Below are 118185 nucleotides of genomic sequence, written 5' to 3'. Positions count from 1 at the left end.
TTCTTTGAGCATTTCCTTACTTTCTGGTGTAAAAGAAAAAGTTCCAGGCTCTTCTTGTACTTCACCTGCCCAGCTCTGGGACCAGTCATTTCTTCATGGATTCCTTGTTCTATCTATATATATATATCTATATGGAGATCTTTATATAGAGAGATCTTGCTCTGTCACCCAGGCTGGAGTACAGCAGCCAATCACAGCTCACTGCAGCCTCGACTTCCTGGGCTCAAGTGATCCTCCTGCCTCAGCCTCCCGAGTAACTAGGACTACAGGCATGCACCACCACACCCAGCTAATTAAAAACATTTTTTTTTCTTGTAGAGACTGGGTCTTACTCTGTTACTCAGGCTGGTCTTGAACTCCTGGTCCCAAGTGATCCTCCTGCCTCAGCCTCTTAAAGTTTTGGGATTACAGGCATGAGCCACTGCACCCAGCCTGAGAGTGATGTCAAATGACCAAGATGTCAGGACCAGGCATGTTCATTTCTACTGCAGTGTTGCTGCTCTCAGGCCCTCTCAGTAGAGATATACTCATATACCCCTTTGCCTTTCTATTTTTCTATGTGTCTTTCTTTCTTTTCTTTCTTTCTTTCTTTCTTTCTTTCTTTCTTTCTTTCTTTCTTTCTTTCTTTCTTTCTTTCTTTCTTTCTTTCTTTCTTCTCTGTCAGTGTCTGTCTACTGTCTGTCTGTGTTTGTCTGTCTGTGTCTGTCTACCTATCTTTCTGCCTGCGTCTATCAATCATCTATCTGTCAGTCTGTCTGTGTCTGTCTGTGTCTATCTGTCTGTGTGTGTCTCTATCTATCTATCTATCTATCTATCTATCTCTGTATCTGTCTATCTATCTATCTATATCTGTCTGTATCTATCTATCATCTATTTCTGTCTGTCTGTCTGTATCTGTCTATCTCTGTCTATCTGTCTGTATCTATCACCTGTCTCTATCTGTCTGTATCTATCTATCTCTGTCTGTCTGTCTGTATCTATCTATCTATCTATCTATCTATCTATCTATCTATCATCTATCTATTTCTGTCTATTTGTCTGTATCTATCTATCTATCTATCTATCTATCTATCTATCTAGGTGTGAGGTGGGAAGGGTGGGCACAGGTGTCAGAGCCTGAGCAGCGTAAGGAGAGTGCCTGTGTGGAGAAGTAGCTGCTGCTGAGTGCTGGAGCATGGGTGGGGCGGGGAGGATGTCCACGTGGAGCATTGGTGGTGGGCAGCCCAGTGCAGGGTATCAGAACCCCGGTAGGGTGAATAGTGGGAACCTCATAGAACAGGAAGTGGCAGCAGCTATGGGAGATTGAGTGGGAGTTGGTCCAATGAGTAAATATATTAAGCAGAATAAAAGCCAGAGTAATTTAAAGATGAAGTTAATGAAGTGGGCATTGTAGCTTTTGGACTTAGAGCCTTCAATAAGAAACCTGGGTTGGGCAGGGTGGCTCATGCTGGTAATCCCAACACTCTGGGAGGCCAAGATGGGAGGATCGTTTGAGCCCAGGAGTTTGACATCAGCATGAACAACATAGAGAGATCTCATCTGTACAAAAAATTTTTTTTAAAAATTAGCCAGCCATGGTGGCATGTGTCTATAGTCCCAGCTACTCAGGAGGCTCAGGTGTGAGGATCGCTTGAGCCCAGGAGTTTGAGGCTGCAGTGAGTCATGATCATGCTACTGCACTCCAGACTGGGCAACAGAGCAAGATCCTATCTCAAAGAAAGAAGAAAGAAAGAGAGAAAGAGAGAAAGAGAGGAAGAAAGAAAGAAAGAAAGAAAGAAAGAAAGAAAGAAAGAAAGAAAGAAAGAAAGAAAGAAAGAAAGAAAAGAAAAGAAAAAAGAAAGAAAGAAAGAAAGGAAGGAAGAAAGAAAGGAAGGAAGGAAGGAAGGAAGGAAGGAAGGAAGGAAGGAAGGAAGGAAGGAAGGAAGGAAGGAAGGAAGGAAGGAAGGAAGGGAAGGAAGGAAGGGAGGAAAAGGAAGAAAGGAAGAAAGGAAGAAAGGAAGAAAGGAAGAAAGGAAGAAAGGAAGAAAGAAAGAAAGAAAGAAAGAAAGAAAGAAAGAAAGAAAGAAAGAAAGAAAGAAAGAAAGAAAGAACGAACGAACCTAAAGAGTGGTTGTGAGGGCCAAATATCTGAGGTAACATATACAAAAGAGCCTGTATGTATAAAATGATATGTAAATGTCAGGCAATACTGTTTTTATTTTCAATTCCTTCTCCTGAATAGGATTTTTCTTGGCTCCAAGCATTGGAGAAAAGTATTACAAATACAGAAAGGCAGAAAACAGAATGGGTCCTGTGGTGTTGGACTGGAAGTGAACTCATGGTTTCTTATAAATAGATATAGATATGGAAATTGAAATAAATATAAATATAGATAGGTGTGTGTGTGTATGTTTTTATCTCCCCTAGCTGTGTCCTTTGAGAAAGCCTGAGAACCAAGACACTTTATAAAGTCATAAGCCCAGCTAGCATGCTGTTAGGCCATTCTTGTGTGGCTATAAGGAAATACCTGAGGCCTGGCATGGTGGCTCACGCCTGTAATCCCAGCACTTTGGGAGGCCAAGGGGGGTGAATCACAAGGTGAGAAGTTCAAGACCAGCCTGGCCAAGATGGTGAAACCCCATCTCTACTAAAAATACAAAAATTAGCTGGGTGTGGTGGCGGGTGCCTGTAATCCCAGCTACTCGGGAGATTGAGGCAGAGAATTGCTTGAACCCAGGAGGCGGAGGCTGCAGTGAGCCAAGATCATGCCACTGCACTCCAGCCTAGGAGACAGAGCAAGACTCCATCTCAAAAAAAAAAAAAAAAAAAAAAAGAAAGAAAGAAAAGAAAAGAAAAAAGAAATACCCGAGACTGGGTAATTTCTAAAGAAAAGAGGTTTAATTGGCTCATGGTCCTGCAGGTTGTACAGGAAGCATGGCACTGGCATCTCCTTCTGGGGAGGAGGCCTCAGAAGGCTTCCAATCATGGCAGAAGGCAAAGGGGAAGCAGGCACATCACACGGTAAAAGCAGAGCAAGAGAGAGTGAAGAGGGGAAGTGTCACACACTTTTAAATGACTGGATCTCACAAGAGCTTGCGATGGCGAAGACAGCACCAAGCCATGGGGGAGCTGCCCCCATGATCCCAACGCCTCCCACCAGGCCCTACCTCCAGCATTGGGGCTTCAAATTCAACGCAAGATTTGGGTGGAGACAAATATCCAAACTCTATCACATCCTGAGTTTGGTTTCTAAATCCCATTCTTCACAAAAAGGAACTGGTTTCCTTGGAGAAATGGCTGATTCCACAGCTGGGGCAGGCAAAGTACAAGATGAGCCTGGAATATCTTTTTGTAGCAACAGAAAGTAAGGAAGTGTCCAGGAACAATGGGGACAACTCAGAGAGACACAGAACCTGGTCTGAAGGGGCCTCTGATGACCACATCTGAGGTAATCTGAGCATCAAGGCAAATAAGGATCCCAATGGATTATAATCCATTTGATAAAATAGGGAACCATGAGTACATACCGATGAAAATCTGTAAATGAACAGCTTGAAAGTTTGACAAAGAATAGAGTATTTACACAGTTTCAAAGTACCTCTCCACAAGATGCTTATTGATTACAAGAGGAAAGAGTTACTCTACAAAGGAAACGCCTGGCAGTCACCACCTTAATCATTTGTAATCTAACAAATGAACTTGTGTGTCACCTAAGATGCAATGAGAACACATCACTTCCGTGACATTCTTGCCCTAGAGGTGCAACTTGAATCTCATAAGAAAATATCAAACACATACTGTGGGACATTCCACAAAGTGGCTGCCCTGTGATCTTCAACAATGTCAAGGATGTAAACTTTAATAAAGGAAACAAGATGGTAAAATACAACCCAGGATTCTGAATTGGATCTTTTGCTATAAAAGCTGTTATTGAGATCACAACAGAACCTAAATGGAGTATGATTACTAGAATTTAGTAAAAGTATCAGTGCTAATTTCCTGATTTTGATGGTGGTATTGTGCTTGAAGGAAAATATCCTTGTTTGGTGAAATACAATTAAATTATTTGGGAATCATAGGACATTGTATTAACAACTTACGCTCAAATGGTTAGGGGAAACAGTACTTTGTACTTTACTTGGAACTTTTTCATGAGTTTGAGATTTTTTTTCCAAAACTAAAAAAAATATAACATTTTTAAATGTATATTTTTATTTTTTTACTGTAAGTCCTAAAAATCATGCTCCTTGTTATTTACCCAAAGGAGCTGAAAACTTAAGTCTACACAGAAGCCTGCACATGGATGTTTATAGCAGCTTTATTCATCACTGCCAAAACTTGGAAGCCACTAAGATGTTCTTCAGAGATGAATGGATAAATAAACTGTGGTACATCCAGACAATGGAATACCATTCAGTGCTAAAAAGGAAGAGGTATCAAGCCATGAAAAGACATGGAAGAATCTTAAATGCATATTACTAACAGAAAGAAGCCAGCCTGAAAAGCATACATACTGTATGATTCCAACTATGTGACATTCTGAAAAAGGCAAAACTATGAAGACAGTTAAAAGATCACTGGTTGCCAGGGGTTAGGATGGAGGGAGGGCTGAAGAGGTGGAACACAGGATTTTTAGGAAAATGAAACTACTCTGTATAATACTATAAAGGTGAATACCCATCATTATACATTTGCCCAAACTTATAGACTGTAAAACACCAAGAGTGAACCCTACTGTAAACTATGGACTTTGGGTAATAATGCGTGTCAGTATTGGTTTATCAATTATAACAAACACACCACTGTGGTGGGGGAGGTTAATAACAGGGGAAGCTGTGCATATGTGGGGGCAGGGGGTATATGGTAACTCTGTTCTTTCCTCTAAATTTTTCTGTGAATTTAAAACTGCTCTAAAAAAAAGTATATTTTAAATATATATAATAATTTAAATTATGATATGTTTTCATTGCTATTTTAAATACATTAATAAATACAAAAATATATATTTCCTAGCTCTGTCCATCAAAGAGGTTTAGACACAATGACCAACCAGTAGCAATGAGTACTTCCTATACCTAGATTATAAATTCTAAATACCATTTTCCACCAAAAGGAATTAAGGTTCTTTAAAGAATTTTGGATTCCAGATGTAAGACAGAAGATATACAAGAAAGGCCAAGAAGATTTTATCATTCCAGAAAGCCAGGGAACTATAGAAGACTACTGAGGTTGGTTCAGAGGAATTCAGGAACCAACTTGAGGAGGCCAAAGATGGGACTATTTGAGTACAATAAGAAAAATAAGTGCAATGGATTGAAATGCTTCTCTCTGGAAGAGTTCCAGCTAGTAAGTGAACATGCAATACCAGAATCACCATTTTGCAAACCCCTTATGAGCTAATGGATCACTAGACAATGATCATCAATGTCTACTAATGTTATAAAAAGAGAGCACAGGGCCGGGTGCAGTGGCTCATGCCTGTAATCCCAGCACCTTGGGAGGCCAGGGCGGGCAGATCACCTGAGGTCAGGAATTCGAGACCAGCCTGACTAACATGGAGAAACCCCATCTCTACTAAAAATACAAAATTAGTTGGGCGTGGTGGCGCGTGCCTGTAATCCCAGCTACTTGGGAGGCTGAGGCAGGAGAATCGCTTGAACCCGGGAGGCAGAGGTTGCAGTGAGCTGAGATTGTGCCACCGCACTCCAGCCTGGGCAACAAGAGGGAAACTCCCTCTCAAAAAAAAAAAGAAAGAAAAAAAAAATCACCTATGAGGGATTCTTGCTCAAAATCGTATCTCACATCTATAGATCTAACTCTCAGTTTACAGGAAAGATCTGGAACAGCAGAACATGTTTTAGAAATACCATCCCCACAACTCCGAATCTGAGAAACTCTGTAGGAAAAATGGCCTGGTTTCTTCAACAAATAATCTTTACAAGGAAAAAGAAAAAAGAGGGAGTGGAAACCTACAGATTTAAAGAGACTTGAGAGACATCATGTAAAGGTGATATGTAGATTTGGGAAATTTGAACACTCACTGGATATTTGATGGTATTATGGATTTGCTGTAAAACAATCCATTTGTTTTGGAAAGTGGAGTGGCAATGACGCAGTTGAAAGACATGCAGCCATGAGTTGATGGTTTTCTTTGATCCGGGTACTTAATCGGTACTTAATGGTTCATTGATCTTTACTTTCGTTATGCTTTAAATTTTTTCAATAACAAACTTAAGGAGTGGTTGTGAGGGTCACATATCTGAGGTAATGTATGCAAAAGAGCCTGTATGTATAAAATAATACGCGAATGTAAGACAATATTGTTTTTATTTTCAATTCCTTCTCCTGAAGAGGATTTTTCTTGGTCCCACACTATAACGATATTGGGAAATGGAGCATGGGGGAATTCTTCAAGCATAAGAGAAGTCTCTCTTTTTTTTTTTTTTTTTGAGACAGAATCTTGCTCTGTTGCCCAAGCTGGAGTGCAGTGGCGCCATCTCAGCTAACTGCAGCCTCTGCCTCCCAGGTTCAAGCAATTCTTCTGCCTCAACCTCCTGAGTAGCTGGGATTACAGGCGTGCACTGTCACACCCTACTAATTTTTCTGTAGTTTTAGTAGAGACGGGATTTCACCATGTTGGCCAGGATGGTCTTGATTTCCTGACCTCATGATCCGCCCGCCTCGGCCTCCCGAAGTACTGAGATTACAGGCGTCAGCGTCTCTCTTTGATTTTCTGTAATCAAATACCACTGAATCTGCTGACCTGGGGATCCTGACACCTGGGTCCTAAGGCAGAACTGCCTGGGCCACTCCTTCAACCACCTGCAGGGAGGGTGATCTGGAGGGAGGGAAAGGAAGTGGCATAGTGAGTGGCATCTGACCAAGTGATGAAGTAGGTGAATCACAGTTGGCTGGAACCAGGCATCAGCACTGGGTGGGGCCTGGCAAATGACACAGCTGGATTTCCTGGCTCCAGCCCCGGCCAGCATCCCGTGTCTCTGAATACGCAGGACAAAGGAGCACCACTGCCCCTCCAGATTTAGGGAATTTGAGGGTGAGCAGTTGAATCTGAGCTGGCTTCCACTGGGACTTGCACACAAACAGCCCCCAAACCCCTCCCCCGCCTCAGTGCTGAGTCTCAACACTACTATCCAAAGATGTGCATGGTTGGAGCCTCCAGAACCCAATGGTATCTGTTAAAGAGAAAACCAGGGTGGTATGAAAACCCAGGTGAGTGCGTGGAGGCTACAGTGCTGTGGGCAGAAGGCTTGCCTCTTCCTGGCCTGGTCATCGACTTCTCCTCCTTGGGCCCAAGTTACCCCAGAACTTGGGTAAGACCCAGAAATCTTTTCTTGTAAAAATCCCTCAGGTAATTCTGATGATCACTCACAGGTTAGAAACCTGCACCTGACAAGATGGTCACTAAATCTTCTTTTAACTTGGGCTTCTGGAGAATGCTGCTGCCTGATTCCTTGCCTTTCTCTGAAGACTATGTTCATTTAATTAAATAAATAAATATGAGAAGTGCTTCTTCAGATGGAGAGAAAAGGAAAGTCAACATTTCTTGAGGACATATTCTGTGCTGGGTACTTTACCAACTTCATCTCTGTGCTTCCTACCCAGAAGACAGTCATAGACTTTAGATGTGTTTCAGCAACTTGCCTTCCTCCGTTTTCTTGACTTTGAAACCAAAAAAAGCTACTCTGCTGGAGATTTCCGCACACTCTAAGGGAGGGAAAGTGGGAATAGAAACTCACATTTCTTTTTTGCTATTTTATTTACATTTAATTTTTTTAACTAAAAAAGTTGTATAAAAGAAACATCCATATGTGGTTTTTAAAATCTGTAATGAACAAGTTATTACCCCCCAAACCTCAGCATCACACAATACACCCATGTAACAAACCTCCACGTGTACCCCCTGAATGTAAAATAAAAATTGAAATTTTTTAAAGTTATTACCTGTCTTGTATCTCTCCACATTACAAAACAGTCCCCCAACCCACCACCAAGACAATTACTTTCACCCTTTCTTTTGGTAGTTATCTCTATAATATTAAAATATTATGCTTATTATTTTTCTTGATATGTCATTTTGGACATTTATAGACACATTTAGACAAATTTCTTGTTATGATAGAGTTATGAGATTGTGTAGCCATTATTATCTCCCCCACCCCATCCTCTCAATATAGTTGAATCACTGCTTTTTATTTTAAGTTAGCAATCAGGGTTTACATCATTAAGACTTTTTAAACATTGTGGCAGAGTCAAGTAGTCTGCTATGATTACATTATCTTTCCTTTGTAGATTTTTGTTTTTCCTTGAGTTATTAATTGCCCATATTTTCACCCGCATGATGTTCTATACTTCTTTTCAAAGACCCATTGTATAACCTATCATATCATTTATGTTATCAACCTATGGTTTTTCCTAAAGATCTCCCTTTCAGAGCCCCCTATTCTTCTCTAGTTTGGACTGGTTATTCCTTAGGTCTGCTGCAAAGTGTCCTCTGAGACTTCTCTTTACTGTGCCTCTGAGTTGCAACCCCATTTCCTGGAATATATGACTTTTTCCATCTGGACTGATGCTTTTGCTTTGCTGGCCTAATCTCTTATAGTTTCCCAAGACCGTGTGGATGGGAAGTAGATTTTCTGAATCTTTGCATGTCCGGCAAACATTTCTCCTGCTCTGACATTTGGCTGATAGATTAACTGGGTACAGAAATGCAGATTGAAGATACTTTTCTCCCATCATTTTAAGATGCATTTGCTCTGGAGACATTCAGTGCCATTCTTCTTACTTTTTTGGAAGTTTTTCAGTTCTTTATGCTTGATGTTCTCAAATTGTAAGATCAAACTCCTACATTTTAGGCCTTTTAAAATTTTTTGTGGCAGGCTCTTGGCAGGTTCTTTTAATTCAGTGACATGCACTTTTTAGTTCTGGAAATTTTTCTTATTTATTTGATAATTTCTTTACATTTTCTCTCTCTTTCTGGAATTTCTGCTAATAAGTTATTGAACTTCTTGTTTTATTCCCTAATGTTCTTATCTTTTCTCTGTTAGTCCTCATTTTTTTTCTTCTACTTTTTGGGAGATGTCCTCAAGAACATATTCTGGCCTTTCTATTGAACGTTTTTTTTTTTTTTTTTACTTACCAATTTTCAAAATCTCTCTCTTATTAAATGATTGTTCCTTTTTCCATAGCAGCTAGTTCTTGTTTTATGGTCTCATATTTCTCTGAGCATATCAGACTAGTTGTCTGTTCATACTTAAGAATGAGAAACTACAAAAGTTGATTGGAAGGTCCGTGTAGCTTATCACTTTGGGGTGACAGGGAAGAGATGTTGCCATTCCTTTGGGGGACTTCAACCCCACTCAAAACAATTAGTATCTGGAGGTTTTATTCCTTGTAGAATAAAACCTTGTAGACTCTTCAGTTTCTCTAAAGATTCATATTTTCCAACCTGAGGGAAAGATACCCATCAGCAGGTAGGACAAGAGGAAGGGGCTGGAGAACTGACTACCCCATGGTTAGACTTTCAATTGATACCTCCTTTTCAGCCCTAAATCTTACCCTCACTATTTGGTGCTCGGAGCCCCAAGTCCATGACTTCTTCTGTTCTTTTTCTCCTAAGAATAACCTCGTCTCTTGCCTAAGGTGTAGGTATTTGACTGCTAGCATTCTGAAGATAGGTGGCTTTCCATCCCATGCCCTCATTTTCCTCCTATATCTCACCTTGCCCTCCTCCCTACCTGGTGCCTTCACGTTCTGAGCTACTTCAGAGCTCTGTGGGGGTGATTGATTCTTTTCTCATAGGTATCACTCCTAACTAGAACATTTCTCCTCCTCAGTCCAAAAATAGTCCCTACTCCTCCCACCTCCAAGCCTCCTCTTCTTCCACTGCAACATCCACTCAGTCCCCAAGTTTCATCCATTCTCCCTCTCCAACACATCACACATTTACCTGCTTTCGTCTTCTCTGCCTTCTCTTCACCTCCACAGCTCAGACCCCTGCTGCCTCTTGCCTGGATCCTTCCAACAGCTTCCCTCTAATAGTCTCTTCCCCATCTTGTGTCCTTCTCTCCTCCAATCGGTTCTGCAACCTCTAACCACAGAAATCTGATTATCTCATTCCCCTACTGGAAACGTTCAGTCAAGTGTAGACTCAGGATGAAATCTAAACCCAAGCATGAGGCTGGGCACAGTGGCTCATGCCTGTAATCCCAGCACTTTGGGAGGCCAAGGCGGGCAGATCACTTGAGGTCAGGAGTTCAAAACCAGTCTGGCCAACATGATGAAAACCTGTCTCTACCAAAAATACAAAATTAGCCGGGCATGGTGGTGCATGCCTGTAATCCCAGCTACTCGAGAGGCTGAGGCAGGAGAATTGTTGAACCCGGGAGGCGGAGTTTGCAGTGAATGAGCAAAGATCATGCCACTGCACTCCAGCTTGGGTGACAGAGCAAGACTGTCTCAAAACAAAACCAAAACCAAAACCAAACAAACAAATAAACTCACGCATGGTATACAAGGCCTCCACAGTCAGACCTCCACTTCCCTTTTCAGCCTCACCCTCCCTGAGCCCCTTTTCACCAAACATATTCCATCTCCAGCCATGCTGAACTATTTCTGTTCTCCATGAAGCCATGCTCTCTCTCACCACCAGCTCTGTGCACACATTGCTTTTTCTTTCTTTTTTCAAGAACTCCTACTTATCTTGCAAGTCTCGACTTAGATGTTCCTTCTTACAGAAAGAGTTTTTGGTCTCAAGACTAGTTTATACTCCTATCCTGCCTGGTGTATATTGCTAGGGTAGCAATTCTTATTCTGTTTTAGAAGAACCTTTTTACTTGTTCTCGCTAAGCTACAATTTCCTTTGGAGCAGGGACAATAGGAACAATAGTTTGATTACTGTTGTATGCACGGTGCATGGCACATGGTAGGCACTAAGTAAATACTTATTGAACAAATGAATACATAAAGAAATGACTGGAGCCCCACGTCAGGTGCAAAAGGTGAGGTTTGGAAGGGCCAAGTAAATTACTCAAGATCACCCAGCCGGGATCTGAACTAAGTTGCCTCTGGCTTCACAGTCAAGGAGCCCCTGTCGGGTAATGGAGCACCTCATCTTTTGAGCTGCATTTGCTTTGCTCATCCCTGGCCTCTGGCTCAGAGAATGCTGACATTGGCTCCCCTGGCTCAGTGGGCATTAAATTCCTAGGACGCTCAAGGGTGGTTTTTATCTCCAGCTGGCCCCACTTGGGTCTACCAAGGTCTTGCAGCTGCTTTCCATCAGCCCAGTGCCTGTCATAGGAGACCCCAGCCCTGGAGGGAGTCAGGTGGGGTCACCCCCTTTCTCTACCAGGCTCCTTCGACCTGCCCCTCTTTCTCCTCTCCCTTCCTCAATACCTCATTGGAACATGCATTTTTTCTGCCTCTGAAACCCAGAGAGACACAGGCTGTGAGGGTTTTGATGGGGGATGCAGGGTGGAAAGTGTGAGGGAGGCAGTACTTTGGTGCCCTCGCTGATCGCTCCCTTAATGAGCTGCGGTGTGAGTTCCGTTTTGGCCAAATTCACAGGATGCTGCCCTCCTGGGGAGAAGTTGGGGCTGAAAGTTGAGTTTATTTTGCAGCTTCTGAAGCAAACATCCACTCAGAAAACATGATGTCACCAAGAATGGTTGGATTACCCTGCAGGGCGCTGGCAGCGAAGATGCCCTCCCATCTCCAGCTCAGCCTCCCTCCAGAGAGGATACGTAGAACACTCATTTCCAAACAGGAGCCACGACGCTTCTGAAATGAGGTGCCCAGTGTCTTCTGGGTGTGGGTTTGTGTGTGTGTGTGTGTGATGGAATCCTAGAAACTAGACATACGAAACAACCCCCATTGCAGACGCTCTGTGAATGCTGTTAGTATGTTCCTCTTTCCCCTTTCTCCCTTCCTTCTGCTTCCTCTTCCTTGCCCTCTGTTCCCTTAAGCTAATTACTTTTAACCTTTATTTATCCATTATTAATGCCAGCCCGTCATCCTGCTTAACACCTTATGTGTAGTGTATCATTTCATCAAAACTCTTATTTTCCTTTATAATATGTTTTTTTCCACAGGTATTTTTTTCTCACTGTAAAAAAAAAGAAAAAGAAAAAGTAGAAAGCACAGGTAAGCAAAAAACAAAAAAACACACACAAAACCACAAACTTTAAGTTACCCACAATCACATTGTTACCATTTTGCTGTAGTTTCTCCCAGATTTCTGTCCAAGAATGAACCCTCAAGAACCTACTAGGTAATTCTTTCCAGGTCAGGAGTCCTGGGTTTGTAGTTCAAGCCCCATCTTGAATGTGCTGTGTGACCTTGAACAGATCACCCCCAACCCTGGTCTCAGTTTCCCTAGACTGCACCTGCATCCTGGGAACAGGCCTGGCTGTGCATTCGATAACCACACCCATTGCAGGTTGGGAGACCAGGTTTTTCTCTCAAGGGAGCCCCAGCCTGTTGCCTTTTGCCACCGTTTTGCAAATCAGACCTCGGTTCTGGGCCCACCCAGCCATCCCCTCCTGTCCCCTCCAGCCTCACGCTGACTTCTCAGCTTTCACTTTTTTCTGCTGATGGATTGGAAATTGCTACACCCCTGTTTTTTCTCCACCTGCACTAACAAACCCCAAGTGCTGCCCCCAGCACGATTCCCTGGTTCCCGGGTCCTCTGCCAGGTGCAGGTGCTGCGGCTTCATGTTCAAAGGATTCTGGGCAGGGCGCTTTCTCCCTTGATGTGCCCAGCGAGGCTGCGGGGATGGGAGGCTCCTCTCCTGTGCGGCTCAGGCTGTTTTTTTCCCCAGAGCCTTGTGGCCAAGTTTCCGTGGCCCTGTGCTCAGGACCCTGGGCCAGGGCTGCGGTGTGGGCAGCCTTGAGGCTCTGGGTTCCATGCCGGTTCTCGACAGGAAGGCCTTTCATGTGGGTGCCAGCTGGCCTCTGGGCCCAGCTTCGGGCCTGGCAGGGCCTGAGGAGGGAGAGCTGCGAGTGTGAAAAACACTCTCTGTTTGGGAGCTGGTTGGTGGGAAGGAAAGACAAGAGGGAGGGGGACAGGCAGGTCAAAGAGCTTACCCAGGCTTAGAGGAGTGAGGCCACAGTGCCCCTGCAGAAATGAGGCGATTCGGCCTTTCCTCCCCAAAAAGAGGTCTTGGCAGAGACACAAGGAAGCAAAGTCTGTTGGGTGGGGATGGAAACACTTTCCCAAGCCTGCCTTCACTCCCTCCCTCCCCCGGGCTCACTGAGCCTAATCAGGTCAAGCACGCAGCTCCCTGCCAGACACTGTGGCATTGTTTAAAGCCGCTGCCTCCCCGGTACCCTTTCCCCACTGAACTGAGTTCTGACAAAGGAGGCCCTGAGGGACAGGCCTGAAAGGACAGAGACCCAAGGTCCAGGGATGCAGGGTCACTCCCCTGTGGCTCACTCTCCTTCCCACTGGTTATTATTTTTCTACCCTAGACCCCAGGGAGAAAAGGAGCCAGGTCCTGGCAAAACTGAAGGCTGTTTGTGTTGACATAAAGGCACTTTCTGAGCAAACAGTCCTGAAAGGTCAGCAGTAATCCCAGGCAGCGCCAGCACTGGGCAGCGGGTTTGGGAGGTGTGGAGAGAAAGGAAACTGTGGGCCACTTGGGGTCAGATGACTTCACCAGAAGAGCCGGCCAGGCAGCAGGGAGGGGGCTTCCTGGAGATGGAGCCCTGGAAGACCTTGGCTACTCCATAAAACTTAAATAGGACTTGAAGTCAGTTGTTTATCTGCCTTCCAGAACACCCAGTGGCATGGGAGAGAGGCTGGCGCCCTAGGTAGGACACACGTGAGCCTGGTGTCTGGGGCAGGATCTGCCACTACACTTGGCTTTCTCACTCTAGGCCTCAGTTTGCATGGGGAAACCAAAGGAGAGTTTCAAATGTCCTACTCACACATATTCTAGGCTTTCAGGAAACATTTACTGAGCATACATCACCCACCTGATAGGGGGCTAAGCCTGGGAATGGTTTCAGAGATGAGTAGCACAAGGTCTCAGATAAGGTGACCCATCATCCCCATTTGCCTCGGCCTCCCAGCTTTAGCACTGAACATCGTTTAGCTCAGGAAGCCCAGGAAACCCCTTGGTTCGGGGCATGCTTGGTTGGCTGGTCACCTTGGTATCAGTCATCAAGCAGCTCATGATCTGCAAACAATGGTAGACATATGAGTGGTGTAATAGAGGGTGCACAGGCATGGGAGCTCAGGTGAGCTCAGCTCTCTGCCTCACCTGAGCTCCCATGCCTGTGCACCCTCTATGGGCTATGATCACACCACTGCACTCCAGCCTAGGTGACAGAGCAAGACCACGCCATGAAAGAAGGAAAGAAAGAAAGAAAGAAGGAAGGAAGGAAGGAAGGAAGGAAGGAAGGAAGGAAGGAAGGAAGGAAGGAAGGGGAGAAAGAAAGAAAGAAAGAAAGAAAGAAAGAAAGAAAGAAAGAAAGAAAGAAAGAAAGAAAGAAAGAAAGAAAGAGAAAGAAAGAAAGAAAGGAAGGAAGGAAGGAAGGAAAGAAAGAAAGAAGAGAGGGAGGGAGGGAGGGAAGAGGGCGGGAAGGAGGGAAGAGGGCGGGAGGGAGGGAGGGAAGGAAAGAAGGAAAGAAGGAAGGAAGGAAGGAAGGAAGGAAAAAGCTACTTTTTGAATGAAAAAATGAAAAAGCATCTCTCAGCTCAGAAATGTCTTGCCATGATGACACCTGTGTTCAATGGGGAGCTATGAGAAAAAATTTTTAAAAATCTACTGTACTAAGGCATAATTTACATATAATACAATGCATACACTTCAATGTAGACTTTGATGAATTTTGACAAATGTATACACTCATGTAACTGTTAACATCAATCAAAATATTTATAGCGCCCCAGAAACTACCCTGTTTCTCTTTTGCAGTAGTCAGTCTCATCCTAACCATCCCATCCCAGGTAACCATTGATCTGATTTCTGTAACTATAGATTCATTTTAGCTGTTCTAGAATGTTATCTCAATGGAATAATACAGTCTGTACTCTTTTGAGTGTGACTTCCTCTGCTCAACGTGCTTTTGAAATTTATCCAAGTTCGTTTGCATATCAGTAGTTTGTTCTTTTTTTTTTTTTAACTGGTTAGTATGGATTTATCATAATTTTTCCATGCATTTGCCTATTGATGAACATTTGACTTGTTTCCAGTTTTTGCTATTATGGACAAGGCTGTTATGAATATTATGTACAAATTTTGGTATAGATAAATGTTTTCATTTCTCTTGGGTAAACACTCAGAAGTGAAATTGCTGGATCGTAGATTAAGTATGTGTTCAGATTTATAGGAAATCACCTAACTTTTCCAAAAGGGTTGTACCACTTTACAATTTCACCATTAATGCATGAGAGTTCTGGTTGCTCCACATCCTCACAAATTTGGTGTTGCTGGTTTTTGAAATTTTAGCCATTCTACTGGTATCTCAGAGTGGTTTCATTTGCATTTCCCTGATGATTAATGAAGCTAGAACACTTTTTCATGTGCTTACATGGTCATTCATATACTTTCTTTTGCAAAATGTCTGTTCATGTCTTTCATCCTTTTTTTTTTTTTTTTTTTTTTTTTTTTTTTTTGAGGTGGAGTTTTGCTCTGTTGCTCAGGCTGGAGTGCAGTGGTACGATCTCAGCTCACTGCAACTTCTGCCTCCTAGGTTCCAGTGATTCTCCTGCCTCAGCCTTCTGAGTAGCTGGGACTACAGGCACCCACCATCATGCCCAGCTAATTTTTGTATTTTTAGTAGAGACAGGGTTTCACCATGTTGGCCAGGCTGTTCTTGAACTCCTGGCCTGAAGTGATTTGCCCACCTTGGCCTCCCAAAGTGCTGGGACTTTTGCCCATCTTTAATTTGAGCTGCATGTCTTTTTCTTATTGAGGTGTATGAGTTCTTTATGTATCCTGAAAGCAAGTCCTTTGTCTCATATATGTATTGCAAATATTTTCTCTTATTCTGGGATTTTTTTTCTTTTCATGTTCTTAAAGGAATATTTTGAAGAACACAGAGTTTTAATTTTGATACAATCCAGTTTATCAAGGTTTTTCTCTTATGGCTTGTGACTTTCATGACCATATTTTATAAAGTCATGAAAATTATCTTACTTTTTTTTTTTTTTTGAGACGGAGTCTTGCTCTGTCGCCCAGGCTGGAGTGCAGTAGCACGATCTTGGCTCACTGCAAGCTCTGCCTCCCGGGTTCATGCCATTCTCCTGCCTCAGCCTCCTGAGCAGCTGGGACTACAGGCGCCTGCCACCGCGCCCGGCTAATTTTTTTTGTATTTTTAGTAGAGACAGGGTTTCACTGTGGTCTCGATCTCCTTACCTCGGGATCCGCCCACCTTGGCCTCCCAAAATGCTGGGATTACAGATGTGAGCCACTGCGCCTGGCCATCTTATGTATTTTTTTAAATAAGTTTTATAGATTTAGTTTTTACATTTAGGTTTGTGGTCCATATCAGATGAATTTTTGTGTATTATATGAGGTAGTATCAAAGTTTGTTTTTTGCATATAAAAATCATTTGTTGAAAAGACTTCTCTTTCCTTATTGAAATCATTGGTGTCTTTGGGGAAAATCAGTTGATTTATTATGTGTAAATCTATTTCTGGATCTCAGTGTGGTTAAATTGATCTATATGTCTGTCCGTACACCATTATCTCATTGTCTTAATTACTGCTGCTTTAGAGTAAGTCTTTTCTTACTTTCTGAAATTTTAAATTTTTATTTTTTGTAGAGTTGGGGTCTCACTATATTGTCCAGGCTGGTCTGGAACTTTTGGGATCAAGTGATCCTCCTGCCTGAGCCTCCTAAAGTGCTGGGATTGCAGGTGTGAGCCTCCATGACTGACCTAGAGAACGTCTTGATATCATGTAGTATAGGCCCTCCAACTGAAAGCTCAAAATTCTGTGGATTTTCTAGATCTTTTGCACTTTTATATACATTTTTAGAATCAGTTTTGTCAGTTTCTTTAAAAAGAAGGCTGCTGAGGCCTGGCACAGTGGCTTACGCCTGTTATCCCAACAACTCGTGAAGCTGAGGTGAGAGGGTCACTTGAGCCCAGGAAGTCGAGGCTGCAGTGGGCTATGATCACGCCACTGCACTCCAGCCTGGGTGACAGAGCAAGACCTTGTCACTTAAAAAAAAGAAAGAAAGAAAAAGAAGGCTACTGGGATTTTTATTGGAAATATGTAGAATCTGTAGAAGAATATAGGAAAATGAACGTCTTATTATTGTGAATTTTCTTATACATGAACATGAAATACATATATATACACATCTATATCTATATATAATGAAATACATATATACACACATCTGTACCTAGATGTGTATATATACACATTTATAAAGATCTTTAAAAAGATCTTTATAAATCTCCATTTATAAAGATCTTTAAAAATTTCAGCAATATTCTGTAGTTTTTACTATAAAGGTCATGCCCATCCTTTACTACATTAATTCCTATGTATTTTATATTTTTATGCTATTGCTAAATGGTTACTTAATTTTAATTTTCTAAATTTTGCTCCTAGTGTATAGAGATGCAATGGGTTTTTGTATATTGGCCTTCTATATTATGACATTGATAAATTCACTTTTTAATAATTGTTATTTTCTTGTAAATTCCCTAGGATTTTCTATATAAATAACTATGCTGTCTGGGAATAAAGACAGCTTTATATTTTTCCTTCCAGTATTTATTTCTTTGTTTGTCTTATTTCACTGGGGAGGACCTCCAGTCAAATAGAATAAAAGTGGTAGGAGATGAGATCCTTGCCTTATTTCTGGTTTATAAGGGAAAACATTTAGTCTTCCACCATTAAATTTGCAATTAGCCATCCCTAGTGCTCTTGTTGTCATATCAACTTGACACATTATAAATCCAATCTCCAGTCTTATCTTAAAATAGTCTTAAAATAATCTTGCCTTACAATAGTCAGTTGTCTCTCAAGAAAATTCAGAGAGAAAAAAGTCCATGCATTTTAATATTTATGTGCTAATTTACCACTTCTGCTGCTCTCTACTTCTTGCAGATCCAAGTTTCTGTTTCCTCTTAACATAAATAATACCCTTTAGCAGTTTTTATAGTACAGATATACTGGCTATGAATTCTGTGAGCTTTCATTGATCTGAAAATGTCTTTGTTTTCCTCTCATTACTGAAGACTGTTTTCACTGGATATAAAATTTTGTTGTTAACAGTATTTTCTTTTTAAAATATCTAATATTTCAGATTTCCAGTTCTGAGGATAAAGCAGAGGTGATGTGAGGTTTGAGGTGTATTAGTCTGTTCTCTCACTGCTAATAGAGACATACCCGAGACTGGGTAATTTATAAAGGAAAGAGGTTTAATGGACTCACAGGTCTGTATGGCTGGGGAGGCCTCACAATCATGGTGGAAGGCAAACAAGTAGCAAAGGCACGTCTTACACGGATGATGGCAGGCAAAGAGTGAGAACCAAGAGAAAGGGGTTTCCCCTTGTAAAACCATCAGATCTTATGAGACTTATTCACTACCAGGAGAACAGTATGAGGAAACCACACCCATGATTCAAGTATCTCCCACAGGTCCCTCCCACAACACATAGGAATTATGGGATCTATAATTCAAGATGAGATTTGGGTGGAGGCACAGCCAAACCATATAAGGAGGGTTCTCTCTGGAAGCACTGCCCAATGCAGGCCTAGTGGGGCTCTGAGTAGGGCAGAGTGGGATATGATATTTACTTTCATGACAAGAAAGTCCTGTTGCTAGAATTGGGTCCAAATGAAGTACTAGAGAAACAAAAACAGCAACTGTTCAGCTCCATTTCCCCTAAGTCTGCAGGCTTCTCAGTAGTGTTGATGCCTCAGACCACATCTGCAACATGAGTTACAGAGCATCTCAGGAAATACAGGCGTGGGATTCCTGCTCAGAGGCCTCAGTGATGCTTGATGAGGATAATTTAGATGACATGGGCTATAAACTGGAGATCGATGTCATCATGCATGCTCTCACTGAGCAGCTGCAGGCTGTGTCTGCTGAGGCCCCATCCACCATCTTCCATTCGCTCTGGGAAGTGAACTGCCTTAGAACATACTGGAAGAAAGGATGCCTTTTATAGACACTGAGTGTCCACCATGAAGAAATCCTCTGATGGTTATCTCAGCGTTGTTCTTTCTTTTTTCTTTTTTTAAATCAGGTTTATTCAGGATACAACTTACATACCATAAAATTGACCCATTTTAAGTGTATAATTCCATGATTTTTAGTTCATTTATACAACTGTGCAACCATCACCATAATATCATTTTAGAACATTTTCATTACCTCAAAAAGAAACCTCATGCCCAATGATAGTCATTCTCCATTCCCATCCCCGCCCCTGGCAATAACTAATCTACTTTCTGTCTTTCTAGATTTGCCTTTTCTGGACAATTCATATAAATAGAATCATAAAATATGTAAAACAGAAACAAACTGGCTGGGCTCAGTGGTTCACCTATAATCTCAAAGGGCCTATAATCTCAGTACTTTGGGAGGCTGAGGCAGGAGGATCACTTGAGGCCAATAGTTTGAGACCAGCAGTTTGAGACCAGCCTGGGCAAGAGTGAGAACCTGTCTCTACAGGAAAAAAAAAAAAAAAAAAAAAAAAAAAAAATATTAGCCAGGTGTGTTGGTAGGCACCTGTAGTCCTAGCTACTTGGGAGGCAGACACAAGAGGATTGCGAGCTCAGAAGTTTGAGGCTGCAGTGAGCCTTGCCGCAGCACTCTAGCCTGGGCGACAGAGTGAGACTTTGTCTCCAAAAAAATTTAAAAGCAAAGCAAAACAAAACAAAAAATACTGATTCAAAGATTTCTACTATTTCTGATGAGATTCAGTGGTTTTTAATAACAGTGTTCCTCTATATGTGCTTTTATTTTCTAGCTGTTTTAAATACTTTCTCTTGGCCAGGCATGATGGCTCATGCTTGTAATCCCAGCATTTTGGGAGGCCAAGGTGGGAGGATTGCTTGAGGCCAGGAGCTCAAGACCAGCCTCAGCAACCTTGTCTCTACAAAAACAGCAAAACCTTGTCTCTACAAAAAAAATTAAAATTAACGAGGCATAGTGGCATGTGCCTTTAGTCCCAGCTACTTGGGAGGCTGAGGCAGGAGGATTGCTTGAGCCCAGGAGTTCAAGGCCACAGTGAGCTATGATCATGCCACTGCACTCCAGCCTGGGCAAAATCTTGTCTCAAAAAAAAAAAAAAAATTAAATTAAATTTTAAAAAAATCTTTATTCCCGGTTTTGAGTAGTAGGTGCATAAGCGTGATTTTTGTTTGTATTTCTCCTCAAAGTTTTTTTTGAGTGTCCACTTTCATGTATGTTAGAATATTTGATATTTTCCCATATGCCCACGAAGTTCTGTTTATTTTTCTACTGTATTTTTTTCTTCATTCTTTAGTATGGATAGATTCTCTTGATTTGTCTTCAAGTTTACTGACTTTTTTTTCATTTCCAATGTGTCATTAAATTCATTCAGTAAATGTTTTATTTTATTTATTGTAATTTTCAATTTTAGAATTTCCATTTGTTCTTTTTTATAACTCCCAATTCTCTGCTGAGATTCCCTATTTTGTCACTCATTATAACCACATTTTCCTTTAGTTCTTTGAACATATTATATTTTAGTGTTTGTCTGCTAATATTTAGGTCACCTCTGGATTCGTTTCTATTGCCTAACTTTTTTCTTGACAATGGGTCACATTTTTCTGTTTTTTTTTTTCCCTATAGTTAGAAATTTTTTATTTTCTATTGTGTGTCAATTCTCTAAGTGTGTCAATGACATGCTTTATAAACTATAGAGTCTGTTATTTACCCACGAAGAACATTAATTTTTGGTCTAGCATACACTTCAGTCACTAGCTGATCCCCTTGAACTTGTCTTGACTGTATTTCATACTTTGTTATGGCAAATCTGTGAAAAACCCAGACCCTCTAACTTCATAGCACTCAACCTCCAAACTCAGATTCATTTCAGGGCTTGGCTTTAGTTAGTTAGTTTGTTTTTAGGGTGGATTTATAATAGGCCATACTCTGGGGTGTAGCCCTTACTCCTAAAGCACAGTTTCTGTGATGTCTCAGTCTGATGCTTGAGATATTAACAAGGTGTTAATGGCATCTCTCCATTCTGGCTGGTCTGGATCTCCAATATCCCCAGGGCTTCTTTATCTCTTATATTCTGTTCAATTCCTAACTCCTTATCAGCCTCTCTGGTAATCCTACACGGTCATACCTTGTGCATGTGCAGCCAAACCCTCATCTAAGACCCCATGGGTGACCCAAACCTACAACTGTAGGGCCCCTTCCCTGCACGTCTCTCTCTTCTTCACAATGCCTTGCCCTTCAGATTCCAGTTGCTTCAGCTACCCCAAATTCTGAATTCTTGACTCCCCAGCTCAGCAAGGGGTCATCTCCTAGTAGGCCATCTATAGGCACAAATCCCTGTCTTTCTGTGGTCAACTTTCATTCCTCCTCCATGTCTTCTGCTATCCTGGATGGGCCAAGTTCACAAATTAGGTCAAAAACCACCTGTACATACCAAATTATTATGGAGGTAAGCTTCTTGCTGATCAGAGTTCCGTGTACTTCTTACTCCCATACACTCCCCTAATTCTGCTTCTCAACTGTCCATTTCCTCAACTCCCTGCTCATTCCTTTCTTCTTCAACACATGGTTTTCCTTACCTTACCTTCTTTCCTAGGATATTAAAATAGGATAAAATATGTCATTACTGTATTTTTAAAATTATTATTTTTTAAATTTCTTGTTTCTTGGGCCATAAGAATATGTATCTCCATATCTCTGTGTAGATCAGTTTGTATATACATGAGCACATGGCGGGTGTTCCTGCATATGCTGGTAAGAGTGTATGTGGCATATTTTCCGTAGAATGAAGTTGGAAGAATAAGGCTGGAGGATATTCAGTGGGAAAGAACTACCTTTGCTAAGCATTGACTCTGAGTCCAGGCATAAAATATACTCTTTACGTAGAAATCTGATTTAATCCTCATTATTCCCCTATGAAGTAAGGATTCATACTTTCATTTTTCAGAAAGAAAACGGAGTTCAATGAGGCAAAGGTAACATGTCCAAGACCACACACCTGGTAAGCAACAGAGCAAGGATTCAAATTGTGAACCCAAAATAACCGAGACAGGTCTCAGTTAATTTAGAAAGTTTATTTTGTCAAGGTTAAGAATGCACCCATGACATAGCCTCAGGAGGCCCTGACGACTTGTGCCCAAGGTGGTCAGATACAGCTGGCTTTTATACCTTTTAGGGAGACATAATTCCTCAATCAATACCTGTAAGATATACATTGGTTCTATTTGGAAGGGTGGAACAACTTGAAGGAGGGGTTTCCAGGTCTTAAAGGTAGATTTAAACACTTTCTGACTGGCAATTGGTTGAAAGAGTTATTGTCAGTAGAAAGGAATGTCTGGATTACAAGAAGGGGTTGTGGAGGCCTGGTTTTTGTCATGCAGATCAAGCCTCCAAGTAGCAGGCTTTAGACAGAATTTACTGTAAATGTTTCTTATCAGACTTAAGATCTGTGTTGATGTTAATGGTGAGGGATATAATGAGGCATGTCCAACCCCCACTTCCATCATGGCCTGACCAAGATTTTTATGTAATTCTGGAATGCCTTTGGCTGAGAGGAGTGATCCATTCAGATAGTTCGGGGAACCTTAGAATTTTATATATTTTTTTTTACAAAACCATCATCTCTCCAGCTCAAATCAGAACTCTTTCCACTCTATAACAGTCTCTCCCCAGAAAAAGTCAGTTAAGAAATGTGATCAAAAGGTAAGTAGTTCCCTGACTCATGAAGCTGGAATTTTAAACTCTGTAAAATATTTGAAGATATTTATTCTGAGCCAAATATGAGTGATTGTGGCCGGAGGCACAGTCTCAAGAGGTCCTAAGAACATGTGCCGGATGTTGTCAGGCTACAGTTTGGTTTCATACATTTTAGGAGGACTTAAGACATTAATCAGTACATATAAGGTATACGTTGGTTTGATCCAGAAAGGCAGGACAACCTAAAGTTGGGGAGGGTTTCAGGTTATAGGTGGGTAAAGATTTTCTTTTATTTCTTTTATTTATTTATTTTTTTTGAGACAGAATCTCTCTCTTCCCCAAGCTGGAATGCAGTGGTGTGATCTTGGCTCACTACAGCCTCTGCCTCCTGGGTTTAAGTGATTCTCTGCCTCGGCCTCCCAAGTTGCTGGGACTACAAGTGCACACCACCACATTTGGCTAATTTTTGTATTTTTTTGTAGAGACAGTGTTTTGCCATGTTGGCTGAGCTGGTCTCGAGCTCCTGGCCTCAAGTGATCTACCTGCCTAAGCCTCTCAAAGTGCTGGGATTACAGGTGTGAGCCACCATACCCAGTCTAGATTAATGTTTTCTGATTGAAAGAGTTAAGTTATTATCTAAAGACCTGGAATCAATAGAAAGGAGTTTCTGGGTTAAGATAAGGGGTTGTGCAGGCTGACGTTCTTATTATGTAGATGAAGCTTCCAGGCAGCAGGCTTCAGAGAGAATACATTGAAATTTTTTTTTTTTTTTTTTTTATCACACTTAAAAAGATACCAGACACTTAGTTAATTCTCTCCTGGATCAGGGAAAGATCTGGAAAGGAAAGAGGATTCTCTACAGAATGTAGATTTTCCCCACAAGAGACAGCTTTGCAGGACCATTTCAAAATTCATAACAGATATATATATTTGGGGTAAAATACATTGATTTCTTTCAGGACCTGCTGTCACATGATGTATCTTATTGCTACAAATAGTCTGTTCTATCAGTTTTTTTTTTATTACTATTTTTGAGACAGAGTTTCACTCTTGTTGCCCAAGCTGGAATGCAATGACGTGATCTCAGCTCACCACAATCTTCACGTCCCAGGTTCAAGCAATTCTCCTGCCTCAGCCTCCCGAGTAGCTGGGATTACAGGCATGCGCCACCATACCCGGCTAATTTTGTAATTTTAGTAGAGACGGGGATTTCTCCATGTTGGTCAGGCTGGTCTCAAACTCCTGACCTCAGGTGGTCCACCCAAAGTGCTGGGATTACAGGTGTGAGCCATCTGACATGGCCTGTTCTATCAGTTTTAAGATCTCTGTTTTAATGTGAATGCTGGTGGTTGTGCTTGAATTTCAAAGAGAGGAGGGTATAATGAGGTATGTCCAACTCCCCCTTCCCATCATGTCTGAACTGGTTTTTCAGGTTAATTTTGGAATGTCCTTGGCTGAGAGGAGGGGTCCATTCCTTTGTTTAGGGGGTTTGGAAGTTTATTTTTGGTTTACAGAATGAAGGACGGGAGATACATAGGAAAGTAGACTCATGGTCTGGCATTGTCTTATTGGAATTGCTGGATCTTATGAGTCTTTTATGATAACCTCCTGCCTGAAACCTGAGTGATCTGGGAGGCTTTGTGATCAGGCACTGATGAATGATAAGGGTGGGAGAACTTAGCTGAGAGGGTCAGAGATTTGAGTAACTAAGAAGTGCAGAAAGGGAATCATAGGACACACAAGGAAATGAGCCCAAGGTCTAGAAGAAAAAGGGATTGAGGATGAAGTCAACAGGAAGAACAGAACCCTTACATGACAAAAGGGCTATTTATGCACTGAAATTTACAGGAATCACCAGAGGTAGAATTAAAGCAGCAGAGGGAGGGACTTCCCAAGAGACAGCGGTTCAGTGGGTGCAACCAGCCTGCCCTTGGCTCCACAGGGGCTGCCAACGTGAACTATAATCAGGATGAAACAAGCAGTCAGGCTGGAAACGTTAGCATATTAGGAAAGTATATTGAAATGAACACCATGTCATGACAAACACAAAAAGAAGGGAATCAGTTTGAAAAAGAGAAGAAAGTAAAAGGAAGTAAGAATCTCTCTGAGATTCTGCTGCTCTGGCCAAGGAAGTAAGACTGGAGTTGGGGTGGGGTCCAGATGCATGATCCCTAGAAAGCTATACTTTCTAATGAGGACTGATGAATTCCTAGGCTTTCCCCAAACTGGATTAAATGTAAATACTCCTTGCTTTGGAAAGCAGCCTGCCTCTTTTACTTTTTTATATTTTAAAATATAAATGATTGCTTAAATTTCACAAAATTCAAAAGGGGCAGAAGAGTATACAGGGAAAAGTTGTTCTCCCTTCTTCATCTGATCTTCAGTTCCCTTTTCCAAAGGCAGCTGCTATTACCAGGCTTTTATGGATCTTTTCAAAGGTAGTCTCAGCATTTAAAAACATCTATGCATATGGCCTGGCGTGGTGGCTTATGCCTGTAATGCCAGCACATTGGGAGTCCAAGGAGGAAGGATCACTTGATGCTGGGAGGTTGGAACTAGCCTGAGCAATATACAGAGACCTCGTCTCCACGGAAAATAAAAAATTAGCCAGGCATGGTGGTGTGTGCCAATAGCCAGGCGAAGGTGGGAGGATCCCTTGATCCCAGGAATTTGAGGCTGCAGTGAGCTATGATCTTGCCACTGCACTATAGCCTGGGTGACAGAACGAGAGCATGGCTTGTACATTAATTTTTTAAACTGCATATATTTATACTTTTCACACAAATGATAGCTCTTCTGCACATTGCTTTTTAAAACTTTTTAACTTTTTAAATGTATTTTTGAAATTATTCCTTATCAGCACATAAAGAGTTGCCTTATTACTTTTTAACAGCCACATAATTTTCCATCTTAGAGAGATGTATCATAATTTAGGTAGCCTCCTGTTAATGGAAATTTAGGTTAATTTACAATCTTTTGCTATTACGCTTCAATAAATATCATTGAACATACATACATCACGTCATGTGTGTGAGAGAAAGAGGGAGACAGAGAGATACAGAAGGAGAGAATAAGAGAGAGAAGACGTGAAGATGCAGTCAAGGGCACGAGCGTTTTGAGATACGGACAATGTTTGCCCCCCTTCTTTAAATGCACACAGGCTACTCATGTGCTGACTAGGTGGGGCTGGCCTGTGGGCTCCCTGTCTGATGGAAAGAAACGGTCAGAAATACCAAGATACATGCTGTTTGTCTCAGTTCTTGCGACAACATGGTGAGGCATGGAGGTGAGTAATTCCTGTATTTTATCACAGAGTGTCAAGATCAGAAGGGGCTAGAAATTCCAAAGTAACACAGTGACTTCTGATCAGTCTCTTGGGTATTCTAATATTGGAAAAGGTAGCCTCTCTGGATAACAGATACAGATATTTGGTCTCTAGAAGTTTATGTCGTTTAAAAAAATCTTTATTGTATTTATTTATTTTGGTAGAAATGAGGTCTTGCTATGTTGTCCAAGCTGGTCTTGAATTCCTGGCCTCAGGCAGTCCTCCTGGGTCAGCTTCCCAAAGCGCTAAGATTACCAGCTCGAGCCACTGTGCCCAGCCTAGAAGGAAGTTGTGCTCATGATAAATACATAAACCGCCTCTCTGGTCCACACTGGTCTTTGGGATGGGCCCAGAATCCTCTGCTAGGTCCGGCCCAGGGTAAGCACAGCTGAGAGAGCACCAGGTCTCCCATCCCACTAGGTTCTGCGAGGACCCAGCTGGGCCATCCCCAAACATGCGGTTCCCAGATTCTAGAGCAATTAGGTGTTTTCCTGATGCTCACACACCCACATCCAAACACAACAGCATTTGTGTTTTCAAAGACAGGACCTTGGTAATCCTGTCCTCCCACCCAGATCTGCCCTCTGTACTGTGGGGAGGTTATGAGATATGAGTGGGTCACAGCTCAGTGCATTCCCAGCATTGCGTTGGGTCACTGGCTTAGCTTGGAACCGGCTCAGGATAATCACGCTTTTCATCAGCCGCCCCTGTTTCCCTTCCTCATTCCTCTTCCGTGTGAACTTCCACCCCCAGCCTGGAATAAAGCCCTTTCGCTCTCAGCGTTCCAGGTTCTCGAGAAACAAAAGTAGTTCCCACTGTCTCCACAAGCCCGCCCTTCCGTCGGAAGTGGGGGTCCTTAGACCCTGGACCCAGACAGTGGCTCCATTTCCTGTGGACACTTCCGGAACTGGTTTATCAAATCTCACTTCTCGGGATGCTTTTAGGCTGCCTGGACACACACACTCCTCCCAGACTCCGCTTTGGATTTTCAGGCCTGTTCTGATTGACTTGCTGTGGTCACTAACATTTTCAGGATATTTCCCATGGAATTCCAGGTTCTAAGTAGGTGCCTTGGGGGCTGCTACAGAGAGCCTCTTTAAACACAGCCCCTTCTTATAAAACACTGTGAAATATATCATACTTTTAGAAAAGAACAAAAACATACGCATGTATGTACAGTTGAAAAATAATTATAAAGCCAATACCTGTGTAACTTTTACCCAGGTCAAGAAATAAAATATTGTCAGAACCCTAAAAGCCCCCTGTGTGGCCCTCCCTAATCTACTTTAGATGTTTAAAGTTGCAGCTAAGAGCTCCCTTCCTAAGCAAGTCTGAAAAATACTGGGTTAAGGGATTCTTTCCTGAATGCCCCTATAGCCATATTCACTGTTAAATCTTGTTTGTTCGCATTATCTCTCCAGGTCTCAGAGGCTCCGAAATTTTGCTCTCTCCCTACCCCTGACCTCTACCTCCCAGACTCAAGTAATCCTTTTGCCTTTAGCTGGGATTATAGGCACATGCCACCATGCCTAGCTCACTTTTTGATTTTCTGTAGAGACAGAATCTCACTGTGTTGCCCAGGCTAGCCTTGAACTCCTGCACCCAAATAATCCTCCTATCTCAGCCTCCCAAAGTGCTGGGATTACAGGTGTGAATCACTGCATCTGGCAGATTTTTTTTTTTTTTATTGCTAATGTCAAGGACTTCTAGCTTTTTTCCTTTATATTTATCTGTTGCTTTCTATTCACTTTTCCCCTCCTTCCCCATCATAAGTCATCACTGACCATCTTTCATGAATACAACAAATCATTCCTTCCCAAAGATGGAAATAATTGTAGAGTACAAACCATACACAGGCCACTAATTACAGGGACAGACTGGTTACATAATCCAGTTCTGTTTATCATTTTTCATTAGAATACTCGAAATACAGGAGACGTTAATAAATATTTTTGAATAGTTGAAAGTTTCTTGGAATAGCTCCTACTATTCCTGTCCAGAATGTTCTTCCTCTTGGTTACTAAAGAAGCCATCAGATTCCCAGTTCTTCCTTGATTTTCATTTTCTTTTTTGAGGTGAGTTTCACTCTTGTCAGTCAGGCTGGAGTGCAGTGGCACGATTTCAGCTCTCTGCAACCTCCGCCTCTCGGGTTCAAGCCATTCTCCCACCTCAGCCTCCCGAATAGCTGGGATTACAGGTGCCTGCCACCACACCCAGCTAATTTTTGTATTCTTAGTAGAAACAAGTTTCGCTATGTTAGCCAGCCACCTGACCTCAGGTGATCCACCTGCCTTGGCCTCCCAAAGTGCTGGGAGTACAGGCGTTGGCCACCATGCCTGGCCTACTTTTCTTTTTCTAAGTTAAGCATCCTCTGCCCCTCTGTGGCCAGACACCATAGAGTCAGTCCCTCTGTGCCTTTTACCATTTATGTTTCTTTATTGAAGTTTATAAGACCTCCAGTTCGATATTGAATAAGTGGTCAATGCAGGTAGACTTTTGTCTTGTTCTTGATTCTAAAGACAATGCATTCTCTTCCTGCCTGCCTTCCTTCTTCTCTCTGTCTTTCTCTCATTCTCACTCTCATTCTCTCCCTCTCCTCCCTCTCTTTCTTATTCTCTCTGTCTCTTCCTTCACCCAAGGTCCTTTATTAATGAATATCCTGTAAGATTGAGGAAGGAGACTGGCTAGCTCAGGGGAAGTATGGCTGTATTCAGAAACTCTAATATTGGCATCAGGCTCTGTTTCTCTACTTTCTTATGGTGGCTTCTTTCTGAGGTAGGGTCTTCTCTCCTATTCAGACAAATGGCCACAACAACTCCAGGCTTTCAGTCTTCTAAATTATCAACCCAGAGAAGACAAAGTGCCTCTTTTCTAATACTTCCAGCAAAATTCTGGGAGTGAACACTCTTTGGCTAATTGGTTCAGCCTGGGTAAAAAGCCTGTTCCTGTAATCAAGGTGATATTATCATTGGTCAGATCTGAGTCACCTGCCCACCCCTGGGGGAAAGTGGTTGATGAGGTCAGCCCCATTTGAACCATATGAAGTTATTAAAGGTGTTTATCCAAAAGAAAATAGGATTGTTGTTCACACTGGGGCCTGTCAAGGGGTGAGTGGGGAGAGGGAGATCCTCAGGAAGAACAGCTAATGGATGCTGGGCTTAATACCTAGGTGATGGGTTGACCTGTGCAGCAAACCACCACGGCACATGTTTCCCTATGTAACAAACCTGTACATCCTGCACATGTACCCTGAACTTAAAATAAAAGTTGAAGATAAACAGAAAATAGGGGTGTTGTTACCTGAAGAAGAGGGTGTGGATATTCATAAACTAACACAACAGCTACCTGCTATAGGCAGCGTCTGAGCTGGGTTTGCAGGATGGACAGGATTTAAGCCCAGAGCAATAAAGAACAAGGGAGAAATAAATGGTACATGTGGAAGCCAGGGAGGTGCAGTGTAGACGGTTGAACCAGCAGCCTGGCCCCCCAGGAGGCCCCATGATAGTGAAGAGAGAAGGCTTGTGTCCTCCTTGTTTCTTACTAAAATACTTGTTTGTATTATTATTATTTTTTGTCTTTAAAGTTTGCATATGTATACATATATATGTGTGTATGTATGTATGTATTTTTTTTAAGAGACAGAGTCTCACCTGTCGCTCAGGCTGGAGTGCAGTGGCACAATCACAGCTCACTGCAGCCTCGACCTCCCAGGCTCAAGCAGTCCTCCCACCTCAGCCTCCTAAGTAGCTGGGACTACTACAGGTGTGCGCCTCCACACCTGGCTAATGTTTTCCTTTTTTGTAGAGAAGGGGTCTCCCTATGTTGCCCAGGCTAATCTCTAACTCCTGGGGTCAAGGAATCCTCCCACCTCAGCCTCTCAAAGTGCTGGGGTTACAGGCATGGGCCACCACACCCAGCAAAAATAATTTCTTTACATAATCTAGTAATAAAATCTGCATTCAAATTTCTATGATTTTCTCAAAAAAAAACCCACTTTTATTTATAAGTTGGTTTGTTTAATTAAGATTTAAACACAGTTCGCACATTGCATATGGTTATGTATCTCTTAGGTCCTCTTTTTTCAATAAACTTTTGAGGATTAACTTTAAGTCTCTTTTAATCTTTAACATCCTCTGTTCTCATTTCTCATGTGTTTATTTGTTGGAGAAACTGGATTTTACAGGGTTTGACTGGGCAGCACCTCCCCAGTCATAAAAATTGAGTTGTTTAACATGTTTCTTTCTTTGGAGCTCTTGCCTCTAAACTGAAGATAGTTCTAGAGGCTTGTTTACACTTAGGGTAATTTTCTTTTGTTTTCTTTCTTTTTTTTGACAAGTCAACTTCATAGGTGGTGGTGTGTACTTTCCATTGCATCATATCAGGGGGCACGTCATGTCTGGTTCTCTTTTTGTTTGTTTGTTTGTTTGTTTTCTTTTTGAGACGGAGTGTCGTTTTGTTGCCCAGGCTGGAGCACAGTGGCGTGATCTCGGCTCACTGCAAGCTCCGTCTCCCGGGTTCACACCATTCTCCTGCCTCAGCCTCCCGAGTAGCTAGGACTACAGGCGCTCACCGCTACGCCCGGCTAATTTTTTGATTTTTGGTAGAGACAGGGTTTCACCATGTTAGCCAGGATGGTCTCGATCTCCTGACCTCATGATCCACCTGCCTCTGCCTCCCAAAGTGCTGGGATTACAGGCGTGAGCCACCATGCCCGGCCATGTCTGGTTCTTTTAAATGGAATACTTCCACTGCTTCAGCTTTCTGAAAGATGTGGGCATTTTGGGTACATACTATTTATTAGATCTAAAAGTTCCCTTTTATTCCTAGTTTGATAAAACTTTTCAAAAACTGTAAATGGATGCTTAATTTACTAAATGCCCTTTCTGCATCTATTTAGGTATTTTCTTTTCCGCTTTGGATAACAGGATTTTCTGTCCTCATAAATTAAGTTAGGGGATGAGTTCTGTTTTTTCAGTTCTCAGGAAGAGTTTGTGTTGGATTGGAATTTTGACTTCTTTGAGTGTTTTGGTAGAATTTGCTTGTAGGTCTTTCTATGTGGGCCTGGTGTTTTCCTTGTGGGAATATTTAAAACCACTGATTCAATTTCTTGAATGGTTTCAGACCTATTCAGGTTTTCTACTTCTTAAGTCAGTTTCAGTGAGTTATGTTTTCCTATGAATTAGTTTGTTTCATCTAAGTTTTCAAAATTATTGGCATCAAATTTTCATAATATTTCCTTTTAATGTCACCTTTTCCATTGCTAATATTCTGTACTTATGCCTTTTTTCATTTTCTTGATCAATATTGCATAGGGTTTGTTGTTTCCTAAAGAAGAGCGTGTGGAACTTTTGGTTTTCATCGTCTTCTCCATTCTAAACTTTCCTTTTCACTGATTTCTACCCTTTATTATTTCCTTTCTACTTTCTTTGTATGTGTTCTGGTACACTTCTTTAAATTTTTTTCTTTACACTAATTAATTTTTTTTTTTTAGAGAAGGGTCTCACTATGTTGCCCAGACTGGGATGTAGTTACTATTCACAGATGCTATCAGAACTCACTGCAGCCTCAAATTCCTGGGCTCAAGCAGATCCTCCCGCTTCAGCCTCTTGAGTAGCTGGGACTATAGATGACATTGCATCCAGCCAAACTTCTTAAGTTGAATACTTAGTTCATTTTACTTTTTTTTTTTTTTTTTTTTAAAGACACAGCCTTGCTCTGTTGCCCAGGCTGGAGTGCAGTGGCACAATCATAGCCCACTGTAACCTTGAACTCCTCCCTCAGCCTCCCAAGTAGCTGGGACTATAGGTATGTACCGCCATGCCTAGCTAATTATTATTATTTTTTGTAGAGATGGGATCTCGCTATGTTACACAGGCTGGTCTAGAACTCTGGCCTCAAGTGATCCTCCTGCCTTAGCCTTCCAGAGTGCTGGGATTACAGGCGTGGGCCACAGTACCCAGACTTTTGTTTCTAATATAGATGTTCAAGGATATTAATTTTCTCTCCAGTTGCTGCCTCAGTCACATTCCTGTACTTATTTTCGTTATAAAATAGTTTGAAATTGTTTTCTATATTTATTTAAACTAATTTTTATTGCTTCTTTTTTGGTTCATGAGCATTAGGAAGTTAATTTCTATTTTTATGACTTTTTTAAAAGTTGAGTTTTACTTTATATTCAGTGAAATGCACAGATCATGTGTGTTGTTTGATAAGTTTTACCAAATGTAGATACCTGTCTAAATCACACATCTATTAACATAGAGACCATTTTCATGACAGCAAAAACGTATGCTTTTTCTATCAGCTCTTTCTCTTCCCTGCACAACGTGAAGCAAGGACTATTTTTATTTTTAGCATCACAGAATAGCTTTGCCTTTTATAAAATTTAACATAAATGGAATCATACTATGTGATTCCCTTTATGTCTAGGTTCTTTTCTTCATTACATTGTTTTTGAGCTTTTTTCATGTCCTTGCTTATATTTTATTGTCATTCTCCTCCTTCCTGTTTTTCTTCTTCTTCCTCCTCTTCCTTGTTCTCCTCCTCCTCTTTCTTCATAGTGTCACATTTCATGAAAATACCACAATTTACTTACCCATTCTCCTGTTGATGGATATATGGGCTGTTGCCAGTTTGGGGCAAATACGAGTGAAGTTGGTATGAGTGTTTTTGTACCAGTGTTTTTGTAGACTATGTTTTTCTTTCTCTTGGGCAAATACCTAGAAGTGGAAATGCTGAGTCATCTGGTAGATGGGTGTTTACCTTCATAAGACGCCAAACAGTTTTCCAAAGAAGTTCTACCATTTCATACTCCTACCAGGAAAATCCTAATATTTGACATTTTATGTCTTTAATTTTAATTATTCTAGTGAGTAAAATATTATATTCTAGTTGTTTTTAAATTAGTTTTATGATTTTATAATGTATAGTTTACATACAAAAAAGACACACATATTATTGGGCATAATTTGGCAAGTCTTGACAAATGCACACACCTGTGTGTGTAACCACCACCCTAATCAAGATATAGAACATTTCTCTCACCTCAGAAGATTTCCTTATGCTTCTTCACAGCCAATTACACCCACTTCTGCCCCAGGTTACAATCTCATTTCTACCACTCTATATTGGTTTTGCCCGTTCTAGAATTTTACATAAATGGAATTACACATGTTGTACCCTTTTATTGTATGGCTTCTCTCAGCACAATTTTTTTTTGAGATTCATCCATATTTTTGAGTCTAATGTTATTTATTCTTTTTGACTGTGGGTGTGCCACAACTTGTTTATCCATTCTCCTGATGATCGACATTTGTTTTTTTTTTTTTTTCATTTCTGGCTAATTATAAACAAATCTATGAATATTCTTGTACAGTAATTTTTTGGATCTATGTTTTTATTTCTCTTGTGTAAATTCCTAGGAGTAGAATGGCTAGACTACATGAAGGTGTTTGTTTAACTTTTCAAGAGACGATCAAACTGTTTTTCAAAGTAGTTATCTATCAATACCTGTGAAAAGAAGGGAAGAGGAAAACCAAAGGAAAAAAACACAGTGGTTACATAATTTTACATTCCCTATAACAGCGTATGAGAGTTTCAGTTGCTTTACATCCTTGCCGACACTTGGTATGGTTTTCTTAATTTTAACTCTTCTATTATGAGTGTAGTGGTTTTAATTTGCGTTTCCTTGATCACTTGATAGGCGTTAATTTTTTTTTTTTTTTTTTTTTTTTTTTTTTTGAGACAGAGTCTCGCTCTGTCGCCCAGGCTGGAGTGCAGTGGCCGGATTTCGGCTCACTGCAAGCTCCGCCTCCCGGGTTCACGCCATTCTCCTGCCTCAGCCTCCCGAGTAGCTGGGACTACAGACGCCCACCACCTCGCCCGGCTAGTTTTTTGTATTTTTTAGTAGAGACGGGGTTTCACCGTGTTAGCCAGGGTGGTCTTGATCTCCTGACCTCGTGATCTGCCCGTCTCGGCCTCCCAAAGTGCTGGGATTACAGGCTTGAGCCACGGTGCCGGGCCGATAGGTGTTAATGTTGACCATCCTTACACATGCTACATATTCTTCTGTGAAGTATCTGTTTAAACATTTCACCTGTTTTTGTGGACTATCTTCTTCTTATTGAGATGCAAGAGATATTTACATATTGTATTTATAAATTATTTGTCAAATATATTCTCCTAATATGTAACATACCTTATCATTTACTTAAATAGACCTATTAATGAGCAGATTTTAATTTTGATAAAATACAACATCAATATTTAATGGTTAAGGCTTTTCTTGTTTTAGCTAAGAAATCTTTGTCATTCCAAGTTCGTGATAGTATTTTCCTTTATCTAGAGACTCTGTAGTTTTAACTTTTATATTTAGGTCGTGATCCATCTCAAATTAATTTTTGTGTACGTGATGAGGTAAACATCAAGATGCACTTTTTTCCCATATGGATATCCAATTGTTCCAGCACCATTTTTTAAGAATTTTTTCCTCATTCATTTCTTCTGGTGCCTTTGTAAAAATGCAGTTGACTATTTATTATTAAATTCATTTCTGACTCTGTTCTGTTCCATTTGACTATCTGCTTATCTTGACATCAATACCACACTGTCTTGATTATAATATCATTATAGTAACCAGCAATGTAAGTCCTCCAAATTGGTTCTTTTTTTCAAGATATTTTTGTTTTATTTTGCTGTTACTATTATATGTCCTTTGCATTTTCACGCACATTTTATCATCAGCTTCTCAATTTCTACCAAAAAAACAAAAATCAAAACAACACATGCTGGAATTTTGTTTGGGATTACATTGACTATAGATCAATTTGGGTATAGAGATATATCATCCATGAACATGGTATATCTCTCCATTTAGTTTGGCTTTTAAAAATTTCTTTCAGCAATGCTTTTCAAGTTTATATGTAGAGATTTGTTTATTTTATTTTTTAAGACAGGATCTCAGCCTGTTGCCCAGGCTGGAATGAAGTGGCATGATTTTGGCTTACTGGTGCCTTGACATTCTGGGCTCAAGCAATCCTCTTTTCTCAGCCTCCAGAATAGCTGGGGCTACAGGTGCATGCCACCACACCTGGCTATTTTTTCTTTTTTTTTTTAAGAGATGAAGTCTCGCTTTGTTGTCAGGCAGGTTGTAAACCCCTGGCCTCAAGTGAGCCTCCTGCCTCAGCTTTCCAAAATTTTGGGATTATGGGAGTGAGCCACTGCACCCAGTCCATATGTAGAGATATTAAACAAATTTTGTCAAATTTGTTACCAAGTATTTTATGTTCTTTGCTGATCATGTAAGTGACAGTTCTTGAATTTCATTTTTAAAATTTTTTTGTAGCTAGTATATATACAATTAACTGTTATATATTGACCTTGTAGGCTTTGATCAAAGTTTATATTTTATTAAAAGTGAGTTTTTTTGTAAGCTCCTCAGGAATTTCTTTATTTGTAAGTAGAGAAAATTTTACTTCTTCTTTTCTAATTTTTATAAGTTATCTTTACTTGCCTTATTTCACAGGATAGGGCCTCCAGTACAATGTCGGCTGTAAGTGGTGAGAGTCAATACTCTTGCTTTGTTCTTGATTTTGGAGAGAAAGCATTTGGTCTTTCACCTTTAAGTGTGATGTGAATTAAAGGATTTTTAAGAGGGCTTTGTCTAAGTTTAAAGTTTCCTTTGATTCCTAGGTTGCTGAGAGTTTTAATTATAAAATATTAAATTTTAACAATTATTTTTTCTGTAGTTATTGAGATGATAAAATTATTTTTCTCCTTAACTCTGTACATATGATAAACTATATTGACTGATTTTCAAAATGTTAAACTAGCATAGCATTCTTGTGGTAAGCCCCACTTAGCCATGGTACATTATCTTTTTTATGATGACTAAATTTGATTTGTTGGCTGCTAATTCAATTTGTTAAGAATTTTTGCATTTATATTCCTGAGGATTATTTGTCTATGATTTTATTTTCTTGTACCTTACTGGTTTCGTACTCTTTTGAAAGAGTTTGTTTAATGTTGGCATTATTTATTTCTTAAATGTTTGAAATAAATCAGTAATAAAACCAACTGAACTTGGAGTTTTCTTTAGGAAAAAGTTTTAAACTATGAATTCAATTTTTAAAATATTAATGGAGATTTTCTTTTTGAATTAGTTTCTGTAATTTTTATCTTTCAAAGAATTTGCCCATCTCATGTAGGTTATTGAGTTTGATGGTATAACCTTGTTCAAAATGTTTCTTTGTTATCCTTCACTGTCTGTTGATTCTATAGTGATGTTCCCTTTTTCATTGCTAATATTGTTATTTCTTCCCTTTTTGTCTTGATCAGTTTATCTAGGGGTTTCTTAATTTTATGTATCTTTTCAAAGAAGAAACTTTTGATTGTGTTGGTTTTCCTTATTTTCTTTTTTCTATTTTATTGATTCTGGCTTTAATATTGTTTTCTACCTTCAATTTATTTTGAGTTTAAATTTCTTTTCTCTTTCTATCTTATTAAAGCGGAAACATATATCAGTAAGTTTTAAATCTTTATTTTCTTCTATACTCATTTAAAACTCTAAATTTCCTAAGCATTGCTTTATCTGCATCCAACATATTTTGGTATGTTATGTTTGCAATACTATCCAGTTCAAAATATTTTCTAATTTCCTCTGTGATATTTTTTCTTTTTGATCTATGGTTATTTAGAGGTTATTTTTAATTGCTAAGAACTTGTGGATTAAAAAAAAAAAAGGAAGACTTCATGAATTTGCATGTCATCCTTGTACAAGGGTCAGGCTAATCTCTGCATCATTCCAGTACTAGTCTATGTGCTGCTGTAACAAGTACTTGTGGATTTTACATATATCTCTCATTTACTGATTTCTAATTTATTTCCATGTGGAAAGAGTATTATCTGTGCAATTTAAGTCTTTTTGAAATGCATTGAGACTTACATTATGGCTCAGCATATGGTCTATTTTGGTTAATACCTGATGTGCCCTTGAAAACAATGTATGTTCTGGAGTTGTTGGTTATTGTGTTCTGTAAATGTCAATAATGTTAAGATAGTTAACCTAATTCATATCTTTTCAAATCTAATAGATTTTTTTTTAGTCTATTTGACCTATCACTTCCTGAGAGGGTAAATTTTGTTGTTGTTGTTGATACAGGGTTGCTCTAAAAACTATAATATACATTCTTAATTTATCATAGCCTACCTTGCATTAATATTTTTGACTTATTAGAAGTGAGTATGATACAAGATATTCCACTTATCCACTTCTCTTTCATTGTGCTACTGTTACTGCTCATTTTACCTTCGTATGTCATAAACCCCACAATGATGATTCTCCCTTTAACAACACATGTTTTAGAGAAATTAAGAAATAAAAAAGTGTCTTTATTTTCATCACTACACTAATGAGGAAAGAAAAAGTCTTTTATATTCATATACTTACCATTTCTGGCATCTTTCATTGGGGAAGGGGGTGCAGAACCCAACTTTCTAACTGATATAATTCCCTATTTCCTTTCAGCCTGAAGATCTTCCCTTAGCACTTCTTTTTATTGTCTCTGTGTGTGCAGGTCTACTGTTGAGAACTTGCTCAGCTTTTACCTATATAAAAATCTTTTATAGTCCATCTTTGTGCTTTCCATGTCATATTTAAGAAATACTTGCCTAACTGAATAGGTTTTTTCCCTGTTGTTTATTCTAGAAGTTTTATGGTGTTGCCTTTTACATTTAGATGTATCCATTTTTAGTTAATTTTATGTATTTTGTGAGGTAAGAATCAAGGTTCATATCATTTCTATACAGTTGTTCCAGCACCATTTGTTGTGAAGATTATCCTTTCCCCATCAAATTACTTTGGCACTCTTGTTGAAAACTGATTGACAATATGTATGCAGATCCATTTCTAAATTCTCCAATCTGTTTCATTGTCCTATAAGTATCTCTCTGTAATAACACTACATCGTCTTGATTATTACAGCTTTTTAAGAAGTCTTGAAATTGGGTAGTGTTAGTCTCCCAAGTTGGTTCGTCTTTTAAAGAATTGTTTTGGCTCTCCTAGGTCCTTCGCATTTCTAAACAAATTTTAGAATCAGCTAATCAATTTCTACAAAAAAAAATCTGGATGGAATTTTTCTTAGAATTACATTGAATATATATATTGATATGGAGAAAATTCAGATTGTAACAATCTTGAGTCTTTGGTTCATAAACACGGTATATATCTACATTTATTTGGATCTTCCCTAAAATCTTATAGTAATAGTTTTATAATTTTCAGTCTTCTAAATTTGAAGTTATACATCTTTTCCAAATTTATTACCATTCCACATTTTTGATACCGTTGTGTTATTGCTTTTTAATTTCAATTTCAAATTCTGCCTTGCTAGTATATGGAAATTAATATTTGTATATTGACCTTGTGTTCTGCAGCCTTGCTTACTCACTCATTACTGCTAGTAGCTTTTTTAGTAAGTTTTCGGGAATTTTTACACAGATAATCAAGCTGTCTTCAAAGATAGTTCGATTTCTTTCTTCATTTTCAATCTAGATACCTTCCTTTTTTCTTTTACTTTCTTTATTGCATTGGTTAGGATCACCAAAGCATGGTTAAATAAAAGTGGTAGAAGCATACATGTTACCTCCTTTCTGATCTTAGGGAAAAACATTAAGTCTTTCACCATTAAGTGTAATATTAACTATAACAGTTTTGGGGGATGCCCTTTATCAGACTGAGAAAAGTTCATCCTATTATTGTTTCTCTGTGAGTTTTTCTTTCATGTAAATAAATTTTGAATTCTTTTCAAATGCTTTTTCTGTATATACAGAGATGATTGTATTAGTTTATTTTTACTAATGTGGTGAATTACATTTTTATTTATTTATTTTTTGAGATAGAGTCTCACTCTGTAGCCCAAGCTGGAGTGCAGTGGTACAATCTCAGCTTACTGCAACCTCTGCCTCCTGGGCTCAAGTGATTCTCATGCCTCAGCCTCCCAAGTAGCTGGATCTATAGCTGTGAGCCACTACGCCTGGCTAATTTTTTGTATTTTAGTAGAGGCGGGGTTTCACCATGTTGCCCAGGGTGGTCTCGAACTCCTGAGCTCAGGCGATCTGCCTGCCTCAGCCTCCCAAAGTGCTGAGATTACAGGTGTGAGCCGCCGCATCCAGCCTACATTGATTTTTGAGCATTAAAACAACTACAAGGCTTATCCTGAGATAAATCCCACTTATGACATATTATCCATCTTCAATATTGCTGCATTTGATTGGCTAAAATTTTGTTTAAAGCTTTTACTTCTATATTTATGAAGGATATTGGTTTATAATTTCCTTTTCTTGTAATGGCTTTATTTTATTGCAATTTGTATCAGGTTTTGCTATTAGGGCAATGCTAGACTCAGAAGAAGTTTGGAAGTGCTTCCTCCTCTTCTATTTTCTGGAAGACTTTGTGTAGAATTTGTATTATTTGTTCCTTAAATGTTTGGCAGAATTCATCAGTGAGCCTATTTGGGTGTGGAGTTGTTTTGTGGGAAGGCTTTTACCTATAAAGTTCATTTATTTCGTAGTTATATTAATAGCAATGGAACTATCCACATTATTTCTTCTTGAGTGAGCTGTGGTAGTTTGTGTTCTTTAAGAACTTTGTCCATTTGCATGTAAGTTGTCAACTTTATTGACAAAGTTGTTCATAATATTCTGTTACTATCCTTTTAATGTCTAGGATTTGTGGTGATGGTCTCACTCTTGGTAATCTCTGTCTTCCCTCTTTTATTTCTGATTAGTCTGACTAAAGACTTATTCATTTGTTGATCCCAATGAATCAGTATTTGGTTTCATGAGTTTTTCTCTATATTTTTCTATTTGCTTTTTCTTTAAATTCTTATCTTTATTATATCTTTTCTTCTGTTTATTTTGGGTTTAATTTGTCCTTCTTGTATTAAACTTTAAGGTTAAAGTTTAGGTCATTGATTTGAGAACTTTCTTGTTTTCTAATACAAATGTTTAATGTCATAATTTTCCCTCCATACTCTACTTTAGCTGTATCACACAAATTTCATATGTTATGTCTTCATTTTCATGAAGTTCAAAATATTTTCTAATTTCACTTGTGATTTTTTTATTTGAGTCATGAGCAGCTAGAAGTGTGCTATTTCATTTCCAATTATTTGAAAACAGTAGTATCTTTCTGTGCTTATTTCTAATTAAATGCCACGTGGTCATAAAACATACTCTCCGTGATCTGAATTCTTTTACATTTGTTGAGGCTTGTTTCATGGCTCACGTCATGTTCTACCTTGGTAAATATTTTATCTGCCCTTGAAAGAATGATCTTCACCCACAGCTGGTGCAGTATTTTTCCCATATTATTAGGTCAGATTGGCCGACAGTTATGTCTTCTATATCCTTACTGATTTTCTGTTTATTTATTCTATCAGTTATTGAGAGAAAGATGCTGTTTTTTGTCTTTGTTCCTGTAGTCTAGAATAGCTCTTACTCTAGAACTACAGTGGTTTTACTTTTAAGCTATGGATTTTCTGGTGTCTCAACTGAATGCATGGTGCTGTTTAGTAAGGCCTAGCTAGTCAGACCTCCACAATTCCCCACTGCTGTATACCCATCAGCATCTCTAGTCAGCTCACAGATTTTTGCCCCACAGATTCAAGCTGATACATCACTCAAGGGGAAGTCTGTGCAGATATCTGAGCTCCTGTGCACAGCACAGTACCCCATCCAGTTCCAGCTGCCTTGGAAGCCCCAAACTCCAGGCACCATTTCTTCTTCCCATGAGACCATGGCTCTGTTTGGGTTCCACTTCTCTGTGTGGTAGTTTGGAAAGTGGCCCCGAACAGGAAGCTAAGGTGAATCTGGAACTAGCCTTTTCTGTAGGTAGTACAGTGTGGGGCAGCTAGTTGCAACTCAATAGCTATTTGTTGAATGAGTGAAGGAATTCAATGGGATCCGCACACTGCCTATTAAGGTTTTAAAGGTGTCTACGTCTGGAAGAAGGGAAGCCTGTGAAGCTGAAATAATGATGATGATGGATGATGGGGAACAAGCAAGTCCCAGGTTGTAAACATGGGGAACAAGCTTGTCTGGGGGTTCAGAAGAAGAAGAAACCATCATATTACACATCTGGGTAAAATCATGTGAATATTCCCTTTCTCCCTTTCCCTATGGGGAGCTCTGTTTTATCAAAAGGCAGAGTGTTGGAAGCAACAGAGTTGGGGTTTAGCAGTGGTGTCCAAATATTTTAATCACATCCCCCATTAGTAAAATAAAAATTCAAATCATCTTCCTAATATAGGTACATTTATTTATTTATAAATTATTTTCATGTATCATAATTGGCTAGTGTCTCAAGGCATAATATGCACTTAAGGTGATACTTACATTAAGGATAGTAAACAAATTCATTCTCAAATTATATTCTTGGTCATCCTGGGCTTTATGGCTGGCTTTATATCATATCCGATTATGTGAAAACAAAGTGTGACCTAGAATAGATGAAACACCTTGAGATGTTCTAATATTTAGTAGTTTGTTCCTCACTTCAGGGGATTTCATTGGACACCTATGTTGGAGACCTTTGGCTTAGGGAAAAGGCCTTAGGGAAGTCAAGGGGCCTGGCTGAGGTCAGCACCTGGCTTCCTTTGAGAAGCTGCCAACTCTCCCAGCTAGAAGCACGCTCCTGCTTCCATCTCCTGCACTGCTCTCACAGGTAGTGTTAGTAACGAGGCAGCTGGAACGGGGAAAGCCAGCAGCCCTCAGTGTGAAACCTTGTCACAGCTTTGTCACTAGCTGGCTCTGGGACCTTGAGCAAGTTGATTCTGTGGATCTCAGCAATCTCAGATGCAAACACAGGTCTCATCTAATTTCCAATCCCATCTTTCTGTAAGAAGTGGCTCAGTATAGCCGCTTCTAAAAATCCTGACCACTTAACATCTATGTGGCCTTGAGTGAATGAGTTAGCTTTTCTGAGCCTTGTTTTCTGATCTATAAAATGCAAACACACTTTGCTTGTGAAGATTAATTGAGATTATATACATAAATCAAAAAACGAATATTTTTCTATATCTCCTGCACCTGTGGCTCTCAAGTTTGTTTTTTTTTTTTGAGACGGAGTCTCGCTCTGTCGCCCAGGCTGGAGTGCAGTGGCCGGATCTCAGCTCACTGCAAGCTCCGCCTCCCGGGTTTACGCCATTCTCCTGCCTCAGCCTCCCAAGTAGCTGGGACTACAGGCGCCCACCACCTCGCCCGGCTAGTTTTTTGTATTTTTTAGTAGAGACGGGGTTTCACCGTGTTAGCCAGGATGGTCTCGATCTCCTGACCTCGTGATCTGCCCGTCTCGGCCTCCCAGAGTGCTGGGATTACAGGCTTGAGCCACCGCACCCGGCCGGCTCTCAAGTTTTATATGGGGCGTCAGAATCCATGGGAAACTGGGTGAAATAAACGTTCTGCCCCGACATCCTCACACCCCGTCCCACCCCATTCCTCCCATCCCACTGCATCCCTGATTCTGAATCAGAGTTTCTGGGGTGGAGGCCCACAATCTACATTTATTTATTTATTTATTCATTTATTTAGAGATGGCGTCTCACTGTGTTGCCCAGGCTGGAGTACAGCGGTACAATCTCAGCTTACTGCAACCTCTGCTTCCCGGGTTCAAGCAATTCTCCTGCCTTAGCCTCCTGAGTAGCTGGGATTACAGGTGCCGGCCACCCTGCCCAGCTAATTTTTGTATTTTTAGTAGAGATGGGGTTTCACCATGTTGGCCAGGCTGGTCTTGAACTCCTGACCTTGAGTGATCCACCCGCCATGGCCTCCCAAAGTCCTGGGATTACAGGCATGAGCCATCACATCTAGCCCGGCAATCTGCATTTTGAGGGACTCCTGCCTGCTTGCACTGCACCAGCCTGTGTATACCACCTGCCACATCAAGTACAGAGTCTTGCACTTGCAAGCGTTCAAAAGAAAACAAAAGGGCAAGACAGGAGAAAGCAAGCAAAACAAAGGGCCTGTGCTCCTGCAGGTCAAACAATCCCCAGCCAGGCTACTCAGCACACCACCCACAAGTCAAGGCTTGCCAGCCCAGCCTAGCCCAGCCCTGCTGGAAAGTTCGCTGTGGTCAGACCATGTTTTTCAGCTCTCTGCTCTCCTCTCCCATGGCTCTGTTTTGACAGGTGTATCCAGGGCTGGCGCAGCAGAAGTTGTCAGTTCAGCCCTGGCTAGGGACGAGTTGGAGGGAGGGCAGAAGGCTTGCCCAGCCCCCTGTCCTGCTGGGGTTGGAGAGGTAGTGAGGTCGCCGGGGTGAAATGAGTGAGCCGGCCTAGGGTTTTTAGAGGCATTCAAAGGACATGGGCCAGGTCTGTGGCTTCCAACAAGCCCCTGCTCTCCTTAGAAGGAGCCCAGGCAGCCTGGCGCGGTGGCTCACTCCTGTAATCCCAGTACTTTAGGAGGCCGAGGTGGGTGGATCATGAGGTCAAGAGATCAAGACCATCCTGGCCAACATGCTGAAACCCTGTCTCTACTAAAAATACAAAAATTAGCTGGGCACGGTGGCACATGCCTGTAGTCTCAGCTACTCAGGAGGCTGAGGCAGGAGAATCGCTTGAACCCAGGAGGCAGAGAGCCAAGATCACGCCACTGCACTCCAGCCTGGTGATACAACAAGACTCCATCTCAAAAAAAAAAAAAAAAAAAAAAAAAAAAAAAAAAAAAAAGGAGGCCCAGGAGTGACTTCAGGGCTTTGCAAGTCTGGTGGGGATTAAAATCATCCCAATGGTGAAGGCTCGGCTTCTAATCTGGGGACTGAAATTCTACTGGCTGTTACCACTCAATGTGGGTTCAGACTTCACTGGGGCAGGAACACAAGAAATATGTGGTAAGAGGCCTCCTGAGGATCCTCACCAATAGGAAAGTAGCCTGAGAACTGGATCTACCACTAGCCAGAGACACCAGACCAGAGTTCCAGCCCCAGATGTGCAGCAAACCCCTCCACTGCTCTCAGTCCTTGGTTTGTCCCATGAGAAGTCAGACTTGAGCCTCAGACCCCCCTGCCCCCGATCCCTCCCAGTTCTCACAGTTCAGGGAGTGTGAAATGAGACATGCAGGGGCTGGTGTGCTGGCCACTCACCTGCAGAGGAGCACGGAGCACACCCACTGTGGCCCAGGAGGCTCTTCACCCATATATAATAAGGACCACCTTGACAATGGCTGACGTTTATGGTGTGTTGAATATTATCAGGTGCTGCGGATATCTCAGGTGTCAGTAGGGAGGAGGGACCTCATGCTACACACTACAGAGGAAGCGGTGAGGTCCATGTGAGGCAGCCATGTTTGGCCCCATCCTCACTCCCATGCCCTTTTGCTCACTTCCTCAACTAAGCACCAACTCACCAAAAAAAAACAAAAAAAACAAAAACAAAACCCAAAAACAAAAAACAGGGCCCCAGGCTTGCACTAGGTCACATTTATTTTGCCAGTAAGTGAAGCTGCTGTGCTGACTCACAGAGGATCCAGCTATCCTCTTCCGTAATCCGCAGACCCTGCCAAGCCAGGCCCCTTGGGGCAGGTCTGGCCTGGTCTCTGCCTCCTTTCCTGTTCTATCTCCTTGTCTTGGAGACAAAAGCCAGAAGCAGGAGGTGTCACTCACATGTCCAGGCCTGCCCTGTTTTCTAATCTTGTTTTAGCCAAAGAGCTCCAGGGCCAAGCTGCAAGATGCACGGGGCTTACCATTTCCCGCTCTGTTCCTGCTCTCTCCAGGTAATTCCCTCAGACACTCTTGGTCCCTGGCCGAACTCAGTGTTTCGAAAATGAGGTTAGACCCAACTCCACAGTGAGATCGAATTTCTGGGGGACCCTTGTCACTAGTTCTCCTTCAGAGGCTCACCTGGAGGGCAGCCCTGAAGGCATCATGCCCCCAAGTCAGGCAGAAAGGACTCAAAGACACCTCGCTCCTGGAAATAGCTGTTTACTGAGTCAGTAATACTATGCAGCATGGTATTATCATATGTGGACAGGAGAGTTACATGGCCATGGGGTGTGCGGTGCAAACCAGTTGCACATCCAGGACAGTCAGGAAGGTGCAGAAAGGCTTTGGGCAGGGAAGAGCTGTTCTCTGGGTCTGTGTTGGGAAGGAGAAACTCTATGCCCTCACCCTGGGTGGGACGGGGGGTCTGAATCTGTTTGAACATAAAGGCAAAGCAGTTTTAGAGCAAAGTAGCCAACAGGAGACCTCCACCCTGCGGGGTGACTTCCCAGCGCCCCGCTCTGCCAGTGTGTGCCGGAAGTTGGTGGGTGCCAAGGAGTGATGACACGGGGGGCCTCTGTGGGTGTCCAGGCCCTTCCCACTCCTAGCCCAGCTGGCTGCCCATGAAAAGAGGGCTCGGGCCATTGTGGGTCCTGGTGGGACAATGTCAGCACGCGGCTGTGATCAGGAGAGCTGAGTGCAGGAGGTGAGAGCTGCCCTGTTGCAAGGGGTTGGCCCTTCTGCAGCTTGTTCCTCCCCACCACTCCAGCAGAACTCCCTTGGGGAATGGGGCAGGCCAGCCTCAGGGACAGCAAGGGAGGCAGCTGTGCAGAGAGAACCTTCTGGCCTGCCTCTGTCTCCCATCTCCACTCAGGCCCAGTGTTTCAGGGCCTACAGAGTGCCCCCGTACAGATGAAACTCCTGCTTGGATTCCTTCCAGGCTGCTCCTGAAGGGCAGAGGCAAGGATGAATTGAGGAATTTTCTGGACATGTAAAGAAATAAACGTTGAACTTCTCAGGGGGCGCTGTGTGCAAGGCCAGAGAATGTCGGCCTCGTGGCCCCACTGTGCTGTGACAGACAGGGACAGCTCCCGGGTGTGCTGTTCCCTTGCTTGTGGGGAGGGTCTGGGGTTGCCAGGTCCACTTTGCCTCTGGAGTTTTGGCAGTAACACCCACCCGCAAAGGTTTCCTTGGGGCTTTTTAACCCCGGGGAGCCCTGGGAAACTGCTGGTCAGCATGGGTGCCCAGAGACAGATGTGAGATCTTCCTCTCGAGGTAGCTGCCTCCCTGGCAGGCTCAGTCACGGGAGAGGGGGGTCTTCCTCTGCCCTCTCCTCCTGCCCAGCCAGGGAAACCCAGTTGGCCCACCTGGCCAGCAGAAAAATCTGTGTATGTGCATGTATATATGTGTGTTTGTGCGCGCGCATATGTGTGTGTGTGCATGTGTGCCTGCATGTGTACGGTGCACGTGTGTTTATGTGTGCATGTGTGTGTGCATGCATGTGTATGCATGCATGCGTGTGTGCCTGGATGTTCTGCATGTGTGCGTGTGCATGCATGTGTGTGTGTATGTGTGCATGCATGTGTGTGTGTGCATGTGTGTGTGCATGCGTTTGTGTGCATGTGTGCATGCATGTGTATGTGTGTATGTGTGCATGCATGTGTGTATGTGTGCATGTGTGTGTGTGCATGCGTTTGTGTGCATGTGTGCATGCATGTGTATGTGTGCATGCATGTGTGTATGTGTGCATGTGTGTGTGTGCATGCGTTTGTGTGCATGTGTGCATGCACATGTGTGTATGTGTGCATGCATGTGTGTATGTGTGCATGTGTGTGTGCATGCGTTTGTGTGCACGTGTGCATGCATGTGTATGTGTGTATTTGTGCATGCATGTGTGTATGTGTGCATGTGTGTGTGTGCATGCATGTGTGAGTAGGGGCTGCTTTCCTATGGTACAGTTACTAAGGGGGAGCCCAAAGCTGCAGGGTCAGCCCTGGGGAACCCCCTCGTTGGAATCAGAGGACCACAACTGTCTGTAGGTGAGCCTTTCTGGAGCCTGGATCTGCTCGGTGCCCCTCCGGCATTCTGTGTGACAGTGTCTCCACCCCAGCCCTCCTCAGTAGAAGCTCTGGCTTCCTGGTGGGCCTGGAGGCCCAGGGAGACCAGGGGGACCCTGGATCCCTGGTTCACCCTTAGGCCCCATGGCTCCCCGCTGGCCTGGTGACCCTGTCTTCCCTGCGATCCCCGGTTTTCCCTGAGGCCCTGAGGGCCCTGGAGACCCTGGGGGCCCTTCTGGCCCTGGGGGCCCTATGTCCCCTTTTGGGCCTGGCTGTCCTCTTGGCCCTCCTGTTCCAAAGCTGCCCTTTGAGCCTTTGAGGCCTGGGAACCCTCGAGGGCCAACAGGGCCCCTCTCTCCCACAGGTCCGGCTTCTCCAGGTTGCCCCTGAGGACCCTGGGATCCCGGGGGGCCCAAGCTGCCGGGGTCTCCTTTTGGGCCTCTGCCGCCAACAGGCCCTTTCACGCCCATATCTCCTTTGAGTCCTCTTGGTCCTGGAGGGCCGGGGGCACCTGAGGTTGGAGAGAAGATGGGAGAGGTCAGTCTTTGAGGGGCTCCCCACCCGAGGCTCGCCCACGAGCAGAGCGGGCACGGCGACAGCCTGAGGGCTGGACAAGCCCAGCAGACACTCATCTCTCACTGCAAGGCTTGCCGATAGCTCCACACACACAATGAGGTTAGGGACCGAGGGGCTGGTCAGCTTCAAGAAGGGGCCAAGGTTGTCCAGGATTGCCTGTCCTGCTCTGAGGCCAGTCTGACCTCCTTCTCATGCATAGTCTTTGACCACTGTATTCACCCCTACCCCACCCCCATGACTTCTCAGACATTTGGGAACAGGGTTGGAGTCAGGTCACATGGAGAAGAAAACCAAGAAAGTGTGGCATGAGAAATAGTTGTGTCCCACTGTGAGTAAGCAGGCACAGTGACAGCCCAGAAAAAGGTGAGTACCTCCAGGAAGCCCACCCTGATCACCCAGCCTCTTCACTGAGCTCTTAAGGCTACTACGTTGTGAGTCTTTTCATTGACACATAGAAAGAGAAGTCACCGCACAGTGAAAGCGAACACTGGATACTATCTGGCGGGCCCTGCTAGACTGTGCAGCCCCAGGAAGATGGCAGGAGCCACGGCTCACATCCCAGCCCTGGACACAGGGAGCCTGGCATGCAGTCAGGAAAACTCAGTATGTGCTTGAAGAGGGTGATTCACCAAGCAGCCGTGGACCCTCCTTTGAGCCTGGCTCTGCATGAGGGCCTGTGGGAGATGCCAAGATGAAGATACGGCCCTTCCTTAAAGAGCCCTGTCTAGCGCCCAGGACAGGGGTCTGATGACCTCACGTCCTTCTGGCTGTGTGGGTCTGAGAGTCTCCACCCCTCATAGCTGTGCCAACCCTGAGGACACAAGGCAGAAAGTGGGCCTCTCGGGGGAAGGGATTCTGCATGCTGGGAGCTGGGAGCCCTCCATTGCCGTATCCAGTTCTGTGGCACAGGCCCCTTCATCCTGGCAGATGCTACCTGAGCCCTCTGCTGTGCCCCTCTCTGTTTTCTTCCCAGAGTGTTTCTAAGTGGAGCAGAGTCAGTGAATACGTCCTCTATTATGACCTAAACTGGAAACCAAAGCCCAGACAGAGCCAGCCCCACCAGAGCCAATAAAAACCTTCCAGTCAGTTCCCTGACACCACCTGCCCTTGCCCACTTCCCGCCATGGGGATGTGGCCCTGCATGGCTCACGTGGCCTGCCAGCAGCAAGGCTGAGATTCCATTGTTGAGTTAGCCAATGATGAAGGGTGACCAGCAGCAGTGGCAGCAGCCTGGCCTCAGAGAAGCCGGGAGGCAGGAGCTGCCCTTAGCCTGCAGGAGCTGCCCTTGGCCTGCAGGAGCCCCTGGCAGCTTGGCAGCCAGAGTGCCACGGGCCCAGGCCGATGCCTGCACAGGAGCCACCTCCCCACCCTGGCAGGACCTGCAGGGAACCAGCAGAGCCATAGTGTCTGTCTTCACCCTACCTCTGCTCCTGGCACCTGGGCCAGCTGCGGTTTGGAAAAGCAGAGAGCCATACAGAGGCGGAGAGGCCCCCTGAAGCTGTCGGTGGTGTGGCAACACTGGCAACACTGTCCTGTTCCAAAACTCAGATTTCATCCACAAGATCGTGTGCTCACTCAGCTTCCAAGGGCCCTGCAGCTCCGTGACCCCTTCTCCTGCCACTCCCTCCTCCCTGTCAGGGTGGGCACTCGCCTCCTCCCTCTGCCCCGACTCCTCCTGGGCTCACTTCTCCCCCAGGGCTGGTCCCCTGCTCCCTGGTACTCCACTCTCTCCACTCTCACCTTCTGGGTGGACAAGTTCACAATCCCCATCTCCAGCCTTGGCTCAGGAAAAGCCCGAGAAGACTTGTTGGGACAAGGACACCCTGCCCTGCACCCACACACAGCTGGGGCCCCCTCACCTTCTTCCGGAACTCCATTCCTTTCTATGCCACCATCTTTGGTGGACAACCTCGCCTCCCTGGTCCCTAAGAACACAGCAGCCAGCTGTGAGGATTTCTTTCTTTTTCAGAGACAGGGTCTTGCTCTGTTGTGGCTGGAAGGCAGTGGCACAATCACAGCTCACTGCACCCTTGAACTCCTGGGCCCAAATGATCCTCCAACAGGCACATGCCACCAGGCCAACTGATTTTTTTATTTTTTTGGCAGAGATGGGTTTTCACTATGTTGCCCAGGCTGGTCTCGAACTCCTGGGCTCAAGTGATTCTTCTGCCTTGGCCTCCCAAAGTTTTGGGATTGCAGGCATGAGCCATCCCACCTGGCCCATATCTGTGATTTCTAAGGGATTCTATGCCAGCAGTAAAGGAGAAAAAACGCTCCCTCCTCCCCACCAGCCCCCTCCAGCTCCTCTTTCCTGGGAAGCTCTGGGGAGTCTTTCCCTAGGTGTGGAGGCCCAAGCGTCCACATGCTGCTGGTGGATGTCTGTGCAGAAGCCTCAGTCATATCATTCCCTTCATTGCCCAGGAGCTGCAGCCTAGTGTGAGTGGAGGGAAGATGCAGGGAGAAGGGTTCCCTCCCTCTCTATATCCACCCCTAAGCCACAGCTGCTGCTGCTGACGCCATCTCTGGGAACCCAGATGGGAGTGGGAGGTGTTCCAGGCAGCAGCCGTGAGAAGATAGAGTGGACGATGTTATTGGGGGCCTGTCTACATCTTGTGGGCCTCCGCGTGGGCTACTGACAGGTGCCTGTGGTGCCAACAGAAGCCTCCCTCGCCGCCTGTGTCAGGGCTGGCAGACGGAGCTGCTCAGTGCTGGTGTGCCATAGTCAGCCCTGCTCACTCTCTGCCTGCTCCGTGCCTTCTCGAATCTCCCACAGGGTGGAGAAGGGAGGGACATGAGAGCACTGACATTTGCCAACTTCATCAACTGAGTGTCTGCTATGTCCCAGGCAGGAGGCTGTTGCTCCATTTTACAGATGACAGGGCAGGTGCAGCAGTTGGCCACGTGCTGAAGACCACAGCGCTGCGATCAGGATTCTAGTCCAGGCCCGAGAGGCTCTGAGACCCAAGCTCCTTCCCCCAAGCTGCTACCTTGGCTCCTGTGCCACTCCCAGCACTGCCAGGGCCTCCAGGCCTGGGTGCTGCCTGGAGGAGGGAGAGGCTGCAATCCTAGGCGCTGCCTGGAGGAGGAGGACCCCAGAGCCTTTTTCTAAAGAGTGCTTCGGGCTCCCCACTGACTGAGAAGGGGACTCAGAAGGCTGCCTTCCTTAGGTGAGCAGGGCCCCATCTGCCCTCCAGGCCAGCCATGAGTCATGCAGGCAGAGGACTGACAGCAGGCGTGACCTGGTTGGCTAGGGAGGAAGTCAACAACTGTAGTTTCGTAGTTAGTGTGGGGGCAAGGAATGTGGACAGAGACTGACCGAGGACCCTCTAGGCCGGGGTGCCACTGATCTTGCCAGTAACAAGACAGGAGTGAGGGGCAGAGGAGAGAAGGGCTAGAGAAGGGCTAGTGGCTGCTCTGAGCTGAGGGAAGGCACTTCAGGCCACCAGGGAAGATGGGCAGCAGTGGCTGAGGTGCGTGGGAAGGAGAGGGACCGGCGCACCCTAGAGTCCGGTGGAGGGGGGCGGCCATGATTACTCAGGAAGCCACAGACTGTAATCAGGCTCTCCAGGCTCATTAGGGTCCAGCCACAGCTGACCTCACGTCTGGGACCATGGAGTGGCTGGCTCTGTGGTCTGTGCTTGGGATAGGGAGGAGGGGGTGGGGTGAGCAGAGTGCCCAGTGTCTTGGGGCATCAGCACTGCCCACCCATGGGAGGGGCAGTGCATGGCCCAGGAGGAACCCACAGTACATCTTATGGTCAGAGGCAACTGGCCGGCTTACAAGGACAGAAGAAAATAAAACAAAGGGGTGCCTCTGGAGGGACTGGCCTGGTGCTGTGGGAGGCACATTGGCGTGGACATCGGGTGCCCAGTGTTTGAGTCCCAGCTCTCATATTAGCAAAGCGGGTGGCTTGGGCTCAGGCTCCCCTATGCTCCATGAGAATATTGGCCTGGCTCAGGGACTCTCAAACCTGCTTGTTGCCAACTGAGGGCTGTTAAAAACATGCCCATAGGCTTCTACTTCAGCTTACGATGGACTAGTTTATGACAGATTCAACCTCCCAGGGAGAACAAACAGAGCGGTTAGAGAAAGACCAAAACATCCTTCTGCAGGCTTTGGAGGGATACCAAGGGCCAAGCTCCCGGAGAAGAGAGGCCTCGTTGAAGTCAGCCTGACATCTTTTCCTCTCCAGGCATTTGTGGATTTGTGATTGGTTTGGGCAGAGAGGCTTAGAAACCAACAAAAGGCTGCAGCTATTAGGCTGAGAAGCTGAGTGGCGTTTTCAGCAGCATCACAGGGCTGAGAGAACAAAAACTGGGTCAGGGCCACCAAACCCTCTTCACTGCCACCTCCCCAGGTTGCTCCTTGGGCCTGAACAGCAGAATGACGTGACAGTCTGCTTTTTCCTCCTTCACATGTAAACTCCTGAACACTTCAGCGTGGAAGTAGGATGGAGGGTGGTGCTTATAGAACACATTTGCAGATTGAATCCCTTTGTATCTTGCCCATCTTGGGCTTCTACCTTTTGTTCACACTTTCATTTATTCGTTCACCGAGCAAACATTTCTTGTACTATCCAAGAGCCAAGCACTCTGCTGGGTCCTCGATGAGTAACACAAGGAACCTAGGTCTCCAAGCAATTTATCATCATAATAATCTTTTATGCAGGGCACCCTTTCATATTTTACAGGAACTTGTTCACACCCATTGTGAACACTGATCCTCACAATTACCCCATGGGATACAGGCAGGAAAGGCATTAATATTTCTATTTGCAGATGAAGAAACTGAGTTCAAAGTGTGGCTGGGTGTGATGGCTCATGCCTGTAATCCCAGCACTTTGGGAGGCCAAAGGTGGGAGGATTGCTTGAGCCCAAGAGTTTGAGACCAGTCTAGGCAACAAAGTGAGATCCTGTCTCTACAAAAAAAAAGAAAGTAGCCAAAAGCCCCGCCCCAGGTCATTTAGCTAATAAGTTATGATGGTTTTAGTCTACAATTCCCAAATGATAGTCCTAGCACGGACACTGTCTAGCACAGACACTGAAATTACCCTACAGAGTAGGAGGAGATAAATATTTTATGAGAGGCACAAACACTATGAAACTTCCACAGTCTTTCTGTTGAGTAAATGGGGGCTTAGAATTAATTAAAGCTGGAATCTCAGAGATCAGCTGGTCTTACCCCTTCATTTACAAATGAATGAAGCAGAGCTCTGGAGGGATGAAGCGATTCTGCCTAAAGATCCAGAGAACATCAGAAGCCAGGCTTCTTGCCTGTGCAGTCTCAGAGTTCCAACTCTTCCATCAGGACCTGGCACCTTACACACAGCTCCCGCCACTGTAATCCCTCCCTTTATTCCAGATAGCCGCTCAGCTCCGGCCCGGTGGAGACCTCATTGCCAGCTCCTGTGTCCCAGCCTGTCTGTGCCTGTCTCTGGATGAATGAATGAGTGACCAGGTCCCCAGAGAAAGAGATGTGCATTGTGTCCCTGAAATTTGCTTTCAGATGTGAGAGATTTTACATGTGGTGACTTTAACAACCAGGAGAGAGGCTGGCCAGTAGACACAATTTAAACAAATGTGCAGACGTTGAACCAAGACTCAGGTGTAGCTCAAACAGATGCCCCGTTTTGCTCTCCACGCATGACTAGGACTGCTAGTCATGGAACTCCATGCATGAAAACTCCATGCATGACTAGGACAGCAGCAAATGTAAACTTCCAAGAGTACTATTGGTTATACTTAGAACGGTTCCCCTGTCAACACTTTTGGTGCCATCTCCCTCTTCCCCACTCCCTGCCCCACACCCTATAGCTTAGCAGGACCTGAGCAGGAATGTCTTGTTGGCATCTACAAACTCATGCTCTGGGCATCTCCTTTCCTGGATGGGCACTGGATTGTATGCATTTCAGAGCATTGGGGAGCGGTCAGGATTTTAAATCAGAGTGACCCTGTGCTTATTCCTTTGAACTCCCTACCCTATCCTCAGATTACTTTTCTATAAATAGAGTCACCAACATCTGCTTTGTTTACCATGCAAGGGTTGTCGTGAGGCTGAAATAAAACAAAGTTTGTAAATGGACATTGTAATCAGGAAAGCTTTAAATTGCCTTTGTTCTTAGGTTGAACTCAATGAAACCACACATCTGCCAGGGGCTGAACCATAAGAACTATTTACTAAGGCCCTTCCCTGGAACACTGTACCCTAGAGGTCATGCACATACATATTTTAGGTGAAATACTGTGGGAAGATTTCCGTTACCATGTCAGGGGACAGGAAATAAATTTGATGAAAATTCGAGAGCCTTCCATCTCAGTGAAATTTCCAGAGGTTGGGTGGTATGGGTATGTGGAGACAGATATCCCTTCTAAGGTGGAGGATTAGTTGTTGCATCAGGCCCCTCCTAAAACCAAAAAGAAGGCACAACGCCTACTGGGCTGATTTGGACTTTGGAGGTAACATATTCATCATTGGAGTGTGTATTTCTACTCATTTGCCAAGTGACCTGAAAAGCTTGTTTGAGTGAGGCCCGGAACAGTGTAAGGCTCTGCCACAGGTCCAGGCTGCCATGCAGGCTGCTTTGCTGCCTGGGCCATAGGACCCAGCAGATCCAGTGGTGTTTGAGGAGTCAGTGGCAGATAAGGATGCTGTGTGGAGCCCTTGGCAGTCCCCTGTAGGTGAATCACAGCACGATCCCTTAGGATTTTGAAGCAGCCCTCCCATTCTCCACAGATAACCACTCTCCTTTTGGGAAACAGCTCTTGATCTTCTACTCAGCCTTGGTGGAGACTAAACACTTAACCATGGGCCACCAAGTGACCAGTGGTCTGAGTCACCAATCATGAACTGGGTGGTGGCTGATCCACTAATCCATAAAGTTGGGTGTGCAGAGCAATACTCCATCATCAAATGGAAGTGGTATATACATGTGATCTGGCCTGAGCAGGCCCTGAAGGCACACATAAGTTACATAAAGAAGTGGCCCAAATGCCCAGAGGTCCCGCTCCTGCTATGCTATCTTCTGTCTCCCAGCCTGCACCTGTGGCCTCATGGGGAGTTCTATATGATCAGTTGGTGGAGGAAGAGAAGATTCAGGCCTGGTTTACAGATGGTTCTGCAGGATATGTAGGTACCACCTGAAAGTGGACAACTGCAGCCCTGCAGCCCCTTCCTGAGACATCCCTGAAGGAGAGTGGGAAAGGGAAAGCCTCCCAGTGGGTAGATCTTTGGGCTGCGAACCTGATTGTTCATTTTACTTGGAAGGAGAAATGGTCAGATGTGTGACTATGTACTGATTCATGGGCTGCAGCCAATTGTTTGGCTGGATGGTCAGGGACGTGGAAGGAACACAATTGAAAAACTGGTGACAAGAAGATTTACAGAAGAGGTCTGTGGACGGGCCTCTCCGAAGAGGCAAAAATACTGAAGATATTTGCATCCTACGTGAATCCTCACCAAAGGGTGACCCCAGCAGGAGAGGATTTAATAATCGGGTGGATAGCATGACCTATTCCATGGATACCAGTCAGCCTCCTTCTCCAGCCACCACTGTCATTGCCCAATGGGCTCATGAACAAAGTGTGCATGGTGGCAGGGATGGAGGTTATCCATGGGCTTAGCAACATGGACTTCCACTCACCAAGGCTGACTCAGCTACAGCCACTGCTAATGCCCACTCTGCTGCAGCAGAAACCAACACTGAGTCTCTGACATGGCACCATTCCCCAGGGTAATCTGCCAGCTACCTGGTGGCAGGTTGATTACACTGGATCATTTCCATCATGGAAAGGGCAATATTTTTACTAGAATAGACGCTTGCCCTGGATATAGATTTGCCTTCCCTGTACACAATGCTTCTGTCAAAACTACCCTCCGTAGACTCACAGACTGCCTTATCCACAGTCACAGTATTCACACAGCATTGCTCCTGACTGAGGAGCTCACTTCACAGCAGACGAAGTGTGGCAATGTGGCATGGAATTCACTGGTCTTATCATGTTCCCACCATCCTGAGGCAGCTGGCTTGATAAAACAGTGGAATGGCCTTTTGAAGACTCAGTTACAGCACCAGCTAGGTGGCAGTACCTTGCGGGGCTTAGGAATGGTTCTCCAGGAGGCTGTATATGCTCTCAATTAGCATCCAATACGTAGTGGTGTTTCTCCCAAAGTCAGACTCACAGGTCCAGAAATCAAGGTGAGTTAATGGCAGTGGCATTCTTATTCTCATACTGGTGACCACTAGAAAATTTTTGCTTCCTGTTCCTATGATCTTATGTTCTGCTGAGATAGAGATCTAGTTCCAAACGGAGGAATGCTGCCACCAGGAGACACAACCATGATTCCATTGAACAGGAAGTTAAGACTGCCACCTGGCCACTTTGGGCTCCTCATGCCTCTGAATCAACAAGCAAAATAGAGAGTTTCTGTGCTGGTGTGGGTGACTGGATCCTGACTGCCAAGGGGAAATTGGACTACTACTCCACGATGGAAGTAAGGAAGGGGATGTCTGGAATACAGGAGATCCCATGGGGTGTCCCACAGTATTACCAAGCCCTGTGATTAAGGTCAATGGAATATTCAACAATCCCACCCAGGTAGAAATACTATAGCCCAGACCCTTCAGGGGAGAAGGTTTAGATCACCCCAGCAAGTAAAGAACCAGGACCAGATGAGGGGCTTGCTGAAGACAAAGGGAATACAGAATGGGGAATAGAAGAAGGTGGTGATGAATACCAGCTACAACCATATGACCAATGACAGCAACAAGGACTGTCATGGTTATGGTATGTCCTCCTTATATTTTATTTTATTTCTCCATTCGGACATTCTGAATGTAATCAATCCTCCTTATTTTTTTAATGAATATATCTCTGTGTGTGTGTATAGCCAACAATTTTGTTTTCTGTCTTCTCTTATTCCCTTATTGTGTAAAATAACATGTATCTACTTTATAGCATAGTTAAATATTGTTAACTTTACATCATATTATTTAAGTTACAGGGTATAAGCAAAAGAATAAAATTCACGAAGATGGCCGAATAGGAACAGCTCCAGTCTCCAACTCCCAGCGCGAGCGACACAGAAGACCGGCGATTTCTGCATTTTCAACTGAGGTACTGGGTTCATCTCACTGGGGAGTGCCAGACGATCGGTGCTGGTCAGCTGCTGCAGCCCGACCAGCGAGAGCTGAAGCAGGGCGAGGCATTGCCTCACCTGGAAAGCGCAAGGGGGAAGGGAATCCCTTTTCCTAGCCAGGGGAACTGAGACACACAACACCTGGAAAATCGGGTAACTCCCACCCCAATACTGCGCTTTAAGCAGACAGGCACACCAGGAGATCATATCCCACACCTGGCCGGGAGTGTCCCACACCCACGGAGCCTCCCTCATTGCTAGCACAGCAGTCTGTGATCTACCGGCAAGGCAGCAGCAAGGCTGGGGGAGGGGCGCCCGCCATTGCTGAGGCTTAAGTAGGTAAACAAAGCTGCTGGGAAGCTCGAACTGGGTGGAGCTCACAGCAGCTCAAGGAAACCTGCCTGTCTCTGTAGACTCCACCTCTGGGGACAGGGCACAGTAAATAATAACAAACGCAGCAGCTCTGCAGACGCAAACGACTCTGTCTGACAGCTTTGAAGAGAGCAGTGGATCTCCCAACACGGAGGTTGAGATCTGAGAAGGGACAGACTCCCTGCTCAAGTGGGTCCCTGACCCCTGAGTAGCCTAACTGGGAGACATCCCCCACTAGGGGCAGTCTGACACCCCACACCTCACAGGGTGGAGTACACCCCTGAGAGGAAGATTCCAAAGCAAGAATCAGACAGGTACACTCGCTGTTCAGAAATATTCTATCTTCTGCAGCCTCTGCTGCTGATACCCAGGCAAACAGGGTCTGGAGTGGACCTCAAGCAATCTCCTACAGCTACAACCTACAGCTGAGGATCCTGACTGTTAGAAGGAAAGCTATCAAACAGGAAGGACACCTACACCAAAACCCCATCAGTACATCACCATCATCAAAGACCAGAGGCAGATAAAACCACAAAGATGGGGAAAAAGCAGGGCAGAAAAGCTGGAAATTCAAAAAATAAGAGCACATCTCCCCCGGCAAAGGAGCGCAGCTCATCGCCAGCAACGGATCAAAGCTGGACGGAGAATGACTTCGACGAGATGAGAGAAGAAGGCTTCAGTCCATCAAATTTCTCAGAGCTAAAGGAGGAATTACGTACCCAGCGCAAAGAAACTAAAAATCTTGAAAAAAAAGTGGAAGAATTGATGGCTAGAGTAATTAATGCAGAGAAGCTCACAAACGAAATGAAAGAGACGAAAACCATGGCACGAGAAATACGTGACAAATGCACAAGCTTCAGTAACCGTCTCGATCAACTGGAAGAAAGAATGTCAGCGATGGAGGATCAAATGAATGAAATGAAGCGAGAAGAGAAACCAAAAGAAAAAAGAAGAAAAAGAAATGAACAAAGCCTGCAAGAAGTATGGGATTATGTAAAAAGACCAAATCTACGTCTGATTGGGGTGCCTGAAAGTGAGGGGGAAAACGGAACCAAGTTGGAAAACACTCTTCAGGATATCATCCAGGAGAACTTCCCCAACCTAGTAGGGCAGGCCAATATTCAAATCCAGGAAATACAGAGAACGCCACAAAGATACTCCTCGAGAAGAGCAACTCCAAGACACATAATTGCCAGATTCACCAAAGTTGAAATGAAGGAAAAAATCTTAAGGGCAGCCAGAGAGAAAGGTCAGGTTACCCACAAAGGGAAGCCCATCAGACTAACAGCAGATCTCTCGGCAGAAACTCTTCAAGCCAGAAGAGAGTGGGGGCCAATATTCAACATTCTTAAAGAAAAGAATTTTAAACCCAGAATTTTATATCCAGCCAAACTAAGTTTCATAAGTGAAGGAGAAATAAAATCCTTTACAGATAAGCAAATGCTTAGAGATTTTGTCACCACTAGCCCTGCCTTACAAGAGACCCTGAAGGAAGCACTAAACATGGAAAGGAACAACCGGTACCAGCCATTGCAAAAACATGCCAAAATGTAAAGACCATCAAGGCTAGGAAGAAACTGCATCAACTAACGAGCAAAATAACCAGTTAATATCATAATGGCAGGATCAAGTTCACACATAACAATCTTAACCTTAAATGTAAATGGACTAAATGCTCCAATTAAAAGACACAGACTGGCAAACTGGATAAAGAGTCAAGACCCATCAGTCTGCTGTATTCAGGAGACCCATCTCACACGCAGAGACATACATAGGCTCAAAATAAAGGGATGGAGGAAGATTTACCAAGCAAATGGAGAACACAAAAAAGCGGGGGTTGCAATACTAGTCTCTGATAAAACAGACTTTAAACCATCAAAGATCAAAAGAGACAAAGAAGGCCATTACATAATGGTAAAGGGATCAATTCAACAGGAAGAGCTAACTATCCTAAATATATATGCACCCAATACAGGAGCACCCAGATTCATAAAGCAAGTCCTTAGAGACTTACAAAGAGACTTAGACTCCCATACAATAATAATGGGAGACTTCAACACTCCACTGTCAACATTAGACAGATCAATGAGACAGAAAGTTAACAAGGATATCCAGGAATTGAACTCATCTCTGCAGCAAGCAGACCTAATAGACATCTATAGAACTCTTAACCCCAAATCAACAGAATATACATTCTTCTCAGCACCACATCGTACTTACTCCAAAATTGACCACGTAATTGGAAGTAAAGCACTCCTCAGCAAATGTACAAGAACAGAAATTATAACAAACTGTCTCTCAGACCACAGTGCAATCAAATTAGAACTCAGGACTAAGAAACTCAATCAAAACCGCTCAACTACATGGAAACTGAACAACCTGCTCCTGAATGACTACTGGGTACATAACGAAATGAAGGCAGAAATAAAGATGTTCTTTGAAACCAATGAGAACAAAGATACAACATACCAGAATCTCTGGGACACATTTAAAGCAGTGTGTAGAGGGAAATTTATAGCACTAAATGCCCACAAGAGAAAGCAGGAAAGATCTAAAATTGACACTCTAACATCGCAATTAAAAGAACTAGAGAAGCAAGAGCAAACACATTCGAAAGCTAGCAGAAGGCAAGAAATAACTAAGATCAGAGCAGAACTGAAGGAGATAGAGACACAAAAAACCCTCCAAAAAATCAATGAATCCAGGAGTTGGTTTTTTGAAAAGATCAACAAAATTGACAGACCACTAGCAAGACTAATAAAGAAGAAAAGAGAGAAGAATCAAATCGACGCAATTAAAAATGATAAAGGGGATATCACCACCGACCCCACAGAAATACAAACTACCATCAGAGAATACTATAAACACCTCTACGCAAATAAACTGGAAAATCTAGAAGAAATGGATAATTTCCTGGACACTTACACTCTTCCAAGACTAAACCAGGAAGAAGTTGAATCCCTGAATAGACCAATAGTAGGCTCTGAAATTGAGGCAATAATTAATAGCCTACCAACCAAAAAAAGTCCAGGACCAGATGGATTCACAGCTGAATTCTACCAGAGGTACAAGGAGGAGCTGGTACCATTCCTTCTGAAACTATTCCAATCAATAGAAAAAGAGGGAATCCTCCCTAACTCATTTTATGAGGCCAACATCATCCTGATACCAAAGCCTGGCAGAGACACAACAAAAAAAGAGAATTTTAGACCAATATCCCTGATGAACATCGATGCAAAAATCCTCAATAAAATACTGGCAAACCGGATTCAGCAGCACATCAAAAAGCTTATCCACCATGATCAAGTGGGCTTCATCCCTGGGATGCAAGGCTGGTTCAACATTCGCAAATCAATAAACATAATCCAGCATATAAACAGAACCAAAGACAAGAACCACATCATTATCTCAATAGATGCAGAAAAGGCTTTTGACAAAATTCAACAGCCCTTCATGCTAAAAACGCTCAATAAATTCGGTATTGATGGAACGTACCTCAAAATAATAAGAGCTATTTATGACAAACCCACAGCCAATATCATACTGAATGGGCAAAAACTGGAAAAATTCCCTTTGAAAACTGGCACAAGACAGGGATGCCCTCTCTCACCACTCCTATTCAACATAGTGTTGGAAGTTCCGGCTAGGGCAATCAGGCAAGAGAAAGAAATCAAGGGGATTCAGTTAGGAAAAGAAGAAGTCAAATTGTCCCTGTTTGCAGACAACATGATTGTATATTTAGAAAACCCCATTGTCTCAGCCCAAAATCTCCTTAAGCTGATCAGCAACTTCAGCAAAGTCTCAGGATACAAAATTAATGTGCAAAAATCACAAGCATTCTTATACACCAGTGACAGTCAAACAGAGAGCCAAATCAGGAATGAACTTCCATTCACAATTGCTTCAAAGAGAATAAAATACCTAGGAATCCAACTTCCAAGGGATGTAAAGGACCTCTTCAAGGAGAACTACAAACCACTGCTCAGTGAAATCAAAGAGGACACAAACAAATGGAAGAACATACCATGCTCATGGATAGGAAGAATCAATATCGTGAAAATGGCCATACTGCCCAAGGTAATTTATAGATTCAATGCCATCCCCATCAAGCTACCAATGAGCTTCTTCACAGAATTGGAAAAAACTGCTTTAAAGTTCATATGGAACCAAAAAAGAGCCCGCATCTCCAAGACAATCCTAAGTCAAAAGAACAAAGCTGGAGGCATCACGCTACCTGACTTCAAACTATACTACAAGGCTACAGTAACCAAAACAGCATGGTACTGGTACCAAAACAGAGATATAGACCAATGGAACAGAACAGAGTCCTCAGAAATAATGCCACACATCTACAGCCATCTGATCTTTGACAAACCTGAGAGAAACAAGAAATGGGGAAAGGATTCCCTATTTAATAAATGGTGCTGGGAAAACTGGCTAGCCATAAGTAGAAAGCTGAAACTGGATCCTTTCCTTACTCCTTATACGAAAATTAATTCAAGATGGATTAGAGACTTAAATGTTAGACCTAATACCATAAAAATCCTAGAGGAAAACCTAGGTAGTACCATTCAGGACATAGGCATGGGCAAAGACTTCATGTCTAAAACACCAAAAGCAACGGCAGCAAAAGCCAAAATTGACAAATGGGATCTCATCAAACTAAAGAGCTTCTGCACAGCAAAAGAAACTACCATCAGAGTGAGCAGGCAACCTACAGAATGGGAGAAAATTTTTGCAATCTACTCATCTGACAAAGGGCTAATATCCAGAACCTACAAAGAACTCAAACAAATTTACAAGAAAAAAACAAACAACCCCATCCAAAAGTGGGCAAAGGATATGAACAGACATTTCTCAAAAGAAGACATTCATACAGCCAACAGACACATGAAAAAATGCTCATCATCACTGGCCATCAGAGAAATGCAAATCAAAACCACAATGAGATACCATCTCACACCAGTTAGAATGGCGATCATTCAAAAGTCAGGAAACAACAGGTGCTGGAGAGGATGTGGAGAAATAGGAACACTTTTACACTGTTGGTGGGATTGTAAACTAGTTCAACCATTATGGAAAACAGTATGGCGATTCCTCAAGGATCTAGAACTAGATGTACCATATGACCCAGCCATCCCATTACTGGGTATATACCCAAAGGATTATAAATTATGCTGCTATAAGGACACATGCACACGTATGTTTATTGCAGCACTATTCACAATAGCAAAGACTTGGAATCAACCCAAATGTCCATCAGTGACAGATTGGATTAAGAAAATGTGGCACATATACACCATGGAATACTATGCAGCCATAAAAAAGGATGAGTTTGTGTCCTTTGTAGGGACATGGATGCAGCTGGAAACCATCATTCTTAGCAAACTATCACAAGAACAGAAAACCAAACACCGTATGTTCTCACTCGTAGGTGGGAACTGAACAATGAGATCACTTGGACTCGGGAAGGGGAACATCACACACCGGGGCCTATCATGGGGAGGGGGGAGGGGGGAGGGATTGCATTGGGAGTTATACCTGATGTAAATGACGAGTTGATGGGTGCAGCACACCAACATGGCACAAGTATACATATGTAGCAAACCTGTACGTTGTGCACATGTACCCTACAACTTGAAGTTTAATAATAATAAATAAATTTAAAAAAAAAAAAAAAAAAAAAAAGAATAAAATTCACTCAAGGACTTTAACTCCTCTTCAGGGAAAAGTGTGTGTGTGTTTTTGGTTGTACACAGGAGAGTTGTATCACATTAGGTGGAATTATGACCTTACTGTTGTCTTTATTTGGAGATTAAGTGTGGTTTAAGGAGATGTGCACAGGTGCCAAGTTGACAAGGGGTGGGCTTGTGATGGTTAATTTTATGTGTCGCTTTGACTAGGTCAGATATTTGGTCAAATATAATTCTGGGGCCTTCCTTGTGAGGGTGCTTTAGGATAAGATTAACATTTAAATAGGTAGCCTGCATCAAGCAGATTGCCCTCCCTTGTGTAGGCGGGCTCATCTAATCAGTTGAAGGCCTGAATAGAACAAAGAGCTGAGCCTCCCCCAAGTAAGAGGGAATTCTTACTGCCTGATGGTCTTCAAACTCGAACATCAGCTCTGCAGATTTTGGACTTGCCAGCCTTTCTAATTACAGGAGCCAATTCCTTATAATATCCATCTATCCATCTATCTCTATCATTATCTCTCTCTCTCTCTCTCTCTCTCTATCTATCTGTCTATCTATCTACCTATCTATATCTATCATCTATCTAACTCATATCTATCTATCATCTCTCTATCACCTCTCTCTCTCTCTACTATTGATTCTGTTTCTCTGGATCTATCTATCTATCTATCTATCTATCTATCTATCTATCTATCTACCTATCAATCATCTATCTCTATATGCTATTGATTACTTCTCTGGATCTATCTCTATCATCTATCTATCTATCTATCTATCTCATGTCTATCGCTTTATCTCTATCCTATCCTATCTCTCTCTCTCTCTATCATATCTGTCTATCACCTATCTCTATACACTATTGATTCTGTTTCTCTGGATCAATCAATCAATCTATGTATCTATCCATCTATCTATACACTATTGATTCTGTTTCTCTGGATTTATCTATCTGTCTGTCTGTCTATCTATCTATCTATCTATCTATCTATCTCATGTCTAGCTCTTTATCTCTATCCTATCTATCTATCTATCTATCTCTATCATATCTATCATCTATCTCTATACACTATTGATTCTGTTTCTCTGGATCAATCAATCTATATATCTATCCATCTATCTATACACTATTGATCCTGTTTCTCTGGATCTATCTATCTATCTATCTGTCTGTCTATCTATCTATCTATCTATCTATCTATCTATCTATCTATCTTTCTATCTCTATACACTATTGATTCTTTTCTCTGGATCTATCTATCTATCATCTCTATACACTATTGATTCTGTTTCTCTGGGTCTATCTCTCTCTCTCTACAGTATTGATTCTGTTTCTGTGGATCTCTCTCTCTCTCTCATACACTATTGATTCTGTTTCTGTGGATCTCTCTCTCTCTCTCTCTCATACACTATTGAATCTGTTTCTGTGGATCTCTCTGTCTCTCTCTCTTTCTCTCTCATACACTATTGATTCTGTTTCTCTGGGTCTGTCTCTCTCTCTCTACACTATTGATTCTGTTTCTGTGGATCTCTCTCTCTTTCTCTCTCATACACTATTGATTCTGTTTCTCTGGAGAACCTTGATAAATACGGAAGACATGAGGCAGATGAGAGTAGAAGAGTGTGTCAGAGTGACAGCCTCCAGGGCAGAGGGTTGGGTGGTTGGGAGCATTAATGAGGGGGTGGGAAGGGAGAAAAAAAGAGGAGACAGTTTTCAAAACACAAGATCTGCTTATTTCTCTATTAGGACATGGTTAAACAAATCTAAAGATAAAAGTCCAGATTTGTATAATAGGCAAAGTTAGAAGCCATAATACCTTTACAAAAGAGGTTTGCAAGGATGTTCTTTTCCTTTTTTTTCCTTTTCTCTCTTTTTTATTTTTTTCAGACAAGGACTCACTCTGTCTCCCAGGCTGCAGTGGTGCAATCATAGCTCACTGTAGCCTCGACCTCCTGGGCTCAAGTGATCCTTCTGCCTCAGCTTCCCAAGCAGCTAGGAGTATAGGTACACACCACCATGCCTGGCTAATGCAAGGACATTTCTTAAAGCTGCCTATTGCTCTAGGCACTTGCTATAGGATTGTGTTAGCCCACTAGTACTTTGCCTAAAACCAGGTACTTCTGTGTCCAGCAAGATCACCAAGCCTCAGTGGAAGCTTTGTAGCAGTGCTACCTGGACCCAGCTCTTACCTCGTAGGATGGTGACGTTGCGAAGGATTTCTCCATGCTGCGTGTCCACCGTCTTCATCTCCTCCACGATCATGGAGAGGTTCCGCACGTTGAGGTCCAGCCGGGCACTGAGCAGGCTGAAGCGCTCCCGGAGCAGGTCTGTGGTGCCCAGCATGATGGAGACAGTCTTGTTCAGGTAGTAGAGCTCCTCGGCATGGGTGTGGAAGCCCAGCGTGCAGGAGAGCCGCACGTCATCCAGGTACTTGAGCATGCTGTGCACGTGGCTGTCAGTGGCATTGATGTTGGTGAAGATGGTGCCAATTTCAATCTCGTGAGAAGCCATGCGTCCTTCCAGAGACTCAAACCTCTCCACGGTGCGGTTCTGGGCATAGTGGGTGTGGTACTGAAGATCATGCATGTTCTCCTCGTGGTCGTCCAGGAAGGACGAGATGTTATCCAGCTGCAGCTGCAAGCCCATGACCTGGAGTACCAGGTCATGCATGCTCTCGGAGTTCTGGCTGATGCGCTGTGAGGAGGCCCCCAGGGTGGCCTGGATGTTCTTGACTGCCTCTCCGGTCTTGGTGGAGGTGGTACGCAGGCCACTGAAGAGCCGGGTGTAGTTCTGCCAGTCGGTGACAATCTTCTGGAGGGTCAGGGTCTCCTCGTCCGTCTTCCGCTGGATCCCATGGATCCACTCGGAAGTCTGCCCCACGGTGAAGTTGATCTGGTGCATTGCAGCCTTGACATCGTAGCATTCCTGGGTGAGGTCCTTCAGAGAGAGGTCCAGGCCAGCTGTGGTGGCCTGCCAGCCTCTCACCTGGGCCAGGAAGAGCCCCAGAGACTGGTTAACCTGGTGGATGGAGAAGGAGCAACTGCCCATCTCCTGGGAGATCTGCCTGCTGGTGGTGGAGAGCACCTCCTGGGCCTGCAAGGTCTGGTCCAGCTGCACCTCCTGAGCCAGAAGCAGCTTCTGAATTCCCTCCAGCTCCTCCTGCAGTTTTCGGATCTCTGGCCCCAGTTGCCCAGCTTCATGGCAGAAAGAGCAGTTGTTCAGGGCTTTCAGATCTTTAGGGGAAAGGGACAATAGTTGGAGTTGCTGAAGGACCATGGTACGACGCTTCCTCTTTAAATTAAATATTTCAGAGCATAAGGAATTGGTAAGTAGCTTCCCAAACCTGCTTCCTTCCTGAAGTCCTGTTATGAATCCCTTCTTGGAAAAGCCTTGCCACCTCTATGGAATCTTATGTTTACCAACTGTCTTGACTCTGATCTGAAATGTAGCATTTAGGACATTTTCTCCTTCTCACCACCAAATTCTCAAGAACATATCTTCTTAATTTTTCTTAGGTGACCAGGAACTTCCCATTTAAACTTGATTTAAAAATTTCTCCCAATATTTGTATATCTGTTATCTTATTCAATCCTTTTACAATAATAAATTTGCAGAGAAGGTGGCACAGGGATTTTTGACTTGTGACTCAAGAGGAACGAGGCACAGAGAAGTGGCTTGGCAAATAGCCACGTATATTGGTGCCAGACCAGAATCTTCTATTTGAGTCAGAGAAGAATACCCCTGTAAACCCTTCTATCATTGTTCCTTCTGTCTCATTCTGTCTTAGATTGTTCCAGATTAAAGCAGGGGATAAACAACATCAAGAATTGTGGCATGACCTAAGCAAATTAATGGAAGAACAGAAAACCAAAGACCACATGCTCTCACTTATAAGTGGGAGCAAGATTGAATATATGTAGACCCTGGGCGTGGTGGCTCACACCCCTAATCCCAGCACTTTGGGAGGCCGAGGAGGGCAGATCACGAGGTCAGGAGATCGAGACCATCCTGGCTAACATGGTGAAACCCCGTCTCTACTAAAAATACATCCAGGGGATGGCGAACCAGCTAGGGAGGGAGCAGGGAGCTGGGGATGTCCTCTGTGCCTAGAAGGCTGGTGAAGGTTACTTGGTGCTGGGGCACTGTGGTGTGGGGAGGGCACCCTTGCCCTACCTTGATGATCACTGCATCACAGTCATCAGTCCATCTACTTACCCAGGCCCTGGAGATTTTTCTGCATTAACACAAGTTTCTTGTCATAAATAGACTGGGTCAAGGAGATGTCTTCGGAGAGAGAGTCCACTTTTCTAAAAACTGTAGGGAAAACAGATGAGAAGCTGGGGCAGGGTCTAAGCTCAGAGAAACAGCAGTCATTCCTTGAGAAGGCATGTTTATCAGCCCCTCTGCAACCAAAACCTTTCACCCTTCTCCTCTCAGGCTTCTTCATGGTGGTTAGGGAAGATACTTCTTATGGCCAGAGTTTGCCACAAGGCCCTGTAGAAATATAATCACTCACCCCACACCCCACATTTTAGAAATAGGACCTGATCATAGAATGGAACAGGGTAAATTCAGAAAAAAATATTTTTTTAAAAATTATTCTTATTCCTACCACCCATAGATTGCTACCATCAGTGTCTTCATGTATTTCTTCTAGTTTTGTTGATATTGATAACCATTCTTCAGCTACACAGATACATGCAGTGCTCTTCCCTTACTTGCAGGGGATACATTCCAAGACCCCCAGTGGATGCCCGAAACCTCAGAGTATGGAACCCTATACATACTATGTGTTTTCCTATACATACATACCTCAGATAAAGTTTAATTTATATATTAGGCCTAGTAAGAGATTAACAACAGCTAATAATAAAATAGAACTATTAGAACAATATGCTATAATAAAAGTTATGTAAATATGGTCTCTGTGTCTCTGAGAATATCTTATTGTACTGTACTCACCCTTCTTCTTGTGCTGACATGAGATGACACCATGTCTATGTGAAGAGATGCAGTGAGGTGAATGACATAGGCATCGTGACTTAGTGTTGGGCTACTACTGACCTCCTTGACCGTATGTCAAAAGGGGGATCATCAAGCTGTGATGTGGCCAATTGACCTTGGGTAACTGCGGATAAGCAGGGACTGTTGTACTTTCTTAGGCAACAAAAGCAAAACTGGGATGTTCTGAATATCTCATCTGCTTTCTTTGATGTTGCTTTATCGGTATCATGTCACGGATATTTTTCCATCCAGGGTTAAATCACTTTAACATCATTACTTTTGGTATCTGCATGGCACTCTATATAAATAATACAGCAATTATGTATGAATCCCCTATTGTTGGGGACACTTAAAGTACCTCCTCTTCTGAGCTCATAAATAAAACTTGATATATAAATATAAGTAATGCTTAATTCTAGAAATAATCCTTATATATGATGGTTGTGTGTATACAATAATTCTCTTGGGATAAATTGCTTAAAGTAGAATTATGGGACCCAAGGGTATTAACATTTTTGAAGTCCTTGATACAAGCTGCCAAATTGCTGCCCAGAAAAGGTTATACCAATTTATAGCCCATGGGCAGCCTTGCACTCTACTAAGGGGGCCATGTTGGCCAGTGGTTAGAGCACATCTTGGCAGTAGCAGGACGCCTGGCTTTTTCCAGTGGGTGCCTGAATGGGCCTGGTAGTGAGGAAGGGCATGGGTTGTTCGGAGGTTCAGCAAGATGTTTCCCACAGATCCTCTTAAGACCAAGTACAAGGGGAAAGAATTAGCACCACCAAGAGCACTGAGTAACACAGCTTCTAGTCCTAGTTTACATCACAATTTGTCGGGTGACTTTGGTCAAGTCAGTTACCCTTTCCTGAGCTCAATTCAATCACACGTAAAACAAAAATGTGGAGCTTGATGACGCTGAGGCTCTCATCAGCGCCAAAATTCTATGCTTTCAAATTATTTGGAATCTCCAGGTTCCAGTTAATACTGTACATCTCAGAGCTGTCAGGAGATTTACTTAATTAGTAACAGCGACACGTTGAGAGAGTTTGGGAATTAAGCACATGCTGTTACATGAGACAAGCACTTTACAGTTTACAATAGTTATTATTCCATTTGAGCCTCCCTACAATGAAGATTTCATGCATAGATGAACAAAGATACAGAGAGATTGGGTGACTTTGATTCCTATTCCTATGCTTCATTAAGTCTACTTCCAAGCCAACAGCCAAGGCTCACTCCACTCCGTGTAATTCATTCACCTGTTCATTTCTTTTTTCTTTTTTTTTTTTTTTGTGAGACGGAGTCTTGCTCTGTCACCCAGGCTGGAGTGCAGTGGTGTGAAAAGGGCTCACTGCAGCCTCAATCTCCTGGGCTCAAGTGATCATCCCAGCCCAGCCTCTTAAGTGGTCGGGACTACCAGCATATGCCACCATGTCCAGTCAATTGTCAATTTTTTTTAAATTGAAATGAGTGGGGTCTCACTGTGTTGCCCAGGCTGGCCTCGAAATCCTGAGCTCAAGTGATCCTCCCACCTTGGCCTCTCAAGGTGCTGGGGTTACAGACATGAGCCACTGCACCTGGCCTTGCTTATTTCTTCATTGTGCATTTCACGCTTAATCATTATAAATTTCTTTTTAAGCCATTTTACTTACTTTTTAGACATGATTTTTCTTCATCCTTATAAAATTATGTTTATAATGTAGACAATATGGCAAATAGTACTTATATATCACTTATAAATAAATAGGTATATTTTTGAGGTATGACTCTATCAAATTTTTCTTTTCCAACATTTAATTTAAAAATTTCTCAAACAATAGAAGGACTTGTACAGTGAAGACCTCTGTGCCTATCGCCTAGATTCTACAAGTAGCATTTTTCCGTATTTATTTTATATTCATCCATCTCTTTCACCCATTCATCAATCCATGTAAATTTTTGGATGCATTTCAAATGAATGTTTTACTAATGGGATGCACGGTCAAGAAAGTTTAGAGATCAGTGATCTAAACCAGGGGGTAGCAAATTACGGCCTGCAGGTGAAATCCAGCCCAATGCCTGATTTACAGGAGTTGCCACCCCTATTCATTTACAGACTGCTTGTGGCTGCTTTTGCTCTGCAATGAGTCTGGTTGTGACAAAGATCGTATGTAACCTGAAAAGCCTAAAATATTTACTATGTAGCCTTTTACAGAAAAATATGGCCATAATCAGCTCTAGATTATAAACTCCATGAAGGCAGGGTCTGTGTTTTACTAAGCAGTATACTGCCTAGTATAGAATATAGTTCTTGGCCTCCTGTATGCTCTTGATTTAAAAAAAAAATACTTGATTAAAATGAACAGAGTTGGTTTGTAATGTCTGCTGACTGATTTTCCCAACCCTCTGGACTGTGGTCACAATCCTGGTTGTAAAGCATTGACCAGTCTATTCACACACTCACACACACACCATACACACACACACACACACATGCTTTACCAATCTATAGTCATTCTTTCAACAGATATTATTGGGCACCTGCCATTTAGGCCAGGATGGTGCCAATACTGATCCAGGGACTTGGGATACCCAAGCTGGAGGCAAAAACAAAAAAGGAAACCCAAAGTTTTCCCATGGTTCACAAACATGCACGCCTCACCCCGGTTCTTCTGATCCTCTGTCCATTCACTCTGGATCTTGGGGCAAATCCTGTCCCCTCCCCAGGACTGTTCCCTCCCGCGAGGAGTAGGGCCAACCTCCTGCTCCGGCCTGCCAGGCTGACTCATGGACGTTATGCACGTAACAGTGTCTCACATTCTGTCGTCCTCTTGGAAACTCTTTAGTGCCTACGCTCTTCTCTGGGCCTGATCCTATGGTTCTTGGAGCTTTGATAATGGCCCAGGTCCCTTGGGTGCTGTGAGCTGAGGCCCTAAAAGGGGTGGCCAGAAATCTTGACAAGTTCTCTGACAGCAAGTTTGCGGCCTCTGATAGGCAGACCGTGGCTCCTTCCCTCTTCTGACCTGGGATTTTGGCCACTTTCTGAAAGGCCAAACCCTGCAAATTGATTTAGCAGAGACAGGTGGTGAGAGGCTTGGGAAGTTCTGAAACCCTTGGTCCTTGAATCTAGCTGTATATTGGAACCCTCGAGGGGATTTATAAATGACTAAGGCCTGGGTCCTACCCAGAGATTTTGATTTAATTCATCTGGAGTGAGTGGAGGGGGGGTACTCTGGCACTAGTATTTTTAAATGCTTTCCAAGGGATTCCAATATCCCCTGACAAGAGGGAAGAACCACGTCCCTTGATGGTGAAATGTAATTGACGCAACTCAGTGTTCCCAGTGCCTGGCACAGAGCAGGTGCTCGGCTTGTGTTGGATTAATTAATGCCTTCGGATTACTGGAAGACGACTTGGTGTCTATTCAAATCATTAGTATGCTGGCCTCTTGCCTTCAAGCTAAGAAGGCTGGTAACTGAATATCTCCAGCCGGGGCCAGGACGAGGCGCCTCTCCTTAGGGATGTGCTCAGGCTCAGGGTCTGCATGAGAGCAGGGGTTACCCCCTCAGAGCCTCAACTGCCTCTCCCTACTCCCGGCCTTGTTTCTAAAATCTAGTAGATTGGAACAAACAAACCTACCAGAGCCTGGATTTTCAAAGTTTGAAGCTAAGTGTGGAATGGGATTGCACTCTTAGCACTCTTAGTGAAATGGGATTACAAACACCAAATCTGTTGTAACCAGTTTACCACAATCTGTCAGCATCTGGAAGGCAGAAGTGACCTACCTCTGGCTGTGTGCTGTGACCTAGGTCAACTACTACAAACCCTAATGTGTATGAGAAGAATCAAACCTCAGATCCCTGGGTCTTACCTGCAGGACCCCCCAGATTCCTTGGTCTCAGCAGGTCTGGCTGAGGGAGACCCAGGAATTTGCATTTTAACAAATACTGGAGGTGAAATTGCTGCAGTAGGCATCCAGCCTCACTTTGAGAAACACTCACACAGACCATGGAAGGGGGCTTAGAAGTCACTCAATCCAGTGATCTCAATCCTGGGTGAACAACGGAACCATCAGGAGAGTTGAAAGATACCACATTAATTCCACGATTGGGGTGGGGCCCAGACATCGATATTCCTTTTTTTTTTTCTGAGATGGAGTCTCGCTCTGTCGCCCAGGCTGGAGTGCAGTGGCCAGATCTCAGCTCACTGCAAGCTCCACCTCCCGGGTTTACACCATTCTCCTGCCTCAGCCTCCCGAGTAGCTGGGACTACAGGCGCCCGCCACCTCGCCCGGCTAGTTTTTTGTATTTTTTAGTAGAGACGGGGTTTCATCGTGTTCGCCAGGATGGTTTTGATCTCCTGACCTCGTGATCCGCCCGTCTTGGCCTCCCAGAGTGCTGGGATTACAGGCTTGAGCCACCGCACCCGGCCAACATCGATATTCTTTAAAGCTCCAAGGTGGCTGTAACATGGAGCTGAAACTGAGAAGCACTGACCTGGTTGTATCATCTCATTACACCAAGGGGACAGCAGGGGTCCCCGGAGGCGGGTACCTTCCTCAAGACCACAGAGCTCATCAGTTGTCAGTGTCTGCAGTTTGGATTAGGCATAGAAATCCCCTAGCCAGGAAGATGCTGGCTCTGGGCCCTGGGATACAGATATCAAGTGTTTGTCTTTGCAGGGGAGCTTTTGGTGCTGGATCCCTGACCAGACACCCCACTACAGCCCGGGGTGGGCAAGCCCTGGACTCACCCAGAGAGGCCAACACAGCCACAGCCACCAGGAGCAGGGCCAGGAAGAGGTAAAGAATCCTCACCGATGTGTGCAAAGACAAGTTCTTCTGGCAGCGGCTGCAGCGGGGCCCTGGCCGGCCTGTAGGGCACACAAGGAGACAATGGCTTAGGCCAGTGGCTCAGGCCAGAGCTGAAGGGTCAGTTGTATATTCCTGCTCTGGCCTGTCTCATCACATTTAAACCAGGCTCAGAAGGGGAGCTGTTCTCGACCCTCATTCTCTACCTGTCCTACCGCCTTTCTCTAGGTGCTGGTGCTTTCTGGAATGCAGGAGACCGAGTCAGGACTTCAAAGAACAGCTCCCATCACTACCATCATCCTCTCTCCATGGCATCTTCATTTGGCCCAAGGGGAGGGGCAACACCTCTTCCCTCTCCATTGGTCCTACTGATGACCCACAAGATGAGCAGCCAGCCTGAGACCCCACTGAGTGACCAACTTGTCTGGGCTTGCCCAGGACCTTCTGGGTTTTAGCACTGAAAGTCTCCTGTCGCGGGAGCTCCTCAGCATGGTGCAAATCATCCTGGTTTGCTAAGATTGTCTAGGTTTTAAAACTGAGTCTTCAGGGTGCAGTGGCTCATGCCTGTAATCCCAGCACTTTAGGAGTCTGAGACAGGGGGATCACTTGAGCCCAGGAGTTTGAGGCCAGCCTGGGCAACATAGCAAGATCCCATCTCTATTTTAAAAAACAAAAAAGAAAATGGAAAGCCCCAAACCCTGGGAATCCCCTCAGTCTCTGGTAAACCAGAATGTTGGTTACCAGTCCCCATACTCTTCAGGGAACCAGAAGTTCTACTGGAAACCAAACAAATAGTCACAGTCCACCAGTGGAGTTACTGGTATGGAGGAAGGAGCGAGCCAGATGTTCCTGAATATGTGGGCAGGTGGCCAACACCCAGCGGGAATGCAGTGATGGCCCAGCTGCAAATTCCTAAGGTGAATTCAACTGTAGCCACACATTCTGAGTACTAGGATGCTTAAAAATCCTGATGCCCAGATCCCACTCCAGGCCAAACAAATAGGAATTTCCAAGGGTTGGTCTCATGCATCCACGGGTGACTGTAATGAAGAGCTAAGGTTGCGAACAACTGCTCTAACCTGCACCAAAGCACTGACGGGCCCCACTCCAAACAGCGGTTCAGGTAGCATGGGACACAATGAAGGGGACAACTCTGGGCTAGCTAGAAGATGGGCCCCAGGGACAGAGTATGTAGCTCTGGGAGATGGCAGACGTCCCTGATGGGTCTCAGGAGGAGCCCAGGAGACAGGGGGCACTTGTGCGAAGCTTTCATTTCAGGCCAAGCGCAGTGGCTCACACCTGTAAACCCAGCAATTTGGGAGGCTGAGACAGGCGGATCACTTGAGACCAGGAGTTTGAGACCAGTCTGGGCAACATAGCAAGACCGCTGTATCTACAAAAAATAAAAAAATTCATCCAGGAATGGTGGTGTGCGCCTATAGTCACAGCTATTTGGGAGGCTGAGATGGGAGGAACACTTGAGCCCAGGAATTTGAGGCTGCAGTGATCTATGGTTATACCACTCATACCAGCCTGGGCGACACAGCAAAACCATGTCTTTAAGAAAAAAAATTCTAAACTCCTTTGACTTCATTGGTACTGCACGCCCAGGGCCATGAACTCTGCCCTTTAACCATCCAGGAAGCAGTGCGGAAAGGACACCCAGGCTTTTGAAACCACCTAAAGAGACACATCTGTCACTGGCTTGGGGATGGAGATAGGGATCTCTCAGCCCAGAGTGGAGATCAGGGGCAGCCCAGAGTCCTTACCCTTCTGGGTGCACGGGAAGCTCGGCATGTCCTCGTCATCACCCACCAGGTCCTCTTCCGTAACGCACAAGGCATCTCCGTCGCCGCCGGCTGACCTCACTATAACGGAACCAGTGCCATCAGATCCAGAGCCATCCCAGCCCTCTCCAGCAGCCCCTTTTATTTAACAGTCCCCACATCCTGTGCCCACCTCTACCCCTGAGCCAGCTCACTGAGCTCCAGGTGGCCTGATGTAAGCTGCAAAAAGGGGGTAGACGTAGGAATCAGGTGGCTGAGGAGCTGGGATGTCCTGCCCCTCTGGATAAGGAGAGCTCCCCATTTCCCAAACGCTGGGAAAGACACATGGGCCAGCCCAGCGCCTGCTCTCTCTACAGCTTGTTGAAACCCCTGGAGGTGGAGTAAGGACAAATAAGAGCTGGCTGCTTGCTACAGCTTAGCGTGCTTCTATTCCCCAACACTTGGTCACTGAAGCAGAATACCTCTTCTCCAGGACAAGGCTGAATCTGGCCCCAGCATAGTCCCCTCCAAGACTCTGCCTCCAGTATAGCTGGGAGGCTGTGAAGAGGAGGAGGCCAGAGGGAGGAGGCAGTCAGAGGGAGGAGGAGACAGGATGGGCGCAGATCCCTACCTCACACAATCTCACCCAGGACCCACCAAGTGTCAAGGGGCCTTGGGCGGAGCAGGTCTCCTATCAGAGGCTGATTTGGTGCTTATTCCCTGGGACAATATGGTCCCTAACTAAGACCTAAATGATGTATCCCTCACTCAGAAGATTCCTCTAGTTCCCCAGACACTCTTCACCTCCCACTCCTTGTAAGCAAGACCTGGCCTTTTCCTTCCTTCCTTCCTTCCTTCCTTCCTTCCTTCCTTCCTTCCTTCCTTCCTTCCTTCCTTCCTTCCCTCCCTCCCTCCCTCCCTACTTTCCTCCCTCCTTTCCTTACTTCTTTGCTTCCCTTTCTTCCTTCCTTTCCTTCCCTTTCTTTCCTTCTTTCCTTCCTTCCCTACTTTTCTCCCTCCTTTCATTCTCTCTCCCTCCCTCCCTCCTCTCTCTCTTCCTTTTTCTCTCTCCTCCCTCTCACTCTCTTTCTCTCCCTCCCTCCTTCTGTCTTCCCTCTCCCTCACTTTCTTTCTATCCCTCCCTCCTTTCTTTCTCTCTGTCTCTCTCTCTTCCCTCTCTCTCTCTTTCTCTTTCTCTCTTTATTTGCTTGTTTTTTGGGGTCCTTAAGGATTCCCTGCTTCTTTTACCTTTAGCTATGCACTTAGCAGTATATCTGTAGTTTATTTAATGCCTAAATTTTATAGCCCGAGAATATTTTAAGTTGGTAATGCTAGAAGTAGAAGCTTCAAGTTTTGCTTTTTTCCTTTTTGTTTTTAATGCAATAAAGTGCTGGGTTTTGCCTCAAGGCAATCTTCACAGCACCTTATAAACTTTACAGTCCAGAGAATCACATTTATGGACAAAAAGACTGAGGTTCAGGGAAGTTCCGAATGTTGCTTCACAGCCCACAGAATAGAAGTGGTGAAGCCACGATGTGAACTCGGAAATCTTTTCTATCATACCTACAACCACCTTGAGGTAATGTGCAAAGGTTCCACAAAGTGCTAAGAGATCTTGCTCCTGCAACAGCAAGGTCAGCGGGTAGACAAGAAGAGGGTGGCACGTGAATGAGCTGCAGAGCCCTGGGGGCTCCTGACCATGACTGATGGGCATCTTGAGTCTCATCCTAGACCTGTGAGCACCTGAGGCCCAAATGCCATGCCACAGCCATTGTGATCAACATAGGAGCTGAGATGCATCAGCAAGGCGCCGTTGGTAAGCAAGGGCAGCTCTGAATGGACTCGGTAGGGAGAGGACTGAGGGTGACCCCAAATTACAGATGCTACCATCACGGCCATGAATGTCCTCTGCTTGGCCTTCATGCATGGCTTAAACATCACTTCCCCAGCAGACTTTCTTGAGCTCCCAGACTAGCGTAAGGCCCTGTTGCCCACACCTCACATGCTCTGTGCTCTCCTGTGGAAGAATGCACCTCTCCTATCCATGCGGTAGCTCTCTTCCCCAGCACTTCAGCTCCGAGGGCAGAGACCATCTGTTTTATTCTCTGCTTTATCCAACACCCCAAGCACAGTGGTTGGCATAGAGAAAGACTCAACAAACACAATTTCAAATAAACCAACAAAGGATTTGGTATTATGCTTTTCAGCCATTCTATGCCTGCCTTGGAGCTCTTTGGGGAGCTTTCAAGGGACCAATGTCAGTCAGAGCTCCACCCCCAGAGATTGAATTAATTTGGGGCGACAAGGAGACCTGCGGTTTAGGACTTTCAAAGCGCCCTCACATCTATTACCCCATTTGATCCCTACAAGTAGCCCGAGAGACAGAGTGAGCACATTTTCTCCTGATTTGACAGGTGAGGAAAGTAAATTTTGTGTATGTGGGCATGTGTGTGAGGGTGTATGTGATGCATGTGTGAGTATACATGCATGCTGTGCTTGCACATATGTGCACGTGCATTTTTGCCCATGAGTGTGCATGTGTGTGTACCTGTGTATGTGTGGTGTGAGGTTTTTAATGCCTGGCTCAAGTCACAGAGTTGGGCAGTGGCAAAGCTTCCTGAATCCTGGTTTTCCTCTCCACAATAGGAGATTCTAGGTAGATTTGCTTACTGGGGCACTCGTGCGTGTGTGGGGGCAGCGGGGGTGCGGGCAAGTGCTCTGGAGGGTAAAGCAGGAGAAGGAAGGAAGCATGAGAAGTTCCTTTTCATGCATATCCTAAGAAGCATCACTTTCAGCTCTCCTTGGGCAGCTGTCCCGTCATCAATCTGCCAACAGTTTACAAGGAAGCCTGGCCTGGGCGGTCACCAGGATTACGATCTCTTTCCCATAAATGAATGCCTGAGGCAAGGCAGGGGAATTCCTTGGTACCTTCTGTTTCTGTCTGACCAGAACCTCCCCCTACTAGCCATGGCCTCTCACCTCCAGAGAGCCCAGTCAGAACCACGCTGTGGGCTGTGGGATGTATTCACCACCACCCCGGAGCTACCGTGGGGTAGTATTCCTTCCATCCCTTAGAGCAGAGCTGCCTCCTCGGCCCAGTTCCTCGTCTCTCCCCATCCTTGATGAGCTCCTCTGCCCTCCCCCGTGACTGGGCCTCCTCCCTGTTCTGGCTCTAGGGCCAATTTCATCACTTCACTGTTTATAGCCTTTGCAGGGAATCTGGGATGACTTAAATCAAGCAAGGCTGACACCAGGCTTCAGCAAACACCCTCTCAAAAAACACAGAGCTTTGTTATAACCAGCTTTCCCAGTGGATAGCCCCCCAAATTAGCAACTGTTAGCCAGTGGAAATTGCTAACAAGGCGTTCCAGTACTGCACCAAGTGACCCATGGGAAGGGAAGTGGCAGCTTCCAGCGAGGATCTCAGATCTCTCTAGGCTAGGGAGACCACGGATGTTTGGCCATCTTCCCTCCATTGACATCTCAGCTCCATAACTCACAGCCCTCCCCAATCCACAAAGAGGTCTTCTCTCTCTAATCCCTTGGATTTCCTGTCTTCCAGCACTAAGCCCCGGACCATGGGGACCCCTGACTCATCTATGTCTGGAATGTTGTAGTAACTCACCACTGTAGCCTCGTTCACTTAATAAGAACATAATCCAAAGCATTTGTGAGGCTCTTATAAGCCAAGCCCTTTGCAAGCACAAGCTCATTATGTTCACGTTATACCAAGATTGTTCTGATCAGAGTATGTATGGATGAAGAAACAGAATCAAGAATGAAAAAGCCCTGGCTGAGGCCCCAGGGTAGTGATTGATTAGAGGATGACTGATTAGGCAGGCATCCGTAGTCCCTCCTTGAACTAGGCCAAGCGGAGTTAATAGAGATGGCAAAATAATTTCCTTCCCCTCTCCGTCTTCTACGCCTATTCTCCTGCCATCAAGGGCAAACTGACTTCGTGTTGGGTGCACCAGCTCTCCAAAGGTATTTCAGGGATAGAGAACCACAGCCTGAGAGGGTGGGAAGGGAATTTGCAAATTCACCTCCATCATGTTACAAAGGCTCAGATACGTTAAGTGCCCTGGAAGCTGGTTAGTGGCTCCTAAATATCCAAGAATCTGAGGCAGGATCCAAACACGCATTCTAGTGTCTGCAGAGTTGCGCATGCCCATCTCAGAAAGGCCTCAGAACCGGCACAAGGCCTTTCCATACAAGCCTGATATCAGTTGACAGGTCACACTCCTAGCAGTTTGCTACCTCCCTGCAATCAGGAAAGCTCCCCTCAGCTGCTTTCAGCACCGGGTTGATCACATAGTGGATGTTTCATAAAGATGTGTTTTCTGACCCTCTGCAAAGGCCTATGTTTTCAGTTAACTGTTATCCTCTACTGTTTTAGCCTATGTTTTCACTTAACTGTTATCCTCTGCTGTTTTAATCAGGAGCTCATGTGTCTTTAAAAAATGAAGATTGATGACTTAAAATAGGGTTGAAATCTGGTTTATTCTTAGGATTCTCCATGACTAGGGAGTGCTGGAGACAATGGGTGCATTTGGGGTGCAAGGCTTAAAGCAGTGAAGGCAAAATGTATAGACCACGGGCTGATGTTTGAACTGCAAAAGAATGAGCCGGTGGAGGAATGGGTAGGAGCAAAATGTTGGCTCTGCTTCTCCTCCCCTTCTCAGAACAGAACAAAAGACACCATACTCTCCTCCTAAAGCTCCAACGGCTCTTGTTTGCAGGGCTCATGTTTTTCCATTGTTGCCCCAGTTAATTGCCTTACAATACCACCTGTATGTAACATGTCTGTAACTCTCTAAAGTAAGGCACTGGTTCTTGTCTGCGTCAGGTATAAAGAAATGGAGGACTCTTGCCATGCTGCAAATGGAGGAGTGCCTGAGTGTGAGGCATGCTGGGTGTCTGGAAGGGGTAATGAAATCTTCGTGTTATGATAGGCTCTAGGTGTCTGGAGAGAGGCTCCATTTGTAGGAAGGCAGAAATAGCATTGGTTGCCTTCTGTCTCTTCTCTCTTTCTCTCTCTCTCTTTCTCTTTCTCTCTCTCCTCTTCCTTTCTTCATCTTCTAGGAGCAAGGTTATTTTAGCAGGAGTGGGTGGGCTTGGAAGAGGACACTGGAGAAGGTAAGGAGATGCTGGGACCTAAAAACCTACGGGAAAACTCCTCTCTGGGGACAACCTTGGGACAGCATGGGAATCATGAAAGAATGAACATCTGAGACTCGGTGAGCCAATTTCTGCCTGCCCTGTTCCCAAGGCCCCAAGGGACCACAGCTGCTGTGAGGGAGGGCCACGGTCCCTGTCATAAAGAAGCCAGCCCCGTGGATTTCCTAGTGAAAGGCACAGCCAGGCCCCAGTCTTATTGCAGCGATTACTATCCGAATCACAGGCAGGGTGCTTAGAAAAAAAGTTAAATAGCCTGGGAAGGCCAAGGCCAAGGCTGCAAGCCCAGACCCATAAAATAGTGGCAACCACTAGAGATTTGAAAGGGCCTCTCTTCCTGTCATCCCTTAGGTCACAATATCCATCTCAAACTCCAGAAAGAAGGACAGCCGTAAGAGGAGAAATTCCTTATTTTATTTTATTTTTTTTAAGCCTCTGCTCCCACAGAGCCACGTAGCAAGTTTGATGGAGGGTGCATGTCTTGGCACATTGCTAAGCACGGCCACTGATTCCACTGGGGTTGAGCTTGGTTTAGCTCTCCCTTTGCGGGTAGAAAACAGCCCGGACCTGTTAACCAACTGCTAACTCAACTGTGGTCACCGATGCCGGCTTTCTTTTGGTGCCCACAGATGTGTCCTTGGTTCCCTCTTTCGCCTTTCTGGGACTGCATTCTTCCATCTGAGTCAACAAGGGGGAGCGATTCGAGGAATTGAATAAAAGGTCTTTCTTTGGGCACTTCAAGGAACATATTTTGATAATTATCTTCTGCAGGGTTCACAGAGTGGGTTTTCAAAACAGCCAATTGGATCAGTAAAAATAAAGATTTAAGAGTCTTCTCTGGAGCCAATGCTGTATTTAAAGTGCAGCATAGCTATAGTTTAAGGCTGGAGAATGCTATAAGTAAGGCTGCAAAATTGTTTTCATTAGAGCCCTTCCACCACTACCCCCTCTGCACAGGCTTCCTTTGTGGGTTTGTCTGTAATCGGTTGGGAATCCGCCTGCCCACTCAGGTCTCAAGACGCGGGTCCTTTCCCTTCAGATCTTCCTGCTCAACAAGTTGTCCTTTTCTGCTTCCGTGGCTCCGCCAGTTTCTCTCCTCCAGCACTTGCCCCTTTTTTGGTCCCTATCCTCAAGCTTCTGCACCCCTAAAACCACATCTGCTGCTCTGAGACAGGCTTCTCTCCCGGTTCCTGCCACCTCCACCTGAATCCCTTCGGCTGCCTCCCAGTCTGTTCTTGGTAACCACAGAGGTTGTGGGTAAATCCCTGCTTTATCCTAAACCCTCTTTAACCTAAACAACTTTCCTCCCCTTTTTCGCCCTCCACTCCTCTAACTGAGACCCTATTCCAGGTGGTGCAATTCTTCATTAGATGGGCATGGCCCACTCTGCACAGACATTCAGCATCCTGGCCTTGCCCACTAAAGGCCAGTAGCAATCCCTGGTCATTGTGACAACCCCGAATGCCCACCCATTTCTAAATACCTGCTCGCAGCCTGGTGCTGCCTCTAGTTGAGATAAGAACCCAGGCTACTCACCCAACACAACAGGCGCTCTCCCCTCATTACTTACACATTGGTCTCCTCTATGTACACAGCACTCCCCCCGATTCCCCTGAACCCCATGAATTCAGAGGGATGGGAGGGGTGGGAATCACCGGCTTTCTTTTCTTTTTTTTTCTTTTTTTTTTTTTATAGACAAGGTCCTGCTCTGTTGGCCAGGCTGGAGTGCGGTGGTGTGATCACTGCTCAGTGCTGCCTGGACCTCCCAGGTTCGAATGATCCTCCCACCTCAGCCTCCCAAGTAGCTGAGGCTACACGTGTGCACCATCACACCCAGCTAATCTTGCTTATTTTTTGTAGAGACAAGGTCTCACTATGTTGCCCAGGCTGGTCTCAAATTCCTGGCCTCAAGTGATCCTCCTCCCTGGGTCTCCCAAAGTGCTGGGATTATAGGCGTGAGCCAACATGCCTGGCTGGGAATCACCAGTTGTCTTGATCCCTCTTGTCACCTCTGATCCTGCAAACCCTAGCCTGTCTCGCATGGGCACCCCACTTCCCTCCTCTGAGCTTCATGTTCCTTATGTGTAAATGGTGGGGAGATGGTCTGCTTCAATGAGCTGCTGTGAAAATCCAATGAGATATATATGAAAAGTACCTGGCACATAGTAAATGCTTAATAAATAGTAGTAGTCACTTTTGTTAGGATTATTTTTCTATACTATTCCAATGAATGCTCTCATTTATGGTCATCTCCCAACCCCTATCACTCCCAGGACCAATTTCCAACTTACAAGAAATCAGTTTTTCAAAACATATCCTATGGGACACTAGTCCCAAATTATTCTTTGTGAAAAAGGATTATTTGATCAAGTAAGTGTGGAAAACATGGCATACTCTATCGCCATCTTAGAGATTCACATTCACATAGCAAACATTTTGAAAAGTGCTGCAAAAAAAATAATAAGCCCATTTAAATCTGTGTTTAATTCCATGTTTCTCAGACTTATTTGGCCATGGAACTTCCTGCAGATCTTGAAATGTATCTTTTCATTCTGGGACCTATGTTCAGAGGCAGAGGGACTCTGACTTTAGGGAACACTGTTCTGGGTAATGACATCACCTGGACTGGATTATTTCTTCATTCTGTCTCCTGCCATCAGCTTGAATGGAGGCAGCTTTTCTGTTGAAACTCAGGGCTCCTGGACATGGGACTTACTGTCTCATCTCTACACATCTTGCCTGAGCTCTGGAGCTTAAGGCTTATCGCTGTTCCATCTGCTTGATCTCAAGCCCCTTCCCTTCTTTATCCCCAGTGCACTAAGCCTTTCCTTGCTCTCCTTCCTCCAGGCTCTCATTCTCCCTGAGCTCCAAGACCAGCCCAGTCCCCAGGGTTGGCTTCTGCCCCCTGGAGCCTGTAGTTCTCTCTCCTGGGCACCATCACTTCCATCCTCAGCCTGCTTTCTTCGCACTGCACTAGGGAAGCCTGGCGCTGCAGGAGAGTGTCAGAGGGCAGCACACATTTGGCTTCAACCAAGTCCTGCTGTCAGGAGCCTCACTTCCCATTCCTGGGTTCCTCGGGGGTCAGCCCACCTCATTCTCTAAAGATGAGCTCACCCCCTCCTTTTCTGAAAGGATCAAGACCATGAGGTTCTAACTCCTTTCTTTATGATCCACTAACTCTGTACAGATGCCTACACTTCAAACCCAGCCTGGGGGAGGGATGGGGAAAGAGGCCTTCTTGTGCATTCTGAGTAGCCTGGCACCCTCTGTCAATACTGCAAGGGTGAGTGCCCTTTGACTCAGTAATCCTTCTTCTAGGAACTTCATGTTAAGAGAATAATTATACGACTAGGCCAAGGTGTACGTGTAAAGGTGATCACTGCATGCTATGATACACCTGGGGGAAAAGGCAAATAGTTAAAATGCCCATCTCTAGGAGATTGGTTACATAAATTATCACAGAGTCTTACTATGGGATGTTATGAAACCATTTTTTAAAAATACTGCAAGGTGGGTGCGGTGGCTCACGCCTGTAATCCCAACATTTTGGGAGGCTAAGGCAGGAGGATCACTTGAACCCAAGAGTTTAAGATCAGCCTGGGCAACAAGGTGAAATCTCATCTCTCCAAAAAATACAAAAATTAGCTGGGCATGGTGGCATACACCTGTAGTCCCAGTTACTTGGGAGGTTGAGGTAGGACAATTGCTTGAGCCCAAGAGGTCGAGGCTGCAGTGAGCCATGATAATGCCACTACCCTCCAGCTTGGGCAACAGAGCAAGACCCTGTCTCAAGCAAAGAAACAAACAAACAAAAGCACAAGCAACAACTAAAAACCACCACCAACGACAAAACCCCAAGTGATTGGGAGGCTGAGGAGGGAGGACTGCTTGAGGTCGGGAGCTTGAAACCAGCCTGGGCAATATAGCTAGACTTCATCTCTACAAAAAATACAAAAATTAGCTGGGCATGGTGGCACCTGCTTGTAGTCCCAGGTACTTGGGAGGCTGAGGTGGGAGGATCCTTGAGCTTAGGAGGTCAAGGCTGCAATAAGCTACGATGGTACCATTGCACTCCAGCCTGGGCACAGAGTGAGACTGTGTCTCAAAATAAAATACAATTAAAAAAGAAACATGGATAGTAAAATCTTATCTACATGAAAAAAATCTGTGCAAACATACACAGAATGATTTCTGAAGAATGTTCATCTACATTTTGTCATTTATTATCTCTAAAGGGTAGGAGTTCAAGTGAGTGAATGTTTCTCCTTTTCGGAATGTTTTGGTTTTTTAAAAAAATAATAAATGTGTTATAAAAAGGTTAAATGCAGCTGCTAGTAATGCAGTTTGTCTGTAACCATCTTTTCTCCTTCCCTTGCCTCCCGATAAAGAGATTCTTTCTCCTCAAAGCGAGTATCCCCCAGTTCCACTGCTCTGTCCCCAAGTCCCCATACGCCTGCTCTTCTGTCCCTCCACCTTCCAATGAGCACGGGCCATCCCTTCCTTGAAAACCCTTTGAGCTGGGCCCTGCCTCCGACTCTAACGACATAGCTCCTCCTGCGCCTTTGCTTCTGATCTACCCTGCCCCTCTGGCCCTTGCAACCTGGCCTTCTCTGATCCACGAATCCTGAGCTAACTCTGCTGATCAGTAGTCAACGTGGGGGTTCATTTCCTCCCCCTTGGAACTCTCTCCTCTCAATTTCCATGACATTACTATCATGGTTTTCTGCCTGTGTCCTTGACTGCTCCTCTTGGCTCCTTTACAAGCTCATTTTCTTCCTCCCACTCTCTAAAAGTAGAGGTTTCCCAACATGGGCTAAGGCCACGAGAGAATATCTCCAGGGGCAAGTGGCAAACAGGCCTTCTCCTGACAAACCCTCCCAGGGCTCTCCAATGTCAACCAGACACAACCGCATGTCCTTCATGGAGCACTCAGGTGCTGTCTGGCTTAGGGCTCCCTCAACTGCAGGCCATCTCTCTCCCCCACCACCACTCTTCCCCCCGGACCTGCTGTCCAGCTTTTCCCAGCACTCCTTCCTGCCTTCTTCACTGTCCCCATCCAAGTCTTCCCCCACCCTTCAGCTCCGCTCTGAAGCCTTTCTGAACTGCCCAACTTGAAATGCTCCCTTTCTCTCCCAGGATTCTCATCCAATCTCCCGTATATGTCATGCATTTGTTCTTTTGTGGCATCTGCCTGGATGATTCGGTTCTCCTCTCAGGTATGCACGTCTTGTTTCTGCTGGGAGAGCAGAAAGCACCCAGGCTTGCCTTCCAACTAGCGTGCTTCCTCCCTGAAAGCAGGAACTCCATACTTGTTGGCTGACTGAAAAGTGTGGGCTGGGGCAACATCCCAGAATAACCCATTTTTTAGCTTGGGTTCAGGTGGAGGGAAGGTATCTCATCTGAACCATGAAGAAGGTGCCTGCAGGTCTCTACTTGGAGACGTTCAGGACACTGATGGAAATACGGCTATGAAGCCCAGAGAAGCGAATCTGGTGCCATCAGATTTGCCGACTTCCACGTGTCACATCTTCAAGGCTGGGAGAGATTGTTCAGGGAACGGGTGCCAGCAAGAACCAGGAGCCTGTCTGGGGCTGAAACCGAGGACGCATCTCGAAGAACAGCAGCAAAGAAGGAAAGCCAGGAAACGAGTCCAGCCCACCCCCAAACTCTCTCGCTGGGACCTCCCTTAAGACACTTATCACTGTTAGTGTTTTTTTAAGTGACTTGCACACAAATCCTACGTGTCCTAGTAAAGAGTAAGCTCCTTGAGAGAAGGGACAGCATCTGAGCTCTTTGTAGCTTCCTCAGTCCTTAGACATATATAGACGTACAGACCCTGGCACCTGGCAGTCGCCCCATGGATGTTTGTTGAATACAGGCATCTTTCTGCATCTTTATGGAATGCCTGTGTGAGGTTCTGAGGATACCATGGTACAGTATAGATGTGCACACTGAACAGATGTAGTGGACACCCCTAAGTGCTAGGAACAGACAGAGACCCCACTCTCATGAAACTTACACTCTGATACCATCCTGTGGGATCATCTGGTCCACCTGGATGAGGGGACTGACCCCAGGGAGTACCATGGACTTCATCCCAGTGATAAAGTTGGCCTGCGACAGGGCTGGGCCTGACCCTGGGACTCAGTACTCTACACAAGCGCGCACACACACACACACACATATCACTAAATGAAACATGATCAAACATTGGCAGTGCATGTATGAGAGGCATGCCCAGCTAGGCCACACTGTGCACCAATTCTAACACCCAGAACAGCTGCCTGTCCTTCATGGAAACTGCCAAGCTATCCATCAACCTAGCCTACTGAGAAACAGAATGCTTTTTCCTCGCTCTCAAATGAGCCTTGGGACCTGAGTCTTCAGTTACCAGGCTTACCCCCAGCTGGAGGGCAAGATGACTGTTTTGGCCGGGGCTGGGGGTGGGGCGGATGTTTAAGGGTTTCGAGCTAAACTCCAACATCTGAGCTGCGGGGCTCCCTGGACCCCTCAGTCAGGCCGTCTGGTGGCTCTTTTCACCTTCACCACATCAGTTCCTTTTCTTCTAGCTCTGGCTCCTTCCGGTGCCCCTGGGGAAGGAGGTCAGGCTTTCTGGGACCCCCAGCCTGGCCGCTCGTGAGTGGAGATCCTCTCCTCTCTGCCAGAGGAGCGGTGCAGGGTGGATTCCTCCCGGGATTGCTTCACTGTATTTTCACAGCCCCTCCTCTCCCCACCTCCAGCCTTTGCCCACATGAAGTGGGCACTGCTCTCTGATTCTGCAGGGAGGGGCTGTTCCTCCCACGCCTGAGGAACACAGGGCTGCCCCCTGCCCTGGCCACCGCAGCCAAGCACAAGTCTCTCGGGGCAAAGGGGCCACATGGTGGGCCCGCTTCCAGCCATCTCACCACTGAGTCACTTCCACTCCCCAAGTGGTGCTCAGGCGCAGAGCTCTTGGGCCTCAGGGACCACCCAGGAGGACAACGGGGCTGAAGAGGGCAGATGATGGTGCCAGGACTAGACATGTTTTTGTCTCTTAAATCAGTCTTCACAATGCACCAGCCTGTGTCTTGGGCATCTTGGGCGCGGGTCCTTCTCACTGGAGGTGTGGAAACAACTCCACAGGTGGCTGCTAGTGGCTTGGACAAGCCAGTGGGAAACTCCAAGGTGGGCCTGTCACCAAGGGGCTGGTGGCACCTGAGTGTCTCCTTAGGGCCACGTGCGAGAAGGGCCAGGTGCCAGCTTGGATCAAAAGAGGTGGTGGCCTGGGAGGTGCAGTCAGCTGGCCATGGGGCAGGAGGGGCCTGGAGGTGGAAATGGCTTGGCTGGCAGAGTGGGCCCTGGCGCTCGGCCACTGCTGGGCTGGGCAGCCCAACGAGCATGTTTTCTTAATCACCATCCCCACCATCACCTGTTCTCCATACGACATCACATCACATCACATCACATCACATCACATCACATCACATCACATCACATCACGTGTTTATTGTGAGCAGGGCATGATCCTTTGCCAACAGATGTAATTCAAAGATTGATGTGGCCTTTGGAGGAGCACGGAAAGGGCTCTCTGGAAGGGGCTGCCTGCCCTGCTCTGCCAGGCACTTTACTTTTTCCACTCGGGCGAGAAAAGTGTTGGTTCTTTACACCCCACAGATCCCAAAAGACAAATATTTGCTGTCTGCCCTGCCGTTTCCATCTCAGGTAGAGGCGGCGGCTCTTCCCGGCTGCCAGGGAGGGAATTGCTGGAAGTCAGTCCCCAGTCCTGCAGCCTGGGCAGCCCCTGCGATGTTAGGGGAGATCACTGAGGGGTTTCCGGAGGCTGGAGGAAAAACACACCAGCGCTGCCCTCAGGGCCTCCGTAGACAGGAATCCCGCCCCGCACATGAAGAGGCTGTGGGATCCAAGGAAAAGGAGGAGAGAGGCAGGGCTTGGCTTCCTGTATAGGAACCCACAGCACAAGGACAGCCTGGAACTCTGCAACGTGGTGTCAGCGGGTCCTCCTCAGGCACCTTCTTTTAAATATTCATTCACACCAACTCTTTTCTTCTCTATGTCACAGGATTTTGGCCCTGCTTCTTTTTTTTTTTTTTTTTTTTAATAAATTTTATTTTTTTACAGACAGGGTCTCACTCTGTTGCCCAGGCTGGAATGCAGTGGTGCAATCATGGCTCATTATACTTCAAACTCCCAGGCTCAAGTGATCCTCCCTCCTCAGGCTCCGGAGTAGCTGGGATTACAGGTATCTGTCACCATGCCCAGCTGGTTCTCTCATAGTGCTTGTCTGGAATTGGGGTGGAGCCACTCTGAGAATGTGAAACATCTTACCACCATCATCAAGGTTCAGGGCAGTGTGACCCCTTGTAAGATGTGGTCCAAGACCTTTCTGGAGGCTTCCAGTAATGGTCTGCCCTGGGCCAGCTGACTGCAGAGGGTTCAGCTGCAAAGGTGTCTCAGTGAGGAGCAGGACTTGGGGCGAGGCTCCCCTTGCTGCCTGCCAGGTGCTCCCTAGGGCTGATTATAACTTGCTTGGCTCATCCCGCACAGCCTAGGACTTGGGGAGGCCAGCGGGAAGCACAGAAAGGTGCCAGAAGCAGAGGGAAGGAAACCACAGAGAGGCAGGGTGGATTCTAGACTAGAAGTCAGGAGTCCTGGGCTCTAGTCACCCGACCAACTGTGATTCGTAACAACTCACTTCTGTCTACAGGACCAGCTACACAATTTGTGGGGCCCAGCGTCAAATGCAAGTGTGTGCGTTTGTGTGTTGGTGGGACGGGATGACTTGTTAAAAAATTGTAAGAAGTTCAGGCCGCATGGTGGATCAAGTCTGTAATCCCAGCACTTTAGGAGGCCGAGGTGGTAGGATCATTTGAGGCCAGAAGTTTTAGACCAACCTGGGCAACATAATAAGGCCCCGTCTCTACCAAAAAAAAAAAAAAAAAAAAATCCAGGCATGGTGGTGCACACCTGTAGTCCCAGCTACATGAGAGGCTGAGGTGGGAGGATCACTTAAGCCCAGAAGTTTGAGGCTGTAGTGAGCTATGATCATGCCACTGCACTCCAGCCTGGGCAACAGAGTGAGGCCCTGTCGCTAAAATAAAATCAAATAAAATACATTTTTAAAAAGTTCAAGATAGCACCTGCAGAGCATTAAACAAAGTGTGGGACCTTGTAGGATGGCACTGGTTGCCGAATCCATGAAGCCAACCCTACCTGCTTGGGCCTCAGTTTCCCTAACTATGCAATGTGGAGACTGCATCTGGTCAGAAATTTGTCGGTGGAGCCCTTTCTTCCAAGGAACCCTCAGGCCTTTCTACATGTAAGAGACAAACAGCTGCTCTGGTTGAAGTAGGCTGAGAGCTCTGACCCCACCTCTTCCACCTCCATACCTGTCAGTGGCACCTGAGAGTGTGGCTGAAAGCCCTGTAGATGATCTCAAAGGCCCTTTTCAGTTTCTACTTTCCATAAGTGGATGAGGTGGTGAGGTTCTCACTGCTAGGAACACAAGCATCTGCTGGGGGTGTTACAGGAGGATTACTGAAAGACACCCGGAATGGCATTAAAAACCTCAAAGGTTCCCTACCTCATAACTCCAAAGCCTGCTTCTCCACTAGCCTCAAAATGGCCTTGAAGACCAAGTAGGGGCCTAAAGACACCCAGGCCCTGGAAATGGCCACTTGGGATCATGTCTGGTTCTTATTTCCATCCCAAGAACTGGCTGCAAGGGCCACCCTGGTGCTGGCTCACCACCCTGGCGAGAGCTCAGTCCTGGCCCATGAGGCTTCCCCAGCGGCTTCCTCACAAGGAGGTCAGAGGGTGGGTCAGGCAAGGTTCAGGGGTTGGGAAGGGCAGGGCCTGGGCTGAGGGGCTCTGACACTGCAGGTCTCTTTTGGGGAAGGGCTGGAGGTCCTAGGGGAGAATCCTAAGCCCGGCCCCGGTTGAAGGGCTCGGTGGCGGGGCGTGGGGGGAGGGGGGTGCTGCAGGGGCCTCTCTGATGGGTCCCCGGGGTCGAAATTTACAGTGCTGGAAATTTGGGTTAGTGATACCTTTCTGCGCCTACTGGTTAAAGGGATCAGAAACTTCTCTGGACTTTAAAATTATTTGTGAGGTTAGAGCAACGGCCGATGAGAACAGGACTGCAAGGGGCGTGTGTGAGTGTCCCCATCCCCCCTCTCCTCTTTGCTTCCTCCGGTCTTCAGGGATCCGTCCTGTATCTCAGGATGCCCAAAAAGGCAGGGGAAAAGCCAGAGGCGCCCTGCCCTCCTCTCAGCCTCGACTGCAAAAAAGGCGCCCCCAGGCCCTGGGTGGAGCGGGGGTGCAGGCGAACCCCCTCGGAGCTGCCCCCCACTGGCCGCGCTTACCTTTCATGGTCCCTTCCTTCGGGGCCTCAGGAGGGCCCCGCTGCAGGCGGCTGGAGCTGTAGTGGAGCCGGGCGGCCGGCGGGTTCTCCAGGGCGCGGATCGCCGTCCTAGGCGCCGCCCGCGGCCGTGGGGCTCCCGCCCGGACTCATGCTCCGGCGCGCGGGCTGCGGAGGCGGCGGGCGGAGTGGAGGGTCCCGCGGGGTCGCAGCCTGGGGACGCCCCGCCGGGCGCCTAGCGCCGCGCCCCGCCGCCCAGAGCGCTCATCCCGCCGCCGCCCGCGCTTCCCGCTGGGGCCCCGCGAGGTCTGCCGCCGCCCCTCGCCCCGCGCGTCCTCCCTTCCTCCCTCCCGCCTGCTCCTCTCTCTCTCCCTCCTTCCCTCCCTCGCTCACTCGCAAGCCTCCCTCCCTCCTCGTCACTTCTTGGGCCCTGGCCCAGATCAACTTCCTTGGTATTTTCAAAACTGCCGCGGCCAGCCTCTTTGTGCAGCCACGGGCACCCCCTGCACCCCGCCCCGCCCCGCCTCGCCCATGCGCCCCCGCAGTCCCAGAGCCCGGCCTCGAACCAGGGTCCCGCTGCGTCTTCCCTGCCCGCGCTGTGGCTGCAATGGGGGACTCACTGGGAGAGCTCTTTGATCTTAGTCAGTTTCACAATCGGGACCGCCACGTGGCTGGGGCAGGGGTGGGGACCCCAGATTTTAGCCCTGCACGTTTTTCCTCACCCATCTATGCTGTAGAGGACCTGGGAGAAGGACGTCTGGGACCGCACATTTTAGTGCTGAAAGTGGCGTGTCCAGGGCAGACGTGGAAGGTTGGCCACCCTCTGAGCACCCTGGCTCTGCCCCTGTCTAGCTGAGTGACTTTGGGCATCCAGTTCACATCTCCAAGCTTCTGCTTTCTACATGAGAGAACTGGAACTCGAGTGCGCCACATTCTGTGATTTATTTTTCATTTTTATTTTTTTGAGGCTCTAGCCGTCCAGGCTGGAGTACAGTGGCTCAATCTGGGCTCACTGCAACCTCCCCCTCCTGGGTTCAAGTGATTCTCCTGCCTCAGCCTCCCGAGTAGCTGGGATTACAGGCATGCACCACCCCGCCTGGCTAATATTTTTTTTTTTTTTTTGTATTTTTAGTAGAGACTAAAAACGTTGGGCAGGCTGGTCTGGAACTCCTGACCTCAGGTGGCCCACCCACCTCAGCCTCACAAAGTGCTGGGATTATAGGCCTGAGCCACTGCACCTGGCCATCAAATTTTGTGATTTTGTTGGTGGAGGGGTCTCTGGGGTAATCAGTGACACCCAAGGAAAGTGACTGCAGGCAGGAAATTGAGACTGGTCATACGTGCCCCTCTGGATTCTCACGTGTCGTTTTTCATTGATTGAACAAACATTTACTGAGCTCCCAGCTGCCGGCCAGGTCTAGGTCTGCTCTACCCACCCCACAAGCTGCCTCTGCAGGAAATCAATCAGGTGACATGGATTTTAGAAAAGAGAAAAGACTCATTGGCAAGGGCACCAAGAGAGGAGGTAGGAGAACAGCTCTGAAATCCACCTCCCAGAAGGTAAGACTTAAGGATATTTAAGGGTTAGGGAAGTAGAGTGGTCTAAGCCATGGGGAAAGGCGATTGGCAGTGGGGACAAATGCAGAAACAGGTTCATTCCATGCCAGTGTAGTCTGAGCTCATGGTATTTCATAGGACATGTATGCAGAAAATGGTAGGGTTACCATGATCCACGGGTGGAGTTTTTTGGCTCTCTGACATTGAAAGGCCACCTCTTGGGGCACTTGCCCAGTTGAAGGGCCAATGGTCTCACCAGTTTGAGCTGGACAGGAGCTGGTCCAAGTTCCCAAAAAACAACTGAAGAGATCATTACCATGGTGACCTATGAATGTTACCTATCAAGTAGTGAATGAAGGTTAAATTTTAAGTTTCAGTGTTCAGTGGTGTAGCCTTCAGCTTCATGAAAAAAGGAAAAAAAGAAAAAAGAAAACACCAAAAAAACAAAAAGCAAGTAACCAAAAGCAAACAGGGCAGCCAGACCATATCAAATCGGTTTCACTACAAGGGTCCAGCCTCTGCCCCAAGCTCCGGAAGTGTGAGGAACATGTCACATGGCCAGTCTGGTTAGGAAGGCCGGTAATGAAACAAGTAGCAGTGCAGAAGTGGGATGAATGTTATAAGAAGAAAAGTTCTGGGAGAAACGGGACCACAAAGTGGCACAGGCCAGCCTGATCTCTCCTGACGCCACAGTCGGCACCATCTCCCCATCCCCAAGCCCTATTTAATGCTGAAGTGAAGTAGGTGAGACCCAAGGGGAAGAGAAAGTGTCTCCTAAGCCTGGAGTAGAGAAGAGGACAAGGACAGCCGCCCCTGTCTGTAGATCCCATCAGATCAGCAAGGGTGATGCTGTGTTTTCTCTAATCTCCATTTTGCCATGGCAAGTTTACAGATTGCAAAGTCCCTTCTCTTCATGATCTCAGCAGAACTTCACGACACCTCACCTGAGGGAGGTATCCCAGGGATTGTGCTGCCCATTTTACAGATGAGGAGACTGAGGTTTAGAGAGGGCATTGCCTGCCTGGTGACAGTCATGTGCTCCTGTTACCTGTATCTGGATTCCGAGTTTGCCTCATGATCTGACTCTCCCAGGACCAGGGCATGGATCAGGAGAGTGTTTTGTAAACACCAGGGAGATACTCACCATGGAGGTTACCTGTATGCTAACTTATTTACCTTGGAGGTTACCTGTATGCTAACTTATTTAATCTTCATGTCCGCTCTATGAAGTAAGCAGTATTATTGCCTTCATTTTTCAGATGAGGAAACTGAGGTATGGAGAGGGTAAATAATGTCCTTAGCACCACGGAGCTAGTAAGTGGGGACCTTGGAATATGAACCTAGGCAGGCTAAACCCAATGCCTGTGTGCTAAGACACGGTCCACCACACTGCCTGTCAGAGGGTGCTCAAATATTTGTTGACCGAAAGTACAAAAAGTGTGGGAATGTAAAGTAGTACAGCCATTGTGGAAAACAGTATGGAGGTTCTTCAAAACACTAAAAATAGACTATTGAATGATCCAGCAACCACTGCTGGGTACATACCCAAAGGAAAGGAAATCAGCATATCCAAGAGACGTCTGCACACTGCCATGTTTATTGCAGCACTATTCAGAATAGCCAAGATATGGAATCCACCTAAGTGTCCATCAGCAGATGAATGGATAAAGAAAATGTGGCACGTGTACACAATGGAATACTATTCAGCCATAAAGAAGAATGAAACCCCGTCATTTGCAACAACATGGCTGGAACTGGAGGTCATTATGTTAAGTGAAATTAGCCAGGTATAGAAAGACAAATGCTGCATGATTTCACTCACGTAAGGGAGCTACACAAACAGACCTCATGGAGGTAGAGCACGGAATGGTGGTTACCAGAGGCCGGGAAGGAAGGTGGGTGGGGAGAGGGAGAGAAGTTGGTTAAGGGGTACAGAAATACAGCTAAATAGAAGGAACAGGTATTTGATACTACAGTAGGGAAATTAGAGTTAACAACAATTAATTGTGTATTTCAAAAATAGCTGAAAGAGAAAAATTGGAGTGTTCCCAACACAAAGAAAAGATAAATGTTTGAGGTGATGGATGTCCCAGTTACCCTGGTCTGGCCATTACACATTGCATACATGCCTCAAAATATCACATATATCCCTAAATATATACAACTATGACATATCAAAAAGAAATAAATAAATAAAATTAGAACTTACATCATTTAAAAAAAAAATAATAACAAAAAATGACCCTCGTTTTTTTTTTTTTTGAGATGGAGTCTCGCTCTGTCGCCCAGGCTGGAGTGCAGTGGCCGGATCTCAGCTCACTGCAAGCTCCGCCTCCTGGGTTTATGCCATTCTCCTGCCTCAGCCTCCCGAGTAGCTGGGACTACAGGCACCCGCCACTGCGCCCGGCTAGTTTTTTTTTGTATTTTTTAGTAGAGACGGGGTTTCACCACGTTAGCCAGGATGGTCTTGATCTCCTGACGTCGTGATCCGCCCGTCTCGGCCTCCCAAAGTGCTGGGATTACAGGCTTGAGCCACCGCACCCGGCATGACCCTCATTTTTATCCAAGCTTTCTTTAGTTGGTGGGAAAAATGGCCTAACCCTGCCCCTGTGGTGTTAAAGGGTGTGGGCATCCTGGGCTGTTGCTATGATAACTCAAACGCATCAGCAAAGAGATGGTTCACACCTGTAATCCCAGCACTTTGGGAGGCCAAGGCGGGTGGATCACGAGGTCAGGAGATCGAGACCATCCTGGCTAACAAGGTGAAACCCCGTCTCTACTAAAAATACAAAAAAAATATTAGCCGGGCGTGGTGGATCTCTTCCTCGTAGTTGCCAAATATAATACCCTTCTCAAAAATCTGCAACTTCTTCAACCATTTTGTAGCATTTAACACCATTAGTGAGGGTTCTCCAAAGTCACCATTAGTGAGGGTTCTCCCTGTAGTCGTAGCTACTCGGGAGGCTGAGGCAGGAGAATGGTGTGAACCCGGGAGGTGGAGCTTGCAGTGAGCTGAGATCCGGCCACAGCACTCCAACCTGGGCGACAGAGCGAGACTCCGTCTCAAAAAAAAAAAAAAAAAGAGATGGTTGCAGATGGGCCTGTGGCGAGCAGAGGTGGTACCCAGCCCTGAAGAGGTACTGAAGATGAATCCCAGTTTCAAAAGGACTCTGGGGAGAGAAGCCCCACCTTATGAGCGGCAGAAAAGAGCAGAAGAGTTGGACAGCAGAGGTCATAGTTCAGAGCCAAGAAAGGGGAAAGAGAAGGGTAAAGAAGGAGTCAGTCCCCGTCTCAGATAAGAAAAGAGGAGATAGGATTTCCTAGAGGTGACCTCAGGCTTTGGGAGAAAATTTCAGCTGCAATTCAGGCAATTTCTACCAACAACCAGAGGGTTGGACCAGAGTCATCTGGAGTGACACCCGCTGAGAGACTGGACTATGGGGCCTTCGGGATGTGGTGCAAACTGGGACAAGTGGCACTAGATGGGGTGGGGTGGGAAAGGGGTACCTGGTTAATCCTGTTTTTAACTTTAGCTGAGTCAGGGTGGCTGATGGCTGCACAGAAGCCCTATCGATGTTGCAAGTCAAAGGAAATAGCTAAAGAGGTGAGGCCATGTAGAGAAGGAAGAAGGGAATGACTGATGGCACAACCTTCCCTGTGTTAATGAAGGTAAAAGTTCACATCAGCGTTCTTGAGCAGTGTCTCATTTGCTCAGAATAGTGGGCTCCCCATCAGCCTCCTGCTCGAAAGCTGCAGTGGGTTTCCCTTTCTTCTTTCTAATTTACGCAAAAGCTACCCCCTTTTTCCTAAAGCTCAATTCCTCCGCCTGCAGCTCTGATCCTTGACTCCTCTCCAGCAAACAAGTTAAGCAGGATTTCCACTTTTCTTTCCATCTCATTCCTTGCTCTAAGTAACTCTCCTTAGAACATCATATCAGCCCTCAATGCTCAGGGAAATTGATCTCTTCCTCGTAGTTGCCAAATATAATACCCTTCTCAAAAATCTGCAACTCCTTCAACCATTTTGTAGCATTTAACACCATTAGTGAAGGTTCTCCAAAGAAACAGAACCAACAGGACATATGTATATAGCTATGTATGCATCTCCTTTTATATATATCCATATCCATAGACATAGGTGTATAGAGAAAGATTATATAGATAAAGAGGGAAATAAATATTTTAAGAAATTGGCTCATGCAATTACCGAGGCTGGCAAGTCCAAAATTTGCAGGGCAGACTGACAGGCTGGAGACCCAGGAAAGAGGTGATGTTGCAGCTCAAGTTTCATGGCAATCTGGAAGCAGAATTCTCTCTTTCTCAGGGCACCACATCTTTTTTCTCTTAAGTCCCTCAACTTATTGGATGAGACCCATCACATTATGGAAGGTAATTCACTTTATTCAAAGTTTGCTGATGTAAATGTTAATCTCATCTAAAAAATACCTTCATCTTAGAAACATCTAGAATAGTGCTTGACCTGCTATCTGGGAACTGTGGCCTAAGTTCACACATAAAATCACCCATCACAAACTCCATTGACAGCTCCTTCTTGACACTTTTCTGGCTTATCTGATCCTACATACTTCTGGTCCTCCTTCTAAACTTCTTTGACTTTTGCTGTTAGCTTCTCCTATTGGCATATTTTTTATTTCTCTTTCTTTCTTTCCTTCTTTCTTTCCCCTTCCTTCCTTCCTTCCTTCCTTCCTTCCTTCCTTCCTTCCTTCCTTCCTTCCTTCCTTCCTTCCTTCCTTTCTTCCTTCCTTCTATCCTCCCTCCCTCCCTCCCTCTCTTTCCTCCCTCCCTTCCTTCCTTCCTTTTTTGTTTTTTGTTTTTTTGGTTTTTTTGGAATGGAGTCTTGATCTGTCACCCAGGCTGGAGTGCAGTGGTGCTATCTCGGCTCACTGCAAGCTCCGCCTCCTGGGTTCACGCCATTCTCCTGCCTCAGCCTCCCAAATAGCTGGGACTACAGGCGCCTGCCACCACACCTGGCTAATTTTTTGTATTTTTAGTAGAGACCGGGTTTCACCTTGTTAGCAAGGATAGTCTCAATCTCCTGACCTCAAGATCAGCCCGCCTCAGCCTCCCAAAGTGCTGAGATTACTGGCGTGAGCCACCATACCTGGCCTTCTTTTCTTTTTCCTTTTCTTTTCTTTTGAGACAGGGTCTCACTCTGTCACTCAGGCTGGAGTATAGTGGCACAGTCTTGGCTCACTGCAACCTCTGCCCCCCGGTTCAAGTGATTCACCTGCCTCAGCCTCCCGAGCAGCTGGGACTACATGTGTGCACCACCATGCCCAGCTAATTTTTGTATTTGTAGTAGAGATAGGGTTTCACCATGTTGGCCAAGCTGGTCTAGAACTCCTGACCTCAGGTGATCCGCCCACCTCAAAAGCGCTGGGATTACAGGCATGAGCCACCATGCCCAGCTGGTGTATTTTCTAAATACAGGCATTCCCTACCCTTATGTTAGTCAGTGTAAGTAACAATCACTGCTGTAGCAACTATCCCCACACCCCATTATCTTTAATACAATGAAAACTTATTCCTCACTCACATTGCAATTCAATATGGGTTAGGCAGTTCTCTTCCAAATGATGACTCAGGGACCCAGGGTTCTTCCATCTTGTAATACCATTATCTGTAACAAATGGCCCCTAAGGTTGCTGCAAAATGGAATAGAGAATGGAGGATCATGCATAGGAGAATTTTATGGACTGGGCTGGAAGTGGGATACAGCACTTTTACCCACATTCCATTGGCCAGAGCCCACTAAACTGGGCTCAACCTAACAGCAAGAGGGCTTTAAAACAGAGACAGCCATATGCCCTGGAAGGAGAGAAGAAACACAGATCAGGGGGTACCAGCATTCTCCACATAGTTCACCTTCTGGGTCACCAAATACCTGGTCACTCCTTTGTTTTCACACATACAACACATTCACCCCTCACCATGGAGGCAACTCAAAGTCCCATCTGGTCATTGCATTGAGATCAAAGTCCACGCTCTCTGTGTGATCCTTATTCGTCAGGTCAGCCTGCAGCTCCTATATAAAATGGGAGGAATATGGATCTGATAATCACAATCAAAATGCCCATTTAGAAAATGGAAGAATGAAAGACACAGAGTTGCTACTGATCTACAGAAATGTTGAGATCCCTCAGATGTTATAAAGATCTCTAACCCTGGGGTGGGGAAAATTGCTTGTTTAGGCCCTGATGCAGATCTCTGGAAGAATTCTTTTGTCCATGACACCTTAGACGTGCCCTCTGGAAGGTTCTTCCTGGTGTATCACCCTCTTTGTGCACATCTAAAGTGGATGTTGGGGAATGAGTCATTCCTGAGGGCTGTTCACGTCTCACAGCCCGCTTCTTCTTGGAGCAAGGTTGTTTTTTAGCTCCACAAGTCAGGATGATGCAGGACAGGTGAGCCCTCAATTTGGGGCTTAGCCTGGGAGGGTTGTTGGCTTCACCTAGGAAAGAATCAAGGGAGAGCTGGTGGTGTTAGACAGTAACTTGTATTGAAATGGCAGTGCACATCGGCAACAGAGGGACTGCTCCTTGCAGAGCAGGGCTACCCCTCAGGCAGTGTGCCCAGATTAGCAGCTCAGAGGCAGTTCTGCAGTCATATGTATACCCACTTTTAATTATATGCAAATTAAGGAGTGGTTTATACAGACATTTCTAGGAAAAGGATGGTGACTTCTGGGTTGCAGGTCATTGCATGGAAAAGGGTGGTAACTTCTGGGTGCTGACATGACAGTGGTAAATCAACATGGCATCCTGATGGGCATGTCTTATGGGAAGTTTCTTCTGCCATGCCCCTGTTTTAGCTAGTCCTCAGTTTGGTCTGGTGTTCAAGCCCCATCTCTGGAGTCAAGTCCCACTTCCTACCTCAAAGGTACAGGTGAAGGTCTGGACGTGTAGGGGTTTTGGGCAATGATAGTCCCTCAACACTTAGCAAAATCTCATCTATTTGCTTCTAGTCCATTCCATGGGCCGGTGACCACACCCAGAGTTTTTTCCTAGCTGTAGTTTCCAAACCTACTGTTTTCATTTGTTTCCTCTCCTCCAGGCCTCTCTCCCTAAGGGTGGTCAGCTACCTTGATGCTACAAGAGTTGACTGGAAAAGCCACATCCTTAATCTAATCATTCCACCTGGCTAAGTCTAAGAGGGCCTTGGCTGCTGGCAAGTTTTGCAATTTACTTCTATTATCTGGGATCTACAGGCAGTTGGTGTTTTCCTTCCCTTTAGGCTTAAATTTTCCGAACGTTGTTCCCATTCACTTCTCTTTGCAAACCAGTCAATTATTTCACTTTTCTCTTCCTTGTGTTCCTTCGTTAAATACAGGCAATAGCAGAGAACACACCACTACTTTGCTTATTTCTAACAGATGCCCCTAGGCACGCTGACTCAGTGGTAGATAGCATCAGGCCTGCTATCCTCAATATTGTAGGCCCAGTTTACCAATTATCATAACACCAATGATCATCTTCAGCCTCCTAATGTCCGGGTCCTCACCTGCTATGCAATATTTCCATATTTCCATTTTTAGTAGGACAGCATGTCATTTCAAGCTATCAATTTCTAGAGTTGTTAGAGCAAGTAGCACTATACATGGTCATACCTGGCTCTGACAAATAACTGTGAGATTTTAGTGACAGCACAATAATCATTTACTTCTCATTTGTATCACAATCCATGGCAAGTTGGGTGTCTGTCTTATAAATGTTGACTCAAGGATCCAGTGTCCTTCTATCTTGTGATGCTGCCGTCTTCAATATGTAGCCTCCAAGATTTGGTAGAAAGGAGAGAGATAGGAGGAGTGTGCAGTGCAGAAAATCATGGAATTGGCCTGGAGGAGTCACACAATTGCTATCAGGCACGTTTGTTCCATTGACCTTAGCTCAGTCATATGGCTCCAACTAGAGGTTAAGAGGTCTGGGAAAAAAATCCCCTAGCTCTGTTACCATGAAGAAAAGGGAAACAAAGATGTTGGTGAACCCTAACTCATTAACGAACCCCTCTCCAACCCAGACCTCTGCAGAATTTTTACCTTTTCTCCCTAATGAGCTTTCTAATGTCATGAATTGGAGCTTCATGCAGTGTTGCTGCCTTGGTTTCTCCCCCAAAAATCAATCCTTTGGAAGTTGAAGAATGAAATATTTTTGAGAGAACACAGAGGACTAGTCAAGGGAATGTCATAACCATGTTCTAGCAAAGTTGGCTATAAAATGAAAACTTCAATTTAGTTCTAATATTGACTTCAATTTACAATAAGAAATAGAATGCCCTGAAAAAAAAAAAAGTCCATCAACATACTCAATTGAAAACTTGTCCAGATTAAGTGTTAAATTTACTTTTTAAAGGCCATCCTTTAAACTATGTGATATTTTCACAATTCAAGAGTCTCTTTTCTTTTTTTACTTCCTCCCAGAACTTCCCCTATGATATCTCCCATGTCTATGGATTCTTGCCTCACTGTACATTTACCAGTACTGGAATTTTTGAGTATTATAATGGCCAAGAGGTGTATTGCAATACCACTCTTAAACCAGTGGGTGATGCTATATAACATGGACTCTTGTAGCCTGATAAATCTTCAGAGGGCTTAATAGGGTCAAGTTAATACCTATGAACCTTAGGTATTAATTAGGTTCATTAATTAGGTTCATGAACCTTATTTCATGAACTCTGTAAGGATACAGTTCTGAGAAAAGTAGCTTAATTACAAAGGATATTTCAGCGCTTAACCCTCCCAGATTAATATAATAACATCTTAGCAAAGAAAAACTACCTAGGTTCTTCATTTGAATCAATTATAAATTCAGCAAGAAAGTGGCTGACTTCATTTGGGGCTGGATGTAGATGAAAAAAGAAAGAGGCTTGAGGGTATGTGGGAAGGGGAAGCGTCTTTTAATTGAATGATACACTGGACAATGGAAAGGGATCCCTGCAGGAAGTCCTACGATTTTAGGTTACTGCAAATAGGACTGGAAACATCTCTGTCTTCAGGTATTGAGGAATTAGACATATTGAAATAGAAGGATCAGAGCTGGAGAGATGGGACTGCTTTGGGGAAGGTATTCTCCAAAGCATTTGGTACACAGAAATGTCTTTATGGGAACCCTGCAGCAGGTTGGGCTTTTAACATGATAAGAAGGACATGATGGACATTTCTATCCATGTTCTGGATGGAGACCCCGAAGTCCAGCTTACCTGTTTGTTTCTCACTCAAAACTGGAAGAACAAAATTCAGAACAATCTTGACAGAGGGCTATAGTGCACTGATAAGATACAATTCAAGAGAGATAAAACCCCACGTTTAATATCACACTGTTTTCACTGGTAAAGGATGAAGCTTAGTAATTCAGAGAAAAAGATCTAGTTGATATTTGGTCACGCATGACTTTTGTTCATTTATTAAATTAATATATTTTGCTTGTGTAGCCAAGTACTATGAACCAGAGATATGTTTCCTATCCTCATGGATAGTATAGCTTTGATATGAATCAAAAATAAATAGGATCTTAGATTGCACTAATGGAAAAGTTATTTCAGGTAATTTAACAAGCATTTATTAAGCACCTACTGCACACTAAACTGTGTCTTAAAGAATGGGAGCTGCTGTGGTTTGAATATTTATCCCCTCCAGAATTCACATTGAAACTTAATCCTCAATGTGGCAGTGTTGAGAGGTGGGACTTTTACCAGGTGATTGGGTCATGAGGTCTCTGCCCTCATAAATGGACTAATCCATTCATGGATTAATGGACAAGTGGGGTAATGGATGAGTGAATTATCATGGGAGTGGAACCGATGGCTTTATAAGAAGAGGAAGAGAGACCTGAACTGGCACACTCAGCCCCCTCATCATGCAATGCCCTGCACTGCCTTGGGACTCTGCAGAGACTCAGCAAGAAGGCCCTCACCAGATGCAGTCCCTCAACCTGGACTTCTCCTCTTCCATAATTGTAAAAAGTAAATTCTCATTCTTTATATATTACCCAGTTTTCTGTATTCTATTGTAGACAACAAAAAAACAGACTAAGACAGGAGCTGAATGCTGAATGACAGAAAAAGGTGTGAACAATCATCTGATAAACTTCAATATAAAATGCTTAGTCAGGATTTCTTTAATTTTTTCCATTGCCATAGTGATGGAAAAGAAGTCGCAAACATATCTTTGAAGTCTTTCATTTTGTTTTTGAAAATTGTATAAGAGTTACATGTGGTTACCATACCACAGTGAAAAAATATATATTTTAATATTCAATAATAATGGTTTTACTGAATTGAGGGTAGGAGCTGATATTTTTAAATTGTATGAAAATGCATTTACAAATAAAAATAATAGTTTGAATTAACTCTAGACATATGTTATTGTCCTACACAGGAAGAAAGAATAGAAACGTGAATTCTTCTAAAACGAATATGTAAATGTAATGCAATTATAATTACAATGCCATTTTTTTCTTTTAATTATTTTTTTCTTTTTAGAGACAGAGTTGCCCTCTGTTGCCCAGGCTGGAGTGCAGTGGTACGGTCATAGTTTACTGCAGGCTCAAATTCCTGGGGTCAAGAAATCCTCCTACCTCAGCTTCTTAACTAGCTAGGACCACAGGCACACACCACCATGCCCTGCTCATTTTTTAATTTATTTTTTGTAGAGATGGGATTATCGCTATGTTGCCCTGGCTGGTCTTGAACTCCTGGCCTCAAGTGATCCTCTTGCCCCGGCCTCCCAAATTGCTGTGATTACAGGCAAGAGCCAGGTCTAATGCCAGGCCTAATGCACCAGGCCTAATGCCGTGTCTTTTCAATGGGGCAAAATTAATTTAAAGTTTATATAGAAGAATTAATGTCCAAGAAAAGTCAAGAAAATTTGAAAAGGAAGAGTGAAGAAGATGACTTTCTCAATATTAAATATGATTTTTAAGCTAGGTAGTTATAGCTGGGAGTGGTGGCTCACACCTGTAATCCCAGCACTTTGGGAGACTGAGGAGGGTAATATGCTGACATCCTGTCTCATAAAATTTTTTTTTTTTAATTAACTGGGCCTGATGGTGTGCACTTATAGTCTCAGCTACTTGGGAGGCTGAGATGGGAGGATTGCTTGAGCTAGGGAGGTCAAAGCTCCAGTGAGCCGTGATCATGACACTGCACTCCAGCCTGGGTGACAGAGTGAGACCCTGTCTCAAAAATAAATAAAATAATATTTTTAAAAGCTATGTCATTAAAACAGTATATTATGCAAGAAGAGAGGAATCCAAGGAATAAACTAGAAAGTCCTGATGCAGATCCAAGTTTATTTGGAAAATTTATATGTGAAAAAATGGTATTTCAACTCAGTGTGATTAGGGTGATTTATTTGATATATTATGTTGACATAATTGGCTATACATCTGGAAGAAAATGAAGTTAGATCCTACCTCATCCTTCTGTTACACATGCATACACACAGTCCTACACACATACACACAGTCCTACACACATACACACAGTCTTACACACATACACACAGTCCTACACACATACACACAGTCCTACACACATACACACAGTCCTACACACATACACCATAAACATATCAATTCCATTTTGATTACATATCTAATAAGAAATTGACACAATAGAAAGTTAGAAGAAAATTAGAATAGCTATCTGTCTTCTAGCCAGCAGAAGACACTCTTAAACAAGACATGAGATTTAGAAACTACAAAGAAAAAGACGAACAAAAATCACTTGCATAAAAAGTTTAAAAAGTCCTTGGTAATCAAGGATGAAAAAATGATAATCTGGTTGGAAAAACATTGACAACGCACAAAGGGTCACTTTCTCTATTTCTTTAAAGAGCACCTATAAATCGATAGAAAAAAAGATGAATAACTTGATAAAATGAGCAAACAATATGGATAGACAAGTGACAGAGGGGAAATTTTATTTAAAAATAAATAGCTGAAACCAAAAAATATACAAAGAGATTAAGGTGGTAAAAATGTCATTTTTCACCCACAAGATTGGCAAAAATTCAAAGGATCAACACCAGCCTGATCAACATAGGGTAATGGACATTCTCAGACAGGGTGGAAGCCATAGCCGCTTTTGGGGAAAGTCATCAGGCAAGATATATGAGCATTAGGAATACATGTTCTCTTTCATCCAGGCATCTCAGTGGGACTCTCTACCTCATACAGAGCCATAAAGGCTCTAACAAATTAGGATGCGTGCAGAAGGCTGTTTATTGTGGCAGTGCTCAGAGTGACAGGAAAAACTTGGACAAGGGGAATGGCTGAAGAACATATGCTCAGCCTCACCATGGAATATTATATAGCTATTAAAAATATGAGTTAGTTTGGGAGGCCGAGGCGGGTGGATCACGAGGTCAGGAGATCGAGACTATCCTGGCTAACATGGTGAAACCCCGTCTCTACTAAAAATACAAAAAACTAGCCGGGCGTGGTGGCGGGCGCCTGTAGTCCCAGCTACTTGGGAGGCTGAGGCGGGAGAATAGCGTGAACCCGGGAGGCAGAGCTTGCAGTGAGCTGAGATCGCGCCACTGCACTCCAGCCTGGGAGACACAGCCAGACTCCGTCTCAAAAAAAAAAAAAAAAAAAAATATGAGTTAGATCTGTCTATGCATTAGCTCAGAGGGATGTTCATAATATTTTATTAAGTGGAAAAGAGTAGATAGTCAAGCAATATGTATCATATAATTTTGCATTTATTTTTTGGAAAAGATAAAAAGGCAAAATCCATTTCATAGATATCAATATCTAGATAGATATATACATACACATGTACATACACACATGCACACACATATTCTAAATATAAATATATATATGTATGTATATAAATAGACATCCACTTTACTTTAGAAGCAGGAGATTTAGCGAGGAATTGAAAATAAGGCAGAGAGAAAGGATGGAAGGGAAGGGAAGAGAAGGGAAGGGAGGAAGGAGGGAAGAAAGGAATGGAGGGAGGGAGAGCCAGAGGGAGAAAGGGAAGGGAAAGGGAAGTTTACTCACCAAACATTAACTTTCCCCCCGAAATCTCTGAGTAATGCCAGAGCCAGTGGCCTCCTTGTCTCTGCGTGCAGTACAGCCTCCCCAGAAGTCAGCTTGAGCCAATCTGAGAAGCACAGTGTATTATAAGATAATACAAAAGGAAGCAGAGAGTGCCTTGGGACCACAGGGAGTGACACCTCTCAAATCACAGGTAGAAAGTGTCCTGCTACTCTCTCCCCTGGCCAGTCAAAGCAGTTCTCCCGTGTTTGGTGTAAAAGCCACACAGAGGGACAATGAAGAAATGCAGCATCCTTGGGGGCAGGGATGAGGAGAGTGAGGTTATCTGGCAACTCCACTCAATGCGAGGAGGTTGAGGGACCTTACGCTATAAGGAAATACATTTAAGTTGAGATACAATATTGGTTTTCAAATGTTTGAAGGGCTTTCTTGTGAGGGAGGGGTCAACTTATGTATTGCCTTAGAAATAAGATATGGGGCAAAGAAGTTATAAGGAGGTGGCCGGGTGCGGTGGCTCACACCTGTAATCCCAGCACTTTGGAAGTCTGAGGCGGGCAGATCACTTGAGGTCAGGAGTTCAAGACAAGCCTGGCCAACATGGTGAAACACTGTCTTTATTAAAAATACAAAATGAGCCGGGCGTGGTGGCGCACACCTGTAATCTCAGCTACTCAGTAGGCTAAGGCACAAGAGTCACTTGAACCCAGGAGGCAGAGGTTGCAGTGAGCCAAGATCATGCCGCTGCCCTCCAGGCTGGCCAACAGGGTGAGACTCCATATCAAAAAACAAAATAAAACAAAACAAAAAACAAAAAAAAAGTTATAAGGAGGCAGACTTTAGCTCCATGTAAACAAAACCTGCTAAGATTCCTTTGCACCCCTTTACATTTTCTGTAAAATGAGAACAATATCAGATGTTCTAATAATGACAGAGAGGTGCAGTGAGGAGAAGATGGGTTAAATTCAGAAGTGGTCCTTGACTTTAGGTGCTCATTAAAATGACTTGGAGAGTTTTAAAATCCTGATGCTCCGGCTCCACCCACAATTAGTTCATTCATAACCTCTGGAGGTGGGACTCAGGCACTGATAATTTTTAAAGCTCCCAGGCGATTCCATTGTATAGCCATTGTGTAGCTGAGAACCATTGGTCTAAAATAATTATTAATTGACATCTGGGTAGTTGTGGAAAAAGCAGGTTTGACTTAAGGCAGATCTGGCACCATTTTTTTTTTTAAGGGATCACTCACCTAACAATTGGAGCTAAAGGTCATGGTAAAGCAACTCTGGAGTGAAATACAGACCACATAGCCAGTCAATAGCATGAGGGATAGTGAAGGTGGCATAAGCAACCTTTGTCTACTTGTAGGCACATGCTAAGCAGTTCAGGATTGGCTGGCCTCAGAACTTTCCCCAAGAAGCTCCTGAATGGGAAGATGAGACATACCCACTGATGGAGTGAAAGTCTCTGGACTTTATGGAGGTCGGGGGAAAATCACTCAGAATACCTCTATATCGTCTGTGGGCTGATTTCACTGGATATGATTTTATTAGCCACCAGTTTATCATGGGCCTGTAATTGATTAAATAAATGTATATACCCGTTAAATAATTACAGCTTGGAAAGTGATTCTTTTTTACTAAGGTTTTTTGTTTGTTTGTTTGTTTTTGTTGTCGTTGTTTTGAGACGGGGTCTCGCTCTGTTGCCAGGCTGGAGTGCAGTGGCGTGATCTCAGCTCACTGCAACCTCCAGATCCCGGGTTCAAGTGATTCTCCTGCCTCAGCCTCCCAAGTATCTGGGACTACAGGCGCATGCCACCATGCCCAGCTAATTTTTGTATTTTTAGTAGCGACGGGGTTTCGCCAGGATGGTCTCTTGACTTCGTGATCCCCCCACGTTGGCCTCCTAAAGTGTTGGGATTACAGGTGTGAGCCACTGCGCCCAGCCTTTTACTAAGTCTTAAAAAAAAATAAAATTTTTTTTTAATGGTACATATTTGTGGGGTACAATGTGATGTTTTGATACGTATACACATTGTGTAATGATCAAATTAGGGTAATTAGCAAATCCATCTCAAAGGTTTCTTTGTGGCAAGAACATTGTAAGTTCTCTCTTCTACCTATGTTGAAATATACAATACATTATTCAAAAAATAACAGATGCTGGTGAGGTTGTGGATAAAAGGGAAGGCTAATGTACACTGTTGGTGGGAATGTAAATTAGTTCAACCATTTGGGAAAGCAGTGTGGCGATTCCTCAAAGAGCTAAAAACAGAATTAACATTTGACCCAGCAATCTCATTACTGGGTATATATAGGAATATAAATTGTTCTGCCATAAAGACACATGCACTCATATGTTCATTGCAGCGCTATTCTCAATAGCAGAGACATGGAATCAACCTAAATGCCCATCAGTGGCAGATGGATAAGGAAAATGTGGTACATATACACCATGGAATGCTATGTAGCCATAAAAAAGAACGAGACCATGTCTTCTGCAGGAACATAGATGGAGCTGGAGGCTGTTATTCTAAGTGAAGTAGCACAGGAATAGAAAACAACATTCTGCATGTTCTCATTTATAAGTGGGAGCTGAATGATGAGAACACATGGACACATAGAGGGGAGCAATAGACACTGGGGCCTAGATAAAGGTGGAGGGTGGGAGGAGGGAGAGAATCAGAAGAAATACCTTTTGGGCACTAGGCTTAGTAGCTGGGTGAGGAAATAATCTGTACAACGAACCCTCACGACACAAGTTTACCTCTATAACAAACCTGCACGTTTATCCCTGAACCTAAAATAAAAGTTAAATAAAAAGAAATACACAATACATTATTGTTAACTATAGTTAACTCTACTGTGCAATAGAATACCAGAACTTATCCCTCCCATCTGACTTTAACTGTGTACTGGTTGACCAATCTCTCATCATCCTCCCTCCCCACTCCCCTTGGAGAGTGGTTCCCTTTTTATTTTATTTTATTTTTGAGAGACAGGGTCTTACTTTACTGCCCAGGCTGTAGTGCAGTGGTGCGATCATAGCTCACTGCAACCTTGACCTCATGGGCCCAAGTGATCCTCCATCTCAGCTTCCTGAGTAGCTGAGATTGCAGGCGTGCACCACCATGCTTAGCTAATTTTTTATTTTTATTTTTTGTAGAAACGGGGTCTCGCGATGTTGCCCTGGCTGATCTTGAACTCCTGGGCTCAAGCGATCCTCTCACCTTAGCCTCCCAAAGTTCTGGGATTACAGGCATGAGTCACCACGCCAATTTGAGAATGATTCTTAATCACAGGCCACAGGATACTGCTCTTGCCCATTCCTAGTTTGTTCCAGCTGTATCAAACTGTTGGCTGAGCTGTGCTGCTCGTGGTGCTGAGCCAGACAAAGCCCGGTTGGGGATGTGTAATAAGGACACTGCGTAGTGAAGCAGCCCCAGAGACATCCAGGCAGCCAGAGATGGCGCACAAAGCATAAAGAGATAAACAGATAAATGCAAGGGTCTTTACTTGTCACTCCCTGGCCCTCCCCATGGCCCCGACTCTCCAATAAAGGAAATCAAGCTAAAGCTATGATGGGAGACAGAGGATAAAGCAGCAGCACCTGCCAAGAAGATGATGCATTCTGTATGAATCAGCCCAGTGACTCAGCATCTGATAAAGCTTATTTGGAGTGTTTAGGGCAAGGGAAGGGTGGTTCTGCTCTGCTTTGTGTGCTCAGGCCCCCGGGCATTGGCTGGCCCAAGGCTCCCTGCTGACATTGGCTGGCCCAGGGCTGGGCCAAGAGTTTCAAGAGAGATGAGGTCCAGAATGCCAAAGCGCTGGGGAAAAGTCTGCAAACCATGGCAAGGCAAGGAGCTGCAAGCCTGGAGGTCGCTGGGAAAAGCAGACTAAGTTGCCTTCAAATATCAGAAGGGGCACTACGGGAGAGATAAGCTAGATTTTCTCTGTGTGGCTCCAGAGGGTAGAACTGGGCTCGGGATTGGCCCATACACGAGCCAGACTGTGACTCAATCAAAAAAGGCCCCAACTTTATCAAAAGCTTTACTAGATAAATGGTTGCATGGAAGGTAGTGAGCTGCCTGTTATTGGTGGTGTTCAAACACGGGCAAGATGACCACCTGGTGCGGATGTTGGCGATGGAGTAGGAATCAGGCAGTGTGCAAGTCCTGAGAACCAATCAATCTGTATGATCTACTTAGAATATTAAACATCTGGTGATGCATTTATGGCGCTTTCAAAATTCACACTTTTTTTCCCTCAAAGTTTGATCTTCTGAACCTTGTTTGCTTAGTAGTGGGAATAATCAAGTAGTTATTCCCAAGGGATCTACTGTGAATCTGTGAATCATGCTATGTTCTCCCAAATCCTTTCTTCCTCTCCTCCCTTCCCCTAATTCAGATGGCTAAGGCAGATCTCACTGACTGACCTCCAAAGTCTAATTTTTAAAAATATAACTAGATTTATGCCTCCTGTTCCGGATGCTGGGGGAGCTACAGAACAGAAAAGTTACAAGGAGTGAGCTCAAAAACAATTCTGCTAACCTCAGGCATTGATAAGGAGGAGGCGCTGTCCATAGAAAATGTAGCTGTTACTGATAATTAGACTTTTTTTTTTTTTTAAAGAAAAATAAAGTGAAGCTTCTTCTGGGGCATTGTTTTTCTCTTCTGGGCTAATGATCTTCTTATACTTGGTTTGGCACTAGGTTAGGTTGCAGGGAGCCATGGAGATGATCCATTCCCGATTCTTCATTGTTCAGATGGAAGAAACCGAGGCCCAAGGGCAAAGTGATTGGTCCAAGGTCACCTAGTGTCTCGGGGCACACCTAGGACTGTAACCAGACTTTCATGGACCCGGACCGGGTTCTCCCACTTTTTCATGGACCTCGAAGATTCCCACAGGCTCCCTCCTGAAAAGGGCTGGGGTCCTAGTGGCCCCAGGACATTGGGCAAGCAAGGCACTGGGCCTCCATGTTGTGCCTCCATAGTCCTGATCCTGAATGGGAAAACTCAGCCCCTGACCACACAGCTCTCCTTTAAGCCCCTTTGTTTCACATGGTTTTCAAAGTCTGCCACCCCCAGTGGGGCTGCCTGTGCCCGCCCTGTCGACCCATTGCCCCAACTGTCAGCCCCTTGACTTCTCTCCTGGGGCTCAAACATCCCTGGCTCCAAAATGGATGGCTCAGTTTCTTCCCCAAGAATTAGCTGCACCTCCAGGGTTCCTGGATTTCCCCCTCCTTGTCAGGGGTTGGGGCGGCTGCCACAGGATTCTCCCTGCTCTCAGCAGAAGGAACTTCAGCAGTTGGAGACCAGCAAACCCCTCTGGACACAGATCTGATTTCTTAATCGGGAAGGCTCAGTGCAAAATAAAAAATCAAGGCCACTGGTTCAAAAACTAAGAAGAATTTCAAGAGTGTCACAGTAGCCCCTTAAACCAAACGTGAATCTGCGAGGGACCCACACCCATGAAGCCCACCCTGCTTGGCTGGGTTCCAAGAGGATGGGGACAATGATTGCTCAAGCTCCGTGGATCAAGGAACCCAGAGAGGCCTTCAGGCTCTCCACGTATCTGCTCTGATCACTCCTAAACACAATTCTGTTCCCTCTAGGCCTGGCGGCTCAGTCCAGGGACCCCATCAGTGTGGTGTTTCCAGGAGAAGGCGTTTCAATACTTCCTGTGCCCTCTTCTCCAGCACAAGGCCCCTCTCCATCCCACCCTCATTATGTCTGACTCTTTACTATTTAAATGGGCCAAGAGAAGTGGCGCGTGTGTAATGTGAAGGTTAAGTTCAATGGGGCCAGGGAACTGTGACACTGTGTTTTGGACTGGGACAGAGGGCCGGGCTAACCGCGTGAGAGGGGCGCCCAGCTGGGCAAGCGAGTTCAGGCTCTTCCCTCCTGGGAGCACCAAGCGGCCGCACCTCAGGGTCTCCCCTGGAGCCAGCACAGCCATTCGCGGTGATGATGCGCCCCCCGGCGCCCCTAGCCCGGTGCTGCACCGGCCCCCACCTCCCGGCTTCCAGAAAGCTCCCCTTGCATTCCGCGGCATTCTTTGGGCGTGAGTCATGCAGGTTTGCAGCCAGCCCCAAAGGGGGTGTGTGCCAGCCGACCGCTATAAATACGGCGCCTCCCAGTGCTCACCACGCGGCGTCGCCAGGAGGAGCGCGCGGGCACCGGGTGCCGCTGACCGGTGAGATGGCCCCGTCTTCCCCACCCTTGCGCAGAGCTACACTGGGACGGATGGGCGGGCAGGGGCTGGTAGCCAGGCAGAGAGGGATGACCGAGCTCGTAGTCACAACCCTTGCGCTTTCGAAGGAGCGCAGGAAGCCAGGGAGGGGAGGTGGCCGGAGCCCCAGCACCAGGCAGCTGAACCAGGGGCCCCGGCGCCACCGCTGCCTGAGCGCACGAGCTCCAACCACAATTCTGTGGCGGATAAATAGAGCAGATATAATGATCATCCTTTCGCAAAGATGGGGAAACTGAGACTTGGAGACCTGCCGCGTTGCGGGAGACCCAGGCTAGCAGGTGACGGAGCTGGCCTGCACGGAGCTCCTTCCTGCGGCACGTCCCCTGCGAAGATGCGGCTCTCTCAGTTGTGGCTCTCGGCTTGCATGCATGAGTCATCCAGTTTTCTTCTAAATTCTCTAGCTCTCTGGACACTGTGCCTGTAAGTACGAGCCTGCGGATTTAAGTATATGCTGCAACCACCGAAATCCTACTTTTTCTGCCTCCTAATGCATCTGAGGTGCATCAGAGAAAAGTCACACAAGCTCCACCAGGCCTCAGACCTCTGATTCCACGGTCTCATTTTACAGATGATAATCTGAGACCTGGAGAGGTTTAGGACTGGTGCCAACACTAAACAGCAAATAAGTATCAGAATTGGGATTACAGCCAAAGCCTCCTGACCTTCCAGAATTTCTGGACCTAGTTAAAAAAAAGAAAAAAGAAAAAGAAGCTGATTTTTAATTTTTTTTTTAAAGGGAGAGGTTAGGAATTTAAAGGTAAGTACAGATACAAAAGAAGAAGAAGAAAAAAAGATGCCCATGAGAATGTAAGTTATAATAATAGTGGGGCATTGGGCACAACTGAAACGGCCAATCTTGTGAGAATGGTAAAATAAACTTGGGTCTGTGAGAAAGTGGAGTATTACATAGCCACAAAAGTATGTTCTTAAAGAATATTTGAAGATGGTGAATGTGAAGGATCTGATTGTATAAACTGCATGGAAGACAGAAGGAAATATACCACGGTGCTAACATTTGCCTCTGGGTGGTATGAATTACAGATGACTATTTTTCTTATTTTCCTTTTGATTTAGTTTTCTCCATTTGAAGAGGCAGATAGGAGCCGGGGCTTTGGGATTAAAACCCTCACCAGCTGTTGCCCTCTTCGCTGTCTTCCCGTCCTCCCCACAGCTCCCTGTTCATGGTCATTGATTTTCTTTCTTTCTATCTTTCTTTCTCTTTTTCTTTCTCTCTTTCTTTCTTTCTTTCTTTTTTCTTTCTTTCTCTTTCTTTTTCTTTCTTTCTCTTTCTTCTTTCTTCATTTCTTTCATTTATTATTATTATTATTATCAAATCACACTCTGTTGCCCAGGCTGGAGTGCAGTAGCGCGATCTCGGCTCACTGCAACCTCCGCCATCCAGGTTCAAGCAATTCTCGTGTCTCAGCCTCTGAGTAGCTGGGACTACAGACACATGCTGCTACACCCGGCTTATTTTTGTATTTTTAGTAGAGACAGGGTTTCACCACCTTAGCCAGGCTGGTCTCGAACTCCTCAAGTAATCTGCCTGCCTTGGCCTCCCAAAGTGCTGGGAAGACAGGCGTGAATCACTGCGCCCCACCAGGTCATTGATTTTCTTAAGCCTCCAGCCCTGCCCTGCTTGGAAATGTTTTGGGAAGCTGCTCAGTTCAAAGCTCCCAGGAGGGTGTGCCTGGAGCAGAGTTGCTCTCAAAGTCAGCCTGCTCCCCACCCCATCTCCTCCTCCTCTTCACCTGCACAGCCCCTTTGTCCACAGAACTGGCCTTTTCTGGTAGAAGGAGCAAGGCCAGGTGGTTTAAGCCTTCTTAGGGGGAATGAGGCTGTGTGGTAGTGCTGGGGACTCGAGGGCCTTGGCCTTGACATGGCTCTTCCACCCAGAGCAGCTGGCAACCAGGCTCCCAGGAGGCAGAGGAGATGAGGGGGGAGGTGAGTCTGAGCAAAGGAAAGGAGGTTGGCTCTGTAGTCATGGTTCTAGAACATTCCTCGGATCAGCAGCATCCACATCACCTGCAGACTGGCTGAAAAAGCAGATTCTGACTCAGAACCAACATTATAACCAGCCCTGCAGTGATTCATAAGTACTTTAAAAAGTGGTCAATCATTTCACCAAAGCAGAGCCACACAGTCCGGGGGACCACAGGTGGCCTCTGTGCTTGTCTCAGTTTTCCTGCCCCTCTCCAGACATGTTGATTAGACACTGCCGATGCCCAGCCTCAGAACTCAGTCTAATTTTGAAGTAGTCAGAATTTACTATGATTACATAAGACCCTCTTGTTTACAGAACACATTCTCCTCTCTGAGGTGTGGATTAGATCCATTTTACAGATGAAGAAACTGAGGCTCAGATATTTAAGTGACTTGGAATCAAGGAAAGAACACTGGACTAGGGGTCGGGAGGGCTGGGCTCTCATCCGGGGCTTACCATGAGCATGCTGTGGGCCCTAGGGAGTCCCATGCCCTCTCTGGACTTCAGCCTCACTGCTAAGGTAGAGGGGTTGGATGAGAGAACGACCCCCTTCCCAGCTCTGAGCTGGATGGCTCACCAGGGACCCCAGGCTGTCTATGCCCGATGCCGAGTCTGGAATTCCTTTCCTGTATCTTGCCTTTGGCTGCCCCATTCTTCAGGGCCCAACACCCTGTCTTCTGGTCAGAACCTAGTTCTGAATGGGTTTTTCCAGAAGTTGTTGCTTTCAGGGGCCCCTGGCCGAGGTGTTTCTGGCTGGCTTTGTCTCTCTGGCATGACAAGGGCTCTGTTCCTGCTGGAGGCATTTCAGGGCTCAGTGGGCAGCTGGGGCAGAGCCCGTGAGACCACAGCCTTCCTGGTGAGCCCGGTCTCCACCACCCACCCCGTCTCTGGGGAAGGCGTTGACCCCATCTCTTCTCCCACGCTGCTCCCTGGCTCTGTGTGCCTGATTACTTCTCGTGAGAGGCACTCCTTGTTAATGTGCTACTGAGTGTCCAGATGGGCCTGCTGGGTTGAGCGGGCTTTGGATGTGAACCATTTCAGGAAGGGGAACCCCACCTTCCTGTTGGTTTTGTTATGGGAAATGGGTGAGCTCAGATAAGCAGTTCTTAGGAGGGGGGATGGTAGGGGTGGGGTGCAGGGGGAGGGGTTTCTGTTTTATGCAACAGCCTCAGCTTCTGGGAAAGGGTCCATTGTGTAAGACCGGGGCTGTGGCCTGTGCCCCCTGGCTCAGGGCAGCCAGCCCAGTGGTGGCAGGAACACTGGCAGGGCAGCCTGCTGTGGGCTTAGAGGGGATGGGCCGTGTGGAGGGCCTGGCAGAGCAAGGCCCTTGAGTCCTTCCAAAGGGACTTTTCTCTGGGAAGGTTGCTCCTCGGGCCACTGCGAACCTGCTCTACTCTCTGAAGGGAATTGTCCTTCCTGGCTTCCACTACTTCCACCCCTGAAAGCACAGGCGGCCAGGTCCAAGCCTCCCACTAGGGATGCAGATGGATTCGGTGTGAAGGGCTGGCTGCTGCTGCCTCCCGCTCTTGAAAATCAAGTTCAGGTGGTGCTGAGACCCCCTGGGGGCTGCAGCGCCGTGGTGGATGGGGAGTGTCTGCTGGGGTGAAGATTTAGATGCACACTGCAGAGGACGTGGCTGGTCTGTGGGATGCAGTCCCTCTGTGGAGGTGGCATGGGGAGGGACGGATGCGTGACCTAAGGCGGGTATTTTCAGTGTCTGACATGATCGATACCACTCTGGACAAGGAGGCCAGGATGCAGAAAGCCTGTGTGCCTCGCTGATTGCGGGGGAGGATGTGGCTTGGACAAGAGCCTGGCTCCTCCAATGCCAGGGTTCTTGTTTTGGCCACTCAACGTTGCTGTCCTGCAGTCCCTCCCTCCCTGCACCTCCTGCCTTTGCTTTCATTTGAGGTGTCCACGGCAAGTCTGGTCCTTTCCCCCATTTCCTCAGGAATAAAAGTGCAGCAGTGCCTGCTGTGGGGACAGCCGAGGGCAGTGAGGCCCTGGGGAGCTGCTGCAGGCGGCAGGTGGGCGGGACACCAGCAGGCTGTCTAAGCTGTTCCCATGACGGTCTCCCGTTCTCTGCAAACAGAGGCGTGCGAGGACTCCAGAATTGGAGGCATGATGAAGACTCTGCTGCTGTTTGTGGGGCTACTGCTGACCTGGGAGAGTGGGCAGGTCCTCGGGGACCAGACAGTTTCGGACAATGAGCTCCAGGGTGAGTACACCAAGCGTGATGTTCCTCTGGCCACAGGGTGATGAGGTCAGAGGGCAGGGTAGCCAACTCCGCTCAGTGCCTCTCTATCAGGCCCCAGTGTTACAGACTGTTTTTATCTTGTGCACTGGGTCTGGGTGCCTGTGTCTGGGCCCCCTCTGAGCCTCTGCTCCCAGGCCCCTGGTTCAGGCTCTGCGTGCATTAGACTGCCGGCATTTGCAGGCATTTCCCAGGCACTTTTAGCTGCTGCATTTCATTCAGCTGTTCCCTTCCCAGGCCCCTTGGCCCAGCTCCCAGGCCTCCTCCACGAAGCTGTGTCTGGACCACTGGAGCTCTTATCCCTCTCCCCTTTGGAGTGCCCAGAGCTTGTCCCTCCTGTGAGCTGACTGCTTCTGCAGGATCATTGTTAAAAACCCAGATCAGACATTGTTAAAAACCCAGATCAGACCTCTTCTCAGCTGGGTGACTTTGGGCCACTATCTTGATCTCATGACACTTCCCCCACTCCCTGTTTTATTGAGATATAATTAACAAATAAAAATTGTGTATATTTAAGGTATATGACATGATGTTTTGAAATGCACATACATTGAAATGATGACCACTTTGTATGGTGGGATGGTGAGAAGACTTAAAATCTACTCTCTTAGCAAATTTCCAGTTATAATATGGTGTTATTAACTATAAGCACCACCTGGATGTTAGACCTCCACAACGTACTCCTCCTACCTGATTGACACTTCGACCCTACCTATCATATCACACTTCCCATGTCTCCCTCTGCGAAGTGGGTGTGGTAAGGGGCTGGAGCGTTATGTAAACTGCACGTGAAGTGTTTGGCGCAGTGCTTGGCATGGGATAAATACCAGTGAAGTAGCACTTAGGTGACACAGTGCTTCACTGCATTTGTCACCCGTGCTACGCCTTATTTACTCATCTTATTCCTGTCACCTGACACTGCATTGGAACAAAGAAATACACGTCTTGTTAAACTGAACTCTAGAAAGATTTGTGTCCAAAATAACAATATTTTATATTTTGATGCTTCAGAGCTGACACTTCTGGGTTTGTTTGTTTTTTTTTTTCCTTGACAAGTTTCTTCTGCACCCGGCTCATTCTCCAGGAGCACATGGCAGTGGTTGGGCATAGCTCTGGGTGTGCCGGTGTGCCAGCTCCCGTGGTCTGCATTTCTGAGCAGTAGGGTGTAGTCAGCAAGGAGCCTGTGATGGGAGCCTGTGCCAGGGCACGGCTGGGGCCATGCTGCTGCCTGCTGGCAGGGGTGGGGGTCCCAGCCTTGACAGCCCTGAACGGAACGGGCCTTTCTGGCCATTCCAGCTCATTCCAGGGTTACATCCCGAGGCCATGTCTTCCTCTCGCCTCATGCTACCTCTTGCACTTCTCTTGCAGAAATGTCCGATCAGGGAAGTAAGTACGTCAATAAGGAAATTCAAAATGCTGTCAACGGGGTGAAAGAGATAAAGACTCTCATAGAAAAAACAAACGAAGAGCGCAAGACACTGCTCAGCAACCTAGAGGAAGCCAAGAAGAAGAAAGAGGTCAGGAGAAGCCACGAACGCCACCCTGCCTCGACCATCCCACTGGAGGGGAGGGAGGGGGTCATTGCACGGTGCCTTGCTGGGTTGCCATGGTGACCTGCAGTCCTCCCAGGCTGTGTCAGCTGATGCTGGGGCTGTAGTTAAGAAGTAGGAAAGGTTCATTTGCTTTTGAAAGCATCAGGGAGTGAGATCTTGGATCAGGTTTTGTTATAAGCCTGGCCCAGGGCCTAATGCCCAGATTCATTTCAATAGATGCTTCTAAACCCTGACCACATAGTAGTTCCAAGCAGGCTCTGGATGGGGTGGCGGCGGGGGCCCAGACGGGGGTGGTGTCCAGCCTTCAGGAAGCTTATCTAGTCGGGTTGATACGGTTAGGGTTAAGGCAGGCACACTGCACCCCACGTCTTCCTAGAGTTCTGGACTACTTCATAAAGAAACATCTTAAGCCCAGTAGTGGATATAGCAGGTCTAGCCTGTGCTTAATGATTCGACAAAACTAAAACACTATAATTCAATGAACAACTTATTTAAGAAATCAAGTCTCCTTAAGAGTATCCTACAAACCTCCTCTCACGGTCGCCGTACTTCAGATGCTAAGATGTAGCTACCTGCCAGCTTCATGATCTATCATGCATGTTAAAAGCATTTCAAAGGCTCTGAGAAGTTCTGCAGTAAAGAAACCTGTGTAACTCCATGAAACCCAGAGTTTTCCAAATTGATCAGGGAATTCTTTTTTTTTTTTTTTTTTTCTGGCTGCTTTGAGCACAGCTCCATGGGAGCCACTTCAGGGAATGCTGGCCTGGATGTAGCTCTACCTTTTTTTCAAGCTTCATGCCCTTTCTTGGCCTCAGTATCAGTTCTCACCATTCTTTTTTTTTTTTTTTTTTGAGATGGAGTCTTGCTCTGTTGCCCAGGCTGGAGTGCAATGGCGTGATCTCAGCTCACTGCAACCTCCATCTCCAGGGTTCAAGTGATTCTCCGCTTCAGCCTCCTGAGTAGCTGGGATTACAGGCACGTGCCACCACAACCGGCTAATTTTTTGTATTTTTAGTAGAGGTGAGGTTTCACCATATTGGCCAGGCTGGTCTCGAACTCTTAACCTTGGCCTCTTGGTCTGCCTGCCTTGGCCTCCCACAGTGCTGGGATTAACAGGCCAGTTCTCACCATTCTATGAGAATCCTCAAATAGCTCCTGGGGAAGGAGCATGTCTCATGCTCACACTTTTGTGGTTGTCACTGGAGTTTGACATTCAACAATTCTGGTTTTATAATAAAGCACATCACATTTGGAGAAAAGAGCGTATCTCAAAGAGCTACAACTAAGAGCTACTTCTTAGTTGAGGAGTAGGTGAGCCAGAAGGAAAGGAAGTAGGCAGCATGGGTGGCACTTGTGTCTTGGCTCAGTGGGAGGTGGGCTGTCTTCGCCCAGCAGAGGACGGGGGATGAGGGAGCAGGACAAAGACCTCACGTAACTCTGGGGTGTGGATAGGCTAATTTTTTTTGAAGACTAACACACTCATTTATAAAGACTGTAATATAGAAAAGTAGAAGAGGAACAGTTTTTCCATAATCCTTTTGCCCAAAGACAAGTCACTGTTAACGTTTGATCTATTTCTTCCTATTCTTTTCCTCTGTGCTTTTTTGACAGTGGCTATGTACAAAATTATGAATTTTTCACATAAACAGTACATATGATAATATTCAAAATGGACTATAAACATCCTTTGTAATGATGTACCATTTA

The 118185-nt window shown here is 45.2% G+C and overlaps 2 protein-coding genes and 1 non-coding gene across 4 annotated transcripts in view; 1 reads left to right on the top strand and 2 right to left on the bottom strand.

Moving 5' to 3' along the window:
- Nucleotides 1-36916: 36916 nt before the first annotated feature.
- Nucleotides 36917-37020, bottom strand: LOC119618957 (U6 spliceosomal RNA). The gene has a single exon (XR_005235301.1). It is a non-coding gene; the product is annotated as a U6 spliceosomal RNA (small nuclear RNA).
- An 8122-nt stretch (nucleotides 37021-45142) lies between these two features.
- SCARA3 (scavenger receptor class A member 3) lies at nucleotides 45143-90167 on the bottom strand. Its single transcript, XM_007962000.3, has 6 exons — nucleotides 89860-90167; nucleotides 74330-74428; nucleotides 72503-72622; nucleotides 66983-67081; nucleotides 64957-66000; nucleotides 45143-47504 (listed from the first exon to the last, which is right to left on the bottom strand). Exons 1-6 carry the CDS (start codon nucleotides 89864-89866, stop codon nucleotides 47053-47055), a joined length of 1821 nt encoding a protein of 606 aa, XP_007960191.3. The 5' UTR covers nucleotides 89867-90167; the 3' UTR covers nucleotides 45143-47052.
- A 20335-nt stretch (nucleotides 90168-110502) lies between these two features.
- Nucleotides 110503-118185, top strand: part of CLU (clusterin) — a 17197-nt gene continuing 9514 nt past the window's right edge. Inside the window, exons 1-3 of one of the 2 annotated variants that reach the window (XM_007961997.3) lie at nucleotides 110503-110630; nucleotides 114764-114889; nucleotides 116294-116442. In XM_007961997.3, coding sequence (XP_007960188.2) covers nucleotides 114793-114889; nucleotides 116294-116442 — 246 coding nt within the window. In that variant the 5' untranslated portion in view covers nucleotides 110503-110630; nucleotides 114764-114792. Of the gene's footprint in view, nucleotides 110631-111089; nucleotides 111108-114763; nucleotides 114890-116293; nucleotides 116443-118185 lie in introns of those variants that run through there. The other variant, XM_037983655.2, reaches the window with a different exon arrangement.

This window comes from Chlorocebus sabaeus, chromosome 8 (assembly GCF_047675955.1).
Source record: "Chlorocebus sabaeus isolate Y175 chromosome 8, mChlSab1.0.hap1, whole genome shotgun sequence".
Classification (NCBI taxonomy): Eukaryota; Metazoa; Chordata; class Mammalia; order Primates; family Cercopithecidae; genus Chlorocebus; species Chlorocebus sabaeus.
Note: the sequence above shows the minus strand (reverse complement) of the source record. Positions and strands in the feature narration are given on the sequence as shown.

Bases quoted from the DNA above. Each gene is read 5' to 3' on its own strand.
- SCARA3 (XM_007962000.3), bottom strand. The intron at 72,623-74,329 runs GTAAGGACTCTG...TGTGCCCTACAG, and splicing joins CTTCCCGTGCACCCAGAAGG to GCCGGCCAGGGCCCCGCTGC. The intron at 66,001-66,982 runs GTAAGTAGATGG...TTTCCCCTAAAG, and splicing joins GAAAAATCTCCAGGGCCTGG to ATCTGAAAGCCCTGAACAAC.